General features: G+C 39.9%; 9 protein-coding genes and 1 non-coding gene across 16 annotated transcripts in view; 7 read left to right on the top strand and 3 right to left on the bottom strand.

Moving 5' to 3' along the window:
• Positions 1 to 15339: 15339 nt before the first annotated feature.
• Positions 15340 to 25463, bottom strand: ccdc3b (coiled-coil domain containing 3b). The gene is made up of 3 exons (XM_061042023.1): positions 24672 to 25463; positions 21306 to 21480; positions 15340 to 18077 (listed from the first exon to the last, which is right to left on the bottom strand). Exons 1-3 carry the CDS (start codon positions 25034 to 25036, stop codon positions 17784 to 17786), a joined length of 834 nt encoding a protein of 277 aa, XP_060898006.1. The 5' UTR covers positions 25037 to 25463; the 3' UTR covers positions 15340 to 17783.
• A 1494-nt stretch (positions 25464 to 26957) lies between these two features.
• trnar-acg (transfer RNA arginine (anticodon ACG)) lies at positions 26958 to 27030 on the top strand. Its single transcript has one exon. It is a non-coding gene; the product is annotated as a tRNA-Arg (tRNA).
• Positions 27031 to 35334: 8304 nt separating this feature from the next.
• vamp3 (vesicle-associated membrane protein 3 (cellubrevin)) lies at positions 35335 to 44981 on the top strand. Its single transcript, XM_061042022.1, has 5 exons — positions 35335 to 35459; positions 40776 to 40854; positions 42222 to 42380; positions 42752 to 42803; positions 43102 to 44981. Coding segments are annotated over exons 1-5 (309 nt in total). The 5' UTR covers positions 35335 to 35457; the 3' UTR covers positions 43119 to 44981.
• A 1093-nt stretch (positions 44982 to 46074) lies between these two features.
• per3 (period circadian clock 3) lies at positions 46075 to 66889 on the top strand. Of its 2 annotated transcripts, none has more exons than XM_061042016.1 (22): positions 46075 to 46243; positions 49956 to 50369; positions 51085 to 51245; positions 51366 to 51484; positions 54627 to 54825; positions 55030 to 55078; positions 55435 to 55583; positions 55826 to 55904; positions 56002 to 56108; positions 56325 to 56481; positions 56576 to 56684; positions 56936 to 57064; positions 57171 to 57279; positions 57362 to 57473; positions 58502 to 58638; positions 58746 to 58907; positions 61836 to 62087; positions 62438 to 63303; positions 63835 to 64021; positions 64139 to 64325; positions 64794 to 64944; positions 65020 to 66889. In XM_061042016.1, exons 2-22 carry the CDS (start codon positions 50077 to 50079, stop codon positions 65143 to 65145), a joined length of 3840 nt encoding a protein of 1279 aa, XP_060897999.1. In that variant the 5' UTR covers positions 46075 to 46243; positions 49956 to 50076; the 3' UTR covers positions 65146 to 66889. The 2 variants fall into 2 exon arrangements, with proteins under 2 accessions (XP_060897999.1, XP_060897998.1); XM_061042015.1 differs by having other exon boundaries at positions 55027 to 55078.
• A 558-nt stretch (positions 66890 to 67447) lies between these two features.
• On the bottom strand, positions 67448 to 76821 carry LOC132977449 (matrix remodeling-associated protein 8-like). Its single transcript, XM_061042020.1, has 12 exons — positions 76570 to 76821; positions 75927 to 75953; positions 75494 to 75799; positions 74525 to 74626; positions 74295 to 74428; positions 74013 to 74192; positions 72922 to 73063; positions 69623 to 69781; positions 69513 to 69537; positions 69151 to 69236; positions 68985 to 69056; positions 67448 to 68894 (listed from the first exon to the last, which is right to left on the bottom strand). Exons 1-12 carry the CDS (start codon positions 76628 to 76630, stop codon positions 68872 to 68874), a joined length of 1317 nt encoding a protein of 438 aa, XP_060898003.1. The 5' UTR covers positions 76631 to 76821; the 3' UTR covers positions 67448 to 68871.
• Positions 76822 to 78284: 1463 nt separating this feature from the next.
• On the top strand, positions 78285 to 81397 carry psma5 (proteasome 20S subunit alpha 5). The gene is made up of 10 exons (XM_061042013.1): positions 78285 to 78409; positions 78706 to 78755; positions 79206 to 79272; positions 79397 to 79523; positions 79958 to 80025; positions 80107 to 80214; positions 80336 to 80394; positions 80490 to 80592; positions 80787 to 80873; positions 81012 to 81397. Exons 2-10 carry the CDS (start codon positions 78727 to 78729, stop codon positions 81087 to 81089), a joined length of 726 nt encoding a protein of 241 aa, XP_060897996.1. The 5' UTR covers positions 78285 to 78409; positions 78706 to 78726; the 3' UTR covers positions 81090 to 81397.
• Positions 81398 to 82765: 1368 nt separating this feature from the next.
• Positions 82766 to 107992, top strand: LOC132977445 (sortilin-like). 2 transcript variants are annotated; one of them, XM_061042011.1, is made up of 20 exons: positions 82766 to 83070; positions 92929 to 92991; positions 93087 to 93160; positions 93260 to 93362; positions 93522 to 93683; positions 93864 to 93937; positions 95964 to 96013; positions 96096 to 96223; positions 97861 to 98005; positions 98310 to 98465; positions 99879 to 99991; positions 100606 to 100708; positions 100799 to 100967; positions 101548 to 101732; positions 101813 to 102002; positions 102260 to 102376; positions 103878 to 103986; positions 105219 to 105331; positions 105454 to 105580; positions 105667 to 107992. In XM_061042011.1, the coding sequence occupies exons 1-20, from the start codon at positions 82834 to 82836 to the stop codon at positions 105679 to 105681; spliced, it is 2433 nt and encodes an 810-aa protein (XP_060897994.1). In that variant the 5' UTR covers positions 82766 to 82833; the 3' UTR covers positions 105682 to 107992. The 2 variants fall into 2 exon arrangements, with proteins under 2 accessions (XP_060897994.1, XP_060897995.1); XM_061042012.1 differs by lacking the exon at positions 82766 to 83070 and having other exon boundaries at positions 92957 to 92991; positions 93265 to 93362.
• A 1164-nt stretch (positions 107993 to 109156) lies between these two features.
• Positions 109157 to 117401, top strand: mdm4 (MDM4 regulator of p53). Of its 3 annotated transcripts, none has more exons than XM_061042009.1 (11): positions 109157 to 109347; positions 109727 to 109808; positions 110536 to 110610; positions 111312 to 111445; positions 111565 to 111614; positions 112093 to 112157; positions 113364 to 113460; positions 113542 to 113702; positions 113826 to 114008; positions 114161 to 114229; positions 114990 to 117401. In XM_061042009.1, the coding sequence occupies exons 2-11, from the start codon at positions 109743 to 109745 to the stop codon at positions 115557 to 115559; spliced, it is 1470 nt and encodes a 489-aa protein (XP_060897992.1). In that variant the 5' UTR covers positions 109157 to 109347; positions 109727 to 109742; the 3' UTR covers positions 115560 to 117401. The 3 variants fall into 3 exon arrangements, with proteins under 3 accessions (XP_060897992.1, XP_060897991.1, XP_060897993.1); XM_061042008.1 differs by having other exon boundaries at positions 109158 to 109347; positions 113811 to 114008; XM_061042010.1 differs by lacking the exons at positions 109157 to 109347; positions 109727 to 109808; positions 112093 to 112157 and having other exon boundaries at positions 113811 to 114008.
• An 8954-nt stretch (positions 117402 to 126355) lies between these two features.
• On the top strand, positions 126356 to 128818 carry myog (myogenin). Its single transcript, XM_061042021.1, has 3 exons — positions 126356 to 127424; positions 128097 to 128196; positions 128292 to 128818. Exons 1-3 carry the CDS (start codon positions 126891 to 126893, stop codon positions 128408 to 128410), a joined length of 753 nt encoding a protein of 250 aa, XP_060898004.1. The 5' UTR covers positions 126356 to 126890; the 3' UTR covers positions 128411 to 128818.
• A 432-nt stretch (positions 128819 to 129250) lies between these two features.
• ppfia4 (PTPRF interacting protein alpha 4) overlaps positions 129251 to 142030 on the bottom strand; it is a 62621-nt gene continuing 49841 nt past the window's right edge. For 2 of the 3 annotated variants that reach the window (XM_061042017.1, XM_061042019.1), the window contains 23 exons: positions 141430 to 141564; positions 141183 to 141266; positions 140215 to 140346; positions 140007 to 140069; positions 139403 to 139494; positions 138934 to 139063; positions 138315 to 138511; positions 137635 to 137863; positions 137501 to 137536; positions 137282 to 137403; positions 137000 to 137112; positions 136820 to 136901; positions 136603 to 136684; positions 136181 to 136381; positions 135500 to 135562; positions 135110 to 135136; positions 134360 to 134535; positions 134073 to 134170; positions 133300 to 133475; positions 132221 to 132289; positions 131945 to 132131; positions 131715 to 131812; positions 129251 to 130784 (listed from right to left, as the gene is read on the bottom strand). In XM_061042017.1, coding sequence (XP_060898000.1) covers positions 131754 to 131812; positions 131945 to 132131; positions 132221 to 132289; positions 133300 to 133475; positions 134073 to 134170; positions 134360 to 134535; positions 135110 to 135136; positions 135500 to 135562; positions 136181 to 136381; positions 136603 to 136684; positions 136820 to 136901; positions 137000 to 137112; positions 137282 to 137403; positions 137501 to 137536; positions 137635 to 137863; positions 138315 to 138511; positions 138934 to 139063; positions 139403 to 139494; positions 140007 to 140069; positions 140215 to 140346; positions 141183 to 141266; positions 141430 to 141564 — 2553 coding nt within the window. In that variant the 3' untranslated portion in view covers positions 129251 to 130784; positions 131715 to 131753. The remainder of the gene's footprint in view (positions 130785 to 131714; positions 131813 to 131944; positions 132132 to 132220; positions 132290 to 133299; positions 133476 to 134072; positions 134171 to 134359; positions 134536 to 135109; positions 135137 to 135499; positions 135563 to 136180; positions 136382 to 136602; positions 136685 to 136819; positions 136902 to 136999; positions 137113 to 137281; positions 137404 to 137500; positions 137537 to 137634; positions 137864 to 138314; positions 138512 to 138933; positions 139064 to 139402; positions 139495 to 140006; positions 140070 to 140214; positions 140347 to 141182; positions 141267 to 141429; positions 141565 to 142030) is intronic. The other variant, XM_061042018.1, reaches the window with a different exon arrangement.

Raw genomic sequence — 142030 nt, 5'->3', positions numbered from 1 at the left:
CACTCACACTTTGAGGGATTGAGGGTCAGCCCAGCCTGCTGGATTTTCCCAAGAACCAGGGACAGATGTTGTATATGATCTTCCCAGGTATTGCTGTAGATGACCACATCGTCCAAATAGGCGGCGCTGCAATGTCCACAATCCTGGAGGACTCTGTCCATCAGTCTCTGGAAGGTGGCGGGAGCTCCATGAAGACCGAAGGGCATCACAGTGAACTGGAAGAGACCAGCTGGTGTTCGGAACGCTGTGTACGGTCGGCTCGACTCTTCAAGGGGCACTTGCCAGTACCCTTTACACAGGTCCAACGTGGTGATGAACTTTGCTGCTCCAATCTGTTCCAGCAGGTCATCGATCCTTGGCATTGGGTAGGCATCAAACTGAGAGATTGAATTGAGTTTCCTGAAGTCAATGCAGATGCGGAGGGACCCGTCCTTTTTGAAGACGATGACCACCGGACTGCACCACTCGGAGTTGGATGGCTCGATCACACCCAGTCTGAGCATTTCTTCTACCTCTTGTTTCAGTTTCTCCACCAGATTTTGCGGGACTCGGTAGGGACGTTGGCGAATTGCTTGTCCCTCTTTCAGTCGGATGACATGCTCAACCACAGTGGTTTTCCCTGGATTGGCAGCAAACAGAGAAGAAGCCTCCTGGAAGACCTGCAGAAGCTGTGATGCTCGTTCTGGGGCCAGATGTACCAATACAGGAGAGACAGGCGTTGCTTGAGTTTCTGGACCTGTCTGTTCTTCTTCCTCAAGGTCCACTTCTCTTACCAGCAAAGCCATCCCTGTAGAAGCCACTGGTCGCTCCTTCCACTCTTTGAGAAGGTTGACATGGTAGGTCTGTTTCGGTCGTTTCTTCTCAGGATGGTAAACCTCATAGGTGACCGGGCCCATATTGCGGGAGATGGTGTATGGGCCTTGCCATTTTGCCAGGAGCTTGCTGTTGGATGAAGGAAGAAGCAGCAGAACTTTCTGGTCAGGCTGGAACTCCCGATGTCGAGCCTGTTGGTCGTACCAAGTCTTCTGACTCTTCTGGGCCTCTCGCAGATTGACCTCTCCTGGTATTTAACGAGTCGCTCCCTCATCTCCAGCACAAACTGGATCACCCCTCTGTCGTTAGTAGTGGTTGATGGAGCCTCCCAACCCTTACGAAGTAGATCCAAGGGTCCTTGTACATCCCAGCCATACAGGAGCTCAAACGGAGAAAAACCTGTCGAAGCTTGAGGAACCTCCCGGTATGCAAACAGCAGGAATGGCAGCCAGCGATCCCAGTCCTTCCCTGTGTCGTCAACAAACTTCCGGAGCATCCTCTTCAGTGTCTGGTTAAATCTCTCAACCAAACCGTCTGTCTGTGGGTGGTATGGCGTGGTCTTGATTGCATTAATGCCCAGCTGCTTATAGAGGAGCTGCATGAGTCTGGAGGTAAAGTTGGTCCCCTGATCAGTGAGGATCTCGTCTGGTATTCCCACCCTGGAGAAAAGCTGGACCAACGCACGCCCTACTGCTGGAGCAGTGATGGTGCGAAGGGGAAAAGCCTCTGGAAACCGCGTTGCATAATCACAGATGACCAGGATGTACTGATGACCTCCGCTGCTTTTCACCAGAGGGCCCACGATGTCCATGGCGATCCTGCGGAATGGTGTGGAGATGACAGGGAGAGGCTGCAGAAAAGCTCGGTCAGATTTGCGGGCAGTGCATGTTTTCTGGCATGTAGGGCATGTGGTGCAATATTTCTGAATGTCGGTGTACATGGAAGGCCAAAAAAAACGTGAACTGACACGGATGTAGGTTTTGTGGCGACCAAGGTGTCCTGCCCATGGGAGTGTGTGTGCTAGGTGCATGACAAGGACCCTACAACTAGCTGGGATCACAAGACGTTTGTCTTCATTACAAACACAATACAGCACATCATTGTCAACAATGAACATCTCCTTCCCCACACAATCCCCACTGGTGTCCTTGCCTACTTTGGCAAACAATGGTTGCAAAGTAGCATCTTCCCTTTGTAACACTGAAATATTGTCAGGCACATTCCACATGTCATCACACAGCACAATCTGTCGGTCTGGTTGAGCTAGCTTTAGCTGTTTCTCAAAGCGTCGCTGGCGACGGGATTTTCTTGGCCCCTTAGTGCCACCCTCACACAGACTACTGTCGAGGTCTGGGAGTGGTTGGACACCAGCTTTCGCTTGGGCTCTGGTGATTACAGGACAAGACAATTGCACATTCAGTTCTCCCTTTTTTCCAGAGTCACTTTGCTCTGACAGTTCTTTATCCTGTAACAAGTCCATTAACACAGGCAAGTCCCAACCCAAGATGGCATCAACAGGCAGATGCTCTACAACCCCAACAGTCAGTAGGTAAGATTGTTCATCAATGATCACCATTAGTTCAGTTTTGGGATAGAGGTGCCTGTCTCCATGAACACACTGCCGCACAATGTCCGCCTGCCTGCTGTAGTCCACACTGCCTACTGGCACCAGAGCACTTTTAACCAGCGACATGTAGCTACCTGAGTGGGCTGTCACGCGTTGACCACTGATGGTAACAGTTTTATGTCGCGTTTTCACCTCCATGTCAGCCTCGGGGCCCATTTCTGACCGGGGTGCATAACAAGCGCCGGTGACCTTAGCTTTGCGTACGGGACACACAGAAGCTTTGTGGCCTGGCTGCTGGCAATAGAAGCAAACAAGGTCCTTACCCGATCCTCGTTGGTTTGGGGCAGAGATAGTGTCACCTGAAGGTTCTTGGTGTCTCTCTCCCCTTGTAGGTCGTGACTGCGGATGCTGGAAAGCTGGTCGGTGGGGTAGACTGGTGAAACGTGGCGCTGGTGCATTGGAGACACGTGGAGCTGGTACACCTCTCCGGGCATTCAGGTACTGTAGCGCCAGCCGGGCAGCTGAGAGTCCCTCGACTGGCTCGTGCTCCTTCACCCAGGTCCTCACCTCCGTCGGAAGTACCCGGAGTAGCTGCTCCAAGACGACGGCTTCCCCAATCTCCTCCTTGGTGTGCTGCTCGGGCCGGATCCAGCGTCGGTAGAGTCCCTTCAGGCGGTGGTAGGTCTCGGTGGGGTTCTCACCAGAGGGCACAGCGGTGGCACGGAACTGCTGCCGGTACGTCTCTGGAGAGATGTCAAATTTTATGAGCAGGGCTGCTCTCAAGTCAGTGTAGCAGTGAGCCATCTCCTCATCCATCGCAGTGTAGGCCTCCAGTGCCTTACCAGTCAGCAGTGGAACGAGGCGGCAGGCCCACTCACTCTCTGGCCATTTCCAGGTCTTGGCAATTCGCTCAAATCTCAGCAGATAGTTCTCAATGTCTTCCCCCATCTGATATTGTGGAATTTTGGGGTCTTGGTAGGGCCTCCACTCTGGCCTCGGCTGTTCAGGTCGACTGCTGGTATCCTGCGACGGAAAAGAAGGATACTCAGCTGCTGAATCCTGATGTCCTCGCCGGGGTGCTGGGGTAGGCAGCTCGAATCTTGGGCTGCTCGCAGTGGCTGTACTTGGAGTTGTGACATGGGCTGGCCTGTTCTGCCCCCGTGGTGCAAGAGTCTGTCGGGACTGGGGCCCTGGTTGATAAGGCTGCTCGGGCCCTGGAAGAGAAGCCCTCAGGCCTTGGATCTCTGCCAACAGGCCCTCCTCTCTCCTTTGCTGTGATGCCAAAAAGTCTCTCATCATAGCCACCAGTTCTCCTCCTGCTTCACCTGCAGACACTGGGCCTTTAGGAGCTGCTGGGACCTGCCAAGGCCTGTACTCCTCATCGTCCTCCTCTGTCGAAGTTGCCACTGTGTCCCAAGCCGGGTCAGCCTTGGCAGCTGCTTCCTCCAACTGCTCTCGCCGCTGGGACCGTAGTCCTGTGCGCTGCTTTTGGGGCCGGATTAGCTTCTTGCGACTAGCCATCCCACTTCTGACACCATATGTGACGGGGTCCTCTGGCAATCCACCCGAAACTTAAAAACAGGCGTAGTCACAGACTGTAAGTGAAGTGTTTTTATTTTTTGCCGGCCTCCCAAAGTGCAGTGATAGATATTTACAAACATGCAAAAATGCAAAAACAGAAAAAAAGGATGTTTAGACTATTTACACTATTTCGAAAACAAAAGTCGTCCAAAAACAAAATCCAAACAAACAGCAAACAAACGGTACTTCCAAAAAAAATAAACTCTCGCTGTAACATGTTACCTTCCCTGTAACCATCCTCGACTGCCTGAAAGCAGCAAGCAGCCATCTTTTAAAAGCAAGAAGCCCCTCCCACTGGGCGTTATGAATTGCATAACATTTTAAACAAAACACACTTTCTCATGAATGAGCAATTTATAACTGGTTAAATTCATATGGTCTACTCATCACTAAATTACCCATTTTCATCCATATTTTATTAACACCTCGCTAATGTATCTGTGGCGGTACATTGAAAACAAACATTTAATTAACCAATCAATCACGTGATTACCAATGTGCGCCCCATCCGCCTATTTAGAATGCGGAACTGGGCCCACTCTGTTTGGCACCCAAACGGGACACAGCGGCGCGCATATGAAACGCACCAACGGTAATACTGCTATGACTCTATATATATATATATGTATGAAAAACAAAAATAGAGCTCTCAAGTGTGCACCCTTAATCGCGCTATGAAACTGAGAGGGAAAGGAGGATGATGGTGTGATTTACTGAATGACTATAGGCGCACTGGCAGAGGGAAAAGTTTGGCGGATGTGTGTGTGTCAGCGTGTGTCAGTGTGTGTCAGCGTGTGTGCGCTGACTGCAGTCAGTGACGGAGCCGCTCCGTCACAACATTGCAAGTCACATTGTTCACCAAATCTCTCAAGACTCATGCTGGCTAGAAAATATGTAAGGGTCAAAACGGTATAACAGTGCAGCTGTCTACAATTTGGAGACATTTTATGTAGAACTACAAACGTCAACCTCTTTGTGGTGCTAAAGAAAAAAAGCTTGGAGACAGAAAAATCTGCAAGATAATTGAACACATAGTTTCCAAATGTCATGTTAGTCCATGTAGCAGGCTAGTTGATTAAAGTGTAGCCTGTATTGAAGAGACAGGAGGACCCAATGACAGGATGGTGCTAGAATGGCTAAGAGAAAAGCATTGTTGATCTCACCGAGTTTTCATTGTGATCTAACGGGTCCACAACAAGTCACTACCATCAAAGGTGACCTATGCGGGCATATGCGGGTCTGGTCAACTCATATGCCGCGGCATATGCCAGGGCACATGAGTGGCATATGAGTGGCTCATGTGCCGGCATATGCCACTCGTGTATGCCATTCATATGCCACTCATATGCCACTCATATGCCACTCGTGTATGCCACTCATATGCCACTCATGTGTATGCCACTCATGTGTATGCCACTCATATGCCACTCATATGCCACTCGTGTATGCCACTCATATGCCACTCATATGCCACTCATATGCCACTCATGTGTATGCCACTCATGTGTATGCCACTCATATGCCACTCATATGCCACTCGTGTATGCCACTCATATGCCACTCATATGCCACTCATATGCCACTCATGTGTATGCCACTCATATGCCACTCCTTGACACTAGGTTAAATCATCCTTTGTTAATGATAATGTATCAATATTCAAATTTCATCTTAATGCAATGTCAGTTTTGCACCCTCCATTAAAATTGAAACATCACTAAAATGATAACTAAATATAAGCTGAACTTTAACCATCCTTAAATGATTTTTTGTCAAAACCAAACAGGAAGTGTGGCATAATTTTTTTTTTTTAATTTCAAAATAATGACCCCAATTTTGCGTTTCACATGCCACCCATTTGAATGTACTTCTCTGATGGCCCCTGACAGAAATAAATAATTAATGTGCTCTGAAAAAGGAACGAAGAAAATCCATCATCTGTATCAGTTTGTAAGTCTGTAAAAACTTTGACCGATGTCTGCCACGAGGTACCAATCTGATGAACCAATCAGACGCCTCCCTGTCTCCCTGCTCGTTCTCTACACCTTGTGTGCTCTAGCCCACACTCAAAGCGTGTCACAGATGACGATGAGTGTATACTGCGAGTTTACTTACCGCTGAATAAGACATGAGACGACTTAGTTTCCACACAATGCAGCGTTTGTGCATGTAAGTGAGGGGGCGTGGCTTTTGAGGGAGTACAGAGGGAAGGGGATGGGTTTTGTGGGAGTGAATGCTACTTTCAAAATTGTGCTAGTTTTCAAAAATTACCAACACTACCACTATTACCAAAATTTCCACACTTTAATGATTTCCACAATAAATACCTGCAGGTGATAAAGATGTGCTTAGTAAACTGTGTTAAAGGCTTTATAAGTGATTTTTTGATCCAGCAGATGTCGCCCTTGAGCACCAGCATGAAACCAAAACAACTCACGGTGCATTGTTGTGTTAGCATGCTATTGCTAGTGATCTTGGGCGGCTGTGTCTCAGTTGGTAGAGTCGTCGCCTCTCAACCAGAAGGTTGAGGGTTCGATCCCCAGCTGGGCAACATGTCCGATGTGTCCTGTGTGACATGTGGTGTAAAAGCACTTTGAGTAGTCGGAAGACTAGAAAAGCGCTATATAAGTTTAAGTCCATTTACCATCTTTATTATGCTCGTATCTTCACACTGCATGTAAATTTACCTGAAATGAGCGTGATCTAGAAACACAGTTAAGCAGTGAGTACAGTATGTTATTCTTCTTTTCTCTAGTCCCTCAATTAAACAACTTTTATACGTGAGGGGAGGAGTCAGCCGTCGGGCCGGCGATGTAAACAAAGTGAAGTGTGAAAAATCGCATATAAAGAAGGACAAAGAGGACCTATTATACCTCTTCTCCACCTTTTCAAACAGTCCCCTGTGGTCTAAATGAAACATCTGGGCTATGATTTGGTCAAAATATAACATGAATCAAGCACAATGTGCAAAGGGGTGCGAGGGCCCTTCATCACTGCTTACAGTTTTAATTATTAAGATAATTGAAAATATACTGAAGGTCTTTGCAAATAAGTATGGTTGGTTTATGATGGCCTTTGTTATTCAAGGTGACCTGTTTCACCTTATGTCAAAGTGTTGAGTTAAGGTTTCAGTAAAGAGTGAGCACACATGCTCCCCTCACATCTGTCACCAGGAAACCATTCTGTCTTTCAGTGCTTTAAGACAGGCGTATGTGTCTATTTTGTCCTTCAACAGGTGAGATTTAAGCATTGAAAGTTTTCATCAGTTGTTTGAGCTTTTCACTCTTTCTCCACCCTACCTGTGCTTTTTCTCTGAATGAATAGAAAAAGTATGGTTTGCATTCAAAAAATGATTCCTCTTGACTCTGAAAAATGTTTCTGTGAGAATAATTAATCAGGATGTTCGATGTCTTCTACCTAAAGATCTACCCAAAAATGTACATAGATTATGCTAAATCTATTTTCTCTGTTTTGGAAGAAATGTAACTGAAGCCTGTAAAATATTCACATTTCTAGTGTTGGATATGCAGCACTTTAACTGCCATCATGCAGTGTGCATTTGTTGCACATATGGTTGTAATTGCAGAGTGCCTTACATAATTGTGGCATTTTCTGTCAAATTGTGCATGGAAAAATAGTGAATATGGAATGACAAATAACACATGAACAGGTTTTTAAAATGCCTTACCTACAAGAGTGGCGTGAATAGAAAGTAAAAACTGATTCTTAATGTTAATGTCTGCATTGTTTACTTGACCACTTAGGCATCCGCAACTCCATCAAATAATTTCCTTCTTGACCCATAGCTGAACTAAAGCACATATTTCACCAAAATCTGTGTGGAAACAGACGGATTCACAAGTAAAAACAGAGCTTCCTTTGTGGAGGTAACAACAAATTTAATTACACGCCATGTCTACTCAGATATGCTGTTTATTTTCATTTAAGACATCCCAAATGTAATCTCATGCAGTCACTGCTCACACATTGTTTAAGGTTATATGACATGTGGTAAAAGAATAAGGATGAGATGCTTGTTATTAGTGTGTTTTGACTGGCTAAATAAAGTGAAGGTTTTGCAGTGCATTGAAATAATTTATTAGACAATGACAACCCTTGAATCACTCTCACACAGAAACACACACACACACACACACATTTCTGGCTGTGTGTTTAGCTGGCCGTTACACATGCACACTGTGGCGTGCAGCCTAGGAGCTTAACTTACATTAACAATTGCTGTTTGGATAGATTTAGACCAGCTTAATGAACAGTTTACCAAATAAATACACAAATGTGCATACACACACACACACACTCATATTTCCCTCTGTACTTAATCACTTGGCTTTTTTCCTTGAATCCTTGTTGTTTTGGACGCAGCGTCAGATAGCTCAAAGGATCCTGGCCAAATGTTTTTCTTGGACCCAACCATGGAAAAACAGACAAACATCATTAACGTTAAAAAAAAAAAAAAAAAAGATTTTCCAGTTCCATTTCTCCTCGACCCGTAGCCTCACACCGTTTGAAGAGTCCAAACCAGGTTGTTTGAGTTTGAGAAAGTCCCTGATTTGCTGAAGTATAGAGTGAGAGACTGACATAGTGAGATCACCCTGCTCCTAATGCTCTAGAGATGAGTGACGTGTAGTTTGTGAACAATTCTCTAAATGTGAATGACTCACAGCAATCCGAGTGGGAGAGATGATGCGAAATCTGACTTTGAACTGGTTTGAACTGGTTTGTTAAACTCAAAAAGATGTTCAGAGATCAGCTCTTTCTGCAAAACATGAACCTAATCCCGAGCCTTATAAACACAGGGTACCCACGCTTCCAAAGCCAAAGCACTGCAGTTGAAAGGTTGCCGACCCTCAGAGGTCTGCACGACTGCACAAACCACACTTGGTGATAATAAACAGGATGGAGAGAAGGATGAAGAGTATCTGGCAGCATCCTCAGAGCCACTACTTTTCCACTTAAGGGAAAATGTAGCCTGCAATTAGGGTCAAACATCGCCAGAAACTTGACATCCATGTTACTTGCATTAGTAATACATCTGATACTGGTGTGCACTGGGAATTAAACCAGAGTCTGTGCTATGAGATGACACAGTCCCAGACCACAGCAGATGAAAAGGAAACAGACTGCAAGGAGGAAAACATGAGAAGAACAGGATAGATGGAGAGGAAAATCATGAAAGAGTGCTGTTTCCACACCTTTGCACAGCCAGAATGGGATTTGGCAGATTGTGTAGGGACAATAGATCAAAGCAGACATCAGACAGGATACAGAGCGGAATTCGAGGTCGTTTGAGGTCGCATCAGGGTCAAAGTCGCCGACAGAGAAATGTGTGAAATGTTAGAAGTTTGTGTGTCACTTTGGGCGACGTCCTAATAACCACGTTTCTTTCCCTCATTTGTTCATCACAGTGACTCTAAAGTATGGACGTTTCAGTTCACATTTTCACAGATTTGCATTCTTGTTTTAACTATAAAACATTGAATGTCCTCATTTTGAATGGCTTGGCCCTTAAAAGCCTTTATGCAGAGTAATAAGATCTTTCAGTTCTACAGCTGTGCTTGAGAAAGGGCTTTTTTGCGTTCAGCACTGTTTATCAGGAGTGCTGCAAATAAAATCTGCTTTTACATGCCCAGTGACTCATGTCAAATGGATTGATGTTTTTTTAATAACCATACTAACAAAAAATAACATGCTTTATAATTCTCATGTTTACCTCATATATTAATTAATTAATTATTAATTAGTTAGGAATGTTTTTCAGACAGAGGGAGGAGGGATTTCTATGTTCTGTTAGAGAAGGTAGGTTTTGTTCAGTGTTTTTTGGCGGCGTTTTTGTCAGTACTTGTGCAGCTGTATTTTAAAGAAGTTTACAGTCTTAGAAATATATTTGAGCACACTGTAAAAAAACTAGTTGTTATAACTTAAAGAAGTTAGTGTCCGGGCCGCCTTAAAATGTTAAGTTAACTGAACTTAAAAAGATAAGTTGAGATAAATTTGTGATTATTCCAAAGAAATTCAATTAGTAAAATAAACTTGACATCAAGTCAATTGTACTTAAGGCAAAATGGTCTATCAATTTCTTTTGACTTGAAATCAGAAATTAAAAATACTTTATCAAAAGTTGAATCCACCTAAAATATTGAGTTAAATGAATTCAATTTAAATTGAATATATATTTCTATTTTAGTCAACTTAAATCAGTTTAGTTTATACATTTTTAGTGTTTCTCTTTGCTTTGGAAACTTTCAACTTCCTTTCAAATAACAATTAAAAAAAGGTATCATCTGCACAGGTTATTCGTTTTATCATGGAAAACAATCAACTTTAGTTCTTCAACCTTTAATAGCAGATCAGATCAAATAGCACATCTAAACATTTACAAATGTTTTTACCTCAAATACTGTGCTGCCTTGTTGGAAAAAACATTTCCACCCATGAGCAAAAAAACTTTTCTTTCTTTTGCTGCATTTACCATTTATCAGTCTCTTTTCTCAGCATTTTCAGATGCAATAAACTTATAAAATCAATAATTTACACATTTCATGAGGTGATCTTACTAAGGTAAAACAAACACTTCAGAAAAGATCTGTGGGACAATGTCCAAATATTTCTTGGTAGCTTTCAGAAAACTCCCGACCTCGGAGTAGTGCATCCACAGCTTTAAGAAGAAGTCTTTTCCTCAGTCCATGGACCCTACGTGCATCGAACGGGATGTTTAAGATGTAACTGTTGAGTTTATTAGCAGCTTACTCCTCTTTTTGTATAATTAAATCAATCAGACTGATAGTACCGTGCAAGTTCTCTCTGTGGAGGTGTTATTCTCATGTTATTTTTACGTAGTGTGTTGTTATCGTCTGGTATTAGCTAACAAAACAAAGGTATTCCTGGAGGCGTCCATGTTGCTTTTTCCGACTTGCAACTGGAACGCAGTTTACTCAGGTGTGACATCGTTCCCAGTTTCTACCGAGTTCTGAGGTAAAATACCTCTGTTTGTTCTTTTGTTCTTTTGTTCAGTTCTTCATGCGGTCCCATGCAGCTAAAAGGGGCTAGCCCAGCATAAACACCCTGGGTATTTATCAGATTGATGATGTCATCGCTGACATCACTGGGGCAGACCATCTGAAGGGGTTTTATTTCTGAGAAATGTTTTCTTTCTAATCATTTCTTTCATGTTTGAGTTACTGGTAGAATGTATTTTAATTATTTAAAGCTCCTCTAGTTGAGTAAATGATCTGAGGTTAATTTAAGGGTTTATTTAGATTTATTTTCTTTAAGAGAAAAGTGTAAACCCACTATTTGAGTTGTGCTGCACCCAGCTGCGGCCATTTTGTTAATGGGGCCATCTATAAAGCCAGGAGACATTTGTTCTTGCATGAGGAGAGGTGAGGACGTGCTGCCTTTAACATGTTTCTTAATCTGATTTAATCATGAAGTAAGTTGCCTTGTTTACATTGAACTTTTGTTCTTTTGGTAAGTTAACACATGTTGCTTTAATCACTGTAAATAAATACTCACCTCTTGGAAAAACTTCATCTGCTGAGTTGCCTTTCTACGACCTTCCTAGACACTTGTGCTAACTACTTAACAAACTTAAGATTGACATTTCTTTCTATGTATCTAGTTTCTTTTCACAGCTTTTGATGGCGGGAACACAGCCACCCACTCAGATGTTTAAAATAGCCTGGCATGGTTAAAGTGCATCTTCTTGTGCTAGCATTGTTAGTAGTGCTATAGCTGCAGGTACAAAAGTATTTCTGTAGCATCTTGTTCTCCCCTTAGGAGCAACAAATTCCCTATAAGATGCATATATAGGGCAAATAGTAGAAATAATTCCTTAAGCAGTCTATTTGAGATGGGAACAAAGAGACAGGTTCATGGTTTTGACAAAATAAATCCTTGACATTAGTTCAGGAAAGTCAATTGAAGAAAAAAAGTCCAGGTATGTCTGATTTAACAGCCGTTTCAAGGTTGTTGTGTAAAAGGGTAAATGTGTACCATCGTGACCATTCGCCTTTGACTCTGAAAATGATACCTCAGCTGTCAATCAATAGAGCTCTTTCCAAATACCAATACCTGAGATGCACGGACCACACCAGCATTTCTAATAAGTACGTAGAACCCTTCATGCAACGGGCTGGTTTGCTCATTTTCAATCTTCAACAACAGTTCAACCCACAGCAGGATACTCTTCTCTCCAAACAATGTGAAAACTTCACATGTGGTTGACAATGAAACACAGAAAGCCTCAAATCCCTGACAATGACTCAAAAACCTTGTAAACATGTGGGATGGAAAATATAGCAACATAAACCCAAACAGTCTAACCATTAGGCCTATATAAAAAAAAACATTCTGCCAGCGTTAACTAAAAACACATTCAGTGATATTCTTCCTACTCTTGCAGTCTTCCCACGGTTAAACCACCTTTTAAAATCAAATATACATCGTGATTGTTATTTTACCATTACTTTTTATTTTTGAATTTTTGCCAAGCAGACACTGATAACCATTCACTGTTTCATGGTAACTGCAGTTAATGGCTTATTGGTGCAAACATATGCATGTTTGTGTTACATGTATCACACTATGCCAGGCTTAACTCTAGTTTACAATTACTAACATGAGGTTACACTGGCACAATGTTGTTTACCATTTCCACCATCTTAGCTAAGCATTTCAGCACATCGGTATTTGTATTGGAGTTAACACAAAGTAGCTAATTATAAGCTAAACTGCTGAAGATGATGTGAATGTTATTTTTCAGTCGCAAATCCCCTATATGTAGAAGTGTCAGCAAAGTATTTAACATTGATGATGGTGAGGACTTATTTGTCTTCATTTACACTCTAAAATCATTGAGAGCATAGCCCTCATTTACAATGACGTCGAGCAGGATAAACAATGAAAAATAACAAACATACATATACATATGTACACATACACATATAAGTATATGCATATACTGTATACATACACACACATATATATATACATCATAGATAAACAAAATCATTTAAAAACCAACAAACAGATAATAAAAAGGTGTGAATGTGTGCCATATTTACTGGCATTAGCCTCCATCAAAATCTATTACTGCATTTCTCTAAAGTCCAAAAACTAAAACATGCTGATGGCCGTAGAGGAAAACAACATGCTGCTAGCATGGCTGATAGGGGAAATGTAAAGTAGCCTAGCGTAAGAATCAGTGAATGACTTCCAACCATAGACTGTAATATTTACAGTCTATGGTTCCAACATAGTCAGAGGGTTAGTGATAGCGTTTCTATCCTCACAACTCTGTCAATCAGTTTTCTGCTTCAGTTTACCCGGCCCCTCCAAGGATGTGGCTCTGATTTAAGTGGAAACATTTCTTCATCATCTCTGTACATTAGACCAGCCATATTCTGGCAAAAAGGAGGTGATTTTTCATTGTTGCCTGTCTACGTCTGTTTCAATAAGGATGACTGATGTGTGTGTTTGCCTTTAGAGACCTCTACAGTTCCAGTCTAACACAAATCGCTGTTTCCTTAAAATACTGTGCTTAAGGCCTCAGCCATGTAGTGGGTGTCTCTCGAGAACCAAGAGAGTGAACTTCTGCATAAGTATCTTGGCAAGCCAAAAAGAGTGAGCTCAGTGTTTTTTTTTTTCAAGTCTAAAATAATGGCTGTAGCACTAGATTAATTCCCACAGACCAGTTATGGCAAAAAGTCTATGGTTAACTCCTAGGAATTTGGTTTTGACTCAGGGAACTCATTTCTCATATCATACTGTTCTTGACTAAAGAACAGGACACACGTTCAGCTAGAAATCATTGAAGAAGTAGTGTTCATGCATTAGATTGTGATCCTCAGACATCTAATATGTGTTAATATCTAATTTGGTTTATGGAAAAACTGATATACTTTCCACTCTCTCACTCTCTTTTTTCCTTTCTCTGCTACATTTGCATGCTAACAGTGCTAGCCTAGCACTAGATTTAGCTTAAAAGCAACACTGCTCACTTTCACAGGAGTACCATTTGGCTGCTTGTCTTCTTTTCAAATGATGGGGGTAACTTATTCAAAGCTCAAAGATCTGTTTTCCTCATCAAAGAAAACAATGGCTCTACAAGTGCAGACAAATAATTAATTACAGAAACGTTGGAGTGAGTCAGGTGACAAAGCTCAAAGTCAGACATCTCTCCTGTGGATTTCTTTATGAAGACAGATAAATGACCGACAGAATGAAAAAATAAATGAAAAAAGATCACATGCAGGTTGGGTAAAAATCACAATCAGAAGCTATGGGATTAATGATACACAAAAAGAAAAGAAACCAGAGCAGCCAAAGAAAGTAACAGCATTTGAAAACATAGAACAAGTCAAGATAAATAAACCGTGTCCACAGATAGGCAGGTCTTTTAAAAGGGACCACCACTATGCAGTCATATTGCCTGACATCTGTTTTGCAGCTTGGTCATGCCCAGTGGTTTATGTTGAGAAAGCAGTGTGTGTGTATATCATCTTTGGCCCAGGTCCATGGGATTTTGACAGTTGGCTGCAAGCAAGATTGTCTGATGCAAAGATTTCAAGGGGGGAAAAGAGCTAACAAAGACGGGAGATGACCACTTCTTGTCAGCTGATATGCTTGAAGAAAGCTTGTAAATGTCCTTTTCATACCCTGCACAAAAATCCTGCAGTAGAGTTCCTGACATTGAACATGTTTGAAATGTGTCGATTTTCTCAAACAACAGCACCATGTGGAAGAAATTTGGTTCAGGTCTCCTGGAAATTGTATTGAAAATAGTTGAGGGCCTAAAATGGTGCGCTTATTTTGAAAGTGAACTGAAGGTAAAATGGACAAAGGCTAGGAAGAAAGAGGTCAAATCAGGGCCAATTTATTTTTAGGATTTATGTTGCTTTTGAATTTACACCGGATCTTTGAACATCTTTGATTTATTAGCATTGGATCACACTGAACATATTGTGCATGCCAAAAGACATTCATCACTTCTCTGACTCGGATACATGGAAAGCAGGAAACATAACATAAGGTTTGAAACTTTCTCTTGAATTCATTACCTCTCTGCTTCACTGCTGTCTCAGTCGTCACTTTTCTCTGCTTTTGGCTCATGTGAGCAGCTAAACTGGGCAGCTAATTTAAAGTGATACATACAGCTCTATTCTGCAGGTGAGGCAGAAGATGCAAGCAGTTAAACTATAGTCTTTAAATCAAAATGTTGTTATTTTATAGTTGTTTGTTGAAAGCTTCCTCCAGAATTATTTCTGGCTGATGAGTCTTTCCTCTGTCCCTTTTTAATTCTACCAAAAAAAGTACATCGGCATGTTTTGAAGACAAATTAGACCAAAACATTGACATGGGAAGTTTTGTAAAGTTCATTTATTTATTTTTAAAAAAGAACTACATAAAATGTTATAAAATGGATTATGCTACTGGAAATGCAAACCAGATGATACAAGAAAAGAAAAAAGGGAGATAATGAGATAAGCAAAAAAAAAAGTAACTAAAGTGAACTGTACGTTGTTACAAGGGTTGAAATGAATCCTAACTGGGTGCTCAGCACCTTTTTTAAATACAAATCTTTTGCTTTCATTCAGTACATTTTGAATAATAGCCCTTGCATTAAGCAGAAAAAAATTACATCCGTGAGACAATTTACGTTCCTTAAAGGCTTTATATGCAATTTTTTGATCCAGTAGATGTCGCCCTTGTGCACCAGCATGAAACCAAAACAACTCGCGCTGCATTGTTGTGTTAGCATGCTAATGCTAGTGATCTTTATTATGCTCGTATATTCACACTGCATGTAAATTTACCTGAAATGAGCGTGATCTAGAAACACAGTTAAGCAGTGAGTACAGTATGTTATTCTTCTTTTCTCTAGTCCCTCAATTAAACAACTTTTATACACGAGGGGAGGAGTCAGCCGGCCGTCCCGACAATGTAAACAAAGTGAAGATAGGACTCTGAAAACTCTGAAAACATCACAGACAGTGGGACTCGGGTGTTACACCCATTGTAGACAGTCATGACTCACAGAGTTATTTTCAGAGGATATACTTGATTTATATTACATTTAAGTGTGAAAAATCGCATATTAAGCCTTTAAATAGATGGACTTAAAAGTAGAAAATTTGATATGATGTAACAAACAACCTTGCAGCATTTGAACTTCATCTGCCCCTCTGTAACTAAACGCTCACACATGGTTTGAGCCTTTTGTATTTCCTCAGACAATATTTCAATTCTCACCACTACTTAATAACACTCTTTCAATGAATAGCTGCTCTATTTCATGAACACATGATTGACACTTTCACATTAACTTGTCCTTAAGTGGACCCCCGACACATGATTTGGAGCATTTTCATAACAGCATTTCTGAAGAAAGAAATGTTAATCATATTCATATAATGCATAGTGTGTCCAGCACAGAAAGAAAACACGAGAAATTCAATTTTTTAGTGCTTTTACATCTTCCACATATTTTCAATAGTAGTGTTTAGTGTTTGGAGAATGTTTGTGCTGCCACTGAATTTAAACAAATAAACAGCAATGGTAAAAGTCTGGGGCTGAGACATTTAGCAGTAACAGTTATTCAGAGAGAATACTCACCATCAATCAATAAAGAGCTTTAGAGGAGGATCTCCTGGGAAACATTTAAATCCTTTTTACACTGGAGGCAGTTCAACACACACACACACACACACACACACACACACACACACACACACACACACACACACACACACACACACACACACACACACACACACACACACACACACACACACACAGTGCTTTGGGCTATGGGGATAAAAATGTAAATAGGCATGAATGGTCTCTTTGTAGTTTACTGTCTCAATGGCACAGGTCAATTTAACCAGTAACTATAAAACAACAGTCTTTTGTCAAGTCTGTTAAAGGGTAAAAAGTTTTTTAAGCCTACGTTCCAACAGACATGTCCACAAACTACATTTTCAGAGTCGCCTGTACATTATTCTTTTCACACCAGTCTTGTATTTTTCAGTAACACCCGAAAAGAGTGTCTTCAAATGTTTGGTCAAACTGGGACACAATAATAAACTGATGAGAATTTTCGCGGCCATAAGTCAAAGTTCAAGGTCGATGTACCCTTGTAAAATATGTTTATGTATCCTACATAACTCACACATTTATTTTCCTATAATGACAATATCTCATTCATCTTGTTAAGTATACATGATGAAGTGACCAATTAGTCCACCTCACTTCCACATCATCATGTCCCAGAAAACCTATTTTCTGGCCGTCACATTCTTGTGACGCAATAACTCAGGAATGCCTGAAGGGAGTTTAATACACCTGGATAGTTTTTTTTACCTTCAAAGGGAAATAATAAGAAACATCTGCTATCAATTAGTGTCCAATCTCCCCTCACTCCATCCCTTAAGTACCTGTGTATTCTGCTGATATATGACAAGAGTTTACTGACTGCATACTGTATGCTCTGCAGAGACACATGCAGATATTATGTCCCTACTGTTCATGATTTAGTGCGACATTTCCTGTTTTTGTAGGCCTGCTCATGTTATTGTTTTAATATTTTAGGGTTTGTTCTTTTTTCAGTTGTTTTTCTATTTCAGGATAAGAACATTTGATCTATGAAATAAATACACTCAAACTCCTCGATTATTCTGATTCTGAATCATTGCTGCTGTCATCTGTCTCTTCTCCCATTCTCATATACACTTGTTTCAGTTGTCCGATGTCGACGCCTCATGTGAAGCTTAATTTGGTTTATATACAACAAAATTCAAAAGCTCTAGTTTTTTAGATTTCTGGAGAGGACTTTTTTAAGTGGTGGCTTCTTTTGGTCCTGTGTAGTGTCCTGATCTCGGTGAGTTTGGGGCATCTTTGACTCGAAGAGCTGTTTGAGGCCGATGGTGTTTTGCTCTTTGGTTGTTTCTCGTTGGGCCTGGCGTAGCAGACGTTTCATTGTCTTCACTTTTTCCCTAAGATGATCATTGGCTTTCTCCAAGGAACGCACCTGCTGGGAGAGTGTCGTAACCCTCTCCTCTTCCTCAAACAGAGCCTTCTGCACTGCAGAGCACAACAGCTGTGATAAAGAAGAGGAAATGATGCTTGTTTATTCCATTTATTGCAACACATACATTTTGAATAACAGGTAGCACACAGAGGATCAAATGCACTTCAGGAAAACGTGGTTGATTGTGACCCCTTTACACACTGAGATTTCGAGAAGTTACTGATCAATTACTTTCTGGTTACCTCGAACACCATTTACACTTTATTCTCATGAAGCTATCCAACAGTTTTCCATCTGCCACAACTTTTGGGGTGAATCCTGTTTGATTTCTAGCCATAACTGACTCATTTTGAGAACTTGCGTTTTTTGTTTTACGAATACGATATAGCCCCCTGACACATCTGCTGTTTTTGATACTGAATTTCCTTGGATAAGTCAAATGAATGAAAACTTCTGGCATGCTCTTTAGGCCTGACAAGCAATGCCAACAGCTCGTAAGTCTTTCGGCAAAATTTCACTGTTTGTGTTTGAATTGAAGAGGAAGGTTTTGGGCTGCCTTTAAGCCTAAAAAGAAAAAGAAGGGGTTTGGGAAAATGGAAAGAAATCGATCATAAAGTCATTTTGAGATAATAACTTTCTTACTGTGGAACAGTTTGTGGATTTTTATTTTTTTTTGAAGACTTCAAGAGTCATTGTATGCTGTTTGATTTATGTACCAGCCAATTTGCATGAAGCCAAATACAACAGGCTGTAGCTGCAGGTAGGGATGAGGACAAATCTGAAAGAGGTTACACAACATGCTTTATGTGAGAGACTACTGCGAGATGAAACCCAACATTCCTGCAAAACCCTTGACAGACTATCCAAAGGCCTTGGACCTTTTCTGGGTAAAAAGTATTGCTCCGGCTGCCTCTGACTGCATGTCTGCCTGTCTGCCTGAGTGTGGATTTCCTTCACAGATCCTAACGCTTCCACATGGGTCAGTGTGTAACACTGATGGATATACCCCTCCATCAGATAACAACCGCTGAGAGTTTCGAGGAAATGTAAGAAATGTGTGGCTGGCAGCGAGCCCACGGTACTGTTTAGTACATTATGCTGTGAAATATTAGCTGTGGATTTTTCCCATGTGCTATAACTTATGTCCCATGAGGGATTTGAAAGAGGAATGAAACTTTATAATGCAAAGGACGGGGTTCAGGAGCAGAATGATCAAGTTATGTAAAGCAATGGGGGGTTGGAATGGCACATCACTGTTCTGTGCATTCAGAATAGGACTTGCACTCAAACACATGCCTCCTATAAACTAGAGCTTTGACAAATACTTTGGTAACTATCCTCAGAAAAAGTCTGGAGCCAAGACACAGACATAAACTATAAACCTTCCTCTGAGTGAAAGACATGTCGTATAAAGGATAAGCTGTAGTGCTTTTACGAATATGACATCAACATTAAAACAGGAGGAGAACAGGGGAAAAATCTGTCTAACCGAGGTTTTCCATTGGCCAGATGTTATACGTAATCTAGTGTTACACAATCTCTCCAGGGTGCTGCCGGTCTATCTTGAGTCTACTACTAATTGGTGGTATCAGTCAAACCTCTGTATGAAGGTGTGAGTGACAGATGTCTGAATGACAGTTGGGGACCTTTAAAATTGCTGTATCCTTGTATGCAGATGATGTCATCCTGTTCACTTCATTAGACCACGGCCTCGCGTGAGAAGATTCAGGAAAAGAATTAGCACCTTTCATGCCTTCTTTTAGATTGGATTGTCGATGCAATACAACAACCAGGGAGGCAGAGCAGGGGATGACATGTGGGAAAGGAGTCGAAGCAACATTTTCTTTGGACAAAGGTTATTAGAAAAGCTTCAAAAATGATGTGAGCCTCGTTTTGCTTTTGTATGGGCAATCAAGTCAGGAAAGTGATCATTGAACCCCTTCAGAGTAAATAGTATTATTGGACCATAATACTGTGGGAAAATCCCCCTTGCTAATGTTTTCATTGCTGATAATATTTGGTGTTATTTTCATGATGACTAAATGCCTTTTGCTTGTCTTTGGTTGACATTGAATTATAAAATCTTATCTGTTCTGATGGGACTCTCAGTCAGTTCTCAAAACAATGGTTGTGCAAGTCAGCAAGAAGAAAGCTGTTTCTATTTGGCTAGGAGGAAATCTGATCAGAAGAGTGATGTAAGAAACATAACTGATACCTTAATGTCACTGAGTAATTATAATCACAGACGCTGACCCAAACACATGCTGTTAGTGGAAATAAAAACCATGTTTTCATTCTCTTAACCCAAAGCAGATTTTTGCTTTTATAAGCAGTCAGCAAATGATTAGAAACAGACTGAAGAAGAGTGATCAAATCAGAGAGATTACGCTAAAGGTTTAGATTCACTGAGGAGGGGGAAAAAAGGAAAGTGGCTGCAAACCATTTATCTACTGACACAAAGGCTCCCAGATGTGATACAAGAAGCTTACAGCATCAAGAAGAAAAATGTGTTAGTGTTTGCAAATGGTCTTAAATAAAGATGGGCTTTTATTAATTAGACAGTGGCAGCACAGATGAGATTGAGCTCTGCCTTATTGATTCAGGTCATCAATATATCAATGTTTCTGTTTAATCCAAGAGCTATTTCATAAGGACTGTTTTTCACTTTAATGATGTATCTACTGGTTTTACTTCAGTGTAATACTACATTTCCATAAATTCATTTTAAGAATAAGAAAGTTGACATAAGGGGTCTCTTTAATTCAACATTTATCACATCTTGAAGCTGGTCCACATGTCTTACTGTTTCTTCTGTCATGAACTCCATTATGTTGTGCACTATTTAAGACCTTTGTCGTTGCATTGGATGTGTGTCTACTTTATGTCACACATACTTCTGCAATAAAGCGCTCAGCTTTGTGTGCAGGAAATGCCTTTGAAACAACAAATGTTTTGCCACGCCGTGTTTTTAAAGTAGATTTTTCCTTTTTAAATGGAGTTCTTTGTCTTTCCAAAACCTCAGAAAACATGTTTTTGGTTTCACATGAATGATGTATTTAACTTGCCAGCTACTTTAAAGTCTTCCTTTGAAAACAACAGGATGTAACATTTGTGCACAACAATACTTGGGTTTATTAAGGATCACTCCACACTTTTTTTTTTTTTTTTTTTACAAATCTTTCTACGGCCATCAAGAACATATTAAGACTGAATCTAAATGTCTGACAAAGAACCATCTAAAGAGACGTGTAATGTTTAAAAGGAATCATTTTATTGCGGTAGATCTGGGCTACATACCCTGCTGTCCTCTTGAGCCTCCCACTCCGGCGTGTAGCTGTGGACCTGAGTACCAGGAGTACAGTTGGAAAACTGGAAAAGGCTGGCAAACATGTGATGTATGTCTGCTGTGTCGGGGAAGATCGGGTCCTGGAAGTTAACTCCATGAGGAACAATATTGTAGTTCTCATCCATCCTGTGTGGGATAAAGGGTGAAATGTGAATGTGTAAAAAGCGGATGCAGATGTAAACAAATGTAAAAGAAATGATGTGACATTCGATCCTAATGTGTACCACAGAGCTCATTCAAACGAAGCAAATGGTTTCACCTTCCTATCCTATGAAGCTGACAAAAGTTAGACCATTTTTGTTTAATAACAAAGAAGTGTTTCTTTTTAGAACTGTTTACAAATCCTTGCCCTATTTTTATGCAAACTCGAGCATTATGTGGATGAGTCAGACCAGCAAATTACAAGCCAACAGGATTTACTGTGCATGTTTCATATCTTCTCCTACGATTTAAAGTGTGTGAGGGAGGAAGTCTTGAAGCAGCGTGTTTCCATACATCTGGATTCCATCTTACACCCCTCGAGGGACATCAAAAGTTTAGTTGTCCCTATCAGAGACTGTGTGTGTGTGTGTGTGTGTGTGTGCGTGTGTGTGAAAAAAGCGCTAGGTCTAAGGTCAAGTAAAAACACAGTAACCGGGAGGTCAAACAGGATTGTTGATTCAGAGGAACTGGACTCTTCAATGATGGAAACTAAACTAAACATAACTCATCGCCTTTAAGATTTTGTATTTGTTTTTTGTACAGAATCTAGAAGCAGTGAGAAATAGGGTAACATAAAGCTCATCCCTTGGTCTGTCTCATTTAAAGCTCCTGAGGGAGATCCTCTGTTGGATTTTTTTTCTCTCCATGCCACTGGAGACTGCGATGAGAACTTTCTAGTTTTGGCTTGCACATGTGTGCCTGGGACTTGGTGTTTCACAGGGGTCATATTGATAGTGGTCCTTTGAAACTCTACACTGATCTGTTTTAGGTTTGAGATTGAGGGAGCTAGCCATAGAGCAGGACATGTTTAGGCAAATAGCTGGCTCATGGATGTAAAGATTCCACACCACTTTGATATTTGCACAGTCTTCATCACGAGAAGACGTAAGATTGGTTCCTCTTCGAATGTCTAACAGAGATCAGAAGAACCATACCAGAAACCATGAATGGTAACTGGACAACTATACAAAGTTATTCCAAGAGTATATTTTATTAATCAACACATCTTACATACTTAAATAACTGTTCAGTGATAATCACTCTTTAAAATCATTACAGGGCTGAAGGGAGTTCCTGAAAAGGTCTAATCAACCACATACTCATTTTTGAGTTATTTTATAATTGTGTCAATAGAAAATAAGTTTTGTTGTTTGAGGTTAATGAAATAATTCACTTTATCCAGATAACTGGGTTCAAAAGGAAACCTGCAAGCATTGCCATTGTTGGTCTTTTGTAATTTAATAACCCATCTGAGCTATGTTTGGTTTGCCATAATGGTCCACATCCTTTGTGGGCTAAAGTCCTCTGCAGAGGAAAATGTGGGTCGCTATTTCAGGGGAGGAGGGTTTCCCTCACCAGTATGTTCCTGGTAAACACTGGAAAGATTACTGTTTTGGTTTACTGGCGTAATCACAGGCTCTTAATTGTCATCAGGTCTGCATTTAAACAGCGCTCTGTTGTGACCATCGCTCCAGGACGTTCCCCCGTGGTGTTCACTCGCCTGATTCCAGGTATAATAACCAGATAGTTTCAAAACCACAAAGGGGGATTAAAATGAATGGAATGATCTTAAAAGGCTTCATCAGCAATACACAATGTGAGTGATTCTGTGAATATGAAGTGTTACATATGTTCTAAAGAACGCTGCTGCAGACCCTTGTGTGGAACAGCCAAACAAATGTGTTAAGGATGTTTTTTAATAACCCCCCTCTGAACATCAAAAAAAACAAAAAACACAACACACACATCATCAAGGATACATCAGTAAGACCGGTCAGCACATGTTCTTCATCAAGCAGCAAACTGGTTTGTTTCAGCAGGACAAAGGGTGGTCCTATCAGATATTGGCATGCAGATAACTCTCCTGAGTAAAATATTTTTGTAGTTTTACCTTCAAGCTGTTGGGAAATGTCTGGCTCTGTAATTACACTGGCTGGAATGCAATCAACGTTTCCTGAGTAACAGTGTTGTTTCTGTCCAACACAGACATTTAGGATTTAAGCTGCCACATACGATTTTTGAAATCTGAGAAGAAGGTTTGGCAGGTCATTAAATATATTATAAACTCAGAATCAATAGGGTTTCCCATTGAGGGATTCTGTTTGAAAGAGAATAGGTCAGGATGGTGCCAACACTCTGCTTTTTGACTACACATGTTTCCTTCCTGGCCAACAAGCATTTGAGTCACCCTAGAGTAGCCTATTAACTTCTTTTCATTACAGATCCTCGTTCAGGTCTGAAGATTTTGCTGGTTTTATTGAAGAAACAGACAGAGATAACTAATAAAGATATAAGGTAGGGAATCCTGGTGGACTGGAATGATGCTATCAATTCAACTTCACTGCTCCTCTCTCCAATTTAACCAATTTTAAACGTATAACTAAATAAAGGCTAGAATGGATGCAAAATCTTGCAATGTAATACTGCAAAAGCGTTTTCTAGAAGTTAGTTATATTACATACAAACTCTGTGTTGTTTATTCTCAAAATGTTTGGCCCACTGGATCACCAGACAGACCTCTTCTCCTCCAGTTTAGATAGTGAACTCCTTTTAAAGTGTACCCTGTGCCAGAGGGGCCCTGAGCTCTGAGGGACAAATAGAGGAGCCAAACAATGATGTGATTCAAAGTGTCTCATTGTGAGACTTGGAAGCAGACTGAAATCCTTGACAACACAGTCCTTGAACTTGTGGTTTAATCCAAAATTAATTAAACAAAGTTCTACTTAGATTTGAAGAGGTCGAAATTGAATTTCCAACGTGAAAGGAGGAGGTGAAGCAAATGTATTTGTGCAGATATACTAATGGTGGAGCCCCACTATTGACCCAAATGATGCCTGCTTTTCCAGGACCCTGTGACATTGCTGTGTATTTTTTCAGGCTGTATCACCCCCTTTATGGAAAAATATAGGCTACAGTGAAAAACGTCTCTGGAAAGAGCAGAGATTGTTCTTAGTTGCACTACACATTAGGAAAGTGGATCACATCGGCTACAATATGTCATCATTGGGCAACAGTTACACATAAATCACAAGTTTTTCTTATTTGAATGGGCAAACTGTGACACTAACTCATTTTCCTAAATGATTAGAACTTGAGGTCATATCTGAGTTCCTCACCTTAGAAAGAAGTAGTAGTTGTTGTTTTTGGTGACACTATAGGAGAAGCAGTGGAAGTATCCCAGCCCGGTGACATTAAACCTGGAGCCGGCAGGGACCTCCAGCATGCTGCCCCATGCCTGATCACACAGCAGCTCAATCTCGGCGGAGAAGAACATGTTGCTGTCGTGCTCCCGCGGCAGGTCGTTGTGCCTGTACATACTGTAAGATTCCTCATGCAGTGCCAACACCTTGGCAAAGACAATGATCTCCGCCAGCTCGGCACGGCACGCTTCTGTCTGAGGTCTCCAGTCGTGGGGCAGTTGACAACCCCAGCTTCCATCAGGACCGGCCGCTGCCAGAACAAACGCCACAATAATCCACATGAATCCGGAGAGGAGAGGAGAGGAGACGACTGTGTGGACCAGACGCGCGCACCTACTTGCACGATGCAGCTGATGAACGCAAAAAAAAAAAAAAAAAAAAGAGGCAGGGCGCTCACAAGTTGCACATAGCCTACTTTAAACAACTTATTATCACTGTAAAATCTCAAAATGTCAGTCCCCGACAGTACATTTCTGTTCTTGTGCGGTCCTTCCTTCCTACTCCAGACACAATCCTGCAATCTGTGGATCAGCCCATCCACGCCAGCATCCTCTGCAAAAATGTGCCTCTCACCTTAGAAATCTGACTAAGAGGACCAAATAGCGCGTGTATCCAGGCGTGTGTGTTCATTTAAGTAAACTAAAAAGTATTTTGAGTTACAAAAAACCTCCAGTTCCAAATGTGTGAGAAGTAGCCTATAAAGGCAATTATTACACCTGAAAACCGTCTTGGAGTCCAAAGTCAGTAGACTGAAGTTGTAGCTCATTTAAGAAAGACCAGTGGTGACCTCTGGTGGAATTATGTAAGAACACATGGCCTGTGACAGCGTTTTGTATTAGTTTGAATTCTAGCTTTATAGAATAGAATTACTTTATTGATCCCAAACTGGGATATTGTGGCGTTACAGCAGCAGGTTATCCAAACACACAATATTAGCAAAAAACACAATATAATATTAAATACAAAGTAAATAAACACTAAAAATATCAAAACTAAGAATGGGAATATATACAACCAGGATTTAACTAAGCATTACTAGTCTAAAATATGAAAGATTAAATGTACAAAAATATGAAAGATTAAATGTTATGTAATGCCTTTAGAAAGGCCAGATACTTTATAATGTCTGGCTCTCTCCCACATTGTGATGAATTAGTGCTCGAATGACCATATAGGCTGCATCTTGGTCTGCTGGCCCAAATGGAAACCAACATAATGTTTTAACAAATGTGTGAACCACCAAGAGAGACACCTCAATCCTGGACTAGGAATCAAACCTTGACGTTTTCGTTTTCAAATGTTGCCTTTGGGCAGGCCATAGACTGTAAATGGCTTTTATTAGAGCCTATAGGCTACATTACCCTGATTATTCTAAGATGGCCAATCAGCGGTCGTTTCGATACCAAGATTTCACACACTACCACTTGACCAGAGTCCCTGAGAGTGCCAACTTTATTTACTGTGATGGTGCCAACAAGTTAGCCTCAATTCAACAGCTTCGTTGAAGATGTGCAGACTTTCTAGACGAATTAATATAATGTTTGTATGAAGTCAATTAACCGTATTTAAGTGGCATGAAGTGATAGGCTATCACATTAAATAGCATAAGTCTCTCCATCACCTTGCAAGAAGCCCATCCATAGAGTACACTTTCTTTGGTAGGCCTAATTGGCCCTTGTTAATATGATTGATAATCCATGTTTAATTAGGCCTAGATATGATAGCCTACCACTAAAATGGAATTGTTGCTAAACTACAATTTGCCTAAATCAAATGAGGTTGTGTCAAAAATATTCTTTTTATAGTCTATAGGATTATTAGTTCAGCTACTCTGTTGAATTGTCTTACTAGGTGGGTGTTAACCATAGACTGTAAATATTAGGTAATAACTGTGTCTTTCGGCAGGCACTAGGGAGTAAAAATCCTGAGAGGCAAAACCGAGGAAATTTATCCCAAAAGCCTGAAGGGCCAGTGGCACAAACATAGGCCTACTTCATTACGTTAAGGAACATTGTTTATTGACTCCTGGCTTTATCGATTTTGGACTATATTCATAGATTTTCATTAACGTTTGGTCCGTCATAGCTGATAAATCCTAGATTGGGATATGCCTTAGATTTTTGTAACAAACTGTGACAGTAGTCAACATGTAAAAAATGCTTGAAAGACAAAACGGAGGGAACAGCAAAATAGATTTTCATAGGGCCAGTGGCGCAATGGATAACGCGTCTGACTACGGATCAGAAGATTCTAGGTTCGACTCCTGGCTGGCTCGATCTTTTCATAATTGCTAGGGCGTTTAAAGCGTTGAAAACTACAATATAAATTTTCCGTATTATCCAGCACCATGTATAATCGTCTAATCGAGAGACTAAAATACTAAATGCCTCAAAACTGCGATTTGTTTAAATGTAATTATTTTCTTGCTTTTAAGAAGCTTGTTCCCTTTGTAATTTGAGTATTTCAGACCTATCATGGAGGGTGTTATGGTGATGTTCACCAGGCAGGTAAAGTTGCTGATCTCTGGGAGGCAAGAAAACATGAAAGCCTAATAATGATTAAGAACGACAAGATGATGATTAAAACAAATAACAGAAGGTTTTTTAATTGTGCTCGTCAGAGTGTTAGATTAAGTAATTTAGGTTCATGTAATTCACAATAGGGTGATCTTCTAAATGAAAGCTACAAAAATAATTTTAACAAGAATGAGAGGAATTTTGCACAAGTTAACTGAGGTTTCCCTCAGACTTTCAAAGTGATACAGAAATACTTCCCCCAAATGACTTTGATTAGCCTAGATCAGTGCTTCCTAAAGTGTGGGCCGCGGCCCCCTGGTGGGCCGTGTGGGTACTGTAGGTGGGCCGCGAAAAGCCCTCCACAAAGTATGAAAATAAAAGAAATATCACAATAATGATGATTAACCATGAGTCAACCCTTTAAGTGATTAGTAAGGCTTGTAATGACTATTCATGGACAGAATGTTCAGTAAACATTGGTGTCTATCTTGCCATAACATCATTTTGTCATGTCCAATGTTTTCCCCTAACTGAAAGTGATAGCTGTAGTCAAAACTTTTATTTTATAACGGGCCCCAGAGTAATTTTGTAGCGGCAGTTTTAAGTTTGGGAAAGGCTGGCCTAGACTATATGTTTGAAGATGCAGAAAATGGCATAATTATTTCTTTAACCCCCCCCCCCCCCCCCCCCCTTTTATGAAATTTTTAAAAATGGATCAGCGTCTCCCTGAAGTTATTGGCTCTTACTTCCTTCATTCCTGTTCTTGCTGTGCCTGTTCTTATTCTTACCATAGACTGTAAAAATAGTTACATAGTTCTTACACGTTTCACCAAACAGATTTTTTATTTGACTTTGCTGCCATCTATTGGAACAACCCGGTATGGTATCTGTGACAGATTAACCACAGAAATCATTACACTTGGATGATATGCAGACATAATTTGTTTAATGCTATCTGCTCAATGTCAGTAAAATTAAAAAGATATTCAGATTATTTCAAAACCGGAATGGGCCTTGTTTTTTTACAAGTTTAATTCTAAATAACCAAAACGTGGAAAACGCTTTGGAATCAACTGCTTTAATAATTAGCTGATATTTCAGATCATCTGCAACATCATCTTTCAAAGTATTCCCCTTAAAATGTGATTGTTTTGCCACTGACAGGATCAGATTCTATTCTCACATCACTCCCATACTTAAATCTCTGAACTGGCTCCCTATGGTTTATAGGATTAAGTTAAAAATTCTCACTCTGACTTTCAGAGTCATTCACGGTCAGGCCCTAGAATATTTGTCAGAACGAATTCACCCGTATTCACCCACCCGTTCACGAAAGGTCGAACATCCTACACGTGCTGTCTGTCCCACAGACACATTTTAAGACTCAAGGTGATCGTGAGTTTGAGGTCATAGAACCAATCATTTGGAATTCCCTGCCCTGAGGCTCATATCCATGGTGTCAAAACCTGGTATTTTAGCGTATAAACTATGAAAATGCATCAGGACCACAACTGCGCCTCTAAATCTGCATGCTCTATGGGCCCAGTAACGCAGAAGATCCGGGTACTTTTGCACGTGCAAGTAAAACAGTTTTGGTTCAGAAGCCACTGAGCAGCTGTATCCATTCTATAATACATCCAGGAGCTAACCAGGTACCCTCAGCCGCTGCCTCTTATAAAATGTCAGCCAAGCTGCCTAAGTTAAATGCAATGACATCCCTAGAGACATACCCCTCCCAGGTCCAGGAGCTGGCCCTCCATGCTTTTCTCCAAGCCTGCGCTGACATGTCCACCTTGTCATACCCAAATGCTTTTATGAGGCTCTCTGAGAAGCTGAACGCACCAAGCTGGTGCTCTTGACGCAACCTAGTCAGAAGAGGGCCAGTGGACATCAGCTTTATGCTAGACCTATAGGACAATGAGGAAAAGGCAGAGGTGGTGTGGTATTTCCATGCTGTTTGGGTTCTGCAATGCCCCCGCAACATTCGAGCAGGTGATGGAGAGAGTTCTGGTGGAAATCCCTTGGAATCGTTGCGTGTTGTACCTTGACGACCTGCTAGTGCACGCTTATCATTTTTGACAGGGCTCTGACCAACCTGGTAGAAGTCTTAGCTGCCATCAGGGGAGCTGGCCTGTGGCTGAACCCTGCTAAGTGTCAACTACTGAGAAGAGAGACAGCAAACCTGGGCTGTCAGAGGTCACGGGGAAGCCACAGACCCAATTAAGGTGGCCGCTGTCGAGACTGGCCTACTCCAACCAATGTCTGTGAGCTGCAGAGTTTTCTTGGTCTGGCATCATACAGTCATTGCTTCATCAAAGAAGCCCCCCCCCCCCCCCCCCCCCCCCCCCCCCCCCCCCCCCCCCTCCCCCCACCACCTGACAATGGCTGGTCATTTAACTCTGGTGACGCCTTTGCTGCAGCCTGGAACTCAAGGCAACCCTTTACCACAGCCCAAGTCCTGGCCTACCCAAATGCTCAACAACTCTTCATTGTGGACACCAATGCCAGCAATGTGGGGTCAAGCTGTCCTTTCACAGCAGGAAGAAGGTGGTTAACATGCTGCAGCCTACTTCAGCCATGCCCTGACTCATGCAGATAGGAATTATTGTATTACTCTGCACAAACTGCTGGTGGTTGCACAGCATTTCCACCCACCTGCACGGCGACCACTTCCTCCTCTGTACCAACAATGCATCATTTATCAGACTCCTGAACTTCAAAAAGCCTGAAGGCCAGGTTGCCCTTTGGTTGGGGCCCTTTAAGGATATGACTTTAAAAATCCAGCCTCAGGCAGGACACCAGGCATGGCAACACTGATTCACTCTCCTGGAGCCCTTTTACAGCAGTCGAGTGTCATTTTCGCCGGAGGCAGGAGGACAAGGTCATTGGCAACAGCAGTTCAGACCTTCACCAACGAGAGATGGTCCCCACTGTCAACACAACAACCATGGCAGGTACAGGAGGCTGACGTACTTCTGCTGTCCATGTCTGTGACATCTTGCAGCTGTGCAGATGTAGATCGTCCAAGACTAGGTGGGGATGGTACAGTAATGCTAAGACCCTCCAGTGCCTCAGAGTGTGGTTCTACCGGCCGGGCTGCACTATATATGTATATATATTTTTTTGTTTATATATGTATATAAAAGGTCAAAAAAATTGCGGAGTAATACCTAGTTATACAATTAAAACAGTCACAGAAATCCACTTCACTCCTCATGGGTTTCAAGCTTTTACAAACTGTAGGAGCCAATTTAGTGTGTGTGTATTTATCTATTGTATTTCAATGGCTTTTGTTTACATGTTGATTTATTTACTTAATTTGGACACTAGGTGGTGATAATTGATCATTTGGGTTAATTGGTCAGGTGGTTGGTTGAGTGTTTATATGTCACAGGTGAACAGGAAACGGGGGCATAGGTGGTGGGAACATACGGTTCACCGTAACATAACATAACGCAGGTAGGCTATTTAACATAACAAAAGAACGACAACCAACAGTATAATCTCAGAAATAACAACTCATCATATCATCATCACGGTTTGTCTCTGCTTCATATGTGACAATAAACTGGAACATCAGAAAGTACTTTTTTACATGTCAAGAACTTTCCATACACCTATGCAAGTGACTAAAAGCAGGATAAGAAATTTGGACATGAGATAGTCACTACACAAGGATTGATAGCTGTGTAATTATGACCCTCAGTGTTTGTTACAAATCCGTCCAATGCCTCTTGGGCAATGCTGCTGGGATTGTAGTGGGCGTGGGGATTTCCCAGGTGACAAACAAAAAGCATGAGGAGCTGCAAAGGGGGCACAACACTCGAGTGTGTGAGAGTCTATACGAGAACATGGCTGCAACCCTGCTGACTGTGATGCTCCTTATCCCCTACATCAGTGAGGGAGGTAAGATGCTTTTGAGTGTTACAGCATTCCTGATATTTCACCCTGCTGGCTATGTTCTTTGAAAATAAGACATCTTTGTCAACTTTTGATATACCTTGATACCTTTTAAATCTATTTTTTAAATTCTATATTGTGGTATCTATCTATTTTTTTGTACATTCTGAATTTTTCTTTTTTTATTTACATTGTACTGTGTTCACTTTTTGTTTGCAATCTTTGCTCTTTGCTGCTGTACCAATGTAAATTTCCCCGTTGTGTAATAAATAAAGGATTATATTATCTTACCTTGATAGCGCTGCTGAGAAAATCTACAGCGATGGACTTCCTTCAGAAATTAAGAGTGAAGCGTTCATCAGAGTGTTTCCCTGGAGGATGCAGCACTGAGGCCAGCGAAGATGGAGAACTGATGGAAGCAGCTGTGGAACTGGTGAGTCTTCTGTCAGCTTTACTATCTTTACATTTAATGCTGAAAACATGCACCAGAAACTACACAATAAAAGATTCATTAACGTAAAAAATGTAATTCATCCAAAGTTTTGCACATTAATGCTATTTATTACATATTTTCTATTCTTTTTTAAATTAATGTATCAATTAATATGTGTACATTTCTAATTGAGCTTACAGAGTATAAGATAAGCATTTTAAATCACAAGCATGGTCATTTGAATAAGAATTCAAACAGAAAATTTTTACACAACTTCTCTTTGCCTGTTGTCATGCTTCAAAATAAGTGCTGATGTTGGCAACTGCAGACGGTGTTAACAAGAAGGTTTCATTTAGAGAACAGGGCCATCCATCAGCAAGGGCAGCTGGGTCTTTGCCAAAAGGAATAAAAGACCAAGTGGAGATCCTGGAATGAAGAGTTGAGAGGCTCCCCTCTGTTCGACAGGGACGAGATGTAACTCAATCAACCATTACCGCGCTAAAGGCAGAAGTGAAGGCAGCCCATTAACGTACACTTTGTTACTTAGTGCACCTGCAAGAAATATCAGATGACTGGCTTAAAAGCAAGCAGAGAGGTGGAATGTGATAATCTAGGTTTGCTGTCATGTTTTAGGACATTTGGGTACATGTTGTTTTCACATACATCTTTGGTGAAAAGCACACCACTTATACAGCTACCAGGATTAACTATGAGTAACTTGTTTATAGGAGGAGAGTTCCAGCATGATGTATCATGGAGGGGCTGCTCAGAAAGAAATACATGAAGTAAGTATTTGTGGTTTGATGTTGACTCTTCACTTTTCTTATATACTTAATGAATGCTATATTACACATGCATTTAAAATAAAGCCCTACATTCTCTGTCTTCTTGCAGAGCCCTGGAGGGGGAGCTGTGCTGGATGAAGGGTCTGGGATGTAGCTGACAAAGAGAGCACAGGAGCCATGATGTTATTGGGAAGCACTTGTTTTCCAAAAAAAAACCATCCTGGTACCACTGGCAACTTTGATTTTTATATCAGTGTGAACTCACTGACTTTCATTATTCAATATAAAATCCAAGGTAATGTCAATAAGATAATCTGCAACTGGTGAGCAAATGATTAGGATGATTTGTTAAAAAGGGATTAAACTGTGTGCATGACTTAATTTCTTTTGAGATTAAAAAATTGTGTTATTTGTTTTCACAGTTTTTACTGTATGAAGTTTAGTTCTGGATCCTGATATATCCTGTTATTTGCTGTAGGTCAATTACTTGAGAGGTGGAAGTAGAAAATGTAGGTCGCCAGTATATCACCTAATATATATCTAGTAAACACTGTTTCAATATTCATATAAAATCAAATATTATATTCCCTCAATTTGGTAAGTAACTTAGGGTTAGGTGTATTTTGTAGTATATATTAACCAATGTTTAAAAGTTCATAATCAATGTTTAAATGTTTGACATCAAGATCATGTACGCAAGTTATGTCTATCTTAACCATTTTCAACAGAGATTAAAAAAAACCAAAAAAAAACCCATTATATTACTGTTTGTTATGCATGTATGGATTTGTATCAATTTGTATTAAATTTGATATTCAGACCAAACTATTCTCACATTGTCTCAGTAGAAATCTGGGCTAAAATAAACATCTTCAGTTCTCTTATTCTTATGTAAAATCTACAGGAGCGATGCACACCATTTAACCCCATATCTGTTCTTTTGATCATATTTTATGATCAAAACTTACTTAAGGTCTTACACTTATTTGTTGGAGGTTATTTTTGGTAAGTTACCTTTCTGTCTGTATGTATCTTATTGGGCTTGTTTGTCCAAAATCAATACACAAACTGACACCTGACAGGACCATTTATTTCCTGAGTAAAGGTGGCTGTTAGACAAGATGTCAAACTAACCATGCTTATTACTGTAAAGAGACTTCTGATGCCTTCAAGTGCTCAAAACATGACATTTATTTTTAAGCTTTGTGTACTGTGAATTAGAATTTCCCTCGGGATCTATCTATCTATCTATCTATCTATCTATCCATCTATCTATCTATATATCGTCTGCTCTCACAGGCTTTGAACAAAAATAATTTGTCTCATGGTTGTTTGGTATTCTTCAGAGGTTTGTGACCCAGCCTGTGTGTGGCTTGGTAAATGTATCGTCACAAAGCTAAAAACAGGGCTTTTGTTTTAAATTCGCCACAAGTACTGTAAACGTCTTAAAACTATGTGGTCTTCACAGGACAATGATGCTAAAAGTAATTTATAGAAAATGAAACATGTCTTTAAATAAAACTTCCTAACAGTAAACATTTTTTTTATATAAATGCAGCTGTTACATTTGTTCAAAGAACTCATCTTGTAAATCACAGAAGGAGGCTAATTGACTGAACACATGGGTACTTTTACCTTTGATGAGTACTCAGTTAAAGAGCAAGTTGTATTCAACAGTCACTGGACTAGAAGAGAAAAGTCTGATGATGACGGAATGCAAAATAAAAAGGCATTTGGGCTACAACTTGTGGTTGCATACATTGAGTCCTTAAGAACCTACATTGATGTTGATGTTTGAAATAATTGTGTGCTTGTGTAAAATATTTTAATTAAATGAAACTTTATACTATACTTAGTTCAACACTTGTTTTAAAGTTTTTGCTCATTTTCAGATGAAACTGTTCCGCTCTTTTTCTGTGAAAACAATAGGTCTCCAACGTTGGTGATTTTACATTTGAAGATGCAATAAACTAAATGTTCAAAGGTTTATTTGAAGGATAAAGTCCCCTCTATGGCCTTATTAACACCCCCTCCCCCCATTAATTGAGCATTTGTTTTTGGAATTTGAACCTGTTTGTATTGTTATTTTTGTGTTGTGTTGATATATTTTTTGTAACAATCGTAAATCTGCTTATGTAACAACCAAGGGAATTAGTTCTAGCCCAGTTAACCAAGTGATTAATTGTGTGTTATAGTCCAAGTCTGACAGGAAAGGTAGCATAACTCTTGTTCTGCCATGACAGCCCGTAACATTTAATGTATGAACCCTCTATGTTTTCTTCTTCTAACTTTAAATAGAAATAAATAGTACCCTACTGTATGTCACATGATGATCACGGGCTTTGCTGGTTTGCTTTCTCCTCGCATATTAGACCGATGGACCAAAGGAATGAAGGAAGGGTGAACATTCACTGATTTGAGGCGGTCTCATATCATTTAATGTCTTATGTTATGTAATGAATTCTTATCAATAAATAGCACCCTTTAACGTTTTAAAGTGTGATTCTATGAGTATTTATGCAGGTATGCAGATAGAGCAACGACCTATACTGCCTTTTTAATGTTGCCTTCAGGTGTTCGTTGTTTGCCCACACCTAGATAGTTTAAGTAGGCTAATAAAGACGAGTTTATTTTAATCTTACAACAAAACGTAACTCAAAAAGTGAGCATATATATGGTTTGAATTGTAATCGGGAAATCTGATAGCAGAGGGACACCTTTTACAGTTTGACATGATAAATTAGTCATAATATCAGGGGATAGGCCTACATATGCTTTAAAATTAGGGTATTATAGATAAACGTAAACCAAAAGTTATTATCTGAACTAACTTATCTTTAATCAATCACTTTTACAATGTATCATAGCAAATAGAGGAAAAATCCCGCTTTCTTTGTTTGATTTAGTAAGTGACTTATATGACTTTTACAATCTCACTTTTCCTATTTCTGATAGTTCTTGAACGCAGCATAACAACGACGACTGTTACGGCTTGACACTTCACTGTTAGCTTACAGGCTACAAGACTCACCCAGCGTCATTATCCTTCACAGAAATTTAATTTCAAAATGTAAGTTGTCTATTTAACAATCGTTTAACTTGTCAGATGTTACTATCAAACTTGTAATTGCATTGCATACCACTTTAACGGGTGTTTTGGTGAAACAGGATCACAGAATAAAGCTACGCCCAAAGTTTGGTGGTAGCATGCAACAAGTGCTAGGACAGAAGTTTTCCAGATTCGGCTAAGCTAGCTGTTGCGGCGGTAGCTAGGACTTGTTTACTTTAACTAACATAAATAAACGATCAGCATTCAACAAGCTGTTCAATTAAATGACAGCTAAATGACACAATGAAGCGACAGTTAATTGCGCAGTTGGATAAATATTGAAGTTCGACAATGAGTGTATGCTAAAAGCTAATATTAGCCTTCCTCTGGATCCGTGTTTTTTGTTTGACTGACTACGTGTATAGTCATTTGAAAGCAACGTGAAACAAGTTCATAGTCTTATTTGGATTTAAATATTATAATAACACATTTTAGTCATGTTACAAAAAATGTAGGGCAAGCCAAATGTCTCTCGTTTCCTCTGTTAACCTCCCCCACCCTGCATCCATTGACCTCCCACCTAACAGAGGAAGTCTGGACGATATGAATTCATTTCATATTGTAGAAGTAGAGTCTGTGTTTAATTTTCTTGGCAGCAATAGAACTAGCATCCCACATTTCCATGTCTATTTTAAAGGGATACTTCACCCATTTGCATTAATCTTTGTATCATTAGAAACCTGGTAGTATTTTTGAATGGTCGTGCATCCCGTCCTCATTTTCCCCTGAGATGGGAAATCTTTATATTTCTGAGTCTGAAAAGGAGCTTCCAGTGATGCAAAATGACGATCTTTGCGTCACTGGAAGCTGTTGCGGTTAGCTGGGTGAAACTTCAATGCTAGTTCCTCATATTTTCAACCACTGAAGCTACAGACCAATCACAGATCAGTGGGTGGGAACTCACTCCCAGAATCCAAACTTAACGTCCGCCATATTGCTTGGAAGCTATGCTAACAGGCTCTATGGAGAAAGCTGATAATGGCGAAAAAATATAAATATAGCGGTGAGACGGCTGCTGCCGACAGGCCGGTCTTGTGTTTTGGCTGCTGCCCGCCGCGACACAAGACCGACGGCGGCTGCCAGCTCAGCCGAGACATAAGGCCTGCCTGTTGGCGGCGGTGAGGACGAGGAGCCGGGGCCGGCTCGAGCTGGGGCGGACTGGTAGTGTCGGTGCTCTCACTGTTTGCCTATGGACACAGACATAGAGTCTGTTTTCTCTCTGAATCACTTGAGGAAATGGTCTCATGTGTTGAAGTAAATATGTCTGTAAATGTTTTCATTACTATATTTCTACTGCTATACTGTATATTTTAGAGAAACTGTAACGATAGAATTTCCCTCTGGGATTAATAAAGTATTTCTGATTCTGAACTAGAGGACCTTAGTGGGAGTGGCCTGCGGTGCTGTGCATTCTGGGATTTGGTGTCTTTCATCCACATGAGCCAAAAAGACACTTTCTGTGATGTATAATACTATTATAATTATACATAAATATATTTTCCGTTTTGCCACGGACACCTCATACTCAAGAATATTAATAAGAAGCTGTAGTCTACCTATACACCATTGATGGTCTTGGTGTTTGTCTTCCTTTGGGGGTTTACGTTGTGGATTTTTTTGTCTTCAGAAAATGAACTATAAGTTAAGTTGCAATCACACATAAGTGCACCTTCCATTGAGTTTACTCTGATGTGTTCTATGTTGTTAACAGCTTTAATGTAGGTGAGCTGTTGTTTCTCACTCCAGACGATGTATGCAATCTTAGAAGGTAGGGATGGAAATCAGCAGTTTCAGCACAGCATGGTATTGTATTGATTCTTTGGACAACAAGAGGATATTTGCCGATATCACAAAATCTGCCAAGAGACGATTTTGATTTGGTTCCATTCAGGGGTCTGTGATCAATTTCAGACGAGATTATGAACCCATTAAACACAATCAGTTACACATAAAGAAAAGACCTCATGTCCCTTTAACTTTAATCTTATATTTGATAAGTAGAGGGGTTGTTTTGACGGACACAGAACAGTCAAATAACGAGAGAGAGAGAGCTACTGTCCTTCTTAGATCACTTTGAGCAGCTTATATGATATATTTAACACGACGCAACATTACGATCGATACATCAGGAGGCACAGCTGACTTCTCCCTCTTTGCTTACCTACAGAGCCTGTATCAAACGCTTACTCACATTACTTCAGCTATGGTAGATAGCGAGGGGAGATTGTTTTTTCACTGTATAGTAGAAGACAATATGATAAAAAAAGAACACCACAAACATGGTCGGTAAATAATGCTGGGCCGCACATCCAGGTGTTATCTAGTATGTCCAAAATAAATCCACAGCTGTTTTTTTCCCTAAGAGAGAAGTCACTATCTTCATTAATCTCAGCTGTTTGCTCGTGTCTGCTTGCTGCTACCTTGTAAAGTTTAGAATGACGTGCAGCTGGGCGAAAACCTTCAAATGGACCAGTGGACAGACAGATGTTTAAACAATCCATCAGTTATGCTAACTTTCCCAGCTCAGTGTAAAGTAACAGCCAGGTTGGAGGATCAACACAAATGAGTTGTTTTCTGACTTCTCTGATCAGATTGTACACATTGATACTTAGCTATAGCATGGATAGTGTAATGTGCTTCCTTTTGCGTTCCTTTAATTTCTTACATTTTTAAACCTTTTGTATCCCAAAGAAGGTTTGGATGTGTTAATTCAGTCTTTATTTTGGAGAGGAGTGAGGAAGACTTGGCGGTAAATATGGAAATGCCTCATCTTCCTCAGCTGTCAGTACCCTCTGATGATTGTGTTTTGGAAACAGATCAGCACTGTCATCTTATTTTGTTTAACTTTTGATGTTATCTTGAAGCCAAGAAGTGCCCTCTTTCTCTAATTTAAGAAAGTGATCAAATAGAGGTGGTCAGGGTTTGCATCTGTCAACAGTGTCCTGGTCAGAAGATCTGTGTAGCTTAAGTTTAGGTGACGATATTGTTTGTCAGCCTCGTGTGAGAGTTGGTGCACAGCAGAACTGGTTTGTAGTCATGAATTCACTGCACACCGCAGGCATCTTTGGTCAAGTTTATTTATATTTCAGCAACAGGGCAAATCAAAGTGATTTAATATGAAACTTGTGTTTGAAATATAACAACACTCTTTAGGACAACATTTTAATTTGTAGCTTTTCTTGTCACAAAGGATGATACAAGTTGTTTTGCAGGAAGGGTTTGTGGGTTTTGTGTTTTCATCTTGGTATGCATGGCTGTGCCAGGAAAAGGAGTCATTCAATAACAGATGCCATGGCTCTCATTCCAGCCTATGTTTATTCTGAATATATGCACTAGACTAAGTTATAATATGTGTGTGTGTGTGTGTGTGTGTATGGCTCAATTTCAGTTATCTCCTTTTAGAGAAGTTCAGATGCTGCAGAGCAATGCTGTCTCATGTCAGAGGGTGGCAGTAGCTAACTTGAATTCACTGCACAAGGCTGCAGGGATAAAGCCTACAAAAGACGACCTTCAGTTAGAATCATGAAGTAAAAAAAATACATGGGGATATTTACTTGTTCTGTTTTTCCTTTTCAAATACTTAGTGGTTCATTGTTTTAAATGACACACAAGTTAACTGAACTCTCTAATGATCCATTCACACTTCTCCAAGGATTATTTTTAAACACACTTCAGCGACCACACTGATAAGAACAGAACAATAAAGTAGGGAGGAGCGATATGGACCAAAAATACATAATATATATATATTTATATGCATCAAAACTGTAAACTGCACAAAAAGTTAGCTCTGAGCTCTGCAATTTGATCAGTAAAATATTTGTAATGGGATACTACAATGTGACAGGTTTGTATATATATTTATATTAAAAAAAAAAAATATATATATATATATATATATATTTATTTGTTCAGCTCAATAATGATAGTCAATACATAGCTCAAGTTTATTCTAATTCAAATCCAATTGGGCCAAATCCCAAATGTCATGCAAGCACTTTTATTAACAGCCAGCTGCACAGTGTCACCATGTTCATGAACAATAAACTGGTGAAATATAAAACGCTCCTTAAATTTAAAAAAAGTGATCATTTCCTGCACAAGAAAAAAAACACAGCTGTGTGTTTTATTGTGCAGGTGGTTTATGAGATTTGCTCACAGAGGGAGGGAGGCGGGGCAGGGTGAAGAGGGACAGACAGCGAGAGAGCAAAAGGCCAACTTGTGGCTCTATGGAAGAAACATATAAGGTTATTTAACACAACATAAACTATATTGATATAAACTATATTTTCTAGTCTTATATCTTTTTTGAAAATATATCAATATATCTCACAAGCTCGATATATTTCCCAGCTCTAATATGAAGTACAAACACTTCAGCCTGCTAAATATGTGAGCAGACGTGTCTAACACAGATGATCCTCATGTCTAGAAAACCTCAAGATGCTTCTTTTTTTTTAATCTATATACAATATTTGACCATCTTTTATATTTGATATCCTGTACCAGTTTATTGGTCAATCATGGAAGTGTTTCCTGTCAAGGGAAGGAGAAATACAAAATGGATTTACTGCCCTTATTTCTGCCTAGCTTTTTCTTGATACAGATTACTGTAGTAATCTATATTTATTGGGGAAAAAGTATCAAATAGCGCCCTGTCAGTATCATTTTGAACCCTGTTTGTTAATGGTTTATTTTATTTTATTTTTAATTAGAGATAAGACAGTGGATAGAGTCAGAAATCAGGGAGAGAGAGAGAGTGGGGAATGACACAAAGAAGCCACAGGTGGGATATGGATCCCGGGCTGTTCGCTTGAAGGAGTACAGCCTTCGTACATGGGGCGCGCGCATTAACCGCTACGCTAGATTAAGCTCAGTTGGTAGAGCAGGTGCCCCATGTACAGAGGCTAGGTTGTAGTCACAGACACGACCCTTTGATGCATGTCTACTCCACTCTCTCTTCCCCACATTTCCTGTCTATCTTCAGCTGTCCTATCCATAAAAGAAAATAAAAAAATTATATTTGCAGCCGTATGCTTTTGAGTGACTGTTTACTTGCTGTTGAATGCAGCACTATCCAATGAGTAGAAATTATGTAGCCCAAATATTATACTCTGTCGGCTGAAATCTTCAAATAGACGTATGACAAGGTGTAATTATTGGAACTTTTTTTAGTAGATTTTTTTTTCAATTGTAATTGCATCTTTATTTTCAAATGGGAATGTTTGTATAAACCTTCCATGAGGCTCATATCCACCTATTGTAACTTTTCAACAGGTCAGCTCCCGGTCCAGAAGGTTCTGGCGCAGCGTCAGGAAACAGGCGCTTGCAGCAGACCCAAGCCCAAGTGGATGAGGTATGATATGTCTCTTTCTGCTTTCTCACAGGTCTGTTTTTAAGCACCACATTTACCTACACTATTTATTTTGATATCATGCTCACTTGAAATATTTCTTCTCTTGAATTCAGAAGCATTTTCTACCAAGTATGCTTTACCCGGGGGGGGGGGCTCAATTATTTTACCTCAACCTCTCTAAATGATTGAACTTCAGCCCTTCCCGTCAGCCACTCACTTCACTTGTTTTTTCTTTCTTCCTTAACGTCTGTCTCAAACAGAGCCTTACGTAACCCTTTGGCAGCGGTGTCATGAGTCACCACACAATCAGTAGATCTTAAGCGCTCTACCTCCCCATGTCAGTTCACATGCTACAGAACACTCAGTGAAAGCTGTCCCTTCCCTTTTGATGATGCATTTCTTTTATTTTTCACCGTGTCAGTGAGGTAATTACAGTAAAATGAGTTCCAAATCTCGTTCCTCCTGTACGCTCATAATCCCCTTTACTGTTCTGCCTCTCGCTTTCTCAGCCCTGTTGCCCCTCCCTTCAGGTTAGCCCCTCCCACGCAGAACTTTAACCTTAGCATGTCACACAAAGCCTCCAATTGGCTGGCAGAGGCTTATATAATCTCTGTCTCTATGGTTATGTAAGAGCATGCATGGGCCTACACACTTCTCTCCACCCTGCTTCTCTGTCTGAGAGGAGGGGCAGTAGTGGGGTTTGTGGATCAGTGGAACATTTGGGTTATTCGCTGATACTTTCTGTACACGTGCCCGATTAATTCAAGACCGACTGTTCATTAAGCAGAGGTGCTCATGTATAACACGTCTTACCTCTAGGTGTTTTGTAACATTGTTAGAGGTTACTCAACACTAGAAGCATGATGTCATTACACACATTAAGATTTTTTTTCTCATAGTCCACTGCACAGCTCCTACATTGCACCTTTTGTACATTTTGTGTTTTTATATTTTATATTTTATATTTTTAAATTCTATTTTATATATTGTAATATCTTCTTTTACTGTATTATTTAAGTTGTTGCTAGTTCTGCTTTATTTCCTTGTTAATTGTTTAGCACCAATACACCAAGTCAAATTCCTTGTATGTGTAAATGTACTTGGCAATAAACCCAGATTCTGATTCTGATCATCCTGTATGTACAGCATATTGGAGCATTTCAATATTTATTTATTTTCTCTGCTCTATTCTCAAACTATGTGAGTAAAGGCAGTGTTTAGTTGATCTTCTTCTTCTTCTTCTGACATCTTTTCTGAATTGAAGATTCATATCCCGTGGACACAAGGGACAGGGATTTCAAAAATAATGACATATTACCAAATATATATTTTTTGTGTGTTGCCTGTGTGTGCGTCTGTCTGAATAGGTGGTGGACATTATGCGTGTTAATGTAGACAAAGTGCTGGAACGTGACCAGAAGCTGTCTGAACTGGATGACAGAGCAGACGCACTGCAGGCCGGAGCCTCCCAGTTTGAGACCAGTGCTGCCAAGCTGAAAAGGAAGTTCTGGTGGAAGAACTGCAAGGTGCCTATCCAAGCAATAAAATGCAGACACTTCTCCCCCACTTTAAAGCCAAATAAATCCAATTTATCTTCACTGAAATCCATGCAAGACATAAAATAAAGAGTACGAATCATGTTCAGTCTCGGAAAACCCGTTATCACATGGCGTTAATATTCATCTAGTTAACACTTGAAGTAAAGCATAATTAAAGATACATTGTATTTGTGCACAACATACATTCTATAATGTACCACTACAACACAGAATGTATATATATATATATATATATACTGTATATCAGTAAAATAAACAGTCTTTAATTTCAATAACTGGAAATGTAATTCCAGTTAATGTATGTGGAATTGAATTGACTTAACCTTTACTTCCTGCAGATGTGGGCCATCCTGATAGCTGTTCTCATCATCATCATTGTCATCATTGTCAGTGAGTATCAAACCTGTGAATGGAGAAGGTTAAACATGATATTGCTGTTGTCTTTTTTTTTGTCACCACAATGATGATGAGCATCGTGTGATTTTTGAATGAGGTACATCTCATAGCCCTTATCCTAAAGTGTGGCCTGCTGCATGTTATTACTTTGTAGGTTTTTCACTTGAATCTTGATTATTGATGTCACACAGTTCCTCTGTATAAAGCTTCTTCGTTACATTTACAGACATTGCTTGGTGAAAAATATTAAGTCAAGTCTTTAATCTTAAAGTTTGGACTTTTTCGTTCACAGTTTGGAATTATTCTTAAGAAAAAGCAACACAAGACAGAGGATTGGTGGAAACAATGAAGAGGAGGAGAGGAGTAATGTGCACAATTATAGTCTCAAAGGACGACGTCAAATGAAAACTGACTACTGAGCTCCACAACATTTTTCCCCTCCTGTAGGAGGTCCTCATTCCTTGTCCTGGTTTGCTCTGTCTGTATGTTTGTGTGTGTGTGTGTGTGTGTTTGAACATGTGCCTGAGTAAAGGATTTTGATGTTACCAGAGTTTTACCCTGTATTACTACACAATACTAGACATCATTATACCTGTAATGTACCTAGTGCCATGCCACCTGCCAAAGACAAAATAAATAAACACACATACACTGACTCAACTTAACCCTTAAAAAAAAAAAAGGTGTGAAATAAGCATACACATACACACTCCAAGTGCAGGACTAGAAGTGAAGAAAATGGCTGTAAACTCCTCAACTTATATTTACCTTATTTGTTTAACAGCAATTGATTTAGTGTGCCAAGCTAAGAAAAGTGTCTTTGCACATATACTGTTTTATTGAATTACAAAATCCCTGCATTTCATTAAAGAGAGACCCCTGTCCAACACATCCACATTTTTACTTTTAAGTGTAGCACCAATATTAAGATCCTTTTTTCCCTTTCTGATCATTAGAAATCTTTGAATCGTTAAAGCTGGCCAAGAAACGATGGGATCTGATGCCCTATTCTATTTATGCAGTTTGTTGAGTGCTCATGAGTTTTCTGTGTAAAACATTCTATTTTTGATTCAATTAAAAAAAATATATATATATTTTCATTGCTCACTGTACAACGAAAGCTAAACACCACACACGTCTGGACTTAAGTTCAGATAAGTGCCTTGTCTGAAGACCAACAGCCTAACTGGAAGGCTAGAATAACAACTAGAACAAAAAAGTGCAACACTGGTTTCAAAGTGGTCAGTTGTCCATCATGTCTCAAGAATGTGCCTGAAATTTTACATTTGTGCAATTTTTAAGAAACAGCAAATGTAGTTTTAGACATAAGCCTTAAAAAGTTTCTCTGATGGAGACAGCCAAAACAACAACACCTTGTTAGCCATTCAAACCTGCCACACAGTGTTGTGCCTTCTGACCTCATGCACTGTCCAAACAAAGAATGTGCTGCTTGATGATTCTGCTGAGCTTATTAACCTTCAATAAAACCTCTTCATTCGCACAGGCATCAATGCTAAGTACTTCTCATGTAATATTTTAGTTTATTATTCCTTTAACAATGGCTTATTTTTGCAGACTATTATATGTAGAGCTAACATTATTGAGAGTGTATTGTATTTCCTTGTGAAGGTGCTTATGAGCATCATGTGTTTGGGTTGCAGCAAAAAATTGTGTGAAGCAATGACAGTCTGCTAATGCCATACCCTCACTGGATGATTGTTTTTCCTTCTGTTGCTTTCATGCTTTTAAAATAAATGTATTTTAATGAGAGAAAAATGGGATTTCTTTGCAAGTTAACTGCATTGAATTATTCAATTCATGTTGATTTTTTTTGTAGTCTTTATGGCATTTGCAGCTCTCCACAGGTTACCCATTATATAGTAATTGTATGTAACACTAACTTAGGTATGGAGTCTCTTTAGAATACAGCCAAACTTCAGCCATTGAGGAGATTGTGTAATATTTTCATAGCGAACAGAAAATGACTTCTCCGGCCAGGCTTTAATCAAACATGTATGGAATTGTCATCATCCTTGCCTACAAAAGAAATTTGAGACTTATTACTTCCATGCCTTGCTGATGTAAACCTTCTGGGAATGCATCTGGAAATAAGCGCAATTCTACTCTTTGTCCCTAAATGCCTTTTGCTTAATAAAACAGATTGAACTTAAATCACAAAGCCTCACGTAAATGTTTTTCTTTTGTTGGTGATCCATGACAGGAAGTATTGGTGTGTCAAAGGTTTCTCCATTCTGTAGTATGTGGGTGACCTTCTGTCTGATAGCTAGACCTGAAAATGATTGTGGTATTTTATTACCAAAAACACGTGTTTACCTGAGTACCTTTCTCCTGTAATGTTCAGACCAATGTTATAAACAGACCCAGTCCAGAATACTTTCCATAAGATGGGGACCCCTGGCCCTGACAATAATACAATTTATATAATAGAATAAATAATACAATTATTTATTTTCCTGCTCTTGCCTTCTTATTGCTGTTCTCTTTTGATTTGCTTTTAGCTCTTTTAGTTTCTTACATCTTTTTAAATCTTTGGTCCTCTTGGACTCAGCTCGTGTTGTTGGGTTCTTGTGTTTCCTGGGTTCTTATGATGGTTCTTGTGATGGTCGGGTTATATATATCTGTTGGGTATCGTGCACTTTGGGTTCTTTTCTGTTAAATTGTATTTAATTAATTTTAGTATTTTACATTTGTTATGTTCTTGCTGTTGTTTATGTTCTTCTGTGTTTGGTTTAGTTTGTTCTTGTTTTTGCTGTTTGTCAAATCACTTTGTAAACCTGTGTTTTTAAAAGGTGCTATAGAAATAAAGTTATTATTATTATTATTATTATTATTTAAGAGGAAAAGGGTTTAGGCAACGTTGCATTCAAAATTAATTTGTAATGTAGGCCTATAGGTTGTTTAGCCTTCTTGAAGTTCTTGCCAACAACTGCCCATTGTTAAAATGTGAAACATCTGAAATTAAGCAGGTGAATACATTTTACAGATGTAAGGGCAACTAAATATTTGTTTCCGTCGTTGATGGGTCTGTGAATGCAGCAGGTTGGTGGAGAGTCGGTGCTTGCTCAGTCTACGTCGTGCTTGTTGTCACCCTGTTGCGTAACATGGTGGTCCACGTGAACCTTCAGCAAGCCGGCGAACAGTCCGTATTCAAAGACGCCCACTATAAGGGTAACGTCCAATCACACGACAGATACAAAAGTCCCCTAGCCAATCAGCGTGAAGTGGGCGGAGTAGTTCCCTACCGGCCTCACGTTGCACAAATGTGTCAAGCGCTCCGAAATGGAAGAGGATTTAGCTACGTGACTGGGGCATGATTAATAAAAATACTTTAAACAAACGACCGAGAGAGGAAAACAGAAACATTATATTTACTTTTTGGAATACTGAAGCGAAGACACGCGTGAAACCGAAAGGTAAATATTTCATCAGAAGACTTAGATTTGTAGTGTCGTTGGCAGTGGTTGCTATGCTAACATGCTAGCAAACCGCCTCGCCCACAACACCAACACCAGAAAACTGTGGATGTAAACACATTTAACGTATTCGTTGTCTTGTATTCTTTTAGTCCTAGTATACTCTTGTATTTTTAGCATGTTATCAAGTTTCAGCTGTTTTCCCACTCCCGACAGCAGCAGTTGTCCGTGTACTGTTCCCGCGATAGCTGGCTATATAAACATGTCTGCTTAAAGTCAGGAGGATGCAGATAGTAACACACTGTTGCTCATTACGTTTTAATTTGAATATTTACATTTTAACAAGCTTTCACTTAACGTTACACGGTAAATAGAGTTAAATTTATCCTAAAACCCTCTAAAATCACTTAAAGCTTTAAGGGTTTGCTATTGGACAGATACAATACCTGTTTAATTTAGTTTATAATGTATCAATACAAAGTAGTTCAATGTCCAGATTCGTGGAAAATTGTCTAGTTTCGTATTGGCTGTTGTGCTTAAGTTTTCTCGTAGTAGTAGTAGTAGTAGTAAGGTCAGATGTTTCTCCTCTAAGCCTTTAAATGTTCAGTGGTGAGGTTACTGGGTTCATGTGGGGCCTCAGTGAACCATTATGAGGGTCAGGTTTGTTTTTAGTTGGAGTGGGCTTGGGGCTGTTGCTGCAGTCTGGAAAGCTTTATATTTTCCAGTTGTTGGAAGCAAGAAACACGGTGTCAGTATTGACTTTAAATCCTATTTCATACCAGCTGTATTCGTGCATGTTTTTTGTTGTTGTTGTATTGATAATCTTAATCGGTTTTGTGGCTTCATGACAGGTTCAGGGTATTATTTATGGAAGTATGTAACTCAAGCTCGTACATATTGTTACTAAATTAACTTGTCATCAGACGTCAGTTAACCCTGTTTTAACCATAATCTTACTTAATGGCCCATGGACAGCTTAATGAGAACTTTAACATGGAGATTGACCAAGTTTATATGTTGCTAGACTGAATGTTATTATATAATATTATGATCTCATAATGTGATCGGCCTGGGGATGTATATCCTGCCAGGCTTTCACTTCCGTATTGGCAGGAATTTGATGGTATTAGTGTTGTGTTAGTTGAGTGTCTGAGATGATCTGTAAGATTAATTTTTCAACTTTTTGAATACCTCCTCCACTCTTTTTCCACCCAATAAGACATAAGTATAAGACAGAAAAAGGATATCCAGTATAGATCAATTATTCAGTTGACTGGAAAACAATCAAAGATCAACCACTCATGGTTCTTGGAGTACTGTACACACAGTTTTTTTTCTTTTCTTTTTCCTTATGTTGTAAAACACAGGCATCATAAAGGTTATGGCACTAGAAACCTAGTAAGATTTTTTTTTGTACTCGTAAAGAAATGTTGTCATGATTGCCTTGTGCTATTGACTGAACAATTTGCGGTTAGACTAGTCCTTCTACCAGGTATTGGAGCGCTGCAGCACAGCTCTTAAATTTATTATCATTTATCAATTTAAAGAATTATCTTGTGACTTTTTTGCCTTACCATTAAAACACAAGTTCTGTGCAAACTGTAAATAAATATACTCAGCAAATATGTAGTTAATCTTTTACAGAATGGGTGAACACAGATAAACTTGTTTGCTGTAAGCCCATAATTATTAAAATAGCTTTTATAACTTGTTTTTTAACAATAGTGTTTGGACATATTGATCTACAATCTACATATACAAGTAGGGTAGACTACAGTCAGGATCTGTTCAGATATTTATTTTCAGCTTTTTGTCCTTGTTTTGATTGTAGAATTGCTATATGTACGATTCAACAGTTAAATTAATTGATTAAAAGTGTGTGTTTCTAAAACCATTCATATTTATTCATTATAAATATGAGAGAGGTTGTACTCCTGTAACTATACACATCGAAAGCCATTTACAGTGTCAAATTACAGGTAAATAAATTCACGAGTAGTAGTGCATTCATGTCATTGCTATAAGTGGTTCAGTGAACCAAGTGGGGGACAAAAGTCCAGATTAATAACCTTGTGTGCCTTGACCTAAGCATGGCTTTATCACCTCTGTTTGTGTGCTGTACGATTCAGCCAGAGCATCAAACCTACAGCGTAGTAATCCTGGCTCTGCGTCTGTGTGCTGCACACACGTATGTAACAGGTACAATAGGAGGATGGCTTACATGCTCCCGAATTGAGCAAGCTGTTTATGTAATCCTTCGGTGACGAACAGTTGAACGACGCAGGATATTTTTTGCCGGCTCCACACTCACATCTCAGTGTGTCTCTTTCTTTCTCTGTGTCTTACTGAACCTGTCCTCAGAATTTTGTATTCATGCTGAAAAAACAAAATTTGTAAGAGAGAGTGGAATGCTTAGCATTAATATTATGATATGCTAAGTTTGAAAACAGCTGTATTAAAAAATAAATACCAAGTATGAATTGAAGCCCTTTTGAAAATGAAATAAGATGTGTTACTTGCCAAGCCTCCAGAGGAATTGAGCCCCATTTCATTTGGAGGAAAGCTGAGGGAAATGTCTCGTCTGGCAGCAGCTATCATGCTGCAGATTATCACAGTATTACTGTGGTCTTTGTTGGGGTGTAAAGACTGCCATTTGGCAGAGTTGTGTCCTGGTGCTGGCAGTATTGATGGATAAAATGTGCTCATATGTGTAAATCGTAGATGAGTCAGTGTGATGGTCAGGCAGTCCGATAGTATTAGATAACAAGGCAGATTGTGTTTGTTCACATTTGAGATTGAAAAACATTGCGTGTTTGTACCAAACATTTTATCTCTGTGTCTTTGTTTTTATTTCACAACTATGTGTCCTGTGTCAAAATAGGTCAAAAACAAGTTTGTTTTTCTTTAAAACGCCAGTATTTCAGTTGTAATTCTGGTACAAGGTTAAGCATTTTTAATATGTTGCTTTTTCTTTGCCTCATCCAACATTTTAATGGCACACTTTTTTGGCACTGGTGTAACTAATTACATGACAGAGCTGTCCCTGATACAAACCTCAGTACAAATACCACCCCCTGAAATAGATGATAACATCTTGTGAGTGACACCTTAAAATGCTGTTCCATGTCTTTTCCAGGACATTTTGTCTACTATTTTCTTAAAACATGTGAAAACCTACTAGCACTGCATATTTTGATTGTTAAGAATATTTGCGCTTAGTAAAGCAAGCTGCTGCCTTATCTCAGTAAGTAATGTTTAGGAGAGACTTTTAAAATCCTGTTCAGACCTTAACAGAATTCTCAATTGGCGTCTCTTTAAAGGGTAAAATAAGTCCTAACTTGTTCTGTGTCATCAGGGGATGACCTGATCTTTACCTCATTTAAAGCTTTCAGGTTTCCATTTCGACAGACTCACTCTCTGGTCGCTGCTGTGTGAACAAACCACCAGCAATCCAGCTATGTGTCATTCCTTTTTTGGCAGGCTTTATTGCCTTTGAAATAACTTTTTTATTTAAATGTAAAAGTAGATCTTAATGTGGCCTAACCCTGTGTACAGATCAGTTTTCTTTTTCTTTCCATCACGGTGGTCCCACCTCAGTGTTAAATTGGCTGCTTGGTAAAGTCCAGCTGCTAGTTATTCCATGTTGTAAATTTAACCCTGCAATTCTACAGCCACTGTTCATCATCTCTCCTTTTTTCTTGTTGTTTTCCAGTGTCAAAGGAGAGACTTTACATTCAACATTCAGCACTGATTGAATGCACACCAAATCATAGTCCCCACATGGAACCCATTCACCTTATTGAACATATGAAGACCTTCACTGATCACCGTGAATGGACAAATTGCCACTGATGTGCGACCAAAGAGTGGAGATGCCGGGAGTGGACAGCAATCCTGATGGGGAGGACCCTGTGTTACAGTCAGCTGCAGGAGAAAGTGGAGAGCAGGGAGGGAGGGTGTTGTCAGGGCCGCAATCACAGCGCCTCAGAGGGGAGGAAAGCGGAATTTCAGGTGGAGAAGTGGGGCAGGATGACGAGGAGATGACTAGCGGATCAAATGACCTCTCTCTGTCGTCCAATCACAGCCCTGGTAGTGCCACAGGATCCATCTCAGCTTCAACCAAGAGGTATTTCCTGTTTGATGTAGCCTCAATTGACTTACAGTATATTCACGTGTTAGCACAAAGTTTTCAAATGTAACTCGGCATTTAACAACAGACACTTTAAATGTATGAATATAAAACTCTACAAACAAAATTTTGACACATTTTGCAAACAGTGAAGGTCACATTTATTTTCATTTATGTTTTAGTCTTCCTGTTTTTTTTCTCTTAGAACATTGTTATAGCAAGATATAGCTAAAAACTCTGAATACAACATTCACTTGAACAAGACTCAGAACCCCTCAGATCATCTTACTGGTTATAAGCAAGTCTGATGTTTAACCAGATGACTGTTATTACCATCTATTTTAAAGGTAAACCTTAAACACAATGCTGCAGATTACAAAGGAAAACCAAAATGGCATGTTGCTACATTAATCATGGAAGGTCAAAATTGAGCCACAAATTGTTTCTGAAAACTGATGTGGAAGCATTATAGTTTGTAAAGCACTAAATTGTTCATTTATGAACTGCCGCTCTGTTAAAAACAGAAAGGCCAAACTGAACACCAGAGAAGAATAATTCGGTATTTTTTAAGCGCCATGTATCTGGAATGAAAACTACCAGCACACTTGAAAAGTCTGCACCAACAATTACTTATTTTAAATTTGTGCTTATAGTTATTTTGTTTGCCACCACATTCAACAATGTAAAACCTTACAAATGTGTGTGTTTGTAGCAGTGAGAATGCAGCTGATGGCAAAGGCCAGACCCACAGAGAGATGATGCTCACAGTGGCAGAGATGAAGAAGAGGCTACCATCAGACAAACGCAGCCGCAGCAAAGCTAGCACAGTGGAGGCCTTACATTATGCACTCAACTGTGTCAAGCAGGTGCAAGGTAACATAGCCTCTCACTCTTTAAGCCTTTATTTCAGAGTAATGTCATTGCTTTTCTCCATAAGCCTGATTTCCTTTTTAGTTGTTTTAATACAGTATATGTGTTTGTGTTTATCTGTAGCCAACAGTGAATACTACAAACTGCTGATGAGAAATAGCCAGGATGAGAGGAGCAATGCCACCGTCTGCACCCTGGAAGAGCTGGAGAGAGTCACTTCTGAACACACCCTTAAAAACACGGTACATATATTTACACACACACACACACACACACACACACACACACACACACACACACACACACACACACACACACACACACACACAGAACTTGCAGGGACTGATTCTTTTGCTTTTTTTGTAAACTTTATTGTGAAAAAAGGTGAAAGCAAGTGCAGTACAGTACACACCAAGGTGAGGGAGGACAGTTAAGACAGTTGTGTAATAATCAGACAACAAAACGAAAGAAAGTAGAAAACTTTAAAATGTGATTGCCTTCAAAAAGGTGACTAGAAAAAAATTAGAAGGGGGATGTATGAATAAGTGTTTATGAATGGGTAGATTGGTAGTTGTGTGAAAGGTGATCGGTGTAGGGTATGAGTGGGGTTGAGGGTGAGGGGTTGGTAGCTGGTGTAAGGCTTTCAGACGGGAGCTTGACTGCTGATGATATGGTGGGAGGCGGGGCTGGGAATGATGAACCAATGGTGTCTTTCCGGCCAGGTCCCACATTGGCAGTCCCCAAACCGCTAGAAGGGAACCTGCCAACTGCAGGGCCCAGCTAGTTGTAGGTGTGTACATGTTGGTGGGGGGGCACCAGACCCAAAGGGAAGGGAGCCCCCTCCCTCAAGGCACACAAATTGGTTGTCAGGACATGGTTTCTGATGTTAGTATTATTAGTATTGTTGTTAATGTTATTGTTCTATTGCCCCTCCCTAATGAATAATGAGTGAGTGAGTGAAGCAGTGATTGTGCCTGTGTCTGGGAGGGGTGGAGTAGAGTAATTAAAATAGAAAAGTAAAAGACAATTGGTAAAGGAAAAATATGTTGAAAAAAGAAAAAATAGGAACTGCCTCCATGTCCTCATAAAATTGGAATCGTATAATTTTGATCTTACGAAAGGAGAAGTAGATGATTCACTGAAAATCTAAAGAAGAGAGAAATAAAAAAACAGGTTTGAAATTTTAAAAGGATTTAAAAAAAAAAAGTTATTTTAGTGACTGCCTTAAACCTTTCAAGGTAAAAATGGAAATAGTAGTCGTTAAAATAACAGAAACAACTACAATGAAAGTTACAGTAACAAGGTTAACAAATATAATAACAATATAAATAATAACAATAAAAAAAAGTATAATTTACTATTCTATAACAATGATAATAATAATAATTATTATAGTTCTACCACTATATCTACTGCCACTAATAATACTTTAAATAATAATTCTAACATAAGAGCGATTATGATTTAAATTACAACTGTGAATAATACTTTGACTACTATCATCACTGTTACAACGACCACCACCATTATCATTATCATCACTAGAATAAATCTCGTTGAATGATAGGAAATGGAAACAGCGTTCCGGGTGAAATAGATTTTGTTTATTAAAAACGAGTTTAAAAAGGTTTTACATGTTTATCACAGATGATAGGTGGAAGAAGAATAAGGGAGATATTTAAGAACTAAGGGATTTGACATTACCAATGAAAATGTTTAACCTGAGGGTGTGACTATAGCAGTGGCTGTACATTACCATTTTAATATTAATAATAATAATAATAATATTAAGAAGAAAAAGTTGTTTTGATCAACTTGCTACACACACACAACTGAACAGAGATATTAGAGAATCATTTGCATGATATGAACTAGGGGTGCAACAATACAGTCAGCCCACGGAGCAATACCTACCTTGGTTTTTTTGGTCACAGTTTTCAGTTCGGTTTTTTTTTTGGTATTCAATTCTGAGGAGTTTTTCCATTTATACACCTTCATGGTCTATGGTGTATAGTCTCAGTGAGAAGAAGGTAGCGTGTTAAGTAGTGCTATGTGGACCCGTTGTTCCAATATGAAGACATAACAGTATTTTAAAATATATATATCAGTGTTTCCTGCAGCGCTTTATATATAGTTGAGGCCGCCGCCTTAGCAACACGCGCCCTCCACCTTAACTACTGCATAGAAAAACAACAACAAATGGATTAAAAATCCTCATATGAGATTCCAAAAGCAGCCCCAGGTGCTGTCTGATGCTGTGTCAGATCAGACCCCCATGGTTCTGTAGTTTTCTCCGTTTCATCTCAGCGTGTCTGTGTCAGACAGGTATCAGCCGGTGGTTACAGGTGACAACAATCAGAAATTTATCGTCAGTCAAGTAAGAGCCTGTTGTTGTCCGCAGCTTCAAACCAACTCTGTTACAGAGGGCTGTGTTCAGTTACTGGATGTAACTCCAGTTCTATGAGTACATGCGTAGCCCTCTTAACAGACTTTGCTATTGGTTTGGCAACAAATGCTGTTGTTGATATGATGCAGCTTTTTATTTATTTAATTAATTAATTAATTTATTTGTTTATTTTGACAGGGACAGTGTACAGCCAATTAGCTGTACAAGAGTTAGATATAAGCTAATTTACATCTGTAGTCCCTGGGCAGGAAACAGAGACAATGTCTCTGTGAAGAAACAAAACATACACTAACAACATCATCACAACAGTAAGACAATACACAACCACTGAACAATGGCATTACACTAGTCCACAGTGAAATTCATACATTATATTAAAACAATAATAGGCTCAGAGCACTAGACTTTAAAAACTACACTAAAAAAAACACAGCTATACCGCAACATATATCTCCAATACACCACAACAACAAAGCCATAATCACATACTGTATCAATACACTACAACATTATCAAACATAGTTCATGAAAAAGTGTTTATGTGTGATGAGGACATGATTGAGTTGATTTGAGCCATGATTTGATTTTAAATAAATTAAATGAAGAATAATTAGATTTTTCATTTCGTTAGTTTTACTGAGATTATAAAAAGCACTTTTGATTAAAAATGGAGTTGAGGTTTATCAAACTGCTTGTTTAATTATTAGTTGTTGTTTTTTGTTGCATCCCTAATAGTCACTTTAGAGGAAATGTTTTTATCTTTCTCTAAATGGTTTCATAGTTGTAAAGAGGCAAACTCTCTTTCATACATCCACATACACAATCATTATTGCCTCACGCCTGGGTGGGCGGGCGGGCGTGTGTTTGTGAGTGTATGTGTTCACTGCTTTTGCGTGTGTGTGACTTGGCTCGCTTGTGTGTATGTGTCTGTGTCCTTCTACATGTGTGTGCACGCGTGTCTCCGTTTCCTTGTGCAGGACTCCTTTGTGGTGGTGTTCTCCCTGTCGAGCGGCCGAGTGCTGTACGCATCGGAGCAAGCTCCCAGCATCCTTTGCTGCAAGAGAAAGTTCCTGGAGTCGGCCAAGTTCGTGGAGCTGCTCTTCCACCAAGATGTTAACGTCTTCTACTCCCACACGGCTCAGCCACATCTGCCTCCCTGGAGCAACTCACACACAGGTGTGTTTGGATCACGTTGATTATCTTTGAACAGATTTAAATATTCCGCTTTATTCAATTGTGTTTTTATACTTAACTGTGTTTGTCATAAAATATACTTTTGTTCTTTTTAATTAATTAATATGTGATTTATAGTAGATAAAATAGAGAGTTTAAAAATGTCACATACTTACCTCAGTGTCCTCTGTTTGGTGTCCGCAGCAGGGGTTCTGTTTGACTGTGCGCAGGTCAAGTCTTTCTTTTGCAGAATCAGGTCAGTATATTTTCTGTCTCTAAACTCTTTTAATCTTTCTCCTTATTCCATGCATTCCAAAGAGCTATGATTTCAGAATCATAAAATCTCTTAGAGAAAATTGGAATTGCTCAGAATACCGTGAGATTACACAGATTTGAGCCATCTTTACCAGTAGTTGAAGTCTGAGAATGGGAATAGCCACACATGTAAGGATAAAACAAGTTTGTTTGGTTTGACTGATTACTTTTATTGTTGAAACATGTAGACATGGCTGTAGTCTGCATTTGTTCTTTCTCTCTGATAATAGTTCAGTCAAAGCTGTTGGTATAAATGACACATAATGTTAGATATTAAGTCTTCTGTCAATGTTGTAGGGGTGGGAAGGACTGTGACGGTGAGATGCGTTACAACCCGTTTCGGATAACACCTTACCTGCTGAAGGTGCAGGGGAAAGCAAGCGGTGGGGCGGAGGAGGAGTCGTGCTGCCTGGCGCTTGCTGAGCGAATTATATCTGGATATGAGGGTACAACCATTGCACCACACACTTAAACTGTGAACTGACTGACTTAAATTCTTACTGTTTTATCCTTTAGTTTGGACAAGCATGTTTTCTCAGAAAGTGGTGATTAAATCTTTATCATGACTTCATTTAATATCCCTTCTTACCTTTGCTATTTAGTCATCAATATGAAAAAACGTTCATGCACTTAGACTTTAATTGTCCTGCTGACCTCGCTGTGACATTGTTATGATCCTTCCATGCAGCACCTCGGATCCCGTTGGACAAGCGCATCTTCACCACCACTCACTCTCCTGGCTGTGTGTTCCTGGAAGTCGATGACAGGTCAGTGCACACACAAACATGTCCACAGTCAGAGTTTACACAACGAGCTTCAGCGTCAGTGTTTTGATTAAACAAATGTGATGGTTGCTATCTACAGGGCTGTGCCGTTGCTAGGATACCTTCCTCAGGATCTCATTGGCACGTCGTTGCTGACATGCATTCACCCGGACGACCGCCCCTTAATGCTGTCGATGCATCGGAAAGGTAAGTGTTCAAGGAGAGCAAAGGTGTATTTTTTTGTATTTCAACTTATTGAGTTGGAAGTTTGTCATGTATTTTGACAATAAATATTCAAAACATTTTATTAATTATATTAACAGTAGCACTAAAAAAAAGTTTTAGGTTGTCTCCAGTCTTTGTAATGACTGATCAGTCATTTACTCTATCTTCACCCCTCTCTCTCATTCTCATCCTGCACAGTGTTAAAGTATGCTGGCCAGTCTCCGTTTGAACACTCTCCGGTGCGTCTGCGCTGTCAGAACGGAGACCACATCACCTTGGACACCAGCTGGTCCAGCTTCATCAACCCTTGGAGCCGCAAGGTGGCCTTCATCATTGGACGGCATAAAGTCAGGACGTAAGTTGCACAAAAGCAGTTGCTAAGAGACTGATTCAATAAATGATGTCATGGTAAAGACAACATCCCTGCGTTTTCCTTCTTTTGTCTCCAGGAGTCCCCTGAATGAGGATGTGTTCGCTGCTCGGAACAAAGACGATGTCCTGGTCACACATGAGGACATAAAAGATCTACAATCAAAGATCTACAAGCTTTTCCTGCAGGTCATCAAGTTAGCACTGAAAAAAAAGGATTTTCAAATATGTAACATCATTTATCGGTAAAAAGATTAAAGATGGCAGTTTAAAGCTCCATAAATACTAAGATTAGCTCATTTAAGTGAAAATCATCATCATCATCAAAATAATTTTTTCTTTTTTTCTTTCCTACAACATTTGGTCTTGAGAATTGTGTGTCGCTCTTTTATTAACTTCATTTTTTTTTCTCTTCACTTCTTTGTGTCTGTTCTCCACAGCCGGTCCACAACAATGGGTCCAGTGGTTACGGCAGCTTGGGAAGTAACGGCTCTCATGAGCACTACATCAGTGTAGCTTCCTCAAGTGACAGCAATGGTAACATGTGGGAGGACTCGCACAGAGAGCCGGTGAGACATCACAGTGAGGTCACAGGCATGGGGAAACTAGCAGTCACCCCTGGGGCAGAGGTTAATTGTGGTGTGTGTGTGTGTGTGTGTGTGTGTGTTATTGTAGATGACTCTGCAGCAGATCTGTGCCGACGTCAACAGAGTCAAGAGCTGGGGGCAGCAAGCCTGTCCGGGCTCCAGCCACAAAAATGCTCTTCTCTGCAAACCTACGAAAGGTAAGGCAGACACTAATATTAAGAAGAAAAAACTTAATATAATGTGAAAAATAAAATACAAATTCCCAATTTTCTGTCCCAGGAGCACTTCCCCCCACAGTCTCCAACCCTGAGGTGAGAAATCATGAAGAGGAGAGGAAGCAAACACACATCCCCTCCTATCAGCAGATCAACTGTGTGGACAACATTATCAGGTGTGTGGAGGGACCATCATCCAGCCCCTGTTTTAGCACATAACTGAAAATCTTTTTTTTTTTTTTTTTCATCTAAAAAGTTGGCTGTGTCTTAAACATCTGTGCAACCAATATACAGGTATAAAATGCAGACACACGCGCTGTCATTACCACGAGTGCAGCCAGTGCCGTCACACACTGCACTGGAGGTGACATGATTGTAAATAAATCCCCATACATTGTGTATTGTAAACTGATTGCAAGCTGTTGGGATACACAGCGACACAGATCTGGCTGGCTGTGCTACTTTTTTACCATTCTTCTCCCTCCCTCATGCATTTATAGCAAACGGTGGCATATTGTTCAGTAATACTTGTGTAGCGCTCTATTGATAGAAAGGGTCCTATATTAAAGTTAACGAGTGACCAGTGGAGTCGGGCAGCGCGACTCACAAGCTGTGTGTCGGTACTTCACAACTTTTAACGTAAGGCTGAGAGTTCAACTACCGTACTGTAGCTTGTAGGAGTGCAAACTCCACAAAGCAAAAGCAGATGGCACCTGAAGAGCGACAGAGCTGAACACAAACTGCACGTTGTGTGACTTCACTGAACACAACAGGAATCGTCACTAAGGAAGACAGTTTAAATCTTTTTTCTTTTGGCGTTTCTGACTTATATTCTGGATTTTACGGTAATAAACTGAATGGTAAATGGACTTGAGCTTATATAGCGCTTTTCTAGTCTTCCGATTACTCAAAGAGCTTTTACACTGCAGGTCACACCTACACATTCACACACTGATGGTAGTGATCACTATGTAGTATCATCCATCAGAAGTAACTAATCCCATTCATACACCACCACCGAAGCAGAGGGAGCAATTCAGGGTTAAGTGTCTTGCCCAAGGACACATCGGACATGTTGCCCAGCTGGGGATTGAACCCTCGACCTTCTGGTTGAGAGGTGACGACTCTACCAACTGAGCACAGCCACCCTACTGAACCTCTAACATGCTGTTAATTGTGTTTGTCTATGTTTATGTGTTTATAGATATTTGGAGAGCTGCACAGGTCCAGCCCTTAAGCGGAAGAGTAACTCTCATTCCCTAGCCACATCTTCTTCTTCCTCATCCTCAGATGATGACAAGCCTGCTGGAGCCACAGACACAGCCCAGGCCAGCTCAGATGGTATAAACACGCCACAATCACCACACCTTTCCACACCGGCTACACAAGATGTATTTTGTTAGATTTGTTAAAGAAGTCACAATAACTGATTTCATTTTGTTGCACAGTGGTGTTGGACAGTGGGGTGTCAGTGGCCCCTACATCAGCAGCAGTTGTTGGAGCACCTCTGACAGACATCACAATGTCAACAAAGGCCATGAGTGTAGTGTCTGTCACCAGCCAGTGTTCGTACAGCAGCACCATCGTTCATGTGCCACAACCTGAATCAGGTACTTGACCATACACTTGCATCAATGTGTGAGATCATGGCAGAAACATGCGACTTGTCAGTTCAATGTGGTGGTAAAATCATTTTAGAGGAAAGCCTTGGATTCCTTTTTTTTAAGGATGTATTGGGAGAGGAAAGGCCTGCAAACATCATTCAGTTCACATGTGAACCACGTATTGCTCAATGATCACTGTGTGTTGTTGTGCCTTTCTCACTTAACGAAAGGTAAAGGCCAGTGTTAAATCAATGGTGTGCATCGGTTTGCAAGTTCAACATCCCCATTCAGAAATACAGCACACGTTTTTCACTACAGAAACATTTCTGTTTTGTATTTGTAACATTTCTGTACTAAGTTTTGTAGTAACAGATACTTCATACCGAATCCTTATTACACATTGTTATAATGAGGAATTATTGTAACTGTTGTTTTTTAAGCACTTTCTGAGTAAAAAAAAACTTACTTATTAGTGATCAGAATTCAAATGATAAAGCTAATTTGAAAATTCAAATGCATTAACAGAAATGCTTTTTAAGTTTCAGAATATGAGTGTATTATTTGACTCAAAAATAAAATGATGATTAATTTATCTAATTTGAATTTTAGTTTTCAACTTCAAAAATGCACATTCTTTGACTAAATTAAAATGAGGAAGAAAATGACATTTGCTTTATCATTTTCAAAAAATGCCCCGCTAAATCTGTATCATAATTCAAATGAAAAAGCAAATTTAAAAATGAAAATACAGTAACAGAAACACGTTTTAATTTTCAGAATATAGGTGTATTATTTGACCTATATTTAAAATGAATATTCAGTCATCCAGTTTGCATTAAACTTTTACTCTCTATGTATGCATATTGTATGACATAATTCAAACTTGCCGTGCTAAAAAGTGATCATAATTCAAACCAACTCGAAAACGAAATGGCAAAGTGGACGGCGCAGGAAAGTGACGTCAGACTCCAGCTCCCAGGCAGGTGAACGTAATATTTACAGTCTATGAGGCGAGCGGGCAGAACGCACAGTACGACAGGTGGCGGGGTGAATCTTTAACACTAGGGCAGACTTTAGTTCACACTGTGATACAGGTGGTGATCTGAGTGTTTTTTTCAGCGCACACTGAACTTTAAACGAGCATGACACAGCAGCTTTATGACCCGAGCTGACAAAGTCTCACTTGTGACACCATGCCCACTATCTCTGACCGTGAGAGTCACTCAGCATCTGCACGCTGTGAAATTCACACAGACGTGTCCTAAGACCAGTTTATTGATAGATTATAGATCACTCTCTTCTCTGCTTAACTTAATTACATTAAAAAAGATTATCGATTGAATTTTCTGTTTCAAATAATCTCTCCAGCTCTGTGCACAAAGTGTCTCTCATCCTCTGTGCGTAATGGCACACACTCTCCCTCTCGACCGACTGTATGAGCTCTCTCTCCCTTTCAGAGATTGTTTTGTAGTTATTAAAAGAATAATCAACTACAAGGCTAAAATTGAATCAAAATCAGGGCAACAACTAGTTTGGAGCTTGTACCAGCGTTAAAGATTCACCCCGCCACCCATCGTACTGCGCGTTCTGCCTACTCGCCTCATAGACTGTAAATATTACGTTCACCTGCCTGGGAGCTGGAGTCTGACGTCACTTTCCTGCGCCGTCCACTTTGCCATTTCGTTTTCGAGTTGGTTTGAATTATGATCACTTTTTAGCACGGCAAGTTTGAAAACGAAAAGCCAAAGACCTTTTAGTTTTCATTTGAATGATGTCATACAATATGCATACATAGAGAGTAAAAGTATAATGCAAACTGGATGACTGAATATTCATTTTAAATATAGGTCAAATAATGCACCTATAATCTGAAAATTAAAAAGTGTTTCTGTTACTGTATTTTCATTTTAAAATGAGCTTTTTCATTTGAATTATGATACAGATTTAGCGGGGCATTTTTTGAAAATGATAAAGCAAGTGTCATTTTCTTCCTCATTTTAATTTAGTCAAAGACTGTGCATTTTTGAAGTTGAAAACTAAAATTCAAATTAGATAAATTAATCATCATTTTATTTTTGAGTCAAATAATACACTCATATTCTGAAAATTAAAAAGCATTTCTGTTAATGCATTTGAATTTTCAAATTAGCTTTATCACTTGAATTCTGATCACTAATCGCTTCCATACGGATCTGTCTGCTGCTCTGTATTATTACAAAAGGAGCAATGTGCAGTAATGCATTGATCACTAGCTACTTAAGTAATGCATTGATCACTAGCTACTTAAGTAATGCATTGATCACTAGCTACTTAAGTAATGCATTGATCAATAGCTACTTAAGTAATGCATTGATCAATAGCTACTTAAGTAATGCATTGATCAATAGCTACTTAAGTAATGCATTGATCACTAGCTACTTTTTCCCTTTAGGCGCACTGTAGCTCTGCACTGACAGTAGCGTATCTCTGTAGGTACAGTGATGGAAAAGAGAGAAATGGCTTATTTCACTTTGAAAATCTCCAAGATGGCTCAGTTGACGAGTCAAAAGTAACATCCACCCTGTGACATCAAACATTTCACTCTTTTACTGTCCTCTTTGGCTTTTTGATCAGCAACAAGTTCCTTTTTTTCATGGTGAAGTTAATGCTGTAACCTTTCTTCTATTTCCTATTATATTCCTATTATACTATTTCCTTGTTTCCTTTAAAAATAAAAGCAGGTTTGTATCCATACAGGAAGTAAAAACAAACAACATATGCATGCAAAATTATGTAATTTCAAACACGTGATTAAGCTTGCAATTAGTTGGAATTAACAATTAAATTGTAATCGCGATTAAAAAATGTCATCACTTAACAGCCGTAGATGTAAAACATCATTGAGATGGATGAAGTGTCATCTTCTTAATACTTTATTGTTCTGTTTTCCCACAGAGGCTACAGCACTGGAGGATGCCCCGATGGGCAGTGAGCCTGCTGATGCTGCTCCGACCCCCATCCGTCCGACCCCAAGCCTCGCCACAGAGGAACCAAGGTTCATAGGTCTCACCAAGGAGGTGCTGTCAGCGCACACCCAGAAAGAGGAACAAGAATATGTGGATCGATTTCGCAATCGCATCCTGCAGAGCCCCTACAGCTCCTATCTGCAGCTTGACAACAGCTCTAAGGCTCACTCACACCACCCAGGTATGTATTTCATTATGGACGGGACAGACGACATGTACTGCTGAATATAATTTTCTCACTCTGGTCGAACTTAGGGTATGTTTGAATAGTCCTTTTTAGGAGTGAAACAACCCACAAGTATTTAAGTGATGATAAGAAAAGTTTGAATTCTCTAAATGATAAGGAAAGAATCGTCACTCCTTTGGCAAAAGATACAGCGGACCATTTTTTTATGAAAGAAGAGGAGAGAATATGACCCACAATTACATTTTTCATCAAGGTCAAGTAAACTAGATAGGACATGACATGGGGGTATTTTTTGGGACATTGTATAGACCCTTAGTCTTCATCCTGTGTCCCTCTCACCACAGGCGACTACCTTCGTCCCTTAAGTGCTGGTGGACTGAACCGCCCCAGAAGAGGAATGTCCAGACACAAGCGTCCCAAACCCCAGGGTTCCTCAGACAGCTACACTTCCCCACCAGGCCCGCCTCGCCGTGTCCCACACTCCTCTTGGCCCTCCTCTGAATCCTCCCAACCGCAGTTGGGGGCGCCCTACAGTCAAGCGGCCCAGCTCCAGCAATCATTCTTCCCCATGATGGCAACCCAGCCTGGCCCGGAGCAACCCCCATTACCACAACAGCTGCCCGGAGCAACCCCCATGGTGGTGCAAACTCCTGAACAAACCCAGTTCAACTACAACTTCAACATCATGCAGCCCCCCCAGAACCTGCACGGCATGCAATCCATCCAGATGCAGAACATGCAGAATATCCAGAACTTTCACAACCTGCAGATCATGGCTCCAACCCAGAACATCAGCCCTTACATGAGTCCGGTCATGGCCGTCATCCTGCCCAACTACCCAACTTTCACTCCTGGTTTCCCCCCCATTTACCCACCATCCTCTTCTTCCATGCTGCCTCAGGCACCCATTTCCATGGCAGGCTTTGCCCCTGGAACTACCCCCTTCCCTCCTCCGACCCAGTTCCAAGCCCAGCCAGTCCCCCAAACCTCCCAGACCTCCCTGGGCCCTATGCTTTGCTCACCCAGAGCTAGCTCCTCTATTGGGGAGGAGGAGGAGGAAGCTGAGCCTCAGGCTTTATTCTCCAGCTCCCGCTCCAGTTCCCCTCTGCAGCTGAACCTGCTTCAGGAGGAGCTGCCAAAACCGAGCGAAGGACAGAGCAGCACAGGGCACAACTATGCAGAGAGCCTCCATGAACAACATGCCAACAAGGTGAGTCTGCTGCTTTCTACCTTAGCTTCTCTCTTGAAACAAAACGTGAATGCATTGTTATCAGTACCCAGTATATAATAATAATAATAATTCATACTTTATTGATCCCGCGAGGGGAAATTCGTTTTTACACTCTGTCTAGTTAACATGTTACACAAACATAGGCCGAAATACACACACATGCACAAACAGGATCCTATGGACATGCACTAATGAAGAGATGTCAGAGTGAGGGGGCTGCCCACAGCGGGCGCTCCTGAGCTGATGGGGGGGGTTAGGTGCCTTGCTCAAGGGCACCTCAGCAGTGCTCAGGCACCTCTCCAGCTACCAGACCAATTTCCGGACTTGGTCCGTGCCGGGACTTGAACCGGTGACCCTCCGATTCCCAACCCAAGTCCCTACAGACTGAGCTACTGCCGCCCACATGTGTATATATATATATATATATTTGTACAGTACACATCTCTGTCATTGTATTCACAGCACAAGTATTGTTTTTGGTTCTGACCTCTAAAACTCTACCTTCTTTAGGGTGATATCCCCAGTGAGTCTGGAAACCATGATACCCAGTCGACATCCAGTGAGCTGCTTGACCTTCTGCTGCAGGAGGATGCCAGGTCAGGGACCGGCTCTAATGCCTCAGGCTCTGGGTCAGGGGAGTCAGGAGGCTCCCTGGGATCTGGATCTGGTTCCAATGGAACCTCCACCTCACTCACTGGTAAGGAGGATAAACACGTTCAGAAACTAAACCCACATAACTGTCCCAAAACGTGGCAGTATCAAAGACATAACATTATGCTTTAGTGACTAATGCAGAGCCCCCTTTTGCTTACAGGCAGCAGCAACAGCAGCAAATACTTTGCCAGCAACGACTCATCAGACACATCACGCAAAGCCCGCAAGAGCCAGGAGGCCCCGGCAGAGCACCAGCACAGCTTCGACACTCAGGTGGAGAACTCCCTGTGGAGCATGATCCAGCACACGCCTGAGCGTGTCATGATGACGTATCAGATCCACCCCAGGTACACAGACAGCGCTACTCTTACACTGAGAGCAGGCTATAAACCCAAAATGCTTAAAAAATGTAAACCCACACACAGCATATCATGAAATATCTTATTTTCTTCTTTTGTAGTTAAGATGATGACTTGCATTGAAAGTCATCATCTTCTGTGGAGGGGAAACATACATTTAGATTTAGCCAGTTGTCAAGGCCTATTCTAAATATCTGGTATTATTAAGGCTCTTTTTGGTAGACAACTTGGTGTATTCATCTCTCATTTTGTGTATCCAAAGATGTTTTCTAGCAAGCGTACTTGTTTGTTTAAATAAAGGAAAAAAAGTTTGTGTTCAACGCCCTCTGCTGGCCATTATTTTTTGATTCATGTTTTATTAGTGCGATGTTCTTAAGATTTGCTCTGCTTCCTGTCTACACTGTCCCTATGGCATTTAACCTCTTACCTTGTGTCTTGTCTTTCCTTCTCCTCCAGGGATCAGAATGAGGTGCTGGCAGAAGACAGGGAGAAGCTTCAGGTGCTTCGGTCCCTCCAGCCGTGGTTCACCCAGGAGCAGAGAGAGGAGCTGGCTGATGTCCATCCGTGGATCAAACAGCACACACTCCCACAGGAGATAGACACACAGGTGAGGATCTGTAAACAAACATATTTGCTGTATATCACGCTGCATATCTGAGCATGTACTTTTTGCGTCTCGCAGGGTTGCATGGGCTGTAGCGCGTGCAACGCAGGGGTAGCTTGCTCCCCTCACCCTCCCGCCCCTGACAGCTCGTCCATTCTGGAGAGCCCTCTGCAGGACTCCATGGGACCAGTGGTGGACACTTGAGAGATCCTTGAAGCCAAAACAACCGAACTCACAGCGGAAACAGCCCTGCCTGAAACCTCCACTACTACCACCTTGCATCTCTTCTGACCAGTCTGGCGGAGTGGGAGTCCCTTTGCTTTAGTTTTGAAGTTTAATGTGTAATTTTAAAGGTACCAGAGGCTGGACCAGGCCCTGTGGAGCAAGAGGAGGAGAAAGAGACGGGGCGTTTTCTCTTAGTCAGCCTGATGTGACTGCCTTTTATTGGACCATAAATACCATACCTCTTGTTTTTGGACCCCTGTAGGGGTTCATTTTGTCTGACCAGATCCTTTGTCACCATGAGACTATAAGAAGATGGTCTCATTAAAATGGTGATGGTTGATGCCCCCGAACATGAGCAGTGTGTACACACGTCCAGCCTGTATAACAGGTGTGACTGGGCGAGGAGACAGAGAGAGAGCTGGCCCAGATTAAGTTTCAGACCACACCGGACTCTTCTGGAATACAGGATGTACAGTATGTGTACTTTCTTGCCATTGTTGACACATGGTAGGTTTTCTCTTGATGAGCACTTAAGACAACAAAGACACATTTGCTGCTCTCTGTTTATAATGTTAGGATTCTAGGCTTGTAAGTTAATTGTTATTGAAGTGTATTCTCTTATTCCATAGGTTGAGTTCCTCTTGTCCAGATAAAGAGTTTTTATGTTACTTTCACTCACGAACAACAGCAAACATTTGGATCATCAAATTGAATTGAACTCAAGTCCACCTACATGTCCAACGTGCCCCATAGAGCGCCCAGTGTCAGTCCTGGTCATCGCCCTTCAACTCCTGTAGCTCTTATGGTAAACAGATTGTCCTCTGAGCCTGGGTTTACTTACTGAATGAATTTCCTCCTTCGACTCTGTGTAGCTGGCTTCTATGTGCGTCTGTGTGTACAGTATGTGTCTGTGTGTGTGTGTGTGTGTGTGTGTATGTATATGACAGAGGAAGCTTACCCACTGTAGTTTTGTGAATTTTTTTCACATCGTTTCTTGTACTGGATTAAGACGAGCAGTTTTGAATGTGTTCATATGCTTGTGTGTGTGGATGTGATTGTGTGTGTGTGTGTGTGATTGATTGAGAGCGGCTTCCTTCCTTTACAGTTGTACAAGCGAGCAGGTCAGACCAGGGTTTTCTACAGTTTTTAGATGAAAAGTATATTAAAGAACCATGTATTTTATAGAAGAAGTACACAAAAACAACTTCACAAAGTGTATAAAAAGCCATTTGTCTTGAATTCAGGGACTGTTTGTGACACAAAGGAATGAATAAATGATCTATGACCTAACGTGTGCCTGAATGTGTGTTAATACACATTAAAAAAGCAAGTATTACCTTTACGGACTATCAGGGACAAACAGTGCTAACAGTAGCTGCAGGCTCCAAACAAGATACTCAAACATCAACAGCAGAGTGTAACCAGTTCAAAGTTACCCATGAAGAAACAGGCTTATATCTCTTGAGATTGTGAACTTTCTGCTAATCACAACTGTTTTAAATATTTATGGGTTAAACAATTTAGACTGAATTAAATTCAAAAGGCTTTTTGGTATTTTTCTATCAGAAGTATGTCTCAGGATTTGAATACACAAAATATAATACAATGTGCAGTTACACACCTTAAATATTCCCCCTGAAAATTGTACTTGCTTTTGTTTTGATTGTGCAAAACCAGTGTTGTACAGGAACATAAATAAAAATGTGACAGGGTAACGAAGAGAGATGATGACTATTGAGTAAAGACATGCACTGATGGAGAGATGTCAGAGTGAGGGGGGGGCTGCCCACAGGGGGGAGGCTTTACTTCACCTCGGCAGAGGTCAAGAAGTGAACTGGCACCACTCCAGCTACCAGACCGGCGACTCTCTAGCTCCCAGTCCAAGTCCCTGCAGACTGTGCTACTGCCACCCCCATGAGTATGTCATGAATAGGAGTTCAATGCATATGTTCTTGAGTGAAATAAAAAAAAGGATATATTGATGAATTAGTGCAATCAAATAAATGGATTAAGAGGAAAAAAAGGGGGGTGGAGGATGTTGGGTGGGGAGCCTCCAACTATATGCGCTGGGGAATCAAGGCATTGGGAAAGGTGCAGGACAGCAACACTTGGAGCGGCTTGCTGATTGTTTTTTCCAACAATTTCTTGTGTTGCTGATTTTTTTTATTGGTATTTTTATTTCTTGTTCTGTCCAAATGTTTTTCATTTGCCTATTTTAGGCGGCCCCCCAGAGAGGTTGCTAGCCAGATTAGGAGTCAAGAAAAAAAAAGATTTTGAAATTAAATTGTATTTATTTCTGTATTTATTATGCAGTCATTCATTCAATGCCACCCTCACACCAGTGAATGTCGGACAAGGCTGGGATGAGGTGAGGGAGGGAAAAATAAGATTTGCAATAACACAATAACACTGTTCTATCTTTTGGTTGGTCATAAATGTCTTAATCTGATGGGATGGTGTTTTAAGCATCTCCTCAGTGTTTCAAAATACTGATCTTACAACAGCGGAAACATGACCTGTGTTCAGCAAATCACTTTGAATGTGTAGTTCCCTTTAAAGGGAGCCCACCAAATGAAAAGACAAGCAGGCATCTAAAATGAGCAGAAGCATAAGGTCACCGTCTCTTCTCATGTAGACAAGTAGTTCTGTTGAACCAGGTGACATTTTGTGCATCAAACAAACATGTCAGTGAAATCTAAAATATGAAGATGCTGATTCTACTCCCAACATCCAAACAGGTGAATGAAAAATATGTTTGTGAATTACAGATTTACTAAAGCTCTTCATCATTAAGTACATTCTGACATTTCAAAAGAAGGAAAAGCACAGCTGAACAAAGTCAAAGCTCTAAATGTGTCGCTGCTTCTTGCCAGAGTCAGAGTTGACGATTTTCTCACAGTCACACTCAGACACTTGTTGATGTTTTTAATTACATCTGTATTTTTCTCCTCTGGCAAGTCAAAAATGTCTGCAGTAAAAACAACTCCCAACATTGTTTCAGTCCATATTCAGTGAACAATAGGATGTGATCTTGACAAGATGATTTGAACACAAGGAGAAAACAAATCATATAAAACCCACTCCCCATTTCAACATCAGCATCAAACAAAAGAACATTTAATGTAAAATGTACATTCCACAAAAAAGACAGTCCAAGCATCAAGATCAATCATAATGTCTTGCAATGCTTGATTGGTCAGTTAGCATACAGTTAATATTAGCCTGCAGGAGGTGGTACACACTGATGGTTGTTCTTCAGTGGGCATGTCAGTAAAGCTGAGATGATATGACAGTAAAACAGAAGAAACACATGTTTATCATACTCGAGGAATAATGATCAACGCTGTAATAACTGATTATTCAAATCAGTGAACTTCATCCAGATAATTAAAATAATGTGCACATGTTTCATGTTTAATTCAGGGCTTTGTTTCAACTCCCCTCTAGGTGGCGTAAGTGTAAAGCGCAAATGTATCAAAGTCCAGTATTTTAAGTATGCTCAAGTACAAAAAATTAAAAAACAAAAACACTTTTTATTTTGTCTGTAGTGCTGATACTTTGAAGACATGTTTTCTGCTTTTCACAACCTTTTCTTTTCTTGCTTTGTGTCGCATCAGGACACAGAAGGGTGGAGGTGTTCACTATAGATCGCATGCCTCTGGACCAGCCAGTGACCTCAGCTTCACTTCTATTTTTGTCATGTGGTCACTTAGAAAACTTCTGCATCTCTGCCAGAAACAAAGACAACGAAGGTTAATGTGAGAAGAAAAATCAAGAAGAGTCACGATGGCTGAATGTGAATTATGAGTGTGGGCTACCTTTGTCAAGATCAATGACTTTGGGCTGAGAGATTATGTGGACCTTCTCTTTCAGCAGGTTGTTCTTGTACTCTAAAAATCACAAAGAAAGTCAAAATATGCATATTCAAGAAAAAAGGCTGCTAATTAGGTACCCTCCACTTTTTTCTTTTTTTTTTAAACTCACCAAATCTTTTCTCCTCCCGACTGCACACATTCACTTCAGGGACGTCCATTTCAAACTCCTCTGAGCTGCTCTGACTTCTGCTGGACCTGTACACACAAAGAGGAATCATCCCCTTTTCACACATACAGAAATCTCCTGAAAAACTCTGGAGATTTGGCTACCCGGAGATTCTTTAAAGGTCTGTTTAAAGGTCTCGGACTGTTTGTGTGAACGCAAACAGTCCGAGTGAGCTGATGTCTGAACGCGGCAGCATATACTCTGGAGATTTCAACTCGAGCCAATAGAAAGAGAATGAGTAGAGTAGATGATGTAGTTTAAAGATCAAAGTGATTAGGTGTGTGTGTGTTTGTGTTCTCACTCACCTTATAGACACCTGTGGGTGATACTCTGAAAGAGTGGAAAACTACATGAGTATCATGAGTGTAAATTCACTGCCACTTTATTGACGACTGAGTTATTGCAGATTTTTTACCTTTGGTTCTACGTCTGCGTGTGATGAGGATGATGATGAGGATGATGAAGGCCAGGAGCAGGAAGGAGGTGAGGACGTAGCCGAGCGGCAGGAGAAAGTGGTGTCTCTGCTCAGGGAGGATCACATTGATGACTCGCGGTGATTCAGCCTTAGTGGTGTCTGAGTAGTGCACAGATCGCAGCAGTCAGCATTTAGTGATGCTCTGTTCTTCACAAATACACCAATGTGTCATCACAAAGTTTACAAATGTAAAATGCGGGGAACAGATGTGACATTGAAAAGACATTACACACACCACATGAGTTACACAGAAACAATCCATTGAGTCCAATAAAAGCTCTCACTTGTATTGCTTCCTGTTTTTCATTTCACTCTGTGTTGGAGGCTCCTGCTGGGGCTTTTTCAGTTTCTCAAAACTTGAAGTTAAAATGGGAAACTAAAGCTACGTTTCTTATCGAGGGATTGGGTCAAGTTCTTCCTCCCATGTGAATTAATTTGAGCAGTAATCCCTGCATGGATTAAAGTTTAGATTTACAGCTAAAAAAAAAAAATCTGTTTAGCCATGTCTTCCTGAAATATGTTTATGTCCAGCTATTCAAGGTGCCAAAAGAATTCATTCTTTAAGAGGCAGGTAGGTCTGAGACTTCTGTGAAACTCCTACACTTCCTGCAGAAAATTCAGAAGGGAAACATATTCATTCATCCTGTCAAGCATTTCAACATCTGGTTTATTAGCAGTTTATTAGCAGCTAACTTTTGGTCCAGATCAACATTCATGGTAGTTCCTGTTAATGCAGTGCTAATCAGTATCCCCTGGCTTTTCCTTTAGCGAAAAACAGCCCAAACACGGAAATTAAAGACAGAAAATATTCTGTCTTTTGATGAATGAGAGCAAAGAACTATATCTGTTTTGTAAGTCTCAAACACTATTATGTCTGTTGGAGCCTTATTTTCATTGCCAATTTTTTTGTAGGACCCTCAACAAAGTGAAGTTGGTGTTTGCAAATCAAGTGTGTTTGGTGTGGCAGGATAAATTCAATGACAGCTGACTAATATTTGAGAAAAGTCTAAAAGCCGAATGAAAATAAACATTTTTCAGTCTTTGCAGGTTTCATGTGTGCTGGTAATGCTCTAACACCTCACAAATAGCTTTATATAACCTGTTTTTTATGCAATGACTTTTCCTGGCTGTAAAGAAATGCTGACAACATTTCTGGGGCGGTGAGAAATAATAAGCCAGTCAGCATTAGGTGATATGTGCGGTTCTGTAGCGTGTTGAAAAGCAGAGGAGGAGGAGGAGGAGGGGGGGGGGGGCCTGGTTTCACTTTGCCTCATTTAAAAAAAAAGAAAGTGCAACGCAAGAAGCAGCTGTGAAGACCTCAGACTCGACATATCTGAGCCAGAATGAGATCCAGACAGAAAGTCATGCTGTGATTTACTTTTCCTGGCAGACAAACACAGAGAATGTGAGGAGAGGAAGAGGAGCGAAGGAAGGACAGAGCGGGTGGAACGGAGGAGCCGAGCCAAGGGAGAGGAAGGGGACAGGGGTGAGATGTTTCTCCAGAGCAAACACATCACCCTCAGACCCTAAAGCCAAACTTCCAGCAAATACACATCTGCAGCTTACACCAAACAACATGTACATTGACAGTTTAAATCCTCTGATCCCTTTTATTTATAATTTCAAGACATTTTCTCCTGCCTCGTGCCAAGACTGAAACATGTGTGTTTGTGTTTGGACTGGCTGCCCAGTCCTCTCCCTACCAAAAACTGCACTGAGAAATGACTCTAATGATTGAGAGGGAGGGGTGACCTACATCTTTTTCTTCCCTATTTCATCAACAGACTCCTTCTCTCTTTGAGTATCTCCCTCCTTCTCTCTTCTGTCTGTACACATCTCAGTCCGTCTCTTGTTTGCCAGCTGTGGCACAGATGAAGCCCTCTCATCCATAAACTATTCCAGAAAAAGTTATCTTTCTTTGTTAAGAATGGCAACAACAATACACTGGAAAAGCCACGGAAAAGAGTGTGATGAAAATAAATAAACCCGAGAATGGGATCCTCAAAGGAGGAAGAAAACTGAAAGAGGACAGGGCAGAAGGGAGATGTAGGAGGGGTAAAACACTTCAGAATGTGAGGAGAAAGCCAAAGTCAACACGGCAGCAGACGGTCAGAGAGGGCACAACGCAAGCAGATAACAACACAGAACACTGTGCAAACCCACTCCTGTGTTGGAGATAAACCAGTTAAACCAGTAACATTCCCATGGTGCAATGCTTAAGTATTATTACAGCCCGGAGAGAAGGATTATTTGTGTGGGCAGGAGCTGGACTCCAGTCCTTAGACTGTATTTGAGAGATTCCACTGAAATGAGATCGGACTTGGCATGTTCACACACACACACACACACACACACACACACACACGCATGCACACAGACGCACACACAAATGGACTAGGAGGCCTCAAGTATTTAGCATTTCAAAACGTCTCTCAAAGATTTTCCCACATTGATATGTCTGCCATTATCAGCTCTACTACTGGAAACACAGACACATGCACCAAAACCTCTCTCATTCTCCAAATATTTTGGAGGAGGACAGCTGCCATGCCAAGCAGACGGTCCTTTTCTTCATCTGCTCTTCTCTCTTTCTAATGAGTATGTGTCTTTGGCTTCAAAAAGAAAGTAGATAACCAGACTCCAGACAAAGCAAACAATATTTAACTAGAAACTTGGGGAAGAAAAAAGTCAGTAAAAAAAACCAAAACGGCGTGATAACGGGCAGCAGTTTTGATGAGAAGAAGGTCAAATTTGAGTAGGGTGAGGAAATGAGGACTGTGTTGTGAGGGAGTGTGTGTGTGGTTTCAGGGCTCTGGCATCAGACAAGCTGACAGTGCAAGGAAAAAAAAAAACGTTTTTCATGAAACAAATAGAAATAAGATTTCCCCTACTTCCTCAGCTGTTACTTTGCTCTGGGAGAGACTGAGGGGAACACAGCGAGGATGAGTGAGGCCAAAATGAGAAAACACAGAGGGGAAGAGTGAATGAAAAAACAGATGTTTGTCAAGTTTTTTCATCTTAATTATACACATGATAGTTCAATTTGTCATAACACCCCCTCTAGTTTAGGCACTCACAACTCACACTGACCTAAAACTAGAACAGCAAGGGGGATTCTGTGTGTGTGTGTGTGTGTGTGTGTGTGTGTGTGTGTGTGTGTGTGTGTGTGTGTGTGTGTGTGTGTGTGTGTGTGTGTGTGTGTGTGTGTGTGTGTGTGTGTGTGTGTGTGTGTGTGCCACCTTTGTCTTCACTGGGCAGTGCTTTGGCTGGCAGGGTGGGCTGTATCACTGGTGGTTCCACTGTAACCTGAAACTCTCTTCTCTCATGTAGGCCACAGTAGTGATGGTGGAGATGGCAGGAGTACTTCCCCTGATCAGTGGGCTGTGTTTTTAAATGCAGACAGACCATGTTGTATATATCAGTGATTGACTAACACATGAAAACAATCTGTGAGACGCTGAAGTTCAAAAGTGTAAGAGTAGATTGTTTAGAATCTGAATGCTTAGACTAAATCCACTTTTTAAAGGTTTTGGTCAGATTCTACAATTCTACAATTCACTTAGCAGACGCTTTTATCCAAAGCGACGTTCATCAGAGAGTAAGAACAACACAAGCAAGGATCTAGAAAAAAGGGAACAATGTCAGTAAGTAACGATCAGCTTTGAGTCTGATTGGACACACAGGTGCTGACAGGAAGTGACCAGAGGCAAAGCACAACATTGAGGGCAGTTCTTGAGAGCTCTAATCAGTATAGAAACCATCTTATAAGTCATCGTTATCAAACAAAAACCATCGTCATTACCATCATCATCATCATCAATAATATGGAGACCATCATCATTAAGTTATATAAAAATACGAACCAATTATGGGTTTTGACACCAGCCAGATGTTCATATCCAACTAAAATTCAACATCGGTCCATGTGATGTCACCAAATTCTAATATCCGGCAAAAGTTAAACATCTGTCCTAATTCTTAAAATATGACTTTTCTCTTGTCAGGATGGGACTTTGTACGGACCCTGTGTTGTTTCTGGTGCTACTGTTGTTCTGGTTTAAATGTTTAAATGCTTAACTGACACCACTAACCTTATTTCCAGAAGAATGACAAAAGTTCACTGATAGGTAACCTCTTTATGAAGTGTATCTTTTTGCTGTAGTGGTTTATTTTTACTGTGTGCTTTAAAATCAGGCTCCTGTGATATTTTCTGTTATGTTACCCTCCATTCTTTACTGTATGTCAAAGCACTTTGTAAACCAGTGTTTTTAAAGGTGCTACATTTATACAATTATTATTATTAGTAGTATTATTATTGACAAGATCACACCTTCAGATCAGATATAGCAAGTGAAAAGTCCCCCTCCGAGAAGGCTTGGTTGCTGATGTTCATCTTCCTCTGGAGGAACAGAGGTCCATAGCTACGTTGTTCCCCGGAGGCGTACAGGTCCACCAGCCGGTCTGCGCGGTCGTGCCGGACTCCTGGAGACTGTCTGTCCCAGTGAACCACCTGGATGCCATCAAGGCAGGAGACTTGTATCATTTCTTTTATTGAATACATTTTGTATTGAAAATTAACCTGGGCTTCCATTGTAATGAAAAACAAACACACCTGCTGGTCCTCTTCCTCATTGGTCCAGTCCGTCCACACATTACGTCGGTTGACGCACGGCAGAACCACGGTGCTGCCAAGTAGCACCACATACACCGCTTTGTGTCCATCCCAGTAGCGCTGTTCTTTACGACCTTAAAGGTATAAATGCGAGAGAAAAAAAGACAAACTAAGTGAGCTTTAAAGTCACTATCTGCTGCAGATGCTCATAGATACAGTGAGATACTTACGGGATTTAGTAACATTGAGCTGCACCCGGACTGTTTCATACAGGTGGCAGTAGAGATGGTGGAGGTTACAAGAGTACAGACCTCGGTCGTTCATAGTCACGTCTGTCATCATACACAGAAACACAACATGGTCATGCTTTCCAGTAGAACCATTACTGCTTCTTCATTTAAAAGATTGCACCATCATGAGACCAGTATGAGTCCACATTATCTTGGGGAGCCAGTTGGGAGCCTTCTAATTTTGCAGCAGCTGTTTGAAAAGATCTGACCACTGACAGATTTGATTTTTGCTATGAGAAAATAAATCCTTTACAGATATGTAACGAGCCGACACAGAAGTTAGAAAAAATAGTTACAAAAAAGTCTTGAATCATAACCACTGTTTGTGTGAATGTTTGGCTTCCCTACAAGAATGAATGAATTTTGAATTTTTGAATGAAGTGTTTTGTTTTGTTTTAATTAATGCTTTGTGAAAGAGGGGCAGATATATTTTCTTAACTTTATTGTGTGTTTGAATGAAATAAAATTTACAAATTAAAAATAAAATAAAATGCCCCAACAGTTTTTTAGAAACAGCTAGGTTTATGACTTAGTAGTCAAAAAATAAAGTCCTCCAGCCTCAAAGTAATCAGCATGCTGTTGTGACAAAAAAATAGAGGTGATGTTTTGTGTTATCTAACATAGCACATCTGCTGAAAAATGTCCTCAACTAACTTTCTAGTTAGCTGTTTTTACTGTGGCAAGAATGCAATATCAAATAACAAATAAAGAATCAATAAATAAAGGCACTTTCATGGTCTGATGCAGAGTTGATCTACATCTACAGTATATACATTTGGCCCTGTTATAAGGATCAAATGTGAAAAAATGCCATAAATGCAGAGCTGAACTAAACCAACAGGAAGACAGCATGCAAGCTACAGTAAAAAGAAAAACAGCTCCATGAAAACCAAGGACAGGGAGTGTGACCTTTGATGACCAGAGAGAAGTTTCCATCCTTGAAGGCGGTCCGGCTGAGGCTGACCCTGTCCAGGTTATAGGAGTTGTAGATCCTCTGGTCCCCCGCTGAGAACATGTCCACCACCCTCTCCATGGTGTAGTCTGGACTGGCTCTGTACAGGTCCCAGTGGAGCACCCTCTGTCTGTCCCTCACCCTGTCCCTGGTCCACACCATCCGGCCGCTCACACACTGCAGCAACACCCTCGACCCGGCCGGGGCGCTCACGTTGTACCCTGCCACCACCACGCTGCTGCTGCTGTCGGCCTGAGCTGACACTGAGGAGAGAGAGAGAGGGTCCCAGACGAGTTTATACACTAAGACATTCAGTGTTTAAAATCCTTCAATAGAAATGCATGGATGTGAATAAAAACTGTAGAGACATAAACACAAAGAGAAACCGACCTGCAGTGAAGAGGCAGGCCACAGGGACTACAACAGCAACAGTGGGAAAAAGAACAGGATAATGTTTTTAGCAGACCTTGTCAGGCTGCCACTAAATGTTGTGTTAATGTAATATAAATATAATTCCAGTTGGAAATAAGCCTCTCTATACTTTTATTAAACAAGAACTGTATTTGTTTCAATTAACACATTTCATTTAATGTCGGCCAACAACAAACTATTTTACTGCAACTGATTCTATCAAAATAAACCTGCTTAAAATCAAAAGTGGAAAGGCTACTATTTCATATGAATAAAAGTGCAGTTAAGAAAGTAAATGTCTTAATACTTTGTATAATGACTCAGTAGAAGTCATCAGACAGGAATGTGTTTGTGTGAATGAAATGCATGAGGTGGACAGGAGGAAAGCACCCAGTCTAATTTTAGTATAACCTTCAAATATTTGAATAAAGATTGTTTTTTTCTTGGCAACATTTCAGCGCGTTAACTTGAATGTAAAACGCTTATTTTACAGACTTCACAAACATGTAGCATAATCTAAAATAAATGAGATTCAAATTTAAAACGCTCTGTTTGTCCAGGTAATTTTGCTGCAGATTTCGGACTTCATCAGAAACTGTTTTAACATGTCCAGCCTACTTACTGTGGATGAAGAGGAGAGCCTGAAAAATGATGTCCTCCCTCTCAATCTTCATGTTGACCATGTCAAAGGTGCAGTGTACAGACTTGTCAAAGGATGCACACCTGGCAGACGAGCCTGAGGGGATTAAAACACGAGTTGTTTATCCATCAACAGGAGCAGCACGACTGGAATTTATTGAAGTAACGAGCAGCGCCACGTTTGGACTTCAACAACAGAACCGACAGGAGACCGAACTAAACTGATCCACCCGGGAAATGAAACCTGACACCCCCCAGTCCCCCTCTCACAAAGCCAGTTAACTCATAACAGTGGCATCTTCACCTCAACTCCTTTATACATTCTTATTATGATTTATCTTTAGTGCAGATTAAGTTATTATTGATTAATATTAAAAACAACAATGCAAAATATATATATATAGGAATAATAATAATAATAATAATAATAGTGCTAATAATACTAGGCTAAAAATATAATTATAATAATAATAATAATAATAATAATAATAATAATAATAATAATAATAATAGTCTATATAGCCTTGACAGGGGATATTTATTTGAAATTGGGTTCATTTCGGTTTAACAAGTGGTTAAGCCAGTAAAGCATGATCAATTTAAAATAAATAAATAAAGGAAGTACAAAGAACGTTAACAATTGAAGAAAACACTAGGACAGAGGACATTCTTGGACTATATAGCCTGTCTAATTTCCATCATTCCTTGATCTCTGCATCCAATGAGTTATTTTTCTTTGGGGGTCATTTGGCCTTTATTTTTGACAGGAAAGATGAAGAGACGGGAAATGTGAAGGGACGAGGGAGAGTGGGGAAAGACATGAGTCAGGACCGGGTGTGGAACCTGGCAACAGAGCCACAGGGACTATAGCCTCTTCTCAACCTGAACCAACATGGACTAAACGAGAGAATCAAATATGTTTGATAGAACAACTTGTAAGACTATTGGTCAGAGGTCTTGCACAACGTTTGATTTATCTTTAATTATCGCCGGTATTTAAAATTCCTTTCATACATTAAATATCATACTATGAAGCACACAAAATGAAATTAGTATAAATCCTCACTCACGCATCTTTCGTCCCTACTGTGGTAACTCTGTCTATAAAACGCATTCTGAAAAGCAGCTTTTTTTGGTATTATGTTGATTTAGGTTTATGCGGCTGCTCATCCTTCGTTCAGCTAAAGGACGACCTCTAGCGGCTAATGTCCTGGTATGACTTGCTACTGATTTTCTGTACAGCAAACCAGGGTTTTAAGCAGTAGCATTTGTAAATTGTAAAGGTCCTTTATGTGGTATGTATTAGATTAATTTGTTTGCATTTCCTGAGAAGAGTTTTAATAAAGGTCATAATACTAATAAAGCATACCAACTTTTTTATGTAGCCTACATAGCCTATATATATTTTATTAGTATTATTATTAGACTTCCATTATCTGTTCTTGAATTTGACACATTTGATTGATATTGTTTTCCAAGAGACATAACAGGATAAACTAAAGACAGTTAGTAAGTTAAGTAACTTTTTTCCTTCCCAGCTCATCTTTTCAGTCAACATAGTACATGTTATTGTAAAAGTTATCTAAAATATTATGGGGGGGTCATTTCAAAATCAAGTTGGTCAAATCAAGACATATATTCTCTTCGTTAAAATTGTATTTAAATTTTAGTAACTTCAGCGGGGAAACCATGGACGCGCAGGGATTGCGATACATATGCGGAACTATGTGTATCTGTTTTGTTGACACCCGACGCGTTTAGGTGTTGCACTCTAAACGCTTCCCCCGAAACAAGCGAACTCATTCAAGGGTCTTTGGCTGGAGGTAAATAAGTCTATTACGTGTTATTTTGATGATATGCGTCGCGGTATAGTGCATATGTGTTTTCTTAAATATAGTTTTAATGTAAGAATATTGACGTTAGACTTCTAGGAGCTTTTTAAATGCAGTTATTTAAGTGATTGGCCGCGTCACTTAGCATCGTAGCTAATACTAGCACTGCTAATCACCCGGTGTTACGGCAAACATGAAGAAACGAGTTGTCCTTACTTTTATGTGATTGTTATAACTCTTTGATGGTCCAATAGTATTTAACAAAAAAAACTCTCCTCTTTCTACAGGTCCTGTGTTAAAAGTTTAAGATGTTTTTGACAAGATCCGAATATGACAGGTTGGTACTACACAAACTGCTTTGTCATTTATTGAGCGCTTCTAAGTTTGAACTCAGGAGAGCTGTCACAACTAGCTGGATGTACCAGATAATTGTGATCATGGGTGCTCAGGAGATCTTAAAGTACATCATTTTGATACCTGTTGTTACTCTATTGACGTTTGTTGCAGGTTGTTAGCTAGCAGATAGTCACTTCTCAGCAAGCTTAATTTGCTTTCACTTTCGCTCCCACTTTTTTTTAAATTAAACTTTATTTAACCAATAAATCCATTCAGATTTAAATGTGCTGTTGATGAGTGTTCTAATAAAAATGCATTTCCAACACCTTCAACAGATTACGAGTTAAAAAATTTGTCACTAAATGATCACCCATAAGCATAAATCCAACATCTGACAAACACATCATCACCACTACTAATTATTATCATTTCTCACATCTGTTTTTTTTAGAGGTGTGAACACATTCTCCCCTGAGGGACGATTGTTCCAGGTTGAATATGCCATTGAGGCCATAAAGGTTAGTATTACATGCAGAATCACTTAAATTAAACACTAGTCGTCATCTGTGGCAGATGTAAAACTGAAATAATAAAAAGTTTAAGCTCATAGATGTACTTTTTGGTCTGGTCTTGCTTTCCTAGTTGGGCTCCACAGCCATTGGTATCCAGACGTCAGAGGGGGTGTGTCTGGCTGTGGAAAAGAGAATCACCTCTCCACTGATGGAGCCCAACAGCATTGAAAAGATCGTTGAGATCGACACTCACATCGGTAAGTGAAAAGAAACACAACAGATTTAACGGAAAAACTCACATTTAACGCCAGCTATGGACTTGTTCTGAAGTGTGTGTTCATTTTTTAATTCATACAGTACATGTTCAGCCTGATTTGGTATACGACTGTTGTATTTTGTACATTAAAAATATACTAAGGCTAGCGCTGATTGAAAGAGAGAACTAAGAAAAACAGAGAAAATAAAATGACTACACATGAGGAAACTCAGAATTATTCAAAGAGTGAAAATCAATAATTCTTATTCAGAATTCATGTTTATATAGAAAATAAAATGTTATTTTGGGAGGTCTGGATTCATTTTGTAATAATCCTTCCTTATATAACATGGAATGGCCTTTCTGAGTTTTGCTTTAGGCTGCAGCATGTGTAAGATCAGCAGTTTTGTAATGATCTTTCTTTTCACCTCAAAGGTTGCGCCATGAGTGGCTTGATAGCCGATGCCAAGACTCTTATTGACAAAGCAAGAGTGGAAACACAGGTATGAATGGCCGCACAGTAAAACATATATTCACTGACTTCATATTCTACCTGTGATTAACCTGTATATGTTTCCCATCAGAACCACTGGTTCACTTACAATGAGACAATGACAGTGGAGAGCGTGACTCAGGCTGTGTCCAACCTGGCACTGCAGTTTGGAGAAGAGGACGCTGATCCTGGTGCCATGGTCAGTCACTCTGCTTCTCTCTATGCTGAAAGTATCACATCAAGTCAGTTTGTTTTTTTCTCAAGGCATAACCCTCTTTGTTTTCTCTCTTCTCTGTACTTCTCTGCCGTCATCTATACAGAGTCGACCTTTTGGCGTGGCACTTCTGTTTGGAGGAGTCGATGAAAAGGGACCTCAGTTGTATGTAGAGATTACCACACATTACGTACTTTTAAACAAAATCCTATTCATTGTGAATTCTATCTCTAGCTGACCTTATTTGTTTGTGAATGCAGGTACCACATGGACCCATCAGGAACCTTTGTGCAGTGTGACGCTCGGGCCATCGGCTCTGCGTCTGAGGGAGCACAGAGCTCTCTGCAGGAGGTCTACCACAAGGTAGTGACCACACAGCATTATCATAGTTAAAATGAAAAATAGCAAAGCAAACTTTGAGGATGCTAACTCTTGTGTTGGTTTGAAAATTAAAATGAAAAGGTTAGATGAAATGGAAAGTTATCTTAAGTATGCAAATCATGAGGATTGAAGAGTTGTTTTTTCTGTTTGTCCCTCTCTTCTCGGGTCACCAACAGTCCATGACATTAAAAGACGCCATCAAGTCATCTCTCACCATTCTGAAACAGGTGATGGAGGAAAAGCTGAACGCTACCAACATTGAGGTTTGTTCCTAATTACTCACCCAGTGTCTAAATATTTTACTTTAGTACAGGAGGGTGCTTGTAGACAAATTATTCTGTTTAAACACCTTAAACACAAGTGTTTCATGTAGGCTTATTAAATCTGTGTCTCCTCTGTAGCTGGCGACAGTAGAGCCCAATAAGACCTTCCACATGTATTCCAAAGAAGAGCTGGAGGATGTAATCAAGGACATCTAGAGCGGAAACGGTTCAAAAAGTCTGGAGTTTGAGTTCTGGGCAGGAGCGGACAAGGATCACCTGGGCTGAATGTCACAACACAAAACTTTCCATCAGCGCATTTTCCTGTTGCAGTCCCCGGTTTTTGGGATTGCATAAGAGTAGTCTCTTTGTATTGTGCTAATTAACTTCTTCTCTCTGAGTACAACTTTTGTGCAGGGGTCTGACCAGCACTTAAAACTGAGCGGCAGGAAAACAGTGGGGAGGGGTGGGGGGGATTTTTTTGTTACGAATCAATACTACAATTAAACTGTTGTATTCAAAAAGTGGTCTTTGGCTGTTTTGTGTTTTTTTCTGTATTCTTATTGATTTGAAATGAACAGTTAAACTTTATCTATGGCACTTAACGTAATAATTTTCTAAACACTTAAGTGCATCACATAACATTAGCAGAGTTACATGAAAAAATAATACTTGTGTGATAAGGAATGTTTGCTAGTTGTTAATGTAGCTACTACCTACATTTTATTTATGTTAAAGAGCAACTGCAGCATTTAATCCCCCATTGTTTTCTCCCCTTGTTTGTGTTCACTGTCAGGCCAAAAAAATAATTTCAAGAAACTAACAGATTTTTTCATGTTTACATTAATTTCCTCTTATTTATGAAGAGCAACCACTGATCTATTTCCACTAACCAAGTCTTCATTATATTTCCCTACAAAATAGAAACAGAATTTGACAATATATAAATGGAAACTTTTTAAACCAAAAGATTTGAAAGTAAAAAAAATTATATTTTTTGCACTGGAGTTTGATCAATGAATGTTATTTGTTATTTCACTGAAGTTTATTATATCAGGTTAAACCTCTAGAGCAGGGCTTCCCAAACTTTTCAGCTTGCGACCCCCATTATGACGGTGATAGATACTTGGGACCCCACATTTGACGCACTAGGTCAAAACACTGGCATTAGAACAGCAAACACATATTATTTTTTAAATTTATTGTAAGAAACTACTTTTTTTACCTACTGTATTTTCAAATTGATGGGTGAAATATCCAATTTTAAACCGTTTTTACATGTTTTTGGAAGGAATCTCGCGACCCCCTAACAGTGTTCCGCGACCCCCCATTGGGTCCCGACCCCCACTTTGGGAACCACTGCTCTAGAGGGGTCAACCGGGTCCTATTTTACCTGTATTAACATTTCAACTCTTTGAGCTAAGTGGATACTGTACAGTATTTTCTTGCTCACTTACTTTCAGTTTCAGTGTTTTTTCAGTGTTGTTCTTTTAGTGAATAATAATTTTAAAAAATGACTAGAATGTCATTTTAGAGCTTTTGCCAAGTAAGCTGTAAACTGTTTCTGTTCTTGGTAAGAAATCGTATTCTTCCAAATGTTTGTTCTGGTTTTCTTATTGTTTCTGGGAACCACTTACAAAGTTCAGAGAATAATTTATCTGGTTATAAAACAAAAAACGTTTTCTTTGTTGATGCGGTCTGTCCACCAGGAGGGGGCGCTCGAACACCAGAAATCATTTGACATCTCATTTCGAGGGAGATTCCTGTCCTCCAATGGGATCGTAGGTTATTCTGGTCCTGGCCAATGAGCTGCCGTGGTGGAGGGGCAGTCGGTGAAGATGCATTTGGGTGATGAGGGGGGGGAAGGGGGGGGAAGGGGGGGGAGGGGGGGCATGTGGGGAACCAGCGTTGGGTCAGAAGAGTTTCTCGAAAGGACCGAAGTTGCTCAAACGTCTTAGTAAACATGATCCGTGCGTCTTGCGTTTTGGCGCTCTGTTGTTTTTCGTGTTCACTGGGCACAGATATTCACCCGGGGATAAAGCTGTCAGGAGTGAGCCGGCTGCAGAGGGACTTTAAAAGTGATGAGGAGCGACATGGTTTAGATACGTCGGAGTTATCGAAACGCAGCGCAGGACTGAATGAACAGACATGCACCGATCTGGCTGGAGTCGAGTCAACCCTGCAAAACAACACCCATTCTGTAAGTGATTTATTCTCCATTGAAGTTTTAAAGTCTGCAGAAATGAGCGCAGTCTTTGTGCCCGAATGTAATCGTCAGTTTGACTTGATTGAGTGATGAGCGTCACTCAGCACATGGAGCTGTCCTGAATGTCTCTAAACAACTCTCTTACAGCTCAGTCTTTCAGAGGAACTTTTCATAGTCAACAAGCGGTGTTAAGTGAATCCTGCAGTCCACGAAGTCTAGAAGTAGATTATTGGATCCACACAACAGAGTGATCTCTCCCACTTTACTTGTTTTGTAATTTGAACCGCACAAAGAGATTCAACTATCTGTCACATTTAACATGATTGCCAGGAACCTTGCACAGTGGCGGTTCTAGACCACTTTTACTGAGGGAGGCCAAACGGGGGGCCAGTTGTTTTATCAGAGGGGAACATTAAACCCAGGTCAAAGATGATCATTTAAAAAAATATATATTATGCCAAATAATAGCACACATCATTAAATACCATGATTTATATTTACTCATATTTAATATGAGATTGTGAGTCCGGTTGTTGAGTCAAATGCTATGTGTTATTAGGGGGGCTCTTCCTTTTGGAGGGGTGGCCACAGGGGGGGACCAAGCTCAGTGTTACAGGGGCACAGGCCCCTGTTGGCCCCCGCCTAGAACCGCCCATGACCTTGCATACAAAAAAAATAGTTTTTTTGCAATTTGGGCTTTAAACCTACATTATTGAAACATAATGACATTACATATTTATCAGCTAATGATCTCAATCAATATAGGTCGTCATTCCTGCTCAAATCCACTGAGTTACTTGCTAAATGGAAGCTTTTTGATGATGCTATATTCCACAAAGGGTAAACACATCTTTCAAAGAGGAACAATACTGTGTTTTTGTACCTGTGATCTCCATGGTCTAAGTTAATACTGATCTTATATCATAATAGACCAAAGAACACCTTCTGTTATTTTAGTACTGAACATGTTTTAACAGGAGGTACAACAAGAACCACCCAGATGTCCAGAGGAATGTTAAAGGAAAACAAAGCATTTTGTTACATCATTTCGGAGGCTCAGACACCTGGACTCTTGCTTTTTTGAGCATGAAAACGATTTGGCGTGCTCACTGAGAGCAGGACTCCTCCTCTGTCCTCTGGGCTCTTTTCACCCTCAACAAACATTCACCACGTTTTGTTTTTTTTCTTCTTCCCTTGCTGGACTTGATCTGAGCTCCAGTGTGAAGTCAAGTCTGAGGTTTCTTGTTATCAGAGCTGCAGGGCACAATCAGACGTGGATGTGTGAGCATTTAGAGCAGTGGTACATGCTCTATATCTCTTCTTTTGCTTTGTAAATGAGCACTTCTTTCCTTTTGTATACGCTTCTATAATGCTATTTTAGGCCTGGTAGACTTCACAAGATGAGTTTTTTCCAGCTTAAATTTATCTTTTTCTTTCTTTTATTCACTTTAGTTTAGTTTTAGTTTATTTGCAAATTATTTGAAAGAAGAGTCAAACAGAAAAATAAAACAAATAAAAAATTAAACATGTGTGCAGGTGAGGTAGAAACCCATGAGGGCTTATCTCTAAACCTCACCTTAAGAGATTAAACAAAGTTCAAATAAAATACAGTAAAAATAACAAAGTAAGAATATTTACTATCACAAATAAAATGTACCCAATTGAAAATTACATACAAACATTGAAAACATAAAAATAGAGCAAAACAGGACATACAGTATGTAGACAATATAACAAAATCAGGACAATTCACTATTCACTACAAATCTTTCTGACATCCACGCATTTCTCAGTCTCAATTTCGGTCGGTTACCAGATGCCTTTTTTAGTTTGACGCCTTTAAGTTTAGAATCATTTCAAATGGTGTATTTTGCCCATTGTTGCAAAAAGAGACATTAAAAAAATAGTTCAATTTCAAATACAACCATATCATCTAATGACATTAAGATGAAATGAATGTGTAAAAATACTTAAGATGTAAGTTTGCACATGACAGCAACTATGTAGGTGTCTGCTGTGTGTCTATTTAGTTTTGTATTTACATGGAAGTATACAGTATAATAAGTATAGTTTACATGGAAGTATACAGTATAATAAGTATAGTTTACATGGATGTATACAGTATAATAAGTATAGTTTACATGGATGTATACAGTATAATAAGTATAGTTTACATGGACGTATACAGTATAATAAGTATAGTTTACATGGATGTATACAGTATAATAAGTATAGTTTACATGGACGTATACAGTATAATAAGTATAGTTTACATGGATGTATACAGTATAATAAGTATAGTTTACATGGAAGTATACAGTATAATAAGTATAGTTTACATGGATGTATACAGTATAATAAGTATAGTTTACATGGAAGTATACAGTATAATAAGTATAGTTTACATGGATGTATACAGTATAATAAGTATAGTTTACATGGAAGTATACAGTATAATAAGTATAGTTTACATGGATGTATACAGTATAATAAGTATAGTTTACATGGACGTATACAGTATAATAAGTATAGTTTACATGGACGTATACAGTATAATAAGTATAGTTTAGTTTACATGGATGTATACAGTATAATAAGTATAGTTTACATGGACGTATACAGTATAATAAGTATAGTTTACATGGAAGTATACAGTATAATAAGTATAGTTTACATGGATGTATACAGTATAATAAGTATAGTTTACATGGACGTATACAGTATAATAAGTATAGTTTAGTTTACATGGACGTATACAGTATAATAAATATAGTTTAGTTTACATGGACGTATACAGTATAATAAGTATAGTTTACATGGAAGTATACAGTATAATAAGTATAGTTTAGTTTACATGGACGTATACAGTATAATAAGTATAGTTCACATGGAAGTATACAGTATAATAAGTATAGTTTACATGGAAGTATACAGTATAATAAGTATAGTTTAGTTTACATGGACGTATACAGTATAATAAGTATAGTTTAGTTTACATGGACGTATACAGTATAATAAGTATAGTTTACATGGATGTATACAGTATAATAAGTATAGTTTAGTTTACATGGAAGTATACAGTATAATAAGTATAGTTTAGTTTACATGGACGTATACAGTATAATAAGTATAGTTTACATGGACGTATACAGTATAATAAATATAGTTTAGTTTACATGGACGTATACAGTATAATAAGTATAGTTTACATGGACGTATACAGTATAATAAGTATAGTTTACATGGACGTATACAGTATAATAAATATAGTTTACATGGACGTATACAGTATAATAAATATAGTTTACATGGAAGTATACAGTATAATAAGTATAGTTTAGTTTACATGGACGTATACAGTATAATAAGTATAGTTTAGTTTACATGGACGTATACAGTATAATAAGTATAGTTTAGTATACATGGAACTAACTTGTATACTGTTTCTAGTATTTCTTTCAATAAATAACTTTATAACGTAATTTTATGGTTTTTATTTTATTTATTATATTTTTGTTGTTCTTGCCTGTGCCTGTTAGTGCATGGTGGTGGTGCGCTATTTGCCTTAACCACATCCAGGGACAGGGAGGGATGGCGGGGAGGGGGGGTCCCCATTCTCTGCAACATTTATTTTGGGGGGGCGCGAGCTGCAAAGTTTGGAAAAGCCCTTCTCTCACCTGTCCTCTATCACTTTAGCTGTTTGAGCACCAAGAAAACATTGCATTGGGAGAGAGACAGCACAGGTATGCCAAAAAACATGCAGTTTCTCTCTGTCACTTTTACTAATGAACAGCCAATTGTTTTCATGATGAATCACTTAAAGGCTTTATATGCGATTTTTCACACTTAAATGTAATATAAATCAAGTATATCCTCTGAAAATAACTCTGTGAGTCATGACTGTCTACAATGGGTGTAACACCCGAGTCCCACTGTCTGTGATGTTTTCAGAGTCCTATCTTCACTTTGTTTACATCGCCAGCCCGACGGCTGACTCCTCCCCTCGTGTATAAAAGTTGTTTAATTGAGGGACTAGAGAAAAGAAGAATAACATACTGTACTCACTGATTAACTGTGTTTCTAGATCACGCTCATTTCAGGTAAATTTACATGCAGTGTGAAGATACGATCATAATAAAGATTGCTAGCATTAGCATGCTAACACAACAATGCAGTGCATATAAAGCCTTTAAATGTTGGGTCTAGAAAACTTCAGAACATACAATGTACGTATAAGACTTCAAGTCTATCCTCATGCTAACACTCAGCTAATGGCTATGAGATTGTATTTAAAGGTCCCATATTCTTCTTCTTCTGGTTTTATATGCTCTTTAGTGTGTTTTCCATGTGTCCTGTGCATGTTTAGGCACATCTATGTGCAAAAATTCAAAGTCCGCGGAAACGCGGCTTCTCCTACGTCCTCCTGTTAGCTGTAGCATTAGCTGCATGTAACGCTCGGTTCTAGCCCCCCTCGAAAAAAATGTGTCTGTGTGACGTCTTGTCAGTGTGAGATCACTGATCTAAGCCCGTTGGCTCGTTGTGGCAAGCCCTGCAGCTCATGTTGCACGCCCATTAACCTCTGTAGCACACCCATGATATGTCGTAGCCTGCAGTATCACAGTAGTGCTAAGATGCTAATTTTTTTGCTCCCCTCGGAGCCAAAGTGGCTGCATTCCCAATATGGTAAAAGGGGCGGGACATTTCAGAGAACCGTGCTGAGCGACTGACCAATTACGGCAGAGCCGACAGGCCAACCAATCAGATCAGACTTGGCACATGTGGGACTCTGAACGTGGGCACTTCAGAGCCTTAGAGAGAGAGTCAGAAGAGAGCCGGTGCATGGAGCAGCAGAACATGAAAACAGACACTTTTTTATAACTTTATCTATTGTGAACATACTTTAGTAGGTACATAGATTAAATATATGAACCCAAAAAAGGGCATAATATGGGCTCTTTAACCAAATGCTAACTTGAGCATGCTAATATGCTAACCATACACTGTAAATATTAATGGACGAAGCCTGAGTGATGTCACCAATCTGTAAATGTTGTCTCAGTCTAACTTTCAGACAACCTAACGACAGGCTAAGAGCCGGAGCTGAGGCGGGTTTTACACCTCCTGACAAACTGTTACATCACTCCTGCCTGTCAATCAGCTCAGCCCTGTGCCTAACTATGCATAACTTGTATCTTTCATAAAATGGAAGCAGAATGGGTTGTAATAAAAAAATCAAACCCCCTGTGCAGTGTGGGCCAATGAGGACTATATCTAATCAGACCAATATCATTGTGTGTACCAGGCTGTACACATGTTAATATCTGCTGTATACATGGGCTTTGTTGAATGTGGTATGTATGTGACTTGGAGACGATCCTTTAAGAAAACAGTTTTTTGCACTTCCGCATTGACTTCATTTTTTAACAGTGGAGGTTCCCACTTGGTGCTAAAAGAGAAAACGCTAACAGGCAGATGTTTAGGTACTATAACTATGTTAGATCATGTTAGTATGCCACCATCTGCTAATTAGCACCTAAAAGGTATAAAACAGCTGATGTTTATAGGAATGTATTATTTTATTATTATTTAAAAAAATGTCTTTTTTAGATTTTAGTCGCCAAGAATTGGGCTAAGGTTTTTAACCTTATTATGGCACTAAATGAAGGAATCACAATAGACGCCACATTTCCCTCTGACAGGATCCTACAGGAGTACCAGACTTATCAAGATCCATCAAATATTTCTCTTTTCACTAAACCCACAAATGTGACTCTCATTGAGAAAAAGTCAGGTGATCTCTAGTTTTAAAGGTCAAATTCACTGATTTCCAACCTTATTTGTATCCAAGTCAGGAACATCAAGTTAAAAACTCTGCTAAAGTCAAGGTTGCCAAAGTCCTTGCTGTCTAGGGTGCACAGCTTGGCCAAGCTGCCAAACCTCTTGTTATCTGGCCCCTTGTATTGTCATGTGACTTCACTAGTGGCCTTTTAGAACTACAGGCTACTTCAGCTGCATTTCAAAGTGACAACGAATCGAAACTACAAAAAAAAGACAATGGCATCGTAAAAATAAGAATACAAAGAATATTGTGGAAGAATATACCTACCTTTTACGTAGTTTTTGCTGGCTGGGTCTTATTGAGCCTTATTTATTTTTGCTGGAGTCAGCAGGGGAAGAGATGCAGCCTGTCTGTGCACAATGCATCCTGGTACATGTAGTAATCACTGCTGTTTTTACATTGAACTCTTTTTTGCAAGTGATAAACAGCAGGAGGGAACTGGATTGTTTGACAAGTGATGGTTATTCACATTTTTCTTTCATCAATAGATTAAAAAATGTGAAAGACATAAACTCCCTTTTGTCCCAAACATTTAAAAAACTCAACTGTTCATCCAACAGGTTTTTAAAAAAAGAGGCGATATTTGGTGGAAGCAGTAACTTTGTCTTAGAATGACTAGAAATGGACATACTGTACACCTCAGCTCAAAGTTAAGCCCAGCATCAGAGGCCGCTTTTACAGAGCTTCACATGTTAGATCAGAGCCAAGAGTGCCTGACCCTCTCCTCTGAAGTTTTCTGTGTAAACATGGCTGAAGCAGAAAGGTTAAAGCTCAGAACAGAGCGAATAATGAGCTCATTGTGTTGACCTCTGACCTCTGAGAGAGCACTTCACTGTGCTCCCTGTGCTCCCCTGTGTGTGTGTGTGTGTGTGTGTGTGTGTGTGTGTGTGTGTGTGTGTGTGTGTGTGTGTGTGTGTGTGTGTGTGTGTGTGTGTGTGTGTGTGTGTGTGTGTGTGTGTGTGTGTGTGTGTGTGTGTGTGTGTGTGTGTGTGTGTGTGTGTGTGTGTGTGTGTGTGTGTGTGTGTGTGTGTGTGTGTGACTTTGAAAGTTGAATCCACTGAAAGACCTTGACAGTTGGATCAGATGGAGCTCAGACCTTTTCTCAGCATCAAACCTCGATTTCAACCCCTGATACAGCATGAGGTCATGTCTGGTTTTTGAGGCCACATCCTGACGGCTCACACTTTTTTATCTCTTAATATTTCTGCTGACTAATAATCGCCATTTTCCTCTCTCTCTTCACTGTTTCCTTTTTGCTCCTCTGTTTTCCTCATCACAGAGCAGGACAGAGTAACCTGTAGCGCTTCACTCATTCCCCTTTCCTTTACTTGTCACACCTTCCCTTCCTACATTATCATTCTGCAGTCTTCACTTTAGTTATCTGACCTGTTTTAACTTTTACTGCAGATGTTTATATTTGGTTTTTCGGTCTCATTGAACTTCAGCCAGTCAAGTCAGCATCTGTTCAGCCAGGGTTTCATAAGAGCAGATGTTTAAAACACTCCACGAGTTCAATCTAATGCAGCGCAAGAGGAGACCTCTGTTGAATCTCAGGACAGCTCGACTGCTTTTTTATGTCACCATGTTGGTTTTAAAGGGTCTGATTTGTGTAAATTTGTCATTATCGATATTTAAGGACACGATATCTTCACCCTGAGTCATGTGATAAAACTCCTGTGTTGCTGCTGCTAGGGGTTGGCGATATGGAAAATGATCAAAGCACTTTTTTTTATGGCAGGAACACGTATTTATGAAAACTCTTTTTCATGTGACTTATTTGCAAGTGACTAGCTAGACGTCCACACTGATTTCTTGCATTTTTTTAAATGCACAAATACTCTGCCTTGTAGTGAACTGTGAGTTGTTCTCAATAACACTAGATGGAACAAACAGTACCCCGCTCTACTGTCACTTCTAAATAAATGAAACCTAGATAAATGTATCCAGGACTTTTTGTGGCTTTTTCCTGTTGAACCAAACTTACCGCCCCATGACCTGAAAAACTGAGGTCTACGCCTACTGATACACAAATTTAAAAAAGGAAATTGACAGAATTACGCCTCAATCATTGTAATTTAAGTTTAAGACAGTGAGGAGTAGAGGACAAATAATGTTTTTCAATTGACTGCTAAGCAAATGAGGAAAAGTTGTCAAGCAATGAAGTGACCAGGAGTAGAGAGAGGAAGAAAACATGGATGCAGCCAGGGGTGTGATGAAATGATTCATGTAGAGCAGAGATGGAAAGTTGTGTTCACACACTTGGACAGAAGAGGCAGCAGGCCGCTTTCCACTGGACATGTTTACAAAGAGTTTCCAGCAGGGCAGACCTGGCCGTGTCCTGTGGCTTTACAGAGCTGTGTGCAGACGCTCCGGGGGCTGGAGCTCACCTAGTAAACATCTCTGTCCCGCCTAGCCAAGGAGACGAGGGGAGAAAACCTTCCTCTGACTCCACACAAACGAGCGAGCTTTGGCTTGAGTGTAGCTCAAATGACCAAACACTTGAACTTCACTCTGGATGAATAGACTGGAATGTTGTCTGCAGTCAGGGAACTTTGGAAATTAAAGTTCAGCTTCAAACTAAAATAAAATGAATGAATTTACATTTTCAATTTATAGGTTAAAGATAATTAGTTATACACAAGTTAAGAGAATCAATGGATAGGTTTAGTATCTAGATGTAAAAAAAATAAGAAAACTGACAGGATGATAAATGGAGAAGGGGTGGGATTAATAAGGTTTGTACTTCTTCTACCTCCTTTGCGGACATGTGAATTGAATTGAAGTCTTTATTTTTAATTTCACTCTTGGATATCACTCAACTCTGTGTTTATAAATGTGTGAAAAGTGAGCTAAACCATTTCTTTCCTATTTTATCGTCTAACTGGAAAACTTCTGTCCTGTCCTGGTTCCCTTACAGTATGTGAACGATTAATGTGTGTGGGTTCCTGCTGTGCTCGGGACATCAGTTATTGTCTTGTTCTGGAGCCCAGCTATGTCATTTAAGCAGGAATGTAGGTCACACACGCAGAGTGCATCCAAATGGCAGAGTTACATTGGACAGTAAGGACAATTCATGCTGTCCTATTGGCCGGTGTGTCCGGTGTTCAGCAAGTGACTGAAATATAAACACGTCTGGACTCTTGGGTGAATGGGGATGTGTTTCTCTTTTTTCAATAATATGATTATTGAGTATTCAAACATTTTTGTGAAATGACAAACAATTAAAAACAAACAAACAAAACAATGTCATTGAAGGAAAAATTGTAATGTATATAGAATATGAATCAATTACAAAAAACATCCAAAAATAGAGTAACATGCAATTAAAAAGAATATGATAACTCTGAATACTCTAATACTCTGCTATTGATTCCAGTATTTAAAGAAATAAAAAGTACAAAGGGCATACATTTCTTTAATTACATTCATAATACCTCAAGAATCGGCACATATAGCAATTTATTATTGGTTGGCTTGTCATTCCTTTATTTTAGAGATAGGAGAGTGGGGAATGACATGTGGGAAAGGAGCCACTAGTCAGATTTGAACCCACCTGGAGGACCACAGCTTCCGGGTATGGGGTGCTTGCACTAACCACTAGGCTAGTATATAGCCATCACCTGACCTCTATTACAGTGTGTGTTTGTGTTAAAGATTTTCACACTTAAATATAATATAAATCAAGTATATCCTCTGAAAATAACTCTGTGAGTCATGACTGTCTACAATGGGTGTAACACCCGAGTCCCACTGTCTGTGATGTTTTCAGAGTTTTCAGAGTCCTATCTTCACTTTGTTTACATCGTTGGGACGGCCGGCTGACTCCTCCCCTCACGTATAAAAGTTGTTTAATTGAGGGACTAGAGAAAAGAAGAATAACATACTGTACTCACTGATTAACTGTGTTGTAAGGCATGTAAATAGTTCATATATTCATGAATGGTGGAAATCAAGATACATTTTGATTAAAAATCTCATTAATTTGCACATTTTCCCTTTTTTTTCTATTTTAGTTTACCTTCAAAGTGCGGACCATGGGTTCACTGTCTCTGGCCTGGGTGGGAGACAGATCAGGGGTGAGCCATTTACATGTCAATGAGTAAAACATGTTAAAAAAAAAAAGTCCAAAATGTTGCACAGATTCTTGTGTAACTCCTCCTCTCTCTCCTAGGTGCTGCTGGTCTTGACGACATTTCAGGTGCCACTGTTCATGATGCGTTTTGGCCAGTCCAATCTCTACAGGAGGTGAGACATTCCTCAGCGTTTATCACTCACTGAACAGGATTTATTTTTGTGTCATGGTTGTTGTTTGAAGGTTTGACTACATCTGTGTCACTGTGTCAGTGAAGACTATGGGAAGACGTTCAAAGATGTAACTCACCTGATCAATCACACCTTCATCCAGACCGAGTTTGGCATCGCCATCAGTCCTGACCACTCCGGGAAGGTGAGCAGATTGGGGGATAGCAAAAGTGTTATTTTGACATTTTTTTGTTGCTTAACATTTGGGATTTGTGTGTTTTTGTGGTTGCTTTCTTCAAAAGTCATTTTTTTTATCATATAATAACAGCCAATCACAACGCTGCCCCTCTGTGTTTGGTTCCAGGTTATGCTCACTGGTGATGTGTCAGAAATCGGTGGGTTCAAGCTGTTCCGCTCACAGGACTTTGGCATGACTTTTGTTCCGACCGACCTGCCGTTTGAGCCCGTCATTCAGATGCTGTACAACCCGGCAGACTGTAACATGCTGCTGACGTTCAGCATCACGGTAACAGCTCTCAGGTTGACCAAACCACACCCTCAGTCTTTTAGAGTTTTTGTCCGTGGCCTGCCTTAATTGGATGTGTGACTTCTATTTCAAGCTGCTGAAATCTCAATAAGGCTTAAGTGAATACTGAGAAGTCGAGGAGCACTTTCTTACTGACTGACTAAGCCTTTTCCCCTCCAGCGAGACCTATGGCTGTCCGAGGACTTTGGTGCCACCTGGAGGAAGATACATGAAAGTGTCTGTTTGGTCAGATGGTGAGTACAATACAAACATGAAAAGTGGGTTATTGTTGGTACTACATACAATAATAATAGTTATATTGATAACTTATAATGATTTTATAGAGTTTATGAATCAAAGCTGATATGGGATTTTAAAAAGACATCAGCATCAGATAGAGCAAGACAACATTAAGGTACAGTCAGTATCAGATCACAAATACTTGATCTTTTCCTCAGGGAAATTTAAGCAGTGAAGATTCTCTTATACAGAATATAGGAAATATGAATAAGAATAAAATAATAAATATAAGCAAGAAGTGCAGAGAGTGAGGAGTATTGCATAGTTGGATTAATTGAAAAAATGGTTCTCCAGTTTAGTTTAAGCTTTCCACAGTTTATTATTTAATTCTTCACACTTAAATATAATATAAATCAAGTATATCCTCTGAAAATAACTCTGTGAGTCATGACTGTCTACAATGGGTGTAACACCCGAGTCCCACTGTCTGTGATGTTTTCAGAGTTTTCAGAGTCCTATCTTCACTTTGTTTACATCGCTTGGACGGCCGACTGACTCCTCCCCTCGTGTATAAAAGTTGTTTAATTGAGGGACTAGAGAAAAGAAGAATAACATACTGTACTCACTGCTTAACTGTGTTTCTAGATCACGCTCATTTCAGGTAAATTTACATGCAGTGTGAAGGTACGAGCATAATAAAGATCGCTAGCATTAGCATGCTAATACAACAATGCACCGCGAGTTGTTTTGGTTTCATGCTGGTGCTCAAGGGCGACATCTGCTGGATCAAAACATCACATATAAAGCCTTTAAACTAGTAATGTTCAGTTTAACCGAGTGGGGACAGATCTGTAAAAACAGAGCAGAGAGAAGATAGGGCAATGATGAGAGACAAGAGCGGTAGATTCAACGGAAAAAAGTCAAAGTCATGTCAGAGACACATTGTGGTTAACAAAGCAAATCATGTTTTTCTTTTTGCTGTTAACAGGGCTACTGTTATATTAATGCAATAATTCAAATATATAAGAATCTATATCTGATTCTATTACCTGCTAAAAAAAAAAAGAGGAGATATGTTGTTTGGCCTCTCTTTGTGGCATCCTTATCATATTTGGTGCAAACAGAAATAAATCAGTAGATCTCACCAGAAAAGGATGTCACAAAGACACAAAGACACAAAAGAAATTACCTGCTGGCTTGTTCTATAACAAAATCAAACTGAAGCATAAGATGTCTCCTTCTCTCTCTCTCTTCATTTCACATGTAATTCATGTAATCCCCGTCCCTTTAATGGGTGATGGGCTACTTTTTCTATACATTTATCTTTAATCTTTAAAGTAGTCTATGAACCTTTAATTACCATTTGATCGGCCGCTCATCAGAACAAATCAGTCATTTCAGGATATTTGTGGACACTGAACTGTCCGTCATTACAGGATGTGAAACAGACTTTATCCACACAGTCTACATGTGCTTCTTTGTTGTTGTTGTTGCACGTCTTTTATTTCTTCATAGTTGTTATTCCAGCTGCCTTTCTCACACCCGCTCTGGTCACACTCTCGACTGTGGGTTTTTTTTGAGTTCACACGAGGTTGTGGTGTCAGCCTGTGGTTGTTAGCGGTGCATTGTGGGAACACTTTGATAGCCCTGCGTGACCACAGCTGTCACTTTGGCCCCCAAACCTAAATTGACTGCAGAGCGAGTGCCGTGGCTGTTGTCAGAGCCAATCATGAGTCAGTAGCAGTATTCTTATTCAGCCCACAGTCCTTGAATCAGCAGAATCTTTGCAGCACGAAAAAACCATCGTCCCCCTTTGGCAGGGAGCAAAACCAAAGAGGGCCTGGAGAGCAGCCGAGGGGGGGGTTAATGAGTGCCCCTAACTCACACTTAGAAGAAACCACAACCATTATGAGTGATCTCTACAAATTAAAAAAAAAATGATTCAAATTTGAACTTGTTGTTAAAGAATGTGAGCACAATTAAATATTCCATCCCTCCACAGTTCTCATTTACTGTTTTTATTTTTTGTCTCCCATACAGGGGTCAAAACAACAGTATCTACTTTACAATCAACCACAATGGATCGTGCAGTAAGTAAAGTCAATCTTTTTCACCCTTATATGTGTAAAATAAATAAATGCATCCAGAAACTCCCCTCTCTCTTTTTGTTAGATGAAAGAGGAACGCTGGAGCTACTGAAGACGACAGACTACGGTCGAAGTTTCAAAACCATCGCAACACGAGTTTACTCCTTTGTCCTGGGAGGGCGCTTTGTTTTTGCTTCAATCATGACCGGCACGGTATGTGTGTGTGTGTGTGTGGATGTCTGGTCGTCTGTTTCCTTTTTTTATTGCTTTATAGTGTGTGCATTTCTGTGAATGCGTCTGCACCTGTTTTCTGAAGCATTAAAGTCACATATTAAACTCCTTTTCAACAAGATTAAATAAGTCTCAGAGGTCCCCAAAACATGTGTGTGAAGTTTCTTGCCAAAAATCCACTCTGATCCTGTATTTGATCATGTCTATAATAAACTCCTCTATTTCAGCCCTGCTCAGAACAGGCTGTTTCTGTGTCTGTACCTTTAAATGCAAATGAGCTGTGCATGACCACACCCCCAGCTGTAAAGGCTTGGTTGGCTTAGGTTATCTCGCACTATGCCCAATTGTTTAGGCTGAGAAGGCAGACTCAGAAGTCAGAACAAACACCTAGCTGTGGGAGTGTCACCCAACTAGGGGAGGGGTTACTGCCTTTGTGATGTCACAAAGGGAAAATATTCAAACAGCCTTTTTGAGCACACATTTTCTAGAAAGTGGAACAGGCAAAAGATGGAGAGGATGGACTATTCTCATAATTGGAGGGATTGTAGACAGGCTTGAGACACATGGTAGTGTTTTTTTGCTCAATATGTGACCTTTAAGTACTTCAATTTATACTTGTTTATGTTTTTCCTCAGCCGTTTCTGTGCGTGTTTGTCTATCGTTCCTTTTATTTTTATAGATGACAACAATACATACTTCAGTAACACTTGTATACCTTCCTCTGAAATTCACAAGTTATCATTTAAATGTTAGGTTCAGCCAAATAACAAATCAAACTTGGGCTTGTCCCGTGATATATCACATTTTTGACACCATTTAGATCTAATCTGGAGTTGATCCTGTGATAATGATTTTTTTAACGGATCTCAACTACTAATGTAGTTGGGTCAACAAAGAAAGCAGCACAGTATTTTGTTTATTTACAAGGCACTCATAGGTAAACTCCCTTCTTATCTTACTACTCTCCTGTCCATAAACATATCGAGCCATTCGACTAGCTCTCAAAACTGGATCACTTTGAAAACACAGAGGTTTAGAACTGAATGGGGAAAGACTGCCTTTAGTGTTGCTGCACCCGTTATGTGGAATGACCTTCAGAGGATAGCTAAGTTGCCCTCTCTTGTTTCATACAGCGTGTTTAAAGACCTTGTGTCCAAACTACCTCAGGAAGGAAATTGCAACTGTTTCACAATGTGAATTCATTTAAATGGACATGTGTTTACATGTGTGAATATGTGTTTCAGTGTCTAGATGCTATTATTGTTAACTGTTAATATGTTTATATTTGTGTTGTTTCTATTTTTGTATTGCTGCAGGGCACCGCTGGAAAAGAGATCTCGGTCTCAGTGGGTCCTCCCTGCTAAAATAAAGGATAAATAAAAAAAGTGTAGTGAGCCTTTACAAGGCTTATCTGCACCTTCCATGTCAGTAGATGAGAGGCTCCTCCAACTTTAGTCTTTTACACTTGTTGTGTACATGTTTGCATGTTCTTTAATGTTTACCACTGCATGTACGCAATCATAAAAGTATGAGCAATGTAGCATATCCATACTTCAGTATTTACCTCTACATTATACAGGAGTTGATCTTTAAATGTTTTGCATGTGTGTGTGTCTTAGGGTACAGAGCGTATGATCCACGTGTCAGTGGATGGAGGTGAGGTGTGGAACATGGCTCAGCTTCCTACCGTCAACCACGAGCAGTTCTACTCCATCCTGACAGCCAATCAGGACATGATCTTCATGCATGTGGACGACCCCGAAGGTGAGGATACTGTTGATTGACAGGGAAGATGATGATGTTGACAATGTTTATACATTACAGATGATGCTAATAAATAATGATGTTGTCATTGAAAAAGAGAAAGTAAATCTTGTGCAGATATTGCCTGACACAGAGGCTGTGACAAACCAGAGAAACAAAGTCAAGGGAGTAACTAATTCACAAAAATCACAAAAAAAAACATGCACATGCTAATATGTAACTCTGGGAGGGAAACTTGATGACAGGCAAATGAAAGCTGCCACATATGTACAACACAAACATGCATTGTGCTGTGTGTTCCTAGACTCTGGTGTTGGAACTATCTACGTGTCAGACAACAGAGGAACCGTCTTCTCCAAGTCCCTGGAGCGCCATCTTTACACAACCACAGGAAGTGAAACGGACTTTACGGTCATTACGTCACTCAGGGGCGTCTACATGACCAGCATACTCACAGAGGGTGGGTCAACACACTGTGTCAAAGTCACATGTTCTGGAATGATTTGATCAACATTCAGTATATTAACATATTTATACCATGCTGGGTAAAACATCTGAAGACTGCTTATACTTTGCAATACTACCTACTCATTAATAGGTTGATTTCCTTATCTCTCTTTAGATTTCTTTTGATTACTCTGCTCAGTACTGCTCACATATTTTCACTTATGGGCTGATTTCTAAATGTAATTAATTAATTAGTAATTGTTAACACCCAGTGAAACATATACTCATTTGAAAGTTATTTTTCATCCTAAACTATTAATCTCAAATGTGTCATTTGCCATGAGTTATTTCTACTGACATGGTTGTGCAGATGCAAGGAGGGAATTAATTAAACATTCAAGCTTTTAATTCAACAGACCATCAATTTCACACTGTAGCTTCAATCATGGATCTCTATAATCAATCAATCAAACTTTATTCATATAGCACCTTTCAGACAAATTAAATTGCAGTTCAAAGTGCTTTACAAGAGTGCAGAAAAGTTATTGATGAAAAAGTAGTTTATAAAATCATTGAGAGACTAATGCACACCAATAAGAATAAAAAAAAATGTATAAAAATGAAAAATAAAACATGACACACAAAAGCAATAAGATATTAAAATTAATACATAGGAGAAGAATATTTAAAATTGTAGTAGGATAAAAAAAGACAATACAATAATGTTAAGATTTGAATTTATATAAAGCACTATATAAATGACCAGATAATGTTACAACACTTAAAGGTGCACTGTGGAGCTTTGGTAGAGAAATGTAAAAGTTGTAGAAATTGACAGATTCTATGGTATACTGTATGTTCATAACTCTTTACACAAACTGTCCTCAGAGGAACATTTGGTCCCTGGAACACTGTTTGAAGATAAAATGCTACGCGAGAAGTTATGATGGGGGGCCCGCAACAGTGACACTGTAACTCTCCTGGTAGCTTTTTAGCTCCAAACAGTATTCAAGGGACCCATTTTTCCCTTGAATACAATTTGTGTATTTAGTTCAGAAAATATAGAATAGCATTTATTTCCCTTTCAAATGTCCCTACCAAATCTACAAAGTGCACCTTTAAGCTTTTAAATGTATTTTTTTTTAAGCTTGCATACAGAACATCCTGCATCCACTTTTAAACCGTGCATTAAAATAGTCACTTTAACATCCCTCCGACTAAATGCTTACTGTGATTAATACCCTGTCTCAAGCATGTTTCAGATTAGTTCATTTGGTTGATATTTTCTCTCTAGCAATGTGAATTTTAACCAGTTTAAGATCTTGAGAATTATTTTGCAAATATTGTTGCATTAAGTGTCACAAAGACTACATTATCTACTCCATAAAATATCTACTGTAATCCTTATAGTGTTGTTTTTTTGCAGATGGTGCAGTGGAGACAGTGATCACATATGACCAAGGAGCAAGATGGCAGACACTACACAGACCAGAGAACAGCAACTGTGACACTGAAACATCCACTAACAGGCCTAACAGAGTGAGACACATACATATACATTTGACATATAAGTGTATTGTTGTTGTAGGCATTGAGTATTTAAGGCTGTTTTTTTAATATTATTTCAATGTCAGCATTAGTCAGTGTCTGCAGTTAGCATGTGTCTCATAAGCATCATCCCCTTTGTTGAAGAAATTACTAAGACTTGACTCCACACAATAAGACTCAGATGACTCAGATGGCTTACGTTGATGAAAGTATATACATAAGAAGAATACTCATGAGGAGACATGATTCAACATCACACTTCTGTACTCGTGTCTTGCTCAATCACATCTGCCGAACTTTTCTAAAGGCATCGCATATATCCTAAAAGACATTATCATTATCAGGGTCATGTCACATTGATCCACCTAGACTAAACTGTGACGTCTATAACACTGGAGCAGACAATAAGTCTACCAAACATCCTTACAGATATCAGGAAGAACAGCTGACACTCTCTAAGCTGTACTTGGTGTTCTAATAACAGCTGAACTCTGTCAGGTCTGGCTGACATTAGAGAACAGTGAATAAACATAATGATATCTGTACATTATAATCTAAAGAACTACAGAAATTACACCACAGCTTTCATTATTGTGTCTTTACAGTGCAGACTGCACATCCACGCCTCCTATAGCACCACCATGAAAATGAACGTCCCCATGCTTCCTCTCTCACAACCCAGTGCTGTTGGCCTCATTCTAGCCCATGGTAAAAAAAAAATTAAAAAAAATTACCCAGAATCTTTCCCTGCATGCCTATATCTCTCATAACACCATCGCCCCCCCTGTTTCTCTTCAGGCAGTGTTGGAGATGCAGAGTCAGCTCTCTCCCCTGATGTGTATGTGTCTGATGATGGGGGCTACTCGTGGATGTTGGCTCTCCGGGGCCCCCATCATTACGCCATACTGGACTCTGGAGGGCTGCTTGTGGCTGTGGAGCAAACCAACTCACCTGTCAACCAGATCAAGTGAGTGTATCAAAGGGGACATATTATGAAAAATCAACTTTTGACAGAGTTTTTAAACATATATTTGGGTAACCTGAGTGTCTACTGACCCACAAAATGTGAAATAAACCCATCCAGTCCTTTGTTTGTGGTCTGCATAAGTCTTACAACACAGAGAAAAATGCTCTATTTCAAATGTGCTCTCCTTGTGATGTCACAAGTTGGATTCTGGTAAAAAAAAAAAAAAAAAATCCCCTCCCCTCCCCTGGTATCTCCACCCTGGTATATACCGCCATTTTTATTCTCGCTACAGAGGAGTGATGTCTACTGGTAAAACTCAGGGGGGGGCTCATTGCATTTAAAGAGAGACACACACCAAAACGGAGCGTTCTGAGAGAGCTGGTTTATACAGGGTCACAAACCTCCTCTGGTGCTTGATTCATGTTATATTTTGACCAAAGCACAGCACAGATGTTTCATTTAGACCACAGGGGTCTGTTTGAAAAGATGGAGGAGGGGGAGAATATGTCCTCTTTAAATGGTTAATTATTTTTTAATGTGTCATTCATCACTCAAAATAAATATTTCCCGTTGCCCTCAGGTTTTCCACTGACGAGGGGCAGTGCTGGCACACTTATAACTTCACCAGCGACCCGCTCCACTTTAGTGGGATGGACAGCGAGCCCGGCTCTCGCTCCATGAATGTCAGCCTGTGGGGCTACAGGAATGACTTCAGTAAATGGATCGTGATCACCATAGACTTCAGGAAGATCCTCACCAGAGACTGTGAGTATGTGAGAGAATAAAAAGACAGATGGCATGTTGGTGAAGTAGGTACTTAAGAACATGTGTTGATGATCATGCAGGTGCCGAAGGAGACTTTGTGCAGTGGCTGTCTCATTCTGCAGACCCCAGTGGATCCAATGATGGCTGTGTTCTGGGCTATAAAGAGGCCTTCCTGCGCCTAAGGAAAGACTCTGTCTGTTGGAAAGGAAGGGACTATGCTGTCACTAAGGATCTGTCCCCCTGTACATGTACAGAGGATGATTACCACTGGTGTGTTTTTGTTTTGTACCAAGCATGAAGTCTGAGCTAGTGGACACCAGAAAGAGCAGAATTTACTTTGAGTTTGGTCAGTCAGCTATAGTTCAACATGGTTTTTTTTAGGCTATGTAATTGATTTTAGAAAAAGTTTCATGACAAGGTAACGGATTCAAACACAGAGCAAATCACTTGTATTTAATCTAAAGCTTGTTCTCTTTTTTTATGAGAACAGATTTGCAGAATGTTTTTGATTGTTTTTCCCCTCTAAGTGACTTTGGATATTACCGGCCACAGAACAGCTCAGAGTGTGTGGAGCAGGAGGAGATGAAGGGTCGTCCTTTAGAGTTCTGTTTGAATGGGACCACAGAGGAGCTGCAGACCAGCGGGTAAGGATGGATGCTCTTCAGGAAGTTATTCTCTTGTCTTTTCCTGAGTAGAAGATAAAGAGGCAAGAAACTCAAACTAACACAAAATCTAGTAAATGTATGCACAATAAACTTAGATGATTTCATCAACAGCAAGTAAGCCAAAGTTATTCAAGAACACGTACTGTAGAAAAAGGTGGAAAATGTAAATTCTTAGTAAGTTGTGGCCTTTTCTGGTTTTTTTATATACAACTTAAAGTCAACAGATCAACACATCTTACACGTATTACTCTTTTTACATCAAATTAAACAAACAAATATAAAAGCTCTAATGCCTGTGCATAGCAGAAACAGTCGCTCTTTAACCTAAATCTGTTCCTTTAGGGGCTGATAAAATATTTTTTTGATTACTGAATTGCAATGATTACTGATGAATCATTGAAGACTGCTGTTTCTTTAGACTACAGTGCAGAGTGTTTTGTATTGATTACATTTAAACCAATAAATGAAAAGACACAAACGTAATCCAACAACAAAGATGTTAAATATTCATCAGATATGTCATTCAATTAAAAACATCATGCATTTATGATGATTTATCTTTTGTTATTTAAAAAGACAATTATTCTAAACTTGTCGGACTTAAAGATGCCAAGAAGCCGTGCTGGTGTCTTAACCAACTCAAATCCAGAATGTGAAGTCAATCAATAAAGGTTATGTAGTGGCTATTTGTCCAAAAACAAAAAAATCTAAATAAACTAATATCAAACATAATCAAATGACCACTGAAGCACCATGGGGGATGTGATGTACGCAGGCAAAAGAAGTCCACTGTCCATGCAGGAGGTCTGCAGTTTTTTGGTGGTTAATTTGGTTCAAAAGAAAGCAAACAAAAGAACAAAGAAAATCGTGTCTCCTGCTGCCTCTCTTGCGCTGGTAAAGAAAACCACAGGCCCACCCAGGTGCATGCTGGTCCTCTACCTGCCTCTGGTGCCCACAGTGTTACCCAAATACCTAACAAAAATACTAATGCAAAACTAAATTTACTAAACAAATAACTAGCAAAAGAAAATATTACCCAAATATCTATTCTAAATAAAGAAAACATGTAGAATAATTCAATAAACAACACCACCCAAATATGAGTAAACTAAATACCAAAACTAATTCTAACAACAATTGAATAGCTCCAACAATTGTATTCTTTTTTCATAAAATTGTCTTCCGATAGCTGCAATGAACATTTATGATGATACATTCCCAAAATATAAGTGTATTGTGCTCACAGTCCCACAGACTGTCCAGCATTATATCTGTCTCTCCTTCCAGTGTTTAAGTACTGATGTAATAAAATAAAATGTGTGACCACATTTGTGTATCCTTCAATGCGTATGGTCTATGTTTTCCCACTCCTCTATACATATTAAGAGGTTTTCTTCAATTTCTAATTTGTCTTGTGTCCTTTCTGTTGAGTTTTTTTTTTCTTGCCTTTCAAGTCTCTCTGTCTCTCCTGAAATTTAAGCTACCGGAAGATTCCAGGAGATCAATGTGAGGGAGGTTTCCAGCCAGACAGAAAGGAGACTGACCTGAGGAGACGGTGCACGAGCAACGCCCTTCATCCAAATTCTCTGGTAAATTTGTATTCTTCTTCTCATAAAGGAAGTGGGCTAAGATCTACAGTAAAACATTAAGTAACTGGTTTGCAAATGAAGGGAATGAGGGAAATTAGGCAAGTTTTCAACCAAATGTTGCACAAATGTCATCAGAACATCCAGACAGTTGACTAAACAAGCTGTCAATTAATGTTCCATCCACAGCAATGCAAAAATTACAAGTTAGTTACATCGAAAAACAGTTGGTTGATGGTTTTCCAGCCATATGACTTTAAAGCAGCGTTGTTACTGATTGTTTGACACAATAATATGAGGACAGATGATAATCATATATTTTGTATTGAGGAAAATTAAAGTCTCTTCTCTGTCCACAAATGTAATGGATGTTTTTCAGTGCAGCAGTATCATGTTATTTCAGTCAAATGAGCCTGTTTCATATGTGTCAGCTGTCAAGAGTTTTAAATCCATGTTTCTATAAAGTTTCTTACATGTCATTTTCTAGCATTTACATTTAATTAATACACTGTAAATATGCTGCTGCATCTTAGCCAAGCATGAACACATTTTTTTCTTATTTCCTTCCTTTTCACCTCAGCTTTATTTTTTTAATAAAGTTTAGATTTAATTTGCAAACAAAATAGGTGAAACACTATTTCCGATGACAGGACAATCCCAGCAACACACACACACATATTGTTATAATTGTTATAATTTCTATCTGTTACACCCAGATCAGGTGATATTGACCTGAGCTCCATCACTACTGTCACAGACACCCTCAGACACAAAACCTGTTGTTCAAACAGAAATACAGCATTTTATGTAACAACAATATCCATAGTGGTAAAAATCCAATGAAGCAGAATCTTCCCTGAAGTCGAGCAGAGTGTGAACAATGGCCTTCCATATGTGCACATGTGATTGTACAAACCCCTACAGTGTTTAAGATCCTGATGACAAAGATGCAGGGATTCAGATTTTAGATAGATAGATAGGAACTTTATTAATCCCTTGGGAAGGTTCCCTCAGGAAATTCAGATTCCAGCAGCAGGTAACACCAAAGGATAGAAGCACTGTAGCACTGTAATGCCATTTTATTAATAAGTAATATAACTCACCACCATCAAAGCCAGGTGAGCACATTGGAAACTCAGACTGTGGTTAATCATTCATCAGATAAAAGATGCACTCTTTCAAGGTTATTTGCATACTGTTTTGAATGTTTCTATCTTTTTTACCATTTTCAACAGACTGACAACAGTACAACAAACACAGCTGTCATCGTGATGGTTGTCATGGCGATCCTGATGACCAGTGCTGTAACAGGCGTTTGGCTGGTTAAGAAATATGTCTGTGGTGGACGGTCAGTTAACTCTTTTTTTGTTTGTACACACACTTAAATAAACATAAAAAACCATTACACTCTGTGTTTTATCTGTGCACTCTTGTCACACACTCCTGTCACACACTCGTGTCCTTCATCAGGTTCCTCGTGCATCGATACTCGGTAATGAGGGAACACGTTGAGGCTGATAAAATAGAGGGAGTCGACGATGTTGACCCTCATTACACGGAGACAGGAAAAGCACAGTACAACGAAGACTCAGATCAGGTATCTAACGTGTAAAAGGCCCCGTTTTCATTTCCACTTTATTATTATCAATCAACCAATTGTCGTTTTCTTGTGTCTCCCTACAGGACCTCTTGGAATAAGGTGGACATTGATTCTTTAAGTCTAAATCTAACAAAGTCTGTAGTGATGCCTGGGCACTCCTGTTGCTGATTAACATCTTCTTCTCACTTCTCCCTGTTCCCCCCCCGGATGGCTGAAGGACTCAGCAGCTACTCCCATCGCTTCCTTGAACCAGTTGAACCGGTAGTTTGGGGAGGTGGGGACAAACCCAGCGTAGAACAAAAGAAAGCCGCCGGGGTCCCCGAGGAGCTTTTGTTGTTTCTGTCACAAAGAGTTGTGTAAAGACTGTTAGAAGACTGAACATGTGCTCTATTGTAAAAAGTGTTTCTTTTCATGTTGACCTGACAAAAGATGCTCTTTCACATTGTTATGCACTGCAGAAGCACATTACAGAGGCTTCAAATTGGATATCTGGATGAACAGTGTTAGGGAACAGCACAGAAATAATCATCAGTATTTTAGCTCAGAATCGACGTCTGCTGTCAATGAAATCTTTTTTTTATTTCTTTATATTTAAAAGCTCGCAATGTACAGTTCTGATGAGTAAGGCGGCTATTTTGACATTTCTTTTGTCAGTTTCACAAGTCACTAAATATTAGACGGTTACATGATTTTAAAGACTACTTACTCTGAATCACATTTTAGTCATTAGTTTACTTAGTTCTGAATGATTTTATTTGTAATCATTTTGTATATAATGATACTGCTCTCTTTTTTAACAGTAGTGTTTCTATTTTTGCTTAAAGAGTGTAGGTTTTACAGAAAAATCACGAGCAGAATAATAACAGAAGGAGGCTGTTTTCTGTTTAAATAGAGACAGTTCATGCAACTTTTAAAACTCATCTATTTATAGTTCTTGTAAATATTTCCATAGTTAAATATAACAACTCAAAACTACTTTAACATTTCCTTTTAAGTTGAAGCTTTTGATGCATTGAAGTCTGATCCATCAAATACCTTTGAGGTATTTTTTTATTGAATATGCAGAAATAGACAAACGTGTAATTGCTATTAGCAATCAGAAAACATGCTGTCCCACACAATTCAAAATGCTAGTCTTTAACTTTTAGTGCGCTGTGAAACTTTTGGAATAAAGGTTAAAAGGGCCGGCCGATGTTGTGAGGACATTTTTGTGGAACATAGTGCAGCTTCATGAAACAGACATCTTCTACTCCCCCTGTATGTGTGGTGAAAATGAAAGACTTGAATTATTGCCAAAGCACTTTGAATGATTAATTTTCTAATTGTAGAGGAGAGATTGTAGAGGTGAAAGCTAATCGCTGCCCAGCATTATATCAGTATGAAAGCAATGCTATCCCAAACCCTTTACTTGAACATTCTGATTTTGTTTGCTTAACAGGATGCAGCCATGTGTTGCTGTTGTTGTGGTTTCTCTTCTTGTTTTTCCAGCCAATACCAATGTTTATGTTATATTACAATCTGGATATCAGGCCGCTTCTGAGGATGAGACCTCAATAAGAATACTTATATTTAGGATAAATTCAAAAATTTAACTCGTACTAAATAATCAAGATAATATGTTTTTATGGACCTTGCTGGACTGTTTCTGTTTCCAATGTTGAAGCAGAAACAGTAAAGCAAAAACACAACAATTAAAAAAAAAATCCTTAAAAGTCTTACTGACTCTGCGCTTTAAAGCTACGTTCAGCCAGTATTCAGAGTCTTATATTGGTGCATTCCAATTTATTCATCTCACAGATGTTGCAAAATATCCACAATTAAAGAACTACTTCATGGATGAATGTGTCTGCTGGTGATGAGGGGCATACACATTTCTAAGTTAATAGAGTTGCATCTTTTTCCAAGTAGACACCTTCTCACTTTATATGATTTTCTAGATTAGGGGGTCACTTGCTACCATTTCTGTAGTCTGCCAATCTTATTACAGTAATTCTTGATACTGGCAGGGCTTCTGGCTAATGCTTGTTTTCTCCAGCGGACTCAATAATATCCCAGCGAATAAGCTATAGTAATAAGCTGGCCTGATGTAGAGGCAAATTCTCAAGGACTGTTGGTTTAACTTAGTCAGATATGAAAGCAAATTCATATGCTTGATGCTTCTTATATTTACACAACTGTCAGATAGAACAAAACCAGTTCTCTACTGGATTCCATGATATATTTTTGCACTGTATCTACAGATCTGTGAAAAAGTGACAATTGTGCCTCCTTGTATATCAAATTTTTGTGAAGCATTTAGGACAAGAATTGTGATCTTCATTCCTTCTCGTTTCTGAACTGTTTGCAAGGATATCAGAGATGAGTACCTTTGAATTAAACTATTCTGTAGCAAACATGGTCAATAACAAAGTGTGCATTTATTGACTTGGGTAGCACTGTCGTCTTTTTGTATCACTTCAGATTGGGGGTATATAAATCTTTAATACGGTAATTAATAATGAATTAAATGTTCTGATAAAAGTATGTAAGTTGATAGCAAATCAAAACACAGCTGTCATAACCACAAATCAGCTTGAGTATAGATCATGAATGCAGCCTTTACATATTACATTTGTTATAAATTAGTATTTTCAATTATATTTGTATAATTATACAGGTTAATACAATAGAAGTATAAAATGTAACACATTTTACAAATTAAAACTACAATTGGTTTCTAATGTCCCTATGTGATCAGCAGGGCTAACTTTGCTTTAAAGGGATATTTTTTCAGTCATCAGTTCTTCCACACATTTCAAACCTTTATCCTCAACAAAGTCAAAATATTTCAGTGGTATATTCACAGAACTTGAGATTTGGCTTCTTCATTTTTTGGGGCTGAACATAAGTAATGCTCTATGTGGTCACCAGGTCTTGTGCACTGTCAGGCCTTGGGCACAGCAACTCACAGCTGGTATTATATTGGCACGTTTTTTTTTCTTCTTTCGCCCATAATTTGCATTATTTGAATGGACAATGCAATTTGTCTTCATAATTTGCTATCCAATGCCATTTAGCAACCTTCAAATATGTCCAAACTTTCTGTAATGTTATTTAAATGCCATTTTGTTTCGTTTAAGGAAACTAATATAGGCTAAATTTAAGACTTTGACCTTGTTACAGTTCAGACTCCAGCTCTCCGTGCACTGTAATGTTCTCAGCTTATTCAAGAGATTCAAGATTCAAGATTTTTATTTGTCACATGCTCATACAGATGTGCAGTGAAATGTAAAGACTGTTCCGCAAGGCCATGCAATAACACTCAAATTACTAATACACATATATACAGTAAAATAGAAATATAATGTAATGTAAAAAAAAAAAAGAATTATTTGAATATACAAAATATATAATATATTCTGTTTCAGTTTAGTTTATGTCGGGAATTATTGCCACAGTTCTATATTTTCAAAAAGGTCTGCGTTTTTGTGGTGCATGGTTGTTCTGGTGAGTCTCGTATCACTGGAAATCCATGATGCCATCGTAAGTGCTTTTTATTCAACAGTAGAGGGCGCCACACTATCAGCCAATCAAGACTCAATCAAGCTGTGCACCCGGAAGTGTGTCGCCTTTCACCGTTTTGAATCTCTAGTTCAGCTAATAGCTAACCTGTGAGATAGTCTTGAAAATTGTCTTTTTTTTGGTTTTATGTAACACATATACTTTCCAGGCCACAGTGCGTCACGATTAATGTAGCAGCTATGAAGTAGTGTCAAGTTATCACGGTGAGAAGTTTTCCATTTCCAACGTATTGTTCAGGAAAAAGCTAGCTAGCTAAGGTTGCTAACGCTAACGACGCTGGCTAATGAGCGCACCAGTAATGTTAGCTAGGAACGACTTTGTTCAAAGTGCACCTGCATGCGGTGCCTAATCTATAACAATTCACATGCCAGCAGCTATTTATGGTTGCAGTTTATCTTTGAACATACTACATTTAAATACAAGCTAGCTCTGTTAGCTAGGAATATAGGCCTGTGTGTTTAAATAACGTGGTTAAGTTTAGTTACAAAAGAGAAAGTTATGGTACAGTGGTGTAACGACTTCATTGCATTACATTGATTTCAATCCATCTCCATCTTATACAATATAATTTATTGTTTTCAGACATTGTTCGTTTACTATGAGCTCCCTATCAGCCCCGGCATCAAGCGCGTCATGCAGGACACTACCTGGAGACGGAAATCAGGTATAATAACTCAAAGTTTGAGTCCATGAATATTACATTAATATTTCATATGAATTCAGTTTATTGCACATTTCAAGTTTACTTTTTCTTTAATTTAATTTAATTTACCATTTTGTTTTGTACCTTTTGCACTATTTAGAATTTATTACTATAAATATTATTTATCTTATTTTACCTTATTTTATTTTATCTATTTTACCTTATTTTATTTTATCTATTTTACCTTATTTTATTTTATCTGATTTTACCTTATTTTATTTTATCTATTTTACCTTATTTTATTTTACCTTATTTTACTTTATCTATTTTACCTTATTTTATTTTATCTTATTTTGCCTTATTTTATCTATTTTACCTTATTTTATTTTATCTTATTTTACCTTATTTTATTTGATCTATTTTACCTTATTTTATTTTATCTTATTTTACCTTATTTTATTTTATCTATTTTACCTTATTTTATTTTATCTTATTTTACCTTATTTTATTTTATCTATTTTACCTTATTTTATTTATATCTTATTTTACCTTATTTTATTTCATCTATTTTACCTTGTTTTATTTTATCTATTTTACCTTATTTTGGTTGTATTGCACCGTGGGACGGAGACAAACACAATTTCGATTCCACTGTATGTCTGGCATATTTTGAAATTGACAATAAAGTTGACTTTGACTTGACTTTGATGCTTAGCCGATGTACTGTATCTCTCCCCCCCCCCCCCAGGTACAGCCAAAGGCCCCTCTCCTGCAGATCCTACGTGTTGCCGGAGCACAGGAAGAAGTCTTCACCCTTAAAGAGGTGAGCTGTCAGGTGAACAGTGTGTTTGTTTATAGTATGCAGCTGGTTTTACTGGCTAATAACAATCTACTGTAGATGTGATTCCTTTCTACTTGCCATGCACCTTAACTGCCTCTGCTTTATCTGGTGTCATGCACTACATCACTTTATACTATCCTTTCTATTTCAGTATTCATACAGTTCTGGTTACTTTATTCCTGTTATTTCTTATCCATCATTGCACTACGGTCACTTAATTTATCTCATATTTACCTTTATAGTTATATTGTATATATTAGTTCTGTTGTTCCATTTTTCACCATGCACCTTAATAACTTATCATTTAGTTTTGCCTACTTGCACATAGCTCTGTATATATATATATATTTATTTCTCGTTTACTGCACATAGTTCTGTTTACATCTGTCAGTCCGATCACTGTCCACTTATATCTACTCTTTTTATATTTTGTATTTTAAGTTTAAGCTTTAAGTTGTATTTAAATTGACACTTTATATTTAGGTTAAAATGTTTCATCTACCTGCACTGTTGTTATTTTACTGCTCTGTGTGCTTTTGAATTGCCCCCCGGGGACAAATAAAGTTTTTTGAATTGAATTCAATGTGGTCAAACCAGGATTCACTAGTCCTTTATATTCACTACTACGGTAGGATGCATCCCGTAGGTGTCTTGTGATATGTAATACGGAGAATTTTGTGCAGGTGATGCACTACTTGGGTCAGTACATCATGGGGAAGCAGCTATATGACAAACAGAGGCAGCACATAGTCCACTGTCAGGATGACCCTTTGGGGGAGCTTTTGGAGGTGGAGAGCTTCTCTGTTAAAAACCCAAGGTATTTGCCCACACCTAATAAATGGCATTTTTTTTAAAACTCATTCATGCTAGATGATATATTTAAGTTATACATCTACAATAAAAAGCAAATTCTTAACTGTTATTCTTATTTTACAGCCCGGTGTATGAAATGCTCAAGAAATACTTGGTTGTGCTTGGTTGTTCTGGTAAGTGACACATTCATTTAGTGCTTTGCATTTACACATTCCTTATGTGAATTGATATGTTTCAGTAAGGGGATCATCAAACAACTACCAATGTATGAATTCATTTTGTATAGTTAGTAGTATTTTTGACTTGACATTATATTGTCTTTCTTCTTCACTCTGTGATCGATGAATTCAATATAAGAATTTAAACTTATGAATTGTCTGTTTTGAAGTTAGGATCTTTGGGAACATGGTGAATATCTTTCCATCATATCCCCTCTATTTGTTCTAAAAATCTGTTATCTTTTTGCCATACATTGAGTGCTTGTGATAGTTTGTGCATCTCTTTAGGATTCAGGGACCAGAAGAAGATCTATATTTCCCAGGCTATCCTGAAAAAAACACAAGAGAAAGGCCTTAGTGAGAGAGTGTGTTCTGCCATAATCAAAGGGTGGGGTTGTCCTTTTTCTGTTACTGTGTCTTATCCTAAATGCAGACGCTGCAGAGAATCTTTCTGTGGGCCGTGAATGTGTAGAGGGCGGAGTGGAGGATCGTGGTCAGGTAAAGCTGAAGCATGGTGCTCTGGAGAAACGGAGACCCCCAACTTTTCTCACCATTTGGCACAACATTTTTGAAAACAGCAGGACTAATGACTAAACCACTAAAAGATGATATCTCTTTATCATAAGGTTTCATATTCACTGATCCCAGTGTTTGATTAAGACAATTCGACCTTGGTGTAGCACCCAGCTCAAAGAATATAAAGTAACCTTCAGCCTGCTTGTGTGTGGTGGTGAGAGGAGGTAAGAGCTTGCGTCTCCATTGGTGTGCTTTTTTGTACAGAGTGGCACCGTCTCTGTACAACCTCATCCTGGGGTTTGGTCTGGTGGTGTTTCAGCACTCTGTTGTGATCCACCAGCACCAACCAATGGATGGGGGGCAGAGTCATCCTCTCTGTCTGTCTCAGAGTTTTCTTCTCTGCTCCGGATTGGAGGATCGTAGCTCCTGATCCAGATACAGGCCCAACAATAACCCCGATCCCCTTCACCCATCCCTGTGTTCCTCTTTCCAATTCCCTCCACAATCCATCTCGAAGCACCCACTGAGTGGCCGCTGTTAGGAATCAGTTTCAGCCTGTTGAGCTACGGCCATTCTGCACTACTCACACATTATGAATCGTGCTCAATCGAGTTTCTCGATTTCTGCTTGAAATGAACCGAATCAAGGGTGCAAACATATTTATGATTTTACATTACTTGAAATACTTTTCAAAATCATATATCAAATGAGATGACTAGAAATCAATCAAGATATATCCATTCAATCTATCAATTTATTTTCAGCTTCCCTTTCTTTCTCACTTTTCCATTAATATACATTTTATAAGATTATTTAACTTGTACCGTACTTTACTGTACATCATTTCTTAGAATAGAGAAATTCCTCATTCTATGATGTAGCCTATTAAAACACAAATGGATTTTTCTTTGACTCTCTAGTTTCATGACTGTGTTAATTAGTACACTTGCATTCCTTTCTGTCTTTTCTAAATCTGTCTTTATATAATTTTACTCTTGACAAAGCTTTTGTGCTCCTTTTTCTCACCTAAATTTACCTCCCTCCCCACTGGCCCGTACCCTGATTGCCCTGCCCCTTGTCCTCTGAAGAAGAAAAGATACACAGAGGCCATCTCGAAAAGGAGCTGCGAGCCCTCCAAGTACCCAGTTCTTGCTCTGTGGTCTAATTGTTGTCCCCCCTTCTCTCTAGATGTGTGGAGGTGTGGTCAAAGCAGGTCTGGAGGCTGGCCATCATGTGCCTCTCCTGCAGACCCCCTCCCAGAGACGACCTCGGGAGCCAGACGATGGTAAGAAAACGGTCTGTTATGTGCTCAGCACTATGCCTGGACATGCTAAATGCTGGGTTTAATGGTTCAATACCTCTCCAGACTCCCTTGAAGGCCTGCCTCGTTCAGCCTGCAAACGGCCCAAACTGGATGTTACTCTGGACGAGTGGGACCTCTCTGGCCTGCCCTGGTGGTTTCTGGGTAATCTCCGTAGTAACTACAGCCGCAGGAGCAATGGCTCCACAGACATCCACACAAACCAAGTAAGAAATACATGATTTATTAGATTAAAAGCACCTAGCAGACTTTAATGCTTGTTGGAAAATGGCCTGAATTGGAATGTAACAGTGTTGGTCTGACTGATGTGTCAGCTGTCTCCTGCACAGGAGGAGGACACAGCCATCGTGTCAGACACCACAGACGACCTCTGGTTCCTGAATGAGGCTGAGAGTGAACAGGTGAGCGTGGAGATGAAAGAGCCTGCCTTTGAGGAAGGGAGTGGAGGAGAAGGGGAAGCTCCACCTGAAGATGATGATGGAGGGGGGAAGGAGTACAAAGCTGATCGAGAGGTAGAAGTTTAAGTCTTAACTGTTGCTATGAGGGCTATTACCGACAATTTAAATTGTTTCAATTGATTATAAGGGGAAAAAATCCTGTTAATCGTCTATAGTCAGCATAAAATTCAGAATATGTTGGTTAACTCTCATATTTATTTATCCAGATGCAGGAGGAGCCAGATGAAGACTCGCAATGTTTGAGTGACGACACTGATATAGAGTTCTGCACGCAGGTTTGTAATTTTCCCCTCACACTGAAAGTTCTTAAGTTCTTGTAGTGCAGCGCTTCTCAAACTGTAGGGGTTTCTTTGCATTGCAATGTGATACATTTCCCTTAGTCAGCACTTTAAATTGTGACTGTAATAAGATAATACTGTATTGATCCCAAGAGGGGAAATTCGGGCGTTGCAGCAGCACAAAGAAGTGAAGAAGGTCATACAAAATACAAATTTAAAAGAAGAGATGAGATAAATAAAAATAGGAGGTATATACAAGTACAATACAAATGGTGAAGTTGACTATACAGGGTAATTAAGACATTAAGTGCAGTGAAAGGCAAGATACAGTGACAAGTGATGATTAAAGTGACTTGGTATGATTAATAGCAGTTAATTAATAGCACGTTATGTAAACAGCGGTGAAGAAAAAGCAGTATCGTATCACTGTAATGAAGAGTGACGTTATATACTATAATGTATTGTAATATAATATAGTGAAATATAATACAATGTAATGTAATATAATGAAATGTGATCTAATATAGAATATAGTTTGTTTTCATAGTATGTTTGGACATACTTCTTCTTTTAGAGTCCTCAAAGAAAAAAGCCTAGAAGATATGAATTATGCCAACTAAGCAATACTCAAAAATGTTTCCCTCCTCCAAGGAAGGGAGGGGAGGGGAGGGGGCATGATGGAAAAAGTTTGGGTACCAGTGTTGCAGTGGAATGCACACAAGGGTGAATGTGTGATTGGTGTCTTTCTGTCCCACAGGACGCATGGCAGTGCACAGAGTGTAGGAAGTATAACACACCTCTCCAAAAGTACTGTGTACGCTGCTGGGCTCTGCGTAAAAACTGGTACAAAGATGTTCCCCGACTCGCCCATTCCCTTTCAGTTCCTGACATCCCAGCATGCGGCTCCCTCACCACCCATGATGAGGAAGATGACAGCGACACAGGCATCGATGTCCCAGATTGCAGCAGGACGGTGTCTGACCCCGTCATCTTGCCCTCCCACTCCACAGCTGACCGACCTCTGCCCACTATGCTCACTGGAAAGGGCAAGGGGCCGTGGCCCTCCAGCTTCCTTAAGGATGAGCAGCTGTCAGGAGGGGAGAGTCAGGAGAACCTGGGCATGGAGGTTGAAGAAGTTAGGCCGGAGGCCCTGTTAGAGCCGTGTAAGCTCTGTCGAGTGCGTCCACGCAATGGAAATATAATACACGGACGTACAGCTCACCTCCTTACCTGTTTTCAATGTGCAAGGAGGCTGCACAAGTTCCAGGCTCCTTGTCCAGGGTGTGGGAAGATCATTCAAAAAGTTATTAAGATATTCATCCTCTAAAAAGCACACATATATCTGCCAGGCTCTAGGGACTAAAACAATAACAAATACAACCTACAATTTCAATGTCATTCAACAGTACAGCTGCATGGACTTAGGTACACACGCTGCTGGTAGATACACACACAGGAAACATGCACCTTAACTTTGAAGACCTACACAGATACACACAAAGTATAGCACTTGGTGAATCTAGCTTTCGGTTGCATGGTTTATTTTGCATCGCTCTGCCTCAGAAGTATTTTAAGATGACACACGGGAGTTGGTTTAACCAAATGTTTGTTTTGGTGCCACACACGAATAAGGGACACATAAATTCAGAAGTATTTATTTATTTATTAGAAGAAGTCACAGGAGTGCACATGTTTCATGAAGGCTTGATTTTTGTTTTCAGCCTGTGACATTGAGTGGTTTCTCTGTTCACTTTTTCACTTTTTTTGAATGGTGCCATTTAAATATTAGCAAAGCTTGCCTTGTGTTTGTTTTGTTTAAATGTCCTTCTCTCTAGATTCACTTCAGTCATCGTCAGGACAAAAAAGGAAATCAAGCATGTAAGTACAAGAATATTCCTCAAGCATCTCTTAGCCCCCCCTTTTTCTATATTACCCTTTTTGTTTCCTGGATTGAAGCAATGACAAAGATTGAAGGAAGAACAATTTAAAGTCTTAACATCTTTTTTTTGTAAAGAGTAGCAGCTCTATAAAAGAACTCTCTGAGTTTTCTTTTAAACATGTTCTCTCTGCATCAGTGAATGTACTGTCAAATACAAGTGTGGTGGCTTACGACCTGTTACTCTTTACCTACTATTTTAAAATCTACCATTGAATATAACCTGCTTGGAAATGTGCAGCTGAAGTATTTACTGTCATTTTTGTCCCTCTGAGTAGAAATTTAACATTAATATGTATTCAATATTTTACAATTGCCGAGCATCTAATGAGAGTAATGCCTGCAGTAATTTAAGTCAGCTAACGGGTGGGTCATGTTTAAATGTCCTCCTGAACATCTGACACATTTCTGTGTATTTAATTTATGATTGATTGTTTGAATTGTTTGGATGACCACCTTAAGGCTACATTTGTTACAGAGATTTAATGTTGAAGTTTCAGTTTCTTGTTCTTTTTTTTCAAAGATTTACAAAGTGTTTAAGAAAACAGGCTAATCTACCAAAATGTTCTCTCAATGAAAATGAATGCATAGTACTTATTTAGAGATGAGGGTTCGATTGAAGCGTTACACTGCCATGTAATGACCCTGAATTTTAATTTGTATATTAGAAGTTTATTTTGATGGTTCTGCATTTGAAGATTGTAATGCTGGATTATGTATAGATATAATGTACTTTAGGTTTGTGTGTGAGAGTACTACAAATACAGTACACTCTACAGTGTCATGGAGGAACATATCCAGTAAGACTTTAACTTCAGGCTCTGTTTAGCATAGAGAGAATTATTTGATTTGCTCTTTAACTTGCGCTTAATCTTTCTGCCAGCAGATGGAGCCAAGTGTCAATATTGTATCTGGTGCCCAGAGTCTGTACAGTACCAGTATTAAAATGTGATGCATATATAAAGCATGTTCTCTGTCGTGAACACATCCAGCACTGAGCTGATGTGAAGGCAAAAATAGCTATACAAAAGATTAATGTAGCTCATTATATTCATCAACATTGATATCCATCAAGAGAAAAAAAAATGTCCAGAAACAGGCCTCGTGCAAATGACTTAATCTACTAACACTGCTACTGTTTCAAAATGACTTGAGTCGTTGCAATGATTGACAGTGAAACTATAATGTACTGAAACATGGTACATCTATTAAAGTTGTTTTTTTTCTACTTGTCATGGATTATAACAAGTTGTTTTGTTAAGCAATGAAGTGTCTTTAGTTCACATGCTGACTAAAGACATGGTGGTTGTACAGTGCTCACTGGGGTGTGTGTGTGTGCGTTTGCGTGTGTTGGTTGAAGAATAAGTCATTGTGTGACAAGCCAGCTGTCATGTGTCTCCTTCTTGACTGGACCACAGCACCTGCAACGGTCCAAAAACCTCTGAATTATTTTATTTGCAGTATTCATTTTACCAGAAGATCTGAATTCCCACATTTTGAGAGACTGACTGATATTATTGCATAAAAAATTAAACAACTTATCAGGATACCAATAAAAAAAAAAAAGAGGATTCAGCTTTGATTTCACTTTATGTGAAATTCTATCAACAGTTATTATCAGGTTTTTATAAGAGTCTTTTTAAACACCCCTAGATGTAATTCCTTAACTTGGGAGAACCCTGTCTAATTGGAGGAGACTAACAAAGTACTCAAGAACAGTAAATCTACCTAAAAATGGTACCTGGAGCGCATTTTTCATTACACTATTGACAAATATGACAGAGTATGTAGGTGTTGCTGTTGCCCCTGTGCTTTACACTACGGTACTTAAAGCTCCTAACAGCCATACTAAAATGCTTTCACTCGCTCCGTTTCTAATTCAAGAACTGCTTTGTCCGTGGCGTCTGGCACGTCACACAGCGTGGAGACGAAGAATGGCATAACACCCCCTGTGACATGGCTCCAACAGTTTGGCAGCTCGAGAATGGCGCAGCCCAGGGAGTGGTAGGGGATCTACATGTTTCCATGGCGACAGTTCTTCCATCCTAACATCCCAGAATAACTTTAACACATTCTCCCTCTGTCCCCCTATGGCGTATGCAATACTTCCTGGTGTGTAAAATAGTTTGGATGGTAGCGCTGTGTTGAACATTGCTTACATATTTTTGTAAAATTTCTTCATCATTTCATCACTGCTGCGTACTTTGCTCAGCTTTTTTTGTTCATGTACTTCTGAAGCACCTTTTATAAATACACAAAGTATCTGTGTGTCCTTCCTCAAGGATGGCAAGTCTCAGCTTGTTTACCCTCTGTTGCTTTCTTCTGATAGTGTGTCTGGATATTTGCAACTGTATCTCTGTGGCTGGGACCTTCCCTTCTCACCTCTTACACACACACACACACATACACACACACTTTCCCTCTGTTGTGTCCCGACTATTTGGTCGCTCCAGAAACCCGTCCTCTAAATTTGTCCCACGTGGTGACATGGGAGAAGGTCAGTGGAGCCAAAGAAAAACAAAGATAGTAATACAGTTGAAGTGATAAAGGCAGAGAGAATTTAAAAGTAGAAATAGAGAGAAACAGGCGATTATATAATAAGACATTTAATGAGATTGTTTTTTCTTGTAACCCTCGCAGGAGGCTCATATGGAAGATGATCTTGACAATCTGGGTCGACAGTGATCATGGCACAGCTTCCACATCCACATGGCCATCCTCTCAGATCTCACAACACACTCCAGTTATACTGACTGCAGGAAGGATTTGATTGTGCAACATAAAGGTGTAAATTGCCTCCAAGTTAAAACAGGATATATTTTATGAGGGCTCAGCTTTGTCCTGCCAGAAACCCCTCGGATAAACTTAAGTACAACTCTTTAAAAAGATGGAGGCCATTTATTTAATGACCTGTGGCACCTTCTTTGAGTTCTCATAAACCCTGTGGCATTAGTGGAATATATGCCACATCAGTAGTCTGGTTGTTTCCAGCAGCAGAGACATGATTATTTACAATAACTTTAGGGTGACCATGTGCTGCAGAGCATGTTATTGGGAAGTGGGTTATGTATGTAGGTATGAGTATGTATGGTTGTTTGTCCATGTGTGCCGGAGTGTCTCAGTGAGTGGGATGCCAGGGTAGGGAAGGGCAGCGGATGGCTCAGGGGCTCAGTCCATTCCTTCGATTTAACATGACACCACTTGCACTAAGACGGCGACAGCTGCATATGCACATGCCGACCATTCTGTTTGTTGTAGGGGATTACTCTGCAATAAAAGCCCCAGTGAGTAGCAGCGTGGCTGGGCTACAGAACTACTGTTTCCTCCTCTGACTTCGAGAGCCTACTTCAGGCCTCCAGAGCCTTATGAAAACACAGGTGGGGGCACTTCATTCTGAACGGGAATGAATGGAAGTATTCTCCCTTGATAGGCTGGGTCGTAGTAGTGTCACATCACCTCCAGACATCAGTCAAATTGTACATCACTGTGGCTTATGTAAGGGTTATTACTCAACAGAAATAGTGGAGTGTAGCAGACGAGTAAGCAGATCTGACGGCTCCTTTCATGTGCTTCAGAGTAATTAGATGATCGATTTCATTGTGCTGCATGGATTGACATCTTTCATTATTCATGTTGTGGTTTCAGTGTAAAATCATAACATGAGAGGAGACAGCTCTGCTTTGTGCAGTGTGAACAATTTATAAAGCAGCTCAGTAATAGACATGCAGTTATCATGGCGACAGTAAGTACACAAGTCTCTGAGGAGACACAGTCTTGCATCTGTTGCTGTCACTAAGGTGATAATGTCCTTTTCCTAAAAGCACTCAGCCAGCACATAATCAAGTTGTATCAAAGATTCCAGTCTTTGAACAGAAAAATGCAAACCAGGAAAAAAATAATCACTCCAGTTTGAACACTGAATTGAAACACATCACCCTTCCTTATTGCTCAGAATTCTAAAGGCCTAATTTAACTTACCTGCTTTGTTGGAGATTGAAAAGTTGTTGAAAGATGTTTGTTGGCGGGATATTTCATGATGTCACTGAGTTGCACTATGTTAAAGTTAAGAAATGAAATGATCTTATAGTTAATTTAAAGGTATAATAATACACTTTCTTTGATCCTACAAGTGTGTGAATATGAACTGGCCTATGACCTTTTTTATTGAGTTTAGAGATGTTCTGATACCATTTGTTGCACCATACTGAATCTAATACGTGTGACTAATATGTATCTGACATGAGCAGGATTAAGAAAGGCATATATTTGATATCTTTGTAAATATCAAACATCACGCTTTGCACTGCACTGTTTGTTAAAACCCTCCAAGAATAATCCCCTTTAATGTTGACCTTTAAGGAGGAACCAATAGATTGTTGTATTAGTTCATTGCACTGACTGGTGGACTCACTGGTACCTGAAGGTGCTTTTATAGCTGAACTGATACTGATACTGGCTTTGTTTTCAGAACAGCTGCAGTTGAGTTGTGTGCTTGAATTATTTCAATTGTTTCTAACAATGTTCAATCCCAGAGACATCTACCACTTGTGTTCAAGGTTATTCTTCCAAGTAGACTGGGGAAACACCAGATGATGTTGAGTCAGAGACTGAGAAAGGAAGTCAGTGAACTGTGAAAAATAATGTTGCTTTGGGCTATTTCATCAGCGTGAAATGACTTATTAGGTACTGACTAACAGTAACAGGAATGATACATTACCATCCATCAACAGGAATTCTGCCTGATTCGATTTATATTTTCATCTAGGTGGTGGTAATTTAAATGTAGATTATGCAATTTCTTAGAGAAGCATATTTTGTACTACTTTTTAAAATCTGTAACCTTTATCAATAGGGATCAATAAATGTAACGCTTTGGAGAGGGAAATCCAGAATCTGGGGCGGTCAAATGTGTGTTATAGAGACAGAGCAGCAGATCACTCAGTAAATCAATGAATCCCGCTGGCAGGATATGCATTACAATATGCATCAAACACGTGAATCTTAAGAAAATGACTGTAGCTACCCGTCAAAGTAATAAATCAGGGATGTCTGCCTGAGAGCGGACATATTGGCACAATATTCACAGTGTGTCCCAGTTTCCCATCCCTCCTTCCCTTGTTTGTCTTGAAGATGTAATCAAACTGAATAGCAAAGACAATTGAAGATATAGCTAGTTGGATAAGGTAAATGATATGTATGTGCTCAGTTCCTCCTAATGCCCTTTGAGGAGGTGGAGCTTGTTTATGTGTCAGAGACTGAATCCCACCAAAATCTAGCAAAGCTTTTCACATTTCACAATAGTTGTCCTTGTAAGCTTGAAAAAATAAGAAGACTATTCCTATTAACCAACACTTTCCCACCACCTCACACTTTAGTTATGTGCTGATTGCCTAAGGCCTACCTGCAATGTGTTTCAGGTGTGACACGTATGGGCCATAATGAAGTCAGAATGAATCATTTGCAAGAAAAGACCCGATGTCAATATTTTGTTAAAATATTCAACACAAAGGAACCTGGAAAGGACTGTGTATTTTAAGGAGAAATGACACTGTGCATGTAGTACACCTCCAGTTTTTAACCTGAAATAATACCCCAATAAGCTAGAGAGACCTTCTGTTAATTGTAAACAGGAATCTGCTGTTGAATATAAAAAAATCTAAATTAGTTTCCAGGCATTTCTACGGAAGCGTATTGCATTTATGTGGGGAATTTCTTTTTTGCCTGTTTTTTTGTTATTACGAGATCTTTATCTTGTTATAACGAGAAAATATGTTTTTATTACGAGAAAATATGTCGTTATTACGAGAAAACATGTCGTTATTACGAGATAAAGATCTCGGTATTACAAGATAAAGATCTCGTTATTACAAGAAAAGACACACATTAGACTAAAAAGATACTAGAGGGTTAATGAAGTTTGCATTCGGTTTAAGGCATTGGGAAATATTGTCATCTTTGAGTAATACAGATGGTATTCTCATGAGCTTGTCGACTAACTCTGAAGGCGTTAAGGTTGTTCACACGGAAAGCAAAGCACAATCTGACCTACTTGACATAGCGTTATTCTTCCAGGATCAGTTAAATAGATATGGTATGCTTCACCGATATAAAGTCATGCATCTGAATTGCATTCAAGCTGGCTACGTGGTGTCTCAAGATACGCTTAGGCATTTCCTGAAAATACTTCAACCCCATGAAAAACAACTGCGGCGCCGAAATCGCCTGCTACGGTGTTTATACTGAAATGTTGTAATGAGCTGCCACTGGTGTATTGTACACTCCCATAAACAAACCCACGTCTCCTCATTGCCACCACCCTCATGCTTTTCTCGTTATTACGAGATCTTTTTCTCGTTATAACGAGATTTTTATCTCGTAATAACAAGAAACCAGGCAAAAAAAAATTCCCCACATGAATGCAATACGCTTCTGTACATTTCAGTATGAATAAGGTTTCAGATGAAACCGACTGGTGCTAGATTAGATACAGTTTTGAACACTATTCCAGCATTTATGATTGTAGCTTTGAGAAAATATTCTGTATTTTAATGGAAAAAGAATATTACTCCACATTTATAACTATCCTAAAACATAAATTTCCCTGTAAATTAAAGACTTGTATTTACTGAATGCGGCCTCCCTTTATTGTCATTGTGGATTATTATATTTGGACTTTACAGGAAAGACACCCTTGTTCGTCTGACTTTAATCGACACTCTGTCACTGTTGTTATTTTATTCTCCTCTTACATATCCCAGATTTCCCAGCTACGCTCAGATGACAGTTCTCCAGGTCAGTGATGATCTTGAGGCTAACCTGGGGTGAGGAGGACTGATCCCCCTCCCCCTCCTCCCCACTGCTCAGCTGTCCCACAATGTGCTGCTGCTTGTCACTGAGGAGAAGTAGAACACTGTTACCAATGACAGGGCAATCCTAGCTACACACACACACACACACACACACACACACACACACACACACACACACACACACACACACACACACACACACACACACACACACGGAGCCATTCACACTGCATATTTCAATTATTTATCTAAAGAATTCATATTTATACTCGAGTAAATAATTTGGTTTCTTCTGCAAACAGAACTATATTAATCTTTACGTGATTTAATTTAATTTTACAAAAATATCAAATGGGAATTTCAAAACATATTCTGTGTTGTGTCTTCAGTGGGTAACCAAGGACACAGCTTACATATTCGTCCCGAAAAGATAAGGATGGATCAAATCTGGTCGCAATCCCTAAATGTGTCTTGATTTAATGTTTCAATCTGATCTGTATAATAAACACAATGTGTTGTTGTTTAGGCTCTTTAATAAGTTAAATCTAAGTGAATTTAGGATGGATGACACAGCAGTTCCTCCACACAGAACTTGTTTACTACAACTCAAGTGATCAAAATGCTGAGCCGGGACGTGTTCCTCAAATGAGACACAAGTGTGCCTTAAATTGCTTAAACACACACACACAGTTCTCCAGTTCTGCTGACAATGGGTTAAGATGACAGAGGGTTATGAGTGACTCTGACACACTGCAGACCCCCTCCCCTGCAGTATCCCCGAGAGCAACACAGGCGTCTTTGTACTCGCTCCACCATCAGTGACGATCCATCACAGACTAACCTGACAGCCCACCGCAGCCCTCTGCCAAGCCTGGACTCTGCACTCTGCCTCAACCACAAACCTGTGCCCAGGACTGGACCACAGTCCCCCCGCCTGACCACTACCCTGCCCCCTATTCAGAGAGCTGGATCCTGATTTTATATATTTATTTTATAACAGGTTAATAACACAAACTAGGCACCTGTCTTGCTTGTTCTCAAATAGGCTAGAAGGAGCGCTACCTCACAAAGCACTAATTAAGAGACTCTTTAAGATATGAGAGCTCATAATGAGGCCTTTCTCACGATAGACATTTAAACTTGTAATAGCCACAAAAGCACAAGTGTAATTCATTACAATAATTACAGCTTCAAACCCCTTGAGGTGTGCCTGGAAACTTTTCTATTAAGCCATCGTGTACTACAGCCCAACTTTGTTACTGACACACTCAAATGAACGATACCCCTAATGAGTGCAATTAATTACACCTGGGCTCATTCTAATCAAATATCCCCCCCCCCCATGTCATGCTTATATACTGCTGGAAAGAAAATTTGCTTTGAGTGTTCAATAAGTAGCCCAAGATACTCTAACAATAGCTCACTCGTTTTTATTTAGAGGCATTGCTGATCTATCGCCATGCTATGAAATTTTGACTTCTAAAATAGTTGGTTATGGAAATGCTGGAAATCAGCTGGTAAACCATTAATGAAATGAAGAGTAGGAGTGAAGGGGTAACTTATTAGACCGTTTTATATTCATTTAATGAACTGATACCAGGTTTAAAAAAGAAGATCCTCATACTCTGTTTGAGTGTTTGAAGCTATTTTCTGCCTCTTTTAATGAAGTTTACTTCTGTCTGGGGCCAAATCGAGTAGTACACCATAACACCACCATCCCCCCACCACCCCCCATTGTATCCACTCCTTATGTGAGATATAAAGTAAAGAGTAAAATAACTGTGTAATAAAAAAATAAATTGTAATTATTATTTTTATTATTTTTACCATTTTTTCTTTCAATGAGAAATCAAGAGAAGAGAACCTGTGACAGGTGTCCAAGACTTGGCACGATGTTAATAGCAATGATATGCACCAGACAACATTATGTCCATGTACTAAGCCTATGTTACAACCTCTAGTACCCCTTTAAAGGCTTTATATGTGATGTTTTGATCCAGCAGATGTCCCCCTTGAGCACCAGCATGAAACCAAAACAACTCGCGCTGCATTGTTGTGTTAGCATGCTAATGCTAGCGATCTTTATTATGCTCGTATCTTCACACTGCATGTAAATTTACCTGAAATGAGCGTGATCTAGAAACACAGTTAATCAGTGAGTACAGTATGTTATTCTTCTTTTCTCTAGTCCCTCAATTAAACAACTTTTATACACGAGGGGAGGAGTCAGCCGGCTGTCCCGACAATGTAAACAAAGTGAAGATAGGACTCTGAAAACTCTGAAAACATCACAGACAGTGGGACTCGGGTGTTACACCCATTGTAGACAGTCATGACTCACAGAGTTATTTTCAGAGGATATACTTGATTTATATTATATTTAAGTGTGAAAAATCGCATAGAAAGACTTTAATATAAAACAAGAAACATAAATAATATTGTTGGACAAATACTGATTGCTAGCTTTTACTCTTATAACATTTTCTGCTAGCACCGCACTGTTCTTGTTATCAACACATCCTAATTAACTGACACAAGTTGTTGTTTTTTTTAAGGGGAAGGCTGATTGGTTATGACACCAGATATTGGAATCAGTGTCAAACCTCTAGTATTTTGCAGTGCATCCAAAAATCTGTGCTAGAATCCATTGAACAATCCCTGCAGATATGTACATCATGACTGTGATAAAACCAGAGTCTATGGAGAAATCTATGGAGATGATGTGATAGGATACACAGTCATGTAAATCACCCCGCACTATGCCAGTTATTCCAGGCCGCTTCTCTGATGACAGAGTTGTGTGTTTTGGCCGTTCACCCATGCTAGCGGAAGCCAGTCCAAATTAGCGGGTGAGCTATGAGGTGAATCATGTCCTGGAAGGATTTACACTCGGGCAGCGAGGCTAATTCTATGACGGACTGGAAGAGGTCAGGACAGCGAAGGCCATACCTCTGAGTGTTTGTCTGATTATTGTCCCTCTGACTTAAGAGTGTAACAGTAGCCAATGTCAACCTGTACTCTCCTCTGTCCATTCCTGCACAGACATGTCTCAACATCAGTGGTGTTCACAAGGTCACTTGCATCCCAATGTGCAATCACCTCAGGAGGAAAAGTCAGTCGATGTGAATGTGGTTATGTAAAACCGAGACCTGACAGTAGGGTAAGGTTTTATGTCCCTGAAGCTTTTACATAATAGCATCAACCTAGTTTAAATCATTCTGAAAACTCAGTCAGTGTGAGTGTGAGTGTTTATCTGTGACCTAGTTTTGAGTAAACAACAATCTCCGTCCTCATTTTCTTCACATCTACATCCAGTAAAACAAATACTTGTCATTGCATATCATTGGTTCATATGTAGAAGTGACAGCTGTCTACAGACTACACCCCCCCACCCCCAATTGCAGGGGCATTCATGTATGGTGTCATGGATGGAGACGCGAGTCTGGGATTAGCTCATTAAGACAGACATCTTTGATCCGAAGTTATCTCTCCCTTTTCCACGGCAACTTGATCATATCCTGGCCTCTTAAGCGCACGGACCCACACAAGGGCAAACACACACACAACGGGTCTTAAAGCCCCTAGAGAGCAGGGCCCAACAAAGATGTGAAGTGTAGATGTGCAGCAACAGCTAAATGTCGTGTCAGGTTTCTGGGGGCTCGTGCTAAATTTAACCCTGTGATCCTGCAGCAGGCAGAGGGGTTTAAATGCCAGCCTACAGTTGCTCCACACCAGTTGTTCTCCACACGTCTTCCACTCATCACAAACTTAGAGCTGTGGATGAAGAGAGGCACACAAACGTACACTCAGACACTCATGCTCCAAGCACAGGACTGAAGACAACATACAGTAGCGCAAGTTCCACGGGAGGCCGGAATTTTTTGTCCCTTTTTAAGATCACTTGTTGTCCAGGATGGAGCTTTTTGAGACCAACCCTTACTTCTTCCCTGACCAGCGCTTCTACGAGGGAGGGGACAGCTACTTCCCCTCTCGCCTGCCTGGGGGGTACGACCAAGGTGCCTACCAGGATAGAAACTCCATGATGGGCCTGTGTGGGGGTCTGTCTGGGGGCGTTGGAGTCGGGATGACAGGGACAGAGGACAAAGTGTCTCCGTCCAGCATGTCGCCTCACTCCGAGCCTCACTGCCCGGGTCAGTGCCTGCCCTGGGCCTGCAAGCTGTGCAAAAGGAAGACGGTGACCATGGACCGCCGGCGAGCGGCCACTCTTCGGGAGAAGAGGCGTCTGAAGAAGGTGAACGAGGCTTTCGATGCCCTGAAGAGAAGCACCTTGATGAACCCAAACCAGAGGCTGCCTAAGGTGGAGATCTTGAGGAGCGCCATCCAGTATATCGAGAGGCTGCAAGCCCTCGTGTCCTCCCTCAACCAGCAGGACAATGAGACAGGACAACAAGGACTGCACTACAGACCCAGTGGGGCCCAGCCCAGAGTGAGTAGGAGAGAAGGGATAATTGGGAAAAAAGAGCCAAACAAAAGGCACTGACAGGTGGACATAGGCAATGTCAAAACAAAGATACAATTTAATGTAGATAAAGAGAGTCATGAAGGATGACAACTGGAAAAATGGAGGTAACTATAGGTGACTTTTCCAATCCTAAATCTGCCTCAGATTTGACCACTGTGTTTAAAATATGAGGTTCCAATTGGGAAAACAATGTTGTATCAAACCTTATATTCAGGCTAAGGACATAACATTTCTTTAAAATAACATAAAAAGGTTTGTACGATTCTAAACTTGTTTTCAGTCGCACTGTGTCAGAACCTTGAAAGCTTTGGCTAATTTGTAGTTTGAGTTTGACAGCATCAACAAACTGAAGAAACAGGTGTGAAAACAGACTCGTTCTCCAGAAATTGATGACAACTTTTACCATCAATTACTTATCATTTCTATATGTTTAACTGTATTTTATTGGGAACAGTCCAATTTGACTTGTTGAGATGGGGTTTCTGATGGGTCACAGGATGCTGTGGTAATTGTGTGTGCATGTGTGTGTGGCATTACACAGCACTGCTGTGTGTGCTCTGTTTCTGCGGGGCAGGTTGTGCCGTGTCATAGCACACAGTGACTGACAGCAACTTGTGTGCATCTCCATGGTAACAGGTGTCGTCGTCAAGTGAACCCAGTTCAGGCAGCACCTGCTGCAGCAGCCCCGAGTGGAGCAGCACTCCGGAGCAGTGCACACAGAGCTACGGCAGCGAGGGTGAGTACACTTCACACACAGTATCATTAGACAGCAGAGGCAGATGAGTGAAGCCTCAGTCTGATACTTAACGTGTGCTTCGGGTCTCTTTACAGATCTCCTGAGTGCTGCAGACTCTCCAGAGCACGGGAACATGCAGGCTCTGACCTCCATTGTAGACAGCATCTCTGCAGCAGACGGAGCTGTGGCTTTTCCTATGGACATTCCCAAATAAACCCTCCACTCAGCAGACCCATGGGTGCAGAAAATAGGAAAATGACTTATTGGCAAAGCAGGCTGAAGAACAGTCCAAAATTCCAATTTAATTTATTTATTTCCAACTCTACTGATCTGTCTTATGCTCAAATTTAACAGTAGGGATTCATTTAAATTGTCACTCTGTTGAAAATGGGTCTGCTAGCTAAACTGAATTCCTCCGTTTCACAGTGAGGCCTTATTCCCTTTATTCCTCGCCTTATCCAGACCAGTCTGTCACAGCCACAGGAGCTTAGTCTAACCAAAGATTAAAAGACTTTGCTGCATGAACCTAAAACCTAGTTCCTAAAGGGGACCTCTGTAAGTCTGTCCTCGAGGCTGATTGAACCACAGAGGAGTGTTTAGGTCAATCTTTCTCTTTTCTTAATTTAAGTTTTTCCTCCTTTTTAAACCTTCCCTGATCTTTCATTCTTTTTGTGTGTGTTTTTAATGCTTAAAAAACATGAGTTTATTTGTGGGGCCAATATGTACCATGGCGGTTTTGACCAAGATCTGCTTAATTTAAACATGTTATGAATGCTAATGATGTAAATACGTTCCCTTTTTCTACAGAGTGGTTTTTCCATTTTATTTTTTATTTTTTGCTAACTTATTTTTGACTTTTATAACTACGATTGTTGTGTATTTGTAGATGTTTCAGAAATTGAAATTTTCTCTCCAATTCCTGCAATAAAGACCATTTTCAATACATTTTTTTGGCAGCGTCCCTGACTACCAATACTTCAATCTCCATAAACAGATATCTGCATATAAATGTGGAATCTGTAGACTTTTTATATCTAAAGGAACACAAGATCCAAATCTTTAAAAAAAACTTTACTTATGTCTATATAGTGTCATAAATACAGTTCACTTTTTAAATAGCCAAATAATAAAATCTTGATTTGTCAGCATTGTTTCACACCTGGAATAAAGACACAGTACTCATAGCTGCCACATAGCACATTACACCTTTTAGACACCTTGGAAAAATTGTCAAATAAAATAACCAAACAAAAAAGTTGGATAGTACACCACCCATCCAGCACGTCACTGGCTCTTTACTGTGTTCTCATTGGATGAGGAGTTGGTCTGCCAAGAGGACCGACTGCTAACTGGCTCGTCTCAATGGCAACTAAAAGGAAGGTGGTGGAGCAGGTCTAGTCGAGTCCATCACTCTGAGCAGTTTTGAGTGTTTATCATTGGCTGATGTTGAGCAGCAGTTTACAGTTTGATTTCAGAGAAAGAAAGGAATCAACAGAGAGGAGCTACAGTGTTCACACTACCCATCCACAGGGAAAAGTCATGGTCACATGGTCGGGGTCGGCCTTTCACACTCGACATACACGCACACACACACAAACTCACTCTTCATATTAAAGGATTCTCTCTATTCTAGGCTACATAGTGTCATACTGAAGGCGAGAGAGGCGCAGAAAGGAGAGGTAACAGCTACATAGTGTCAAAAGAGAATGAGGAGATGAGGGATAAAGGAAAGAAAGAGGAGAAGAGGCAAAGAGAGAAGTCTGAAATTGGACCCATGAACCTGTGAAGAGTCCTTGTAGAAACGCACCTCCTCCCACTAACAAGTCACACACGGCATACAGCAAAAGACACACAAAGGTCCGACACGGAGAGAAAGAGAAAGAAAGAGAAAGAGAGAGAGAGAGAACAGTCACTATCGAATACAGGGCATTGGGTTTCATACAGCAATGATATTATATTATTTCCATATATATTTCCAATATATATATATAATATTTCTATAAAAAACATAAGTCATCCATTTTATGTACAGAGACGATTAATGAGTAATACCTTGCATAACCGGTAGAGGGGCATGTGCAGTGGGGTCTGCCATTTATACAAGTATTCATCATTCCCAAGTCCAAATCAACAACCTGTTAACACCCTTTTTAGTCTGTTTTACATTAACCAACTCTTGTGTTGTTTCAGAGGGGATAACATCCAATTATTGGTTTGGACTTGGCCATGTTGAGAGATCAGAACCAGGTCAAGGACCCACAGCTGAGACCAGGGGAGCAGGAGCACAACACCACAACAACAAGGCTACTAGGAGCACTGGGGGTAAACTGGGAGAGACAGGGACGAGTCTCCTTTAGAGCAGCTAGCGCAGCCGATGAACACTCTCAAAAGAGTTCAAAGGTCAGAGTCGGCCTCTGTATTGCACATGTCCGAAAGAGAGGTGAGAGGTGAACGGTGAGAGGTAAGGCTGGGCAGCAAAAGGGGTGAACATCACCCCCACCCAGTGGCACCCAGGACTTCCTCTCCAGATTTGGCATATCACTCTCAAAAGGCCGCAAGCATATGTCCATATAGGTAATGAGAATGCACTGGAAGAGAGACGAGAGGGGAGAAAAGAAAGACAAGGAGTAAGAAAATTATTTTCAAAAACTTTATTATAATATATTCCACCATACGAAATAGGAAAAACCCTAAGTACCTGCTTGAAATAGAATTAAATAGATTAAACCATTGTAAGTGCACAAATCAATAGGATTTTTTGAAGGGTTTCAATGAATGGTGTAATTCATAAACCAAAAGAACTCAGGAACTGGATATAGACTTTATAGAAATACTTAATCCTCTTTGACCAAATCATTATTATCATCAAAAATTAAGTAGTTTTACTTAATGCATCCAAATGAAATGACTGGTCAAAGGGCAAGGCTGTTGTTTTTCTGTTATATTAGTTTTCATCAATTTCCATGGAAACACCCAAAATGATAACGACTCAATCAGGAGAAAAACGGGCATTTGTTGTTGTTTGCTCTTGTAGATTTAGACACATTTTGTGCCTTCACAGGTGTAGGAGAGTAAATGTAATATATTCAAAATCATTTACCGAAGTTCCTAGGCTTCTTTTGAAGGAGGATCATGTCACGCAGAGCAATGATTTGACTTATTTGTGTGTTGTTTTAATAACTTGTAGGCAAGTGTTGGGTGACAGGTCAATTATCTGTATTAAGTTTTGCACACAGACATTTGGATTGCTTGATTGTTATTTTTGGTCTTTTCCTGAGATTTCATGTCAATAGCTAAATTAATATACCTTTTTCTAAAGTGAAAGTGCAGCATTGACCCATTAGCACCTCATGAAATTGTCATGGCTAACAAAAAGGCTAATGACAGCCTGATAAACATAAAAGTAGATTATCTGTTAAGTTAGTTATTACTGGCAAATGCCACACAGCTGGAAATGCTGGTTCAAAGCACACTAAAGTGTAAGTTCAGCAGTTTCAGGTAGTGTTTTATTGGCTTACCTGTTAGCATTAGCGCTCCTGTTAGTATGCAGAGAGAAGTTAGCACGAATAGGTCCGGACGGCCGAGGGGTCTAGTCTCGTGGGCGCCGGGGGAGGAGCTTGAGAGGTTTAGGCACAGCAGGAACAGATAGGACAGAGCATGCAGTTAGTCAGGACAAGCAGAGAGAAGCAAATAGAGACACACAGAACAAAAGCATAGGCTGCGGTTGAGGCACACTAATGTTACACACCTTCAGGCTGGAGCTGTTTCTTGGGCATCAGATTCACAGAGGGCGGCATGGACATGGAGGGCATGCGGAAGCCAGCAGGCAGTGTTTCCATGGAACCCGCCATCATGCCCAGCCCTGCCCCTCCCTCACGCGCTCTAAACCTCTTCCGCCACGATGGAGAGCGTCGAAAAGACTTGTCATCCCCGCTCTACAGGGACAGGGAGAAAAGCCAGTTCACACTATTGGCCCCTTTTCACTGACATTGTATTTGATCAAAGCAGTAGCTTGAGAAGTCACCTCTTCTAGACGACGGTCAGTCCCCAAGGCTAACACGTTGTTGAATTCCCTCTCCAGGACCTGCCGTGCCTAAAAAAAACCAGCACACACACAAGCTCTGTCACCAGGAGACACACAGTGAAGCTATTAGTTAACCACTCAGAGTTTGATATTAACAGGGGTTGCTGGGAAAACGTCAATGAAAGCTCTTGAAGTATATTACAAATAATTCTTCTGCTACCTTTATGTGTTTTTTCATTTATGAATATAATACTGTTTGCAAGTTTCACTGAAGCCTGTGTGAAGTCAATTATTTTAAGTGGATTCTGAGCTGGAACAACAGAGGCCTTCTGATTTAAAAAACAACTGATACAGAATCTGAAGCTGGCAGCAGGTAGCTGGCAGGCGAAGGTAATGCTGGTTGCAACCAAACCAATGTAGCATTAAAAAATGAAAAGGGTTGAAAAGTAAATGGTTATAGAAAGCCCAAAGGCCTGCCAATAAAGAAAGTAAGGGATGACTCTACCTATTTAAATCAGTTCACTCTATTAACCATAGTCACATGGCTGCTGTTTTCCTCTGTTCAAATGACTAAAACACAATTTCCAGAGCACCTTTAGGCAATATTTAGCTACTGTAAGACATTTATGTGTATCATTCAACCAATTATTAGGTAACATTACTAGTGTCACAAAGTATGGTGTAACTCCATAGTGATTAGTAATGCTAGCTGGCTAACTTTAATGTTAGCAAACACTTGACTAGCTAATGGTGATGTTAACTCGCTAACAGTATGGCAAATGTTAGCTAAATGTTGTGTTAGCTAGAAAATGCAAACATGCTAACAAGTGCACAACTGTTTGTTTGCAATATCGAGCTATCGATTGTTGTTATCGTGTTTTTCGCTTAAATTAAAAACAGATGTCTTGGCCATCATCTGTTGTCTTTTCAGAAGCTGATCAGTGGAGAAAGAGTGAAATAATAAAAAATAATAAGATTCCTGATACACTTATAAAGGCAGAGTACAACTTTACAACATTATAGCATAATTTGAACTTCCAACCATGAGTGTGACACATTTCTTTCCCTATTAAAATCACCTGTGTGTTCTGCATAGGGATCTGTAGGATGAGAGCTAGACTGCTGTAGTCGAAGGTCTCATCCAGAGCGATGAGCGCTCCATGGACGCCGCTTTCCAACAGGTTGCTGCTATATTCCCTCAGACCAATGGACAGGACCCAGTGGATTACCTGCTCATTGGTCCACACCAACACGTCTAAAGTAGGAGAGAGTGGAGTTCCAGTGGTTATATTGAACAGAAAATAAGAGTAACTTGATTTTGAGTAAGGAGATAAAGAGATAATGTGCATGTCCACATAGTGTCAACTCAATGGCACACGCCCTTTGTTCGTTTAAAACGCAGCTGTTAGCAAGCTTTCCAAGTTGGAACAGGCGGTGTGCATGTGTTTGTCTGTGTGTGTGTGTGTGTGTGTGTGTGTGTGTGCAAACAGGCTGGGCTTGTGATCTGACAAGACAGCTGAGTCAAGTTCATGTGCAGAACTCAAGGTCAAAAGGGCGAGAGGGTTTGCTAGATCTAAGTGTGAGTGTGTGTATGTGTGTGTACTAGCCTTGGTATGTCGAGCTCTGGATCAGAAGACTGTAGGCCTGCCTTAGCTTGCTCTTGGACAGTCCAAGATGCAGCTGTTTAAATGCTCAGGCAAAACTGACAGTATCGGGCCAAACCACTAGGTGGTACTCTGGCCTGATTAGACTTCAGGTGTGTTTATGCTTTAAAACTAGGGTTTCAATGTGTGTACGTGTATGTCATGCATTTTTTACACTCTGTTTGTAACAAGTTGTGTGAGAAGTGTACCTTTCATGTCGTGCTGGCTGTCCTCTCTCCGGCGCTCCAGGTCTTTTCTGTCATAATTGAGTCTCTTCAAGCACATAATCCCGTACTGCAGACTAGCCCTGGTACACACATTTACACAGACACAGAAAGATACCCCCACACACAAAAACATGAAAAACAAGCACACACACATTTAGGAAAGCAAAATCACATATGCCGGTTGTCTCATTTCCATGGCTAATGCATGTAGTAAGCAGAAGGAAGGTGAGGCTAATGGGGCAGTTTAGGTAATTGCTCAAGCTCCGGACCTATGGAAGCTGTCCACCATCTTGAGATGGCTTCTCAGGTCCTTCTTGGTCAGGTGATCCAGCATGCGTGCGTCCACCAGACACTCCATGAAGTAGGAGCGGTACTGAGGCAGGCCGAGGCTGGGCAGCCACTCGTTTCCTATCCATTCGTGATTCATGTCCCCATAAGCCAAGGTCTAGAAATAAGGAGGAGGACATTTTTATTCATTTATTTATTTCTAACCATTTTTGTTTTTTGCAACAGATCATCACAGTGGAATAGTTTTATGCAAAAGAAAAAAAGATGGAAAAAGATAGAAAAAACAGGATACAAAAGTGCCAAATCTACACTAATATTTATACAATTGCAATTGATGTCATTATGTATAACTTAATTCAAGTCCTTGTATGTCAATTAACTAATACGTATGGTTGGATATTCAAATCCAGCGGTACAGAACTAAAGGCTTCCTCCTTCAAATGTCTAAATTTGCATAAGCAAAATAACTGTTGTGAGTGAAAATGTAAAAATGGCTGCAATTAATTTGTATGTTCCTGGTCCATGTACTGATATTCTGCATGTGTACTGCACTATCAAAAAAATCTGCTAGTTTTATGTCTCCTTCACTTTGCATCAGAATAATCTCGATGTAGAATTTGAAATTCCTCTGTTATTATTTATGTTTGTGTTAATGAGCAAGTTCACATTTGAGAGTGTGTGCAGACAGATATCAGCAGATCACTTTAAACACAACGCAACAGGAACCTCACCTGTGCCCAGCTGCCCTCCTCATTGTCCTGAATGGCAGCATGGTATAGACAATTTACACGGTTAGAGAGACAGGGTATAAGAAGAGACACACATGTTGCAAATTCACAAACATACGCACGTATAGAACTCTTCTATCTCTGAAGTAAAGCTTCATAAAGCATCATCAACACTCATTATCTTCTTGTCACAGGTACAAAGATCACACGGCGACTGATTAGAGCAGTTACATCCAACACACACAAAGGGGGCGTGAGGATACAAAAAAAGCATCAGTGTGTGATGTAGTGGCAGTTTAACATATGTGTGTGACGGTGGGGACGGTGTGAGTGTGAGAGAGTGTTGTTTGGTGGGGGGTGAAAGGGGAGGGGGAGCACCCAGATGGTACTGACCGCTTTAGTGGAGGAAGCCAGGTTCTCCATCTCTTCATGAGTCACCCACACATTTCCGGAAGACTGCTCATAGGATGAAAACACACCCGAGCACACACACACACACACACACACCAAACACACCAAAGAATACATTCGTGTATGTCATAGCAAACCCCCCCAGACACACACACACACAGACACACACAGATCCAGACAAACACAAACCCAGACACACACACACACACACACACACAGATCCAGACAAACACAAACCCAGACAAACACACACACACACACACACACATACACACACAGTGTTGAGTGATGCCAAGGAAGGGAGTGTATTTCACGCAGGTAGCTCATGGCTAAATCAAGCTCTTTTTTGTGTGTCGTTTTACCAAAGAGCTTCATGCAAATTATGGCAGCAGAAAAGGACAAGTTAACCCCCGGTCTGAACAGGAAGTAGAAAAGAAACAAAAAAACACAGAGTGAGGATTCAACACCCCAGGGTGCAGAGTGGAAGTTGAACCCAGTTGTGGAAAAAAGTTCTGAGTGCTCTGTGATGGTTAATGTGTTCATATTCACAAATCTGATTCATTTCATCTGCATATTCATGTGCTCATTTATACGTCTGATATTTGGGTATGTACATTTACATGCATGAAGGTAAAGGTTACAATTGAAGGTGTGTTATTTTACCGTTCTAGAGGTAAGCGGTGCAGACGGGCTGGTGAGGGAGACCATCTCTTGTATGGCCAGGCGCAGTTTGAGTCGGTGCAGAGGGTTGCTGATGCCGATCTCCCGCTGGATCTCAGTGTCTGACAGAGCTGACATGATGGCTCCGCTCTTCACATTGGCACGACAGGCTGCCACATACCACGCCGGCATTCCCACCCACAGCTGATGAGAGCCATCAAAATATTCATCGTCAACAACAACGGTCACCATAAAAGGTCAGATAGAAGTGAAAGGGGAGTGCAGATCTGCCTCTGAATGTCTGTCTCATAGGGATTTGAACACTATTTTTATATTATATGGAGTGACAATAGAGACAGAAAGCTCATGAGAGTTTTTTTTTAAGAAAATGTATGGTTTGTGAATATAAAAAGTGCATGAAGTACCTCCAGCCAGGAGACAACAGTTGGGCCATCCCAGTGGGCAAATGGTTGGCCTCTTTTCCTGGCGTCTTCCAGAAGTTCATGTCTTAAGAGGAAATTGTAAACAAAACAAAGAAATGCAAAAGGAAGTGAGATTCATTAATGATGTTACAAAAAGAAATCAGGAGAACCCCCCCCCACACACACAAAATGTTAAAGAAAGAAAGAAAGAATGCTTTACTTTTTCTTCATTCTGCGGTCCCTCTCTGCCTGAGTTCCCAGCTTTCCCAGGGTCATTGTGTCACCAATGCCCATATCAAAGTCTGAAACACAGCAGATCAATGTTAATCCGTCTCACTACTCAACAGTCTCCTGCAGGCTCTGTTAGTGCGTGCTATGTTGTGTAGTCTGTAGTGTGTACCTGTTAAGGCAGGTAAAGTCTGTCCTTCTCTGCACACAGTCTGCTCCATTCTGCCCTTCTCCTTCTTCCCAAATAATCGGCCGATAGACGACTTGATGCCTTTCTTCTGCTTCCTATAAAAAGTTCAAAATGAAAACCATTTGTTCCATTAAATGTGTCAGATGATATATTATTTTCAACTACTATAATCAATTGGGGTTTTTTTTTGAGTAGGAAGCATTAGGAATACTTAAAAAATTGTATACCTGCTCTATCATTAAGTGTTTGTGTGTGTGTGTTTACCCTCGGCCATCCTCTAGACTGCCTGTGAACTGAGCAAAATTGGTTTCCAGTCGTAAACTGCGTGGGGACGAGGGAGGCGAGGTCTCACACTTGATGGTAGCTTTGTCCACTTCAACTGGAGACTAGAAGAGTCAAAAAAAGCAAACTCAGCATATGCATGGACAAGCAGTTGGATGGAAAAGGGGCTGTTAAGGTTTTTTTGTTTTTTTAAAAACTTACTGCGACTTTCCTGCGGTGTTTCCTCAAGTCGCTTGGCTATCAAACACAAAAAAAACACCACACATAGTGTTACAGGTCCAGCTATAACAATTAACAAACATCTGTTTGTGTTTTTTATGTTTTTGCTTTCTGACCAGAGTCATGATGCCTAGATGGTGGCTGGTGTTGCGTGAGTGGTGCTTGGGTGTGGAGTGGCCACTGGTAGGCGGGGAGGAGGAAGAAGCCAGGGATTGGGCGGTGGCCGAGGTGGGCAGGGCTCGGGGTCGAAGGGTCACATTAAGTCCGTCCATGCTGCCGCTGTTCACGCGCGACTCGATCTCGTCCGAGCGGAGGTCCGTAGACTCTCTCTCCACCTGAATCATCCTGAGCAAACACACAAACATACATTATGTAAATACTGGACATCTCATCCATTCATTAACTACATGGACTTTGTGCCCCCTACTAAAAGACTAAAAATAATCAGCATCTATTTTGCATCGCCTCTGTTTCCTCCAGTAAATAGCATTCGCTTGAGAGTGGAGTCTCTTATCTACATGTTATCATCTCCTGTTTGAATGCCAGTATCAGTTCTGGTGCATCATGTCTGGCCACAGGCCTTCATGCATTTTATTAACAAGCAGCAGCAGCAGCACCTTTATTTGCTGTAGTATCTCCCAGAATGCCCCCTTTCTTGAAATAATTTGTTCCATTATCTTTAAAACTTTGTCTTCCTATCTGTACCCATTTTCTTGCGGCTGCTGCTGCTGCACTGACCCAATTCCCCCCCCACGGGGATCATAGAGCCGCCTCGTGCTGTAGTTTAAATGTACACCTTATCTCTTCGTTGATAGCGTCAAGCTGCTCCTGCAGCATGAGAGCGAGAGTCTGAGCATCTGATTGGCCGCTGGGAGAAAGCAGGGCGGAGCTAACGTCGTCATCCATGTCAGACTCTGCCTCGATGTCGCTGCCCAGGAGGTGACTGACACTCCCTCGCAGAGACGGGTAGTCCTGTTCGAACACCGCACAAACCTGGACACAACAAACACAAATATTTACCACACACACACACACACACACACACACACACTGATCAGTTTTATGTACTGGAAGAATTTGCATTGATTATGACTGAATGCATACACAAAAAAATACATAATGATAATTGTGGCCACTTGTGACAAGAGAAATGGATGAACTTACATTAGACAGCATGTCCATGGCAGCAGGTGAAAGAAAGACAGAGAGACAGAGAGGTTAGTAGAGAATGGTGAGTAAAGTATGAAGATCATAAAAACATCAGCCAAGCTCTGATACATATTAGTAAAGCAGACATGAGCTTGCTGTATGTGGTTAGAAGAACAGTTAACACATGATCCCATGATCACAGCAGTGTGTGTGTACACGAGAGGGCCTATAAGGTTGTTCCGGCCTTATAATGACATTATTAGCACCTTGTTTGGGTCATCTCGTAGCGCTGACATTCTGCCCTTCTGTGCCCTCCTGATCACAGTTGTGCTGTAGTGGCCGTCCTGGCCCTCAACCACAGAGTAGCGAAGGTCACTGGCACTTCCCAGGTGAGACCTGAAATAAACATATTCACATAATTTAACCAATAGCTCATACATCACATTATAAGAAGGTGGTTATATGACCCAGTGTGTGTTGAGTACAGACAGACAGGTGGCAAACAAAGAAGAAAACAAAAGAAGGCGACGGGAACATCCTTTGCCACCACATCAGGCCACAGCATGACTCACATCATTTTCATACTCATCTAACTATTTAGTGACCCCCCCCCCTACGGCCTTTGGATGAGGACATTGTCATCCTGTGTGTGTGTGTGTGTGTGTGTGTGTGTGTGTGTGTGTGTGTGTGTGTGTGTGTGTGTGTGTGTGTGTGTGTGTATGTGTGTGAGTGTACCGAGGATGGGTTCCATCTCCAAAAGCCCCACTGCGACGTTTCAAATGGTCGATCTCGTTTCTCAACTTCTCAATCTCTCCAATCAGCCGTTCCTGGAGAAGGCATAGAGGGGGCATCATGGGGAAGTGAATTCACAAGTAACAACACCTGTGATACATCTCTACTGCATAACAATGACATGTACAACGTAAGTATCATTTAGACATTAGGCATGAACATGTCATTGGTCTACATACTGGTCTACATTGTGGACATACACTGGTTTGTTTCCTTGCTGAAAGTTATGAAAGTACCAGGTAAAATTAAGCTACAGTCACATACAGCTACATTATATATTATAAAACTCATAACTATTCATGTAGGGAACAACTACTAGCAGCTGTCCGATAATTCAATAAAGTTAAAGGTTCAGTATTTCCTTCTATTATGTAGTTGAGCTTAAGTATATTGTTGCATTAGATAGAAAAACTTAGAAGGAGTGCCGGTTCCAATTTAACAACACGTAGATGAATGTTATTGGTGGTTTCCATCGTTATTAAGGTGGAAATAATCGAGACATTTGAAGTTCTCAGTAGTTTAGAGATTGATTTGAGTTTTCACTGACCCTGGTGTGGTGGAATTCCTCAAGCTGTTTCTGGCAGTTCTCGAGGTCCTGAATGAGCGAGTTCTAGACGGGGAAAAACCATGAAACTGTGTCAAAACAAATCTGTGTCAAGAACAACATGTGCTGAGCTGTTTATTCATTAGTTCTCTGATGCAACAACAACAACAGTGCTATGAGCTGCTGCAATGTGTGTGTGCACAGGCCTTACCTTGTCCTCCAGGGCAGCCATGCGCTCCTTCAGATGGAGCTGCAGTCTCTCGTTGGACTCAGTGAGCAGACGATCCACCGTGTCAGACAAACGCTTGTTGTGCTCCTCATTCATTTTCTCTCTCTGACGAGCCTGGAGAGCGTACAGAGAAGAAAAAAAAACAAACAAGAGGGAATGAGATCATCACATTTTCTCTTTGAGACAGACTCCATTTGGGTGTATTTAAGCAGCTAATCAAGCATCTCTACATGGATTAAAGGATGAAGTGTGTATTTAGCCCACGATCACCAGAAGCCAGATATAGGTCTTCTTAGCCAACAATGGATCTTGAAGCTAAAGAGACTTAATTACATTAATTTATGTGCTAAATAAAATAGGGTTAAATGTCTCTCTCTTAAAGAAGGAATGCCGTGCTTAATGTGTAGTCTACAGTAATTATCAAAGTCATCTAACACAGCCGCACAAAATCACAAATCTTCATCCTCAGAGAGCGCCTTTTACTAAATATAGTCGTGTGATGGCACTGAGAGAGCAAGAAATTAGTCTTGCGTGAATTATTCAGAGTCTAAAGATAGCAGCCAATCAGTCTTCTAGAAGGGGGGGAGGGGGGTGTGTGTTGCAGAAAGATTTGTGCTTTTGTTCAAATCTATGCATCGGGAAAATGCAGCGCTATACATATACGTGTGTGTGTCCTGCGTGTGTGCGTCTGCATGTGCATGCATGAGAGAGCACGGAACGACGCGTCTAGGCATCGTGCTAATGTGAAGCATCAGCCCACACACAAACACACACACACACACACGCACACACACACACACACACACACACACACACATACATCATAGTGAGAGGTCAGAGGAACCCTGCAGGGCTGCTGTAAATACACACACACAAACACACACAAACACACACACACACACACACACACACACACACACACACACACACACACACACATGCAAACACACCCTTCCCAGCTCTTGGTTCTTCTCCTCCAGTTGTGACTCCAGCTGTCTTAGCCTCTCCTCCACATTGCCATGGCGCTCCTCAGCCTGCAGGGGGAGACACTTACATGTAAGTAAAACTGCCTCTTGTTATAATCACTGCATACTGCACAAACATGTCTGAGTTTTTCCTCTGTTTTACTGCATAATTGTCCTTTGCTTTGTTTCTCTACACTTCTGTCTTGGTATGGAGTGTGTTTGTGTGTGTTACCTTGGAAAGTGCTGCCACTCTCTGTGCCAGTTCAGCTTCTACCTCTGGCAGTGTCTCAGCCTTCCTCATGGTCTGAGCCAGCCTCTGCTCTGCCATCTCCAGCATCTCCTGCAGCTGGCGCACCTTCTCCTCGCTCTGACAGACACACACACACACACACACACACACACACAAACGCAAAGAAGACTGACATTAGTGCGATCTCAAGAGAGGTGTGGTGTTGTGCAACCAGCAAGTAGCGAGGACACGACACATGGGCACAAATGGAGATTGTCGCCAGTATTCCCCGTGTGCAGCTGAACTCACATTCACCCTGAACTACACATGAACCTGTTTGAGTTGCACTCGCACTCATTCGCTTTAATAATCTTCAATACCTTAAATACATCACAAACCCTATTGATTTATGACTCTCTCAGTTTTATTATATGGGCCATTCTACCGAATTGGTTCAAAGTCAGGTTGGAAATATTTTGACTTTTGAAAAAGAAAGTTTTATTCACAAATTTCTTTCCCTATATATATTATTCCATATCTGAAGTACACATATCTAGTAAAAGAAAAGTCAAATTTGATATTGTATTTTTAGACTGTTTTGGAA

Source organism: Labrus mixtus, chromosome 7 (assembly GCF_963584025.1).
Source record: "Labrus mixtus chromosome 7, fLabMix1.1, whole genome shotgun sequence".
Lineage (NCBI taxonomy): Eukaryota > Metazoa > Chordata > Actinopteri > Labriformes > Labridae > Labrus > Labrus mixtus.
The sequence above is the reverse complement of the archived record's forward strand: the minus strand, read 5'-3'. Positions and strand labels throughout refer to the sequence as shown.

Excerpts from the sequence above, each read along its gene's own strand:
- per3 (XM_061042015.1), top strand. The coding sequence starts at position 50,077 with ATGGACAAATTGCCACTGATGTGCGACCAAAGAGTGGAGATGCCGGGA. Across the intron at positions 56,685-56,935 it reads TCTACAAGCTTTTCCTGCAG|CCGGTCCACAACAATGGGTC; the intron begins GTCATCAAGTTA and ends TGTTCTCCACAG. Across the intron at positions 64,945-65,019 it reads CACAGGAGATAGACACACAG|GGTTGCATGGGCTGTAGCGC; the intron begins GTGAGGATCTGT and ends TGCGTCTCGCAG.
- psma5 (XM_061042013.1), top strand. The coding sequence starts at position 78,727 with ATGTTTTTGACAAGATCCGAATATGACAG. Across the intron at positions 79,524-79,957 it reads TGAGATCGACACTCACATCG|GTTGCGCCATGAGTGGCTTG; the intron begins GTAAGTGAAAAG and ends TTCACCTCAAAG. Across the intron at positions 80,593-80,786 it reads TGCAGGAGGTCTACCACAAG|TCCATGACATTAAAAGACGC; the intron begins GTAGTGACCACA and ends GGTCACCAACAG.
- vamp3 (XM_061042022.1), top strand. Across the intron at positions 40,855-42,221 it reads CCCAAGCCCAAGTGGATGAG|GTGGTGGACATTATGCGTGT; the intron begins GTATGATATGTC and ends CTGTCTGAATAG. Across the intron at positions 42,381-42,751 it reads TCTGGTGGAAGAACTGCAAG|ATGTGGGCCATCCTGATAGC; the intron begins GTGCCTATCCAA and ends TACTTCCTGCAG.
- mdm4 (XM_061042008.1), top strand. The coding sequence starts at position 109,743 with ATGAGCTCCCTATCAGCCCCGGCATCAAGCGCGTCATGCAGGACACTA. Across the intron at positions 111,615-112,092 it reads GGTTGTGCTTGGTTGTTCTG|ACGCTGCAGAGAATCTTTCT; the intron begins GTAAGTGACACA and ends TCCTAAATGCAG. Across the intron at positions 113,703-113,810 it reads CAGACATCCACACAAACCAA|CTGTCTCCTGCACAGGAGGA; the intron begins GTAAGAAATACA and ends CTGATGTGTCAG.
- myog (XM_061042021.1), top strand. The coding sequence starts at position 126,891 with ATGGAGCTTTTTGAGACCAACCCTTACTTCTTCCCTGACCAGCGCTTC. Across the intron at positions 127,425-128,096 it reads CCAGTGGGGCCCAGCCCAGA|GTGTCGTCGTCAAGTGAACC; the intron begins GTGAGTAGGAGA and ends CCATGGTAACAG. Across the intron at positions 128,197-128,291 it reads ACAGAGCTACGGCAGCGAGG|ATCTCCTGAGTGCTGCAGAC; the intron begins GTGAGTACACTT and ends GTCTCTTTACAG.
- LOC132977445 (XM_061042011.1), top strand. The coding sequence starts at position 82,834 with ATGATCCGTGCGTCTTGCGTTTTGGCGCTCTGTTGTTTTTCGTGTTCA. Across the intron at positions 93,363-93,521 it reads GTCCTGACCACTCCGGGAAG|GTTATGCTCACTGGTGATGT; the intron begins GTGAGCAGATTG and ends GTTTGGTTCCAG. Across the intron at positions 99,992-100,605 it reads CCACTAACAGGCCTAACAGA|TGCAGACTGCACATCCACGC; the intron begins GTGAGACACATA and ends GTGTCTTTACAG.
- ccdc3b (XM_061042023.1), bottom strand. The coding sequence starts at position 25,036 with ATGTGGATTATTGTGGCGTTTGTTCTGGCAGCGGCCGGTCCTGATGGA. Across the intron at positions 21,481-24,671 it reads AACTACTACTTCTTTCTAAG|GATGGATGAGAACTACAATA; the intron begins GTGAGGAACTCA and ends TATCCCACACAG. Across the intron at positions 18,078-21,305 it reads AGGCTCAAGAGGACAGCAGG|CTGTTGTGCTCTGCAGTGCA; the intron begins GTATGTAGCCCA and ends TCTTTATCACAG.
- LOC132977449 (XM_061042020.1), bottom strand. The coding sequence starts at position 76,630 with ATGGTCAACATGAAGATTGAGAGGGAGGACATCATTTTTCAGGCTCTC. Across the intron at positions 75,954-76,569 it reads GGCTCTCCTCTTCATCCACA|TCCCTGTGGCCTGCCTCTTC; the intron begins GTAAGTAGGCTG and ends TTGCTGTTGTAG. Across the intron at positions 68,895-68,984 it reads AGTCATTGATCTTGACAAAG|AGATGCAGAAGTTTTCTAAG; the intron begins GTAGCCCACACT and ends TGTTTCTGGCAG.